Raw genomic sequence first — 144,179 nt, forward strand, 5'->3', positions numbered from 1 at the left:
TCCGATTGGCGTAACCGGGTGTCATTACTGCCGACGTGAATAACGATCTTACCAAATCTACAATTAGCCTTAGCCAGCAGTTTCAAATTTCCATGAATGTCGCCTGCTCTGGCCCCTGGAAGACATTTGACTATGGTCGCCGGTGTCTCTAGCTTCACGTTTCTCAAAACAGAGTCACCAATAACCAGAGTTTGTTCCTCGGCGGGTGTGTCGCCAAGTGGAGAAAAACGGTTAGAGACGTGAACAGGTTGGTGGTGTACCCGGGGCTTCTGCTTAGGACTACGCTTCCTCCTCACCGTCACCCAGCCGGCCTGTTTTCCCTGCTGCTCGGGATCTGCTGGGGGGGAGCTAACAGCGGCTAAGCTACCACGGTCCGCACCCGCTACAGGGGCCTGGCTAGATGTAGGATTTTCCAAGGTGCGGAGCCGAGTCTCCAGTTCAGAAAGCCTGGCCTCCAGAGCTACAAACAGACTACATTTATTACAAGTACCGTTACTGCTAAAGGAGGCCGAGGAGTAACTAAACATGTGACACCCAGAGCAGGAAAGTGCAGGAGAGACAGGAGAAGAAGCCATGCTGGTAGTGAGTCGGCTAAGGGCTAAGCTACTAGCTGAGCTAAGCTAGCGAATTTCTAAAAACAAATAAAGTGAGTAATGTGAATACAGGTGATTCAGCAAAGAGTATGCTATTTAAAATAGGTGAAGATTACACTAAAATATGTTATTATCCAGATAAATCTAGTTATACAGATATAACAGCTAACAGACAGCAAAACACTGTGCTCCGAAACAGGAACAGGAAGTGATACAATACCGCAGTGAGAGCCAACACCAACTGGTGTGTCTGTTTCAGTCAGACCATCCACTCACTGTCCTTCAGTCCCAGATCAGTGTGTCTGTTTCAGTCAGACCATCCACTCACAAACAGCTTCATCTGCAAACATTAAATGGGGCCAAGATTTCAATCTTCTCTTTGCTGATCCCCAAAATAACATGAAATACTTGATGCCAATCTTCTTCAGCACCTTCATGAGAGTGGACAGCTGCTGTTCCAGAGGAGTTTGGACTCTTTGCTGGTCTGTGAGGGTTTCTGGAGCCACTTCAGTGCATTTTAAGCATCGTTTCACTTGGTTCTGTCTGTGTCATGAAGACCGCTTTAAATCAACCTTAAACAGTTCAGCACATCTTCAGTCGCACAATCACAAGTTTGTTTATTACCCACCAATGAGCTCACTCAGAGAGAGGAGTGTGGACTTCATCTAGCACCGAGGTAAATAGTTAATATGATGCACCTTCCGGTTAGCGCCCATCAGCGTCCTCATGCACATGCGTATCACTATCTGACAAGAGCCTTTTGCAAACACCAGCGATTTCATAGGTACGTCACCGGAGGAGCACGTTGACGGGCCCCAGCTCAAAAAGAGATGAGAAGATAAATTATAATAAAAAGTCATAGTGGGTGCATGTATACAGGTAAATATAGTTATGGAAAAGTTATGCTGTGTGTGGATTCTAGTGAGGGAGAGATTTGGGGTGTTGGAGAAGTGCACAGCATGTCCACGATGAACTGGAAGCTGTTTGTTCCTGTAGTGTGTTCAGGTCTGAATCCCACTGGTTTTCCTGATGTGTTATATGTGTCTCAGTGGATCAGTCCCACAGGGGGTGAACTGTACAGGGTGGAGCCGACCGCTACAATCGCAGCAGCAATGATGTTGTTATTGTGAGCATCTGTGATGACAGGGATAGTGTAATAGCATCCAGAGGTGCTGAAACCTGGATGTTAAATCCAGACCCCCCCACCATGGAAGAACGTACATCATGGTTTAAGGACTTGTTTTGATTCAGTGGGCAGACTGGAAACCTGTGCAGCATTTGTTTAGAGGTCGATGATGTCATCAAGAGTGACAGACTCAACAATGCTGACGAGAATATTAGAAAACGTCTTGTTTGATGATGTTACACATGCTAGGAAGACTGTTAGGCCTTCTCACATGTGTGACCCCAAAATCATCAGTCAGACTACTAGAAGATAAAAATGGTGTGTGTCTGTGTGTATTCAATTCAATTTTATTTATATAGCACCAAATCACAACAAACAGTCGCCTCAAGGCGCTTTGTATTGTGGGTAAAGACCCTACAATAATACAGAGAAAACCCAACAGTCTAAACGACCCCCTATGAGCAGCACTTGGTGACAGTGGGAAGGAAAAACTCCCTTTAACAGGAAGAAACCTCCATCAGAACCAGGCTCAGGGAGGGGGGGTCATCTGCTGAGGGGGGAGAGACAGAGATTAATAACAATTAATGATTAAATGCAGAGTGGAGTATAAACAAAGTAAATAAGGTGAATGAGAAGAAACAGTGCATTATGGGAACCCCCCAGCAGCCTAGGCCTATAGCAGCATAACTAAGGGAGGGTTCAGGGTCACCTGATCCAGCCCTAACTATAAGCTTTATCATAAAGGAAAGTTTTAAGCCTAATCTTAAAAATAGAGAGGGTGTCTGTCTCCTGAATCCAAGCTGGGAGCTGGTTCCACAGAAGAGGGGCCTGAAAGCTGAAGGCTCTGCCTCCCATTCTACTCTTAAGTATCCTAGGAACCACAAGTAAGCCAGCAGTCTGAGAGCGAAGTGCTCTGTTGGGGTGATATGGTACTATGAGGTCTTTGAGATAAGATGGTGCCTGATTATTCAAGACCTTGTAGGTGAGGAGAAGGATTTTAAATTCTATTCTAGATTTAACAGGGAGCCAATGAAGAGAAGCCAATATGGGAGAAATCTGCTCTCTCTTTCTAGTCCCTGTCAGTACTCTAGCTGCAGCATTTTGGATCAGCTGAAGGCTTTTCAGGGAGCTTTTAGGACAGCCTGATAATAATGAATTACAATAGTCCAGCCTAGAAGTAATAAATGCATGAATGAGCTTTTCAGCATCACTCTGAGAAAGGATGTTTCTAATTTTAGAAATATTGCACAAATGCAAAAAAGCGGTCCTACATATTTGTTTAATATGTGCATTGAAGGACATATCCTGGTCAAAAATGACTCCAAGATTTCTCACAGTGTTACTGGAGCCCAAAGTAATGCCATCCAGAGTAAGTATCTGGTTAGACACCATGTTTCTAAGATTTGTGGGGCCGAGAACAAGAACTTCAGTTTTATCTGAATTTAGAAGCAGGAAATTAGAGGTCATCCAGGCCTTAATATCTTTAAGACATTCCTGCAGTTTAACTAATTGATGTGTGTCATCTGGCTTCATTGATAGATAAAGCTGAGTATCATCTGCATAACAATGAAAATTGATGCAGTGCTTTCTAATAATACTGCCTAAGGGAAGCATGTATAATGTAAATAAAATTGGTCCTAGCACAGAACCCTGTGGAACTCCATAATTAACCTTAGTGTGTGAAGAAGACTCCCCATTTACATGAACAAATTGGAGTCTATGAGATAAATATGATTCAAACCACTGCAGTGCAGTACCTTTAATACCTATAGTATGCTCTAATCTCTGTAATAAAATGTTATGGTCAACAGTATCAAAGCTGCACTGAGGTCCAACAGGACAAGAACAGAGATGAGTCCACTGTCAGAGGCTCTAAGAAGATCATTTGTAACCTTCACTAATAATAATAAATCAATTTTTGAAAAAAAGGCTCCTCACTATTGGCTGTGAAATTAAATTAATGAACTTTAAAAAAAGATTCAGCTAAAAATAAATTAAAAGCTCTTTTCAAAGAAAAGTATCCAGGCAGATTCAGAAGGATTTTGAACTCTTCATGTTTCTATATTCATTTCAAAAATCTACAACAAAAAGCTTCTAAATAGCAGATTGTGCAGAGATAAACTCGTTGCTCTCATGTAACATTTTATTGTCTCTTGTACTCATCATATCTATAATGAAAGACTTGCACATTACATCATTAAAAATAGTATAAATTTGAAAGGAAAATTGATATATAAAATGATAATATATGACTTAGGACACAATATTAATTTATTTTATTTTACGAGAGTATCTGGCCCTCACACTGTCTGCAGAGGAAACTCCGGCCCTGGACAGATGTAGTTGATGACCCCTGGTGTGTGCCCTCCATCTCTTCTGTTCTCTTTAAAACTGTTTCATACGTGTGCAGTAAGTGGAGCTGAGTTGATGGTCGGTAACAAAGATGCTGACAGGAGAACTCTTCTTCTCTTCAGCGCTGCATTTTAGATCCACACAGGAAGCAGCAGCAGCTCCACCCTGACAGGAGAAGCAGCACATGGACCAAACATCACAGCTCCATCAGACTCTGATCATCTCCAACAGCTGCTCTGACTCCTTAGATCTCTGTCCCTGTGACTTTCTGCTCTGACCTGCTGCAGCTCTGAAACTCCTGCTGTACAGCTCATGTTGTGTTTGCTGTCCTCTCAGATTGTCCGGTGACGGTGAAGAAGGGGGCGGAGTCTGTCCTGCTGCCCTTCAAAACCACAGGGAACCTGCCTGAAGATGCCACGATAGAATGGGAGTACTGTGAACCTGAAGTCAGGAAGGTCCATGTGTATCACCAGCCTGGAGAACAGGACCAGAATTACAGAGACAGAACGAGGATGAATGAAGAACCTCTGAGAACCGGAGACCTCAGTCTGACCCTGGAACAGCCCACAGAGAGAGACAGTGGGAGATACAGGTGTGAAGTCCAGCAGGGCTTTACACTCCTCAGAAGGAAAACACTGTTTCTGAAGGTTGGTTAGCAGTGTTCCAAAGTAACGCCATTATCACAGTTTTCAGTGTAGTAGTAATATAACACTCCTGTGCTACATTCAATATTACCTTTATAGCTACAATTAGAGCTACATTCAGCTGATCTCAGTTCTTGTGCAGGGAGGAGGAAACAGGTGGAGTGAAGCTACGAAGCAGTGAAGAGATGGATTCATTAATTTAATTGTTGCTGCATGAAAGGACAAGAATGTGATGGTGAAATACAAACTGCATCCAGCCCTACAGACTTCAGGGGGTGGATGTCACTAATGAGACAAAGAAAATGTGTTGTTTACACCCAGTGGCACCAGCATCCCCTGTGCTGACCTTTCCTCTCTGGCCCCATTTCAGAAATCCATTATCACTAATTTAGCTGTGAAAATGGATCAGATGTTAAGTCTTCATACTCAGGTGAACGCAGTGCTAAAATCCTGGCAGCCTTTTCAGGCTCCAGGGTGGCTCAGGGTGTGAGCAGGTGACCATGTATGACACGTAGCAGGGCGGTCAGCGCTGGTTAGAGTCCCAGCCTGTCGCCCTTTACCGTGTGTCTGCTTTCCTGTCTGTCTCCACTGCAAAAGAACTGTCAATCAAGCCATGAAAAGACCAAAAAATATATCTTTAAAATCAAGCCTTTTCTCACCAAAGGTAATCCTGAAACAGTAATGCATGCTTGATTACTGTAAGGCTCTTTTGCTCGTCTACAGCTGGAGCAAAATGCTGCTGGTACAAGCAGCCGAGAGCACATCACACCAGTTTTAGCTTCTTTTCACTGTTCCAGTTCATTTACAAATCCATTTAAAATTCTTTATTTCTTTTTCAATCCCTAAATGTTGTGGCCCATTTTCTCTGTCTGAACTGCTGCACTCGTACGGTCCATCTCGTCCCCTTAGGTCAGCAGACCACAGCTGATGGAGCTTCTGCAGCTGGAGCTCCAAAATGATGGAATAGTTTATCCTTGTATGTCAGACAGGCTCCATCACTTACTGTTGTTAAATCTCCTTTAAACACACACTTTTTCTCCTGGTCCTTGGACCCAGTGTGAGACTGTGATTTAAAGAAGGCCGGCACAGGGAATCAAACACAACACACAGCTGCGTAACACAGGAGGACAAGAAGGAGGGAAGCTGAATACTCACAACCACATCAACAGAACTCAGAGAAATACAAGCAAACTGTGAGCAAACTTAAAAACACAACTAGAGAAATAAAACTATAACACACTTCAGTTACAAGATTACAAAAAACACAAAACACTGGGCAAAAGGCCCAGGACCATGACACACACTGAGTTTATGCTTGCTAGTTCATATTAAACAAGTACACTCATGAGTCATGAAGAAGAAACACAGATGGAATTATTTAATAAAATAAAGGTGTTAAACAAACCAGAACATATTCATATTTTAGATTCTTAGAAGTAGACGCCTCTGACTTTGCAGCTTTGCACATCTTTGCATTTTCTCAGCTTCATGAGGTCGTCACCTGGAACGGCTTTCAGTTCATCTCCTTGAATTTCTTGCCCTCTTACTGTGTTTGAGAGCCTCAGCTGTGCAGAGGCAGAGTTGTTATACAGTGAACATTTGAGTAATGCTATAATCCAAGAACGACTCAACTAAGTAAAGACAAACCACAGCTCATCACTGCTTTAAGAAATGAAGTCAATCTGAGACATTTCAGGAGCTTTGAATGAACCTCAAATGCAGTCGCAGAGACCATCAAACGTTAGGATGAAGCTTGGAAACATAGTTAGTTTAACACTGAAGTTTTCTACATTCCTCGTGTGCTCTAACGTGACACACTGACCAGATATTTAAAGTTTGTTCTATAAAATTCTTGCTGAAGAAAATCTATTTTGCACAGACACATTGAGCATCCATCAGATATCTGTTGACATCATTAACCAGCAAAGGCCAGAGGCTCTGAGGCAGGAAGCCATGTTGTTCTATTGGAATTCCCGAGGCAGTCCAGACTGGTCCACTTTGCTGAGTCTCCAGCTCCTTGATGGATGTCTGGATGTTGGATCTCTAAGCTGTGGTCAAAGATTTGTTTGTTTTTCCCTTTTTACTGGCTGCTCCTTGACTACTGGAATCTTAGTCTTTTCCAGGTAAAAGCAGAACTTGTCTGAAAATGCCTGTATAATTTTTCACTGTGAAAGACGCCCCCTCCCCTTAGCAAAACCTCACTGCTGTGCAGTGACCCCCCACTCTGCTGGGTTTTTTGCTGCAGCTTTGAGAGAAGTTGCAGTAACTCTGGACAGTGCCTCTACACCTTGTAAGGGAGAGGAGTGGTGCTGGATCAAGCTGCTCTCAGCACCTCCTTCAGGCGTGGCTCCTTCAAATCCTGGTCCCTTATAACATCGGGCAGTGTGGCCAGGAAGAACGGACCTGTTTTCTTCTTGGAACGTTTGAGGCATCCAGTGTGCTTTCTGCTAAGCAGCGTCCTCAGACACCCAGAGGGGTTTCCTTTAAATGCAGCCTGTCGTCCGGCTCTGTCCCTGCCACTCCTCCTGTGTCGCTGCTCTCTGCAGGCTCATCCTCATTAAGATGCTCTGCGGCTCAGGAAGTTGTGCTTTTGCTTCGTCTTCAGTGCTTTGAGTCTTTGTGAGGTCCTTGAGTTTTTGTTTCAGCTGAAGGACCAAATAATCTGAGATAGTCGATTTCTGATTTTCATGAACTATAAGCCCTAATCATGTTTTCTATATGCACATTTTCCTGCTTCAGCTCTTTATTAAACACCTGTCACCCATTTGTTAACTACTTCACATGTGTATCAGCTAGCATTAGCTCTAAGACTCTGCAGTATGAATTATTATGAATTAATATTACTTCATGCATACCGTACCAATCTTTATTTATAAAGCACTTTAAAAGAGTCACAGCAGACACAAAGTGCTGTACACCAAATGAGTCAATTATTTTAAAATAAATAAATAAAAGTAATACATTAAAACAGGTAAGCTCAGTGTCTCATGCTGGGTCGAAGGCCAAAGAGTATAAATGAGTTTTAAGGTGAGTTTTAAACATACACAGTGTTATTGTCTAACAAAGGTAATTCATTCCACAACTTAGGGGCAGCACTGGAAACAGCTCGGTCCCCTCTGAGCTCCCACTGAGACCCCTGTATATGTAAGAGCATCTGATCAGATGGCCTGAGATCTCAGACAGGACTGCAGGGACAGCACAGCTCAGAAAGGTCAGGTGGAGCGAGGCCATCTAAGGACTTAAAAATAAATACCTTAAAATGGAAAGCAGCCAGTGGAGTGAAGCAGGACAGGTGTGAGATGCTGTCTTTGACGTGTTCCAGGCAAAAGATCTGCAGCAGCATTTTGAACCAGCTGGAGACGTGAAAGCCATCCGTTAATTCATATAAAACTTCATGAATGAGCAGTATTTGATGCATGTCACAGTGCCTGATCAATATATTCATTGATAGGAACACCAAAGAGTTTTAATGACCCTGACAGAGAAGTGATCGATCGTGTTCATGGCTTCTTCAGAGTCAGCGTGCAGCATGTGATGGGTTAAAAGTACTGAATGTCTTTTGTGTTGAACTCTGTATCATTAGGGAATGAACCTGACCCCAAAGGTACGGGAGGTGTACGGTCCATCCCCCGGTTACCACCACCACCCAAACACCGATCACGTTGCTGGGAGAGTTGGTGTAGTCTCCATTAACCCACTGTGGTCATCCTTGGGCCTCAGCCTCCCACACCATCATGTTTTTAGAGTTGCATTTTTTATTTTAATTTGTAGTTTTATAGCTACTATTTATTAAGGTAGATATAAATACAAATGTATTAAATAATTTCAAATAAACTTGTTATTCCAAAGTAGGATCTACGTTCCTACCCTCACCTGTGGTCACGAGCTTTGGGTAGTGACCGAAAGAATAAGATCGTGAATACAAGCAGCAGAAATGAGCTTCCTCTGAAGGGTGGCTGGCCTCCCTTAGAGATAAGGTGAGGAGTGCGGCCATCCAGGAGGGGCTCAGAGTAGAGCCGCTGCTCCTCCACATCAAGAGGAGCCAGTTGAGGTGGCTCGGGCATCTGATTAGGATGCCTCCTGGTCGCCTCTTGGGTGAGGTGTTCAGGGCATGTCCTACCAGGAGGAGGAGGAGGCCCCGGGATAGACTCAGGATACGCTGGAGAGATTATATCTCTCGGCTGGCCTGGGAACGCCTTGGGGTCCCCCTGGGTGAGCTGGAGGAGGTGGCTGGGGAGAGGGAAGTCTGGGCTTCTCTGCTTAGGCTCCTGCCCCCGTGACCCGGCCCCGGAAAAGCGGGAGAGAATGGATGGATGGATGGATGGATATAGTTGTACTTCAAATCACTGAAGATGTACAGCATAGTTTTCAATAGGGCTGCATAAAACGATTATTTTAGTAATCGAGTATTCTATCGATTATTCCAGCGATTAATCGAGTAATCGGATAAGAAATACTTTTTTTTATTAACAGTTTATCTGCATATTTTAACTTCCGTAATGCAGTTTCTCGCCATGTGAACAAACAGCGGTGAATGGAGCAGCTACAAAGTTCTCTTTTCTTCACCTTAACACTTGCTGATCAGGTGCTTGATGAAGGACCTCCAGCTGTTTCACAGATTTAATGGTGGTTACTAAAAGAAAAAGCTGCTGTTTTGGACGCTGGAAAAACGTTTCCTTTTTCACTACTTGAGCTCACCGTCACAGCTTCGCCTCTTTGCGCTTGCGCAGTTAAAACCGCTGCCTGCTATGAGTGTTTTCAAAAACTAGTGGCTGCGGGAGCCATGGCGCATGTGTGAGTAATGGTGTAATGCTTTGTATTCACAAGCATTCTCGAAAATACGTTTCTACTGCAGGTCTATATTTAGTCACTAATAAGGGATTAAAGTATAAAAAATATTTTGAAGGAGCCCCTCGGTCCTGGGGGGGGGCCTTCCGGTACCGAACCATCGCTAGTGGTAATGGCCCGCGCTCGCTAGCAAACCAGTTCTGGTAGCTACAGCTGAAGTAAAGACAAAAATAGCAGCTGAAATTCTCAGCGAGCACAACACACACAGACACACAGAGAGCAGTGGAGGCGTGGAAATGCATGTCAGCGACAGTTGCCACCCGTCCCGTAAAGTACGGAACACGGCATGTTACGGAGCCGTATTCCACGGAGTCCCGTAACATACGGGGTTCTGTATTTTACGAGACAGGTGGCAACTCTAGTGATGATCCACTCTGTGTTAAATGAAATCCATCGCAGCGACGGAGAGCTTTTTAGAATGTGTGCTTGTGTATACGTGAGTGATTCACACTCCAGTCCAGTAGGTGGCGGTAATGCAGTTCTATATTGGTTTGCCAGCCCCCAATAAACCCACAAAAAAACGTCAGCACTAATGCTGCTAATGCTAGTGAGGAGCGCCGCTTACACCGAGACAGCTGAGCGCTGCAGAGTTTAAACGAAGCATCGACACAGTAAATTTGTGTCGATAAATTTTTAGAATCGATTTAATCGAGTTAATCGATGAATCGTTGCAGCCCTAGTTTTCAATTTTGATATAGTGGACTTGTAGTAAATTTGTAACAGTTAAATTTGACATTAATGGTCACATTGCATGAAAACCTGCATATACATATATTGAGGTAGATGGAGTTGGTAGGTATGGTCAGCATGCAGTGGGTTCTGGTGAGTCCTGTAGGTGAAATGTAGAATTTACTGGACTAATTGTCATATGACAACAACACGTGACCTTTAAGCAGGAAGTGACAGGAACATCACTGCCAACTGTGTTCTGTTGGAGTTCAGCAGGTCTGGATTGACATCAAGTGTTACCATGGCAACATATACCCTACCTGCTTTCTTTTTCAATATATTAACATAGTTTAAGCATAAGTGTATTAAAGAGGTCCACAGTTTATGTAGGATGGATTATCTGCATAAACTGTACTAACAGTGTACTTCTTCTGTAGTAGATATTGGATCTAATCAGTGAACATGACCATATTTGGAGTTGTACTTTGCAAACAGGAAAAAACAATATAACTGTGGTGGTGATTTGCATATCATCTTCTAAGGTATTGCAGTTTTTAAAACTGGGGTTAGGGTTTGGGCTGAAAACACCAACATCATTTGCAGATTATCAAAGGCAGAGTAGTGCATAAGTTTCTGTTTACACAACCCTGTAGATGTTTGATAATGCTGAGATTCTCAGTTCTGTACAATAAGTGCACTGTAAACCCAGAGTTTGATTCCACTTAAAAATATTGAGTTCATATTACTTAAAATTGCCTAGTATGTGAACATTACTTGTTAATGCTGAGTAAGCTGAACTGTTTCATGTCCTTATTTATTGTAATTGTGTTTTTAAGTCCAATCAACAGCTCCTACTGAAATAAACTGCATTTATATAACTTAAATATCTGTCATTTTGCAACATTACTTATTAATTCTGAGTAGACTGTACTTTTTGATGGTCTATTTTATTGTAATCATGTGTTTGAGTTCAAACAACTTAATACCATCAGGTTTTGCACCTGCTAAAAATCTAGTTGACATCATTTTTAACAGACAGGCCTACTGAGCAGCAGCACAGTGGTGTGGTGGTTAGCAGCGTTGCATTACAGTTAGAATGACACCTGAAAGGTCAGGGTTCACTTCCACCTTGGCCCCTGCCTCTTGCTGTGTGGAGTTTGAAAGAGTAGATATTTGTTTGTACAGTTTTTCATTGTTCCATGGACAAATGTTATTTGTAAATGTTAATAATCCAGTGTTCAGCAGGGCTGAGTTTTATCATGTTTATTTATACATTTAAACAGACACAGTTCAACATCATAAGAAATATCCCTGCTACAGGCAGCATGGTGGTGTGGTGGTTAGCACTGCTGCCTCACAGTTAGACTAGCTATCTGATTGTGTGGGTTCGACTCCACCTTCACCTTGCTGTGCAGAGTTTGCATGTTCTCCCTGTGTCTGTGTGGATCTGAAGGCATGGGGTTTGGGTTGGGTGGAAAAATATATGTGATGGCATATTTTAATTTGTCCAAACTATTAAAGATAAGTTTGGTCAGTTAGAACATACAATTTAGTTCAACTGGTAATGGAGCAGTGCTTACTTAACAAGCTGAGTTAAATAAATGGGAGGTGAATGATTGCTTAAACTAAGTATCTTCAGTTACTGAAACTCTGTTATTAGTACATTCAACTTAGATCTTTCATTGCATTCCAAAAGGGCCTCAAGTACATTGAACATAGTCCACTGCACTTATTCAACTGTTTCATTACTTAAAAAGTTTAAGGCACCGAGTTACCTTGTTTTTTTAAGTAGATTCAGCTTATCTGTGTTTACAGTGGAAGACATCACACAAATTCCTTGAAAACATTCAGAGAACATGTCGTGCTGTTTGCTACTAATTTGCAACACAGAAGAATGATCATAATAAAAGGTAATAATAATTAATGTAACATTGTAAATGCTATGGGAAGGGGGATATTAAAGTCCACATTAATCACTGACTGAGCAGTGGAAAATAAATGAAGTACAGTACCTGTCAAATGTTTGGACACAAAGATAAATGTAAGTGGTGAGGTGGCCTATATGAAACATTAAAGGACCAAAAGATGACATGAATAGATGCATAAATAATTTTACAGTCGAAGTAAAATGTAATGCAGGGTCTCACTTCCACCTTGATTACATACATGAACAGGATGTGTGCAGGCACTATGTGAGTGATGTGGGAGTCAGGCCAGCTCGGTAACTCCATCTAGTTTAGTTTGGATCATATGAGTGTGATGGACAACTGTAAGATTCATTCTGTATTGCTGTTTGAAAATGTAAATGAAACTCCCACAAAGACAACCTGTTTATCTGGATCTATTTATTTAGATTTCTTGAACAGTGACGATGATACATTTGATACAAAAACACTGTAACTGTTAGTAGCTTCATACTGTTGGAAATGTAGTATTAAATACACAACTACACGTTTAACATTCAGAGGCTCTTCTAACAGCAGTGGTGCTGGATTACGGCCGACAGCCTGAAGTGGAACCAAGCCCACTGACGGCAAACAGGCCCAAACAGGAACCGAACGCAGCAGCTCAGCGGCCATGACAGCGACGTGACCAGGCCTCATAGAGTCATTCCAACTAAAACATCATTTGCATTCAGTAACTATGAAACCAAAAACCACAGTTCTCCCCAAAAGTGCCAAAAATTTATGTCAGTGGAGAAACTCTAAGAGTCCGTTGACCTGGCAACGCCGGTCACATGACGTATCCAGACTGACAAATTGATGCACAAAGAAAGCTCACAAAAACAGTCCTTTCCTTACAATCCGTTCATACAGCTGAGTAATACATAAACTTGTTTTTATTTTCTGAATATCATCCAAAAGCTGAGGAGATGAGGCAGCCCACAGAGAGGAGGTCCTGAAGCTGACAGAGAACAACCTGCACTGAACACCATGAAAACCAAAAAGTTCAGGAAGCACAGGACTGACCCAGCCCCCCTCCACATCAACAGAGAGTGTGTGGAGAGGGTCCACACCTTCAGGTTTCTTAATTTTGAGGAAGGAAATGAACAGATACACAGCAGCCATGAAGCCACTTGAAAGCCTGACTTTAAACTACATCAATTTTAAACCTCATCAGGCACTTCCTGGGGTTAGAGGTTAATTGGCTACACTTAATTGCCCATAGGTGTGAATGAGAGTGTGAAAGGTTGTCTGTCTCTCTGTGTTGGCCCTGTGACAGGCTGGCGACCTGTACAGGTGTACCCTGCTTCTCACCCTATGACAGCTGGGATAGGCTCCAGCCCCCCCGCGACCCTGAACAGGATAAGCGGAAGTGAATGGATGGATGGATGGAACCTTATCAGGTGCAGATATTATAGACATAGTCGTTTTACAGAATAAAAATCATACAGAGAAAATGCTCCTCCTTCATCTGTACATATGTTGATGTGAAATACTTTATCTCCAAATATACAGACTGAAATACTTCACTATTATCAGTATGTGCAGAGTGTTGCTATTCTAACATTGTCTGAGAATAAAATGATTCCCTCCTATGTGCAGTTGTTACATTAACATATTTGGATGCTTCCTCTTACCCACATGGCTTGCTTCCACTTGCTGTAGAAAAAATGCATTTGTACTCTGTAGTTTGACAATCTAAATGAATTTCAAACTGTAATCCACCTACAAAATAACTTTTCTTAGAGAAACACACATCTGCATCCATTCACAGTGCAAATTACATTTTGCTGTAATATATTTGTGTGTGCTGTGAAGCAAACATTTTGCATTACAATCTAAGTTGTATTTGAACTCAGTATTAACATCCTTTTTCAGAAACTACGAAGAACAAAGTATCAACATTACATGTATGAACGTAAACTCCTGGCAGTACATTATCTTAAAGCACTTAAAAGTGCACTTTAAGGTGTGTGATTCTGGCAGTGAATGCACATGTTCTTTTTGAAACCACATGTGTGACCACAGCTGGCAGCACTGACGCCACTCACACCATTTCTTCATTGCATTCTTCTGCTTGTCGTTGAAATGAGCACGGCAGATCCACTAAAAAACACATAAAGTGGGGTTGTTGGATCAGGATACTGGATTTATTAAATATTAAAATGGACAACACACTACTTTCTTTGAAGACATACCATCTACAGCTGTCGGTCTCAGTTCTTGATTTTTCCACAGGCTCCTCAGTGCTGTGTGCACCTAAAGAAAATGTGACAGGTTAGCAGCAGTGTAACTGAAAGAAGCACAGATGCAAGTGTTAAGATGAATGTGGGACAATACATGCAGCTGTCAGAGTTATGAATTTACAAACAGCTGTTTCAAGTTATGAATTTATCAGAAAGTTAGAAATCTAAGACACAATGACCTCACTGTGTGCAGTGAGCTGATATCCACCCATTTATAGATCTATGTTCCACCACTTCTCTGGATCTGAGTCAGTGGGGCAAAGCTATCCAGACCTTGTTCTATCTCACTACATCTACCAGGACTTCCAAGGCAATACCAATGTCTTCCCAACCTCTGGTGTCTCCTGGGTCTGCCCTGGGGTCTAACTCTGGTGGGGAGCCCTAAACAACCCATCTGGCAGGCATTCACGAGATATCTTAGTCCTCAACCAGCTCAGCAGGCTACCTTTGATAGAACAGCAGCAGTTCTGCTCTGAGCTTCTCCTAAATAATTGTGCCCCTCATAGACAGCTGGATCCCACAAGGGAAGTTATTGTGTTACAGCAGCAAGAAGCCCAAACACTTTTGGAGCAAGCTCATTCCCACCAAATGTAAGGTAGTAATTAACAAATACTTTTTAATTGTACACATACAAGAAACACATTTCCACACATTGCCTCGAAGATTTCTTCCACAGTTAGTGTCTGATTTCCACTCTCAGTGCCTGATCCAAATGAAACACAAAATTACAATGTTATTTACTTTGTTTTGGAAGTCTCTAAGCATATTATATGAATCATATGCATAAAACTGTCACACAGGCAGCTATACACATTCTGTATCATGTATAATTCAACTGACAAAAAGTTTGATTTGGGCAAAAAACAAACAAAAAAATACATATATATATATATATATATAAATAAATAAACCAACTTAATTATCACTCACAATAATTCACTGTCCCTGTGGATACAGTCCATGGTAAGTTTAGGTTTGTCTAGTCCTGTTGACAGCTTCAGCCCATGGGTTGTGCTAATAAATATCAGCAACGGTCCTAAACATGTGGCTATGTGAATTAATATAGTGACTGAGATGCTGCCAATAACAGGTGTAATGTGTTTGTTTCCCAAACCGAAGCTCATCTTTTCTGCTCCTATATAAGTGTTATATATGTAAGTGTTTAATTAAGAGCCAAAAACTAGCCACTTATTATGTCCTATAGTGTGGGCAGAGAATCTTTAATGAAGAATGATATATTTGTGTTCTAGCATTAAGGCTCTGACCCTGGGGGTGAGAACCACGTCAGCGACCCCAAAGTGTAGCACCCAGTTATACCTAAGAAATGTACCAATATTGAAATGTCACAGATGTAAGAAGAAGAAGAAGAAGAAGAAGAAGAAACAGCCTTTATTGTCCCACAGAGGGGAAATTTGGGTGTAACAGAAGCCGCAGTTATTATAAATATAAGTAAAAATATAATAATTCACACTAAGAAAAGAATATAAATATATATAAAATCAACAAACAATATTAACCTTAATACTACTAATAATAACACTATATACAATGTACATGATGTGCCTGTGTGTTGAACCTTAACAGGCCGGACTATTTACAGTATATTATATATTATCCTACATTGTGTAGGTTATTGTGGTTTTTGTTGGGAGCAGTGATGATTATAAAGTCTTACAGCTGCTGGGAGGAAGGATCTACGGTAACGCTCCTTTGTGCATTTAGGATGCAGCAGTCTGTCACTGAAGGAGCTCTCCAGCTCAGCAACAGTTTCATGCATGGGATGGGAGACCTTGTCCATCAGTGATGTTATTTTGGTCAGAGTCCTTCTGTCTCCCACCACCTGCACTGAGTCGAGAGGACATCCTAGGACAGAGCTGGCTTTCCTGATGAGCTTGTCTATCTTCTTCCTCTCAGCTGTAGATAAGCTGCTGCTCCAACATACTGCTGCATAGAAGATGGCTGATGCCACCACAGAGTCATAGAAGGTCTTCAGGAGTGTCCCCTGCACTCCAAAAGACCTCAGCCTTCTCAGCAGGTAGAGTCTGCTCTGACCCTTCCTGTAGAGCGCATCAGTGTTATGAGTCCAGTCCAGTTTATTGTTTAGGTGAACACCCAGGTACTTATAAGAGTCCACTATCTCAATGTCCACTCCCTGGATGTTCACCGGTGTCCGTGTGGTGGGTCTGCGCCTGCGGAAATCCATCAAAACATCAAAGCTTACTAAGTGTGCAGACATACCCTCTGGAGCATCACCACAACAGTACCAGATGTTTCAGCTGCCTCTTCAGCACAAAGTGTCCAAAAACTCAAGTGTTCAAGAATCTACAGTGAAGAAAAACACTGTCTGCAACAAAACCCAAAATATAGTGTCAGACCACATTATACCTGTACTATTTATAAAAAAGGACATTTTGTTTATATTATTAAAAAAAACACTGGGATTTAGGTAATAATTTGATCTGTTATTGTTGCATCTTTACCTTACAATATAAAGCACCTTCAGGTGAGTGTTGTGATTTTGTGCTACATAAATAACATTGAAACAGAATAGATTTTATTATTTTAGAATCCACTAAACAGGAGACAAAACTTCTAGCTACTAAAAACAGTTTAATTGTGACTGATAATGATAAGGATCATGTTCAGATGTCTTCTGTTTGCCAATTAGAGTTTCAATACAAAAAGATTTATTTTACAGTAATGTTTTGGAGAAGCTGAAAACAAACAGGTGCTGACGTGGGGTACATCCTGAACAGGCTGACAGAGCTGACCATCACTGCTTGGTTAATCAAAATAAATGTATTTTACATCTGAGATTGTATCCATTTCTGTCCAGTGACATTAAATCCATCCATCCATCCATTTTCTTCCGCTTATCCAGGGCTGGGTCGCGGGGCAGCAGCCAAAGCCAGGCCTCGAGGTCCGGTGTCCTGCAGGTTTTAGATGCATCTCTGCTTCAACACACCTGAGTCAAAGATAGAAGTCATTAGCAGGACTCTGGAGAACTTGACTGCATACTGAGGAGGTAATTCAGCCATTTGATTCAGGTGTGTTGGATCAGGGACACATCTAAAACCTGCAGGACACCGGACCTCGAGGCCTGGAGTTGAAGAGCCCTGGCCTAAGCAGAGAAGCCAGGCTTCCCTCTCCCCAGCCACCTCCACCAGCTCATCTGGAGGGACCCCAAGGCGTTCCCAGGGCAGCCGAGAGATATAATCTCTTCAGTGTGTCCTGGGTTTGCTTCAGGGCCTCCTCCCAGTAGGACATGCCCAGAACACCTCACCCAAGAGGTGTCCAGGAGGCATCCTAGTCAAATGACCGAACCACCTCAACTGACTCCTCTCAATGTGCAGGAGTAGTGGCTCTACTCTGAGCCCCTCCCAAATGGCTGCAGTCCCCACCCTATCTCTTAAGGAGAGGCCAGCCAATGAGAGGAAGCTCATTTATATATTAAAGCCATACATCTTTTTGGTTTTTGATTCCATATCTTTAAGTATTTCCAATTTCAAGTTCACTTTAGCTTTACTTATAGAGTATGACAAACTGCTGAGCTGCTTATCAGGCTACAGATAAACACAGTGTACTATAAATGCACAAGTTCAACATCTAGCCATACAGTACATGCTTAAAGGTACTCTATGGACAGATGAGGTTCATACATAGTCTATATATGAACCAAATACCTTGAAATGAAATCTGCTCTGCAGACTTTAAAATGGCTTCTAACTGTTTTCTTCCTTTTTCAGGGTCAGGCCATCAGGAAGCCCAACAGCATTTATGGTGATGCTATGATTTTGAAGAGACTGGTACGGTACCCTGCCAATACCACCAGCCTCATCTAAGATTAAATACAGACATTTATCAAATGTTATAAACATTCATAGCTCAGGACACACCAGACAATAATCAGACTACAGACCAGATGTTATTCATGACACTGTGACTGTTCACTGCATTTCAGAACAATATGTGCAAAGACACATGTTGAATAACAGTTATTGAATGAGTCTGAAATTGTTATAGTATTATAAATCATGCTTACTGTATTTTTTGTTGAATATTTTCATCACCTTCTTAGCAAAGGCATCAACTGGCTCTTTGAAAGCAGTCGAGGAGCTTCCTGGAAATCCACTGGAAAAACACTGTAAATGGGGCGTTAACTGTGCCATATGACAAGTTTGGGTTTATCAGTGTGAGTGTGTGCTGTTTCCACCCCAGCTTCTCCAGACTGGATACCTTTAACAGTGTTTAGGACAAAAAGGCATGTATAAATATTAAGCATTCATAAAAATATAACAGTTCAGACATTTTCATTAACACTCAAAGGTACCTGTACACACTGATACTAAGTACTGCAAAGAAAATGGGTGTAAACTTAAAACCAATTCCACAATGTCATTGATATAAAGATTTGTTTATGAAACTGTGCAGCTGTCAGTGATGGAGCAAAATTATCATTATTAACTGAATGTCTTATAATGTTCAGCACATGATCAGTACAGGAATCTATTTAAACATGACAACATTTTGAATGTTTAGTTACATTTTTCCATTAAATAATCGTGTCTCGTTCATGTGAGAATGGCTGAAAAGCATCTTTAATTATATGATACCAACAGTTCCCAGCATGGATGGCAAACCTCAAACTTGAGCTGCTTGAGGAGCTTTTTCACTTTAAGCTCCCTCATCTCAGAGCTAAGATGCTGTTTTTCCTTCAGCTTTAAGAGCCGCTGCCTCCTCATTGTTCTTCTCTGCTTCTCCTAATGAGGAACATTATAGCTTAATATCTTTAAGTTTGCCCAAAAATGAAAGATAAATAAGAGTGTCTGAGTTTTCTTCTTTCATGTACAATACTGAGACCATTATTAGACAAAGCCACGTGGCTCACCCACAACCTGCACTCACTATTATAAACAATGATCTCATCACTGTGTTGCTCCATCAGTTTGAGAAATTACAAAGGGCTCAATGTACTTTACATCCATAACATAATATTAGATGTTTAGCCTAAATTGTTGTTATAAGCATTTCACAGAGCATCCCTTTGTGATGAAGAATAAAGAGCAGATAAAAATAATGACCAATATGAATAGTCATGGGATGACATGGAGATGTGCCCTGCAAAACTGAAAGCAACAAAGCTCATTCCAGGGTGCTTTTTTGGTTTGTACCATCTATGTCACCAGTTAGGCAAATTAAGCAGATAAGCACCTCCCATAATTCCATAAGGTCTGAAATTGCTCTATTTTGCTCTTAATGAGAGCTTATTTTCTCAGTTATATTTATACAGCATTTCCTATAAAACATATTTAGTTATAGTCAGATTCGTTTGATACAGATGGTGTAACAGATGGCTTGTAAAGTTAAGAGACTTAAAGCTTCAAGCTTCTGATTTGGAAGAAAGCCAACATGACGCTTCCCAGTGCTCTGACCTTTGGAAGGAAAAGAAAAGGTCAAAGGTGGAGCCTGAATAGGATTCATTTGCATATTTGCTGCTGTTTGAATCCATAGCTGAGATTGTTGTTTGTAAATGAAGCCAAACATTTGTCTCCTCCTGGTGTCGCTGGGATAACTGTACATGTACTCTGATCTGTGAGTGAGTGCAGCACAGCACACAGCAGCAGAGACTGGATACAAGGAGAAGAGCACAAAGGACACACAAACACTGGGAGACATGCTGTTCATTTGATGACTTTATTAGAGATTTCCATCATGGAGTCATTGTGGGAACGAACTGCAGGGAAAAGAGCAAAGATCCAGAAATCCAATCCAGAGTTTCTCTGTGACAAACACAAACATGTTAAAGACACAAATAGACATTAATAGTCTTTAGTGACTGTTCATCCACATCAGTGTTTGTGTTGAAGACATCAGTGTTGGTCTCAGTGTGGTTAACAGCAGTCAGCAGTCCAATTAGAAAAAGCTCATTTCAAACACTTCATGCAGTTCATCTTCTCACCAGCAGAGGGCCACAAATCACCATCAATGAAGACTTCAAGGAGATGTTAGTGACATCAGAGCTGCACATCAACATCTGATCAATATGGAAGTTCATGTTTCTGTCATTGGATCAGTTCAAAAGCACAAAGCATGCAAATGTGCTCTTATTGTGAAAAGGTGCTCCTGCTGAGAGCTTCCTTCCTGTCCTGCTTCCATCACAGCTTCCAAAAATGAGTCCACCAGTAAGAGCATGTGGAGAGGTTGGAAAAATGGCATTAAGAAAGAGAAATCAAAGACTTGGATGGATTTGAATGAGCTCAGACTGGTTGAAAATGCAGAGGAGCTGGTTGTGAAGTGAGCTTCAGAGAAACACAACATCCTGATATTCACTGTGAAGCTTTGAGTGGAAAAAGACAGAAACACAACATGTGGATCCTGGAATAATGGCAGCTTCCATCTTTGAAGGACTGAAGAGGAAGAAGTTTACAAGGAATCATTGAGAACAGTTTCAAACATCAACTGATTGAATCCATGAATGTGAAAACGTGTTTGTGAGTGAAAGAGACAGACATGTACAGACTGAACTATCTGTTCAACAGTCAGAGTGTTTCTCTAACAGGAGGACGCTCTTTACACTCAGCTCAGCACACACACACTGAGGAACCAGGAAACAAGAACATAAACCCAGGATAAAGAGGTTCAGTGAATGTGGTGTTGAAGGTGTGGAGGTGGATCAGAGTGTCAGAGGAGACTCTGTAGAAGGACAGAGTGCCAGCAGGACAGTCCACATACACTGCTACTCTGTTAGAGCCAGAGGAGGAGGAGGAGGAGGAGGAGGAGGAGGAGGAGATGGATGTTTCTCTGTTATTGTGAATGATGTACTGAGGACCATCATCAGAGCACCTCAGACTCCAGGACTGATCATTCCATCCAAACCAACAGTCATTACTGACTCCTTTCCTTCTGATTCTTCTGTAACTCACTGATATATAAACGTCTCCTCTCCACTCGACCTCCCAGTAACAGCGACCAGTCAGACCATTTCTACACAGCAGCTGAGGATAAACATCAAACCTGTCTGGATGATCAGGATATGACTGAACCTCCTCCACATGTGTCACCTTCCTGTTGTTGTCAGACAGTTGTAGCTCTGTGTTCACTGTGTTTGTGTCGATTGTGAGTTGACAGGAATCTGATGGAGAGAACAAACACAATCCAGCTGCAGTTATTGATCCATCATCTGTTCATTGATTGACACTTTGATGATGACTCCTGACATCAGAGATGTGAATGAGTGATGTGACAGTTTGAAGATGGTTGAATGTGTGCTGCTTTGTTTTCATCAATCACATTAAAAACACACTTACACTTCCTCAGACCTGGGCTCAGCCATCGCACTCCAGCAGGCTCCGCCCTGAAAGGAGGAGGGGGGTCAGAGGTTATTTCCTGTCTTCCTCTGAGCGTCTGCGTCTCTGTTTTCTACATGTTTTTGTTCTGGCTCGGCCGCACGGCTAATTTCCCTTTAGGGCCGATGAAAGTGAAGCTGCGAGCACCACGAGGGATGACCGCATCATTGAACTGTTCTCAGATCAGCATCAAAACCCTGCAGCTGCAGGTCTGACCCGGCTACAGGCAGAGGCAGTGATGGCCAGTGGGAGCCTGTTTGAACACTTTGGAGTTCATTCTTTGAAGCTTTCAGTCTGGATGTTGTTGATGAGAAAGAAAGCATTCAAATGCAGCACTGGTCTCATCAAACTTCTTCTCCATCATTAAGTAGAGGAAAAGAAGTGACAGAGTCACAGCTGTGCTTCAGAGGCACACACACACTTGAAGATGTCTGACCTTTGAATATGACAAGTATAGGAAAATGATCCACGGATCAAGGAGATCAGATCCTGTGGATTAGTCTGCAGCACCATCAGATTGTTTTCCTGTTTTTGTCTCAAAGTGTCCTTTATACAGTCAGAAAGGCACAAAAGTCAAGAGGATTTAACCCAACAGCTGAAATGATGTTAGAACAGAGGATGTCCACGTGTTGGGCTCTTTGTCTTTCAGCAGTGCTTCACAGGATCTTCCAGTTACACATTGTTTTCACACTGGAACAACATTTGAATCTTCATTTGAACATCAATTCAAAATGACTCATTGAAGGGAATTTGCAGCTTTTATCTTCCAGCTGAGAACTTAGAAGATCTGCAAACTGCACAAGGTTGTTAAAAGACTTGAAGCTGGAAATGAGCTCAAAATGGAAAACTGGCTCTGAAATCTGAGACTACATCACGCAGAATAATCACACCAAGAAGAACAACTTCCTCTGTGGAGCTCAGGGGCGGAGCTCAGGGGCGGAGCTCAGGGGCGGGGCTATTAAGAGGAGAGCAGAGGAGACGACGAAGAGGAGAGGGCAGAAAAGACAAAGAAGAGGAGAGGGCAGAGGAGACGAAGAAGAGGAGAGAGCAGAGGAGACGACGAAGAGGAGAGGGCAGAGGAGACGACGAAGAGGAGAGGGCAGAGGAGACGGCGAAGAGGAGAGAGCAGAGGAGACGGCGAAGAGGAGAGGGCAGAGGAGACGACGAAGAGGAGAGGGCAGAGGAGACGAAGAAGAGGAGAGGGCAGAGGAGACGAAGAAGAGGAGAGAGCAGAGGAGACGACGAAGAGGAGAGGGCAGAGGAGACGACGAAGAGAGGGCAGAGGAGATGAAGAAGAGGAGAGAGCAGAGGAGACGACGAAGAGGAGAGAGCAGAGGAGAAGTGACGTGCATGAAACAAACAGGAAGTGAGTGAAGGACACAGGAAATGCTTCCAGCTCTTCCTCCTCTATCAGACATCCTCTCCATACCTGAGAGTGTCCAGTCTCCAGCGTGGATCCTTCAGTGCGGCCGACAGCAGCTTCATTCCTGAGTCTCCTGGATGATTGTAGCTCAGGTCCAGCTCTCTCAGATGGGAGGGGTTGGAGCTCAGAGCTGAGGCCAGAGAAGTACAGCCTTCCTCTGTGATCAGACAGCCTGACAGACTGCAGACACACAAAACAACAATCCATCTGTGAGCAATCATTTCCTGTTTGTCACATACAATAACATCTATCCATTTCCATCCATTCAATTTCATGGAGCTTTATTTATAAGTGACAATTGCCAACAGACAACAGCATCATCTCAGGTTGTGTAACAGTGTAAGGTAACAGCCTCCAATCTTAGAGAGAAAGCCCCAACCATCAGACAATCCACTGTGAGCAGCACTTGGTGATGGTGGGAAGGAAGAACTCCCTCTGACAGAAAGATGCTTCCAATGAAAACAGGCTCCAGGAGGAGCTCGGACCATGACTGGTTTCAGTGTGAGGGCAAAGAGAAGAGAGCAGAGATGAGCTCAGAGAGACAAGAACCAAACACAAACTAAGGAGAGAGAAGAGCAAAGTTAAGGAGCTGCAGTAGTGGCAGATCAAAGCATCAGGAGGGAAAAGAGGGGAATGCAGAAGAAATGCATCATGGGAAGTCCAGCAGCAGCCTGAGCCTATAGCAGCAGAACTAAGGGAGGCTTCAGGGTCACCTGATCCAGCTCCAACTAGAAGCTTGATCCAAAAGGAAAGTTTGAAGCTGATCTTAAAGCACAGAGGGGGTCTGTCTCCTGGACTCAAACTGGGAGCTGCTTCCACAGCAAGTTCAACATTTGGAAAAAGCTTTGAAAAAGTGTTTGTGCTGCACAAGAACATCTGGCCTTGGTATCCTGTCATGTCCTGGAGTGTTGAGGAGGAGAGGAGCCAAATCCAGATGCAGAAGCAGACTGACTGAACCTTTGATTAGTTTGATGGAAACAAAGTGCAGAAGAAAAAGCCATGAAAATCTAGAAGGAGGATCCAGAGAGGCAGGCAGCACCTGAGGAGGACAAACTGAGCCTGAGACAAAGTGGACATCCTAAAAGTGTCTCCTATCTCCTTTTCCTAAGCTGGGAGGTGGCAGGAGAATTAATAAGGACTCAGGAAAAGAGAAGAGCGCTGAGAATCTGAACCGCTTCACACTCGTCTCTCCTTAACAACGTGATGCTGGATGTGTTGGAACTACAATGTGCAGAAGATGGACTACAAAACCCACATCTTCCTTCAGCACAGTGTGTTCTTCCCCTGCTGTTTGATGCAGCTCATTTAAAGGAGAGCAGCCTGTGAAAAGCTTCATTCCAAAGGTGGAATCTGAAAGAAAAAGGAACATTTGGGCTCAGATTTCCTGACGTCTGCAGCTCAAAGACTTCTTTGGAAGTTCAAAAGCTGCTGGATTCACTAAAGAGGCTCAGAGTCAGTTTGGGACTCAAAGTTGTGGACACCAGGATTTTTGCTGCTGTCCTGATGGCATCTGGATTTGGAGGAGTTTGACTTTGAGGAGGAGAAGAGTTCAATGAATCCCACAAACATCAGTGAGAGAAACAAAGCCCATCTTCTACCTGCTGTGGTTGTGATGGATGCTCAGAGGACTGTTTTTAGGAGGGGACATGTTATCAGAATGAGCACTCTGCATGGACGGCTCAAAGCTGTGAGCGCAGCTCCAAAACTCTGTCCTCAAACTCTTCACTCAGTCCTCACGCTGAGTGTTTAGAGCTGAGCTCCACTTCCTGCTCCTCAGTAATGCTGATCTGACTGAAACAGAGCACAAATGAACTGAGCTGCTTTTTCTCAGCAGTGCGCACACAGAGAGCCACTTCTCTCTGCTCAATCTGTGACCAATCAAAGCTGTGACAATGCAGCTCTCCATCAATCTGTGTGAGTGTGTTAGATTCATGCCTGAATGCTGCAATGTGCTATTGAAAAATCCCATGTTCTATGTTCCTGCTGATCCACTCAAACTCCTTTCCTGCTCCTTCTTTAGGATTTCTAGGACTGACATTAAATTCCCTCCATCCATCTCTGATCCCAGCTGAGCTGAAGTCCAAACCAATGAGAATCCTGCAACACAACAACAAAGCTCACTAAGTCAATGATACCTGCAGCCCACCTGTGCTCACTGTGGCAGGTAAGGGCCCTGGGTTCTTTAAAGCAAACAGCCTTCATGAAACACGAGGACTTCCAAGAAGATTTAGTGTCCTGAGTCTTGTTCTTCCCTTCAGATGAACTAGAAGAACACTAGAATAGCTGCACTGCAAACTGTGCAGTGTGGGCAGCAAAGTTAGCACACTCACAAATGCTCAGTGTAACACTGAGTCACCAAATCCTCTGAACTTATTAGCAGGAAATAAGAGGAAGAAGCAAACAGCACTCAAAGCAGCTGCAGAACACAATGAACTGAAATCATTTGGAAATGTTTAACAATGAAATGAAAGATTAGAATTTCTCTGAAATGTCCCTTTAAGTTTGCTCAATGACAAAAGTCTCAATGAGGCTCCATGAAGCAAAGGTGGGCCCACACTCTCTCTGCACACACACTCCAGCCAGCAGATATTCTTCCAATAAACCAACTGGAACACCAATGAAAGCTGCTGCAGGCCTGAAGTGATGCTCGGGAGCTCTGTGGCACAAACTGGTCGGCCGTTTCACTCCAGGAGCAAAAAGAAAATCTGCTCCTTATAATGCTGAAGCTGCACATTTACAGTCTGGGAGGAGCAGGAGGAGGAGGAGAGCAGGCTGATGAAGATCTCTGCTGATGCACAAGTCTCTGCACCTCCAGCTCATCTCTGCTGGAGTCTCTCAGTCAGCCGAGGAATGATCCCGAGATGGTGCCGTCTCCGTGGTAACTCTGTAGCTCCAGCTGATGGAGCTTCACAGTCTTCCTCATCAGTAACATCAACTACAGCCTATAATGTCAGCTGAGGGAGCTAAACAGTGGCTATGAGTCCATTCACTCTGCTAATGAATGCTAACATGGACTCAGCAAGCTGATGAGCTCACACACTCACTTCCTCCTTCTCCAACCAATAGCAGAGCAGCACCACTCTGATCATGAAAACTACTTCCTGTCACAATCATGAGCCCTTCACAATAAAACAGGAAGCTTGTAAACATGAACCATATATAATGTAAAGACTCTTTTAAACTGATTTAACACACTGAACCATTTCAAAGGGATTCCATTTAAATCTTTACAAATAATTGAAGCATAATTATTTTCTCCTCTCCTTTCATAAAGCACTGGTTCTCAAACTTTTCCCATCATGCCCCACTTCACCGGGTCAAATGTTTTCATGCCCCACGCGAAGACACGTTGGAGGGTGGGGGTGTCCCCATCGTGGTGAAGTGGGGGTACAGCTGCTCTATGTACCCAGCAGACGGTGATGGTGGAGAGTTTGGCTAGTCGCTGTGTGCTCACGTATGTGCAAACATTTCCTTGTTCCACCGTCAGAATTACAGTGGTGTGCGGATCGATCTAAATATCGATCATATCAGATCAATGCTAGCGCGATAAGATCGATGCTTCAGTTTGTTTGTCTCCTGGAAGTTCAGAGCGTTTCTCCCCTTCATCAGAAAGCAGGCATGTCTGTGCAAACACTGGCCTTCTTTGCTCCGCCCCCTCCTCCCTGCTCTGCTCTGATTAGCTGTCTGCATTCACGTGACTCAGCGGCACTGACCCCAGACCCCAGCACAGAGGTCAGAGGTCACAGTCAATGCTGCCCTTTAAAGTTTCACAGCTCTGATGTTCAGCAGCACTCAGAGTGCACTCACTAATACAATAATTAAGAGCAATAAAAATGTTGATGTTAGCCTCTGTGCACTGAATCAGCACATTAATGATTTGCTCTGCATTAATCTGGGTCCTTTTTCACAGCAGTGTTCCACTTTACTGGGATATTTTTATCTCATTTATGTGATAATGTCTCAGGAGCAGGCGGCACTCATGTTTGCTTGTTTGAAAGCAAAAAGGTTGTTGATACAAATAAACTGTCAGAAGGCTCTTCTGCTTCTCCACAGGAACATCCGGTGGCAGTGGGAGACTGGGTCCTGGTCAGAGTGATCAAGAAGAAGTGCTGGAACCAACCCCGGTGGGACGGACCCTACAAAGTACTACTGACCACACCAACTGCAGTCAAAATAGCAGAGACATCCACGTGGATACACCTCAGCCATTGCAAAAGGATTGAGCCAGTCAACGCTGAGTAGGGGGTGGAAGTCAGGGTGCAAAGGGGGCGTTGAGCCCTAGACCACCTTCGTCTCAAACCCGTGAAGAAAACAACTGAACCCCCCACTAAATAGGGATGGCTCATACACATGCGATGACCACGTGGAACTGGATCTGCACCCTGGGCGCATTGATGACCATCGCGACTGCAACACCATTGAACCACCTCAAGTACCCACATGCCTACACAACTAATGAATGGTGGCAATGGATAAACACCACAAGAACTTTAGGCAAAGGAACTTCACAGGAGTTGAGCGCCTTGCGTGCAATGGTGATGCAGAATAGAGTGGTTTTGGACTTGCTGGCCGCCCTGCAGGGAGGAGTATGTAAGATAATCGGACAGACTTGTTGCACCTTCATCCCTGATGAAAACGGTGAGGGGGGGAGTATTCACACTGCTTTGTCTGACTTGGACACCCTGCAGCAGTATGTGGAACAACACCTGGAGGGAGTCAGGACTGGCTCTCTTGGCTGACTACTGGAGCTTGGTGGCAAGTTCTGCTGAAAGTCTTAGTGCCACCAGGGGTCATTCTGCTACTGTTTTGTTTATTTTTCAGTGGTATTGTTCCATGTTTAAGGAAAATGATGACGAATGTTTTCATTTCAGCTTTCTATCAGTGTACCCTTGTGCAGGGTGGGCAGGAGGGTGAAACAGAAGACCAAATATGAAACCCCCATTGAAAATGGGAGACCAAGTGATGGGGGTGGATGTATGTAATTTTGCACATGTATGTAGGTGTTTCCCCGAGTGAGACTGACTAGCAGTGGCTGCCGTGAGCGGGGGGGGGCGTTGAGGACTTTTCCTGTCTTGAAAGAATAGAGAGTGTGACTTTGGGTCAAAAGAAGGATAGACAGCCGCACGACAGGTTTATCGCCTCAACCTCATTCAGGGTAGTATGTGCTATGTTCATGATAAACAGGGAGGAAATGTTAGAATAGATAAACGTTTAACTGTTTTACTATGTATCACAATGTGTTCATCATAAACATGCACATGACAATCAGATTGTAAAGACAAAACATACTCGTACACACCCGAACCCTCCAGGTGAGGAAAGCAGGTAACACCTGTTTCCTGACGTCACACACACACATACACACACACCCACACACCCACGTGATGCTAAAATAAAAGAGCCAGCAGGAAGAGTGGACGTGTCCTTAAGACCTGCGCTGACCAGCTGGCACCTGTGTTTACACTGATATTCAACCTCTCACTGAAACTGTGTGTGATTCCCACCTGCTTTAAAAAGTCCATCATAGTCCCTGTCCCAAAGAAACCACACCCCAGCAGCCCCAATGACTTCAGGCCCATAGCACTCACCTCTGTGGTGATGAAGTGTTTTGAGAGACTCATCAAGACATTCATCACCTCCTCACTGCCCACCACCCTCGACCCACTACAGTTTGCATACCGGCCAGACAGATCCACAGATGACGCCATATCCTTCCTCCTCCACAAGACCCTTTCACACATAGACACTGGTAAGGGGAACTATGTGAGAGTGCTGTTTGTAGATTACAGCTCAGCATTCAACACCATAGTTCCCTCCAGGCTGGTCTCTAAGCTGCTGGACCTGGGCCTGGGCCCATCCCTGTGCAGGTGGGTTCACAGCTTCCTGACCAGCAGACCACAGGTGGTACGAGTGGGTCACCTCACCTCATCCTCCCTCACCCTCAACACTGGATCCCCCCAAGGCTGTGTGCTCAGCCCTCTGCTGTACTCACTGTACACCCATGACTGCGAGGCCACGTCAGAGTCCAACATCATCATCAAGTTTGCTGACGACACTGCTGTTGTGGGACTAATCTCCCACAATGAGGAGACAGCCTACAGGAGAGAGGTCTCCCGCCTGGAGAACTGGTGCCAGGAGAACCACCTCCTGCTCAACGTCAGCAAAACAAAGGAACTGATCGTGGACTTCAGCAGGAAGCAGCAGAGGGACTACCATCCACTTGTCATCAGTGGTGCTGAGGTGGAAAGAGTGGACACTTTCAAATACCTGGGAGTGACCATCTCACAGGACCTGTCCTGGACTCATCACATAAACATCACTGTGAAGAAGGCCAGACAGCGTCTCTACCTCCTCCGGCGGCTGAGAGACTTCAAGCTCCCACTCAAGGTGCTCAGGAACTTTTACACCTGCACCATCGAGAGCATCATGCGTGGGAGCATCACCACCTGGATGGGAAACTGCACCAAGCAGGACTTCATGGCCCTAAAAAGGGTGGTTCGTTCAGCTGAACGGACCATCAGAACCACCCTCCCCAACCTGCAGGACATTTACACCAAGCAGTGCAGGCTGAGGGCCATGAAGATCCTAAAACAGCCCAGCCACCCCGGACGCTCTCTCTTCTCCCTGCTCCCATCAGGCCGGCGTTACCGCTGCCTGAGGGCTAAGACTGAAAGTTTGAAGAAGAGTTTTTACCCACAAGCCATCCGTCTGCTCAACTCTGAGCCCTAACTGGACCATTATTGCACAATGTAAATATTATAATTTATAAAAGTGTGTATAGTGTATAGTATATAGAGTATAGTGTATAGTGTGAATTACTTTTTTTTATTTTTATTCTTCTTATTTATATGTGTGTGTATATATGGTTGCAGGTACAAAATACATTTCACTGTGCATTGTACTGTGTATAACTGTGCATGTGACAAATAAACACTATCTTAATCTTAATCTTAAGAAAGAGGTCAGACTCTCACTTAGACACACACGTGTGGTGGCTGACGGAGACTCTCCCTGCAGGTGAAAAGATCACTACGGGTTTCTGTGTCTTCTTTTATTTAACGGTGGTCTGAACCTAACACCCCCAGTTTGAGAAACACTGTTATAAAGGATGGTCCCAGTGTCTCCTATGCTAAAGGAGGCAATAAAGGAAGCACGGAAGCTCCTTTCCTTACTATCAGGAGAAATCAAACTGCTCTTATTATGGCCTCCATGCAGAGATTTCTGGGCCACTTCTCTCAGTGAGGAACCTTCCTTAGCAAAATGGATCATTGGGAAGCACTCACAGACTGAGAGGAAGGACAGGGATATTTATACACCTGAGGTCATCAGGAAACTGAACACAGCAGGTAACGAGACACAGCTGAAAATAATTAGACAACTACAGGAGAGGAAGTCAAACTAAACCTAAGACACCAGAGACGATACCTACCAAAATAAAAGAGGAAGCATGACTGAAACACAGAAACCTGAGTGACCTTAGCAAAGAGAGGAAGAGGAGCAGTGAGGGAACTAAATAAACCTCACAAATACAAACAGGAAGTAAAACTAACAAGAACTGAAGGCTCAGAATGACTGAAAATCAAAGCTATGAGCAAAGATAAACTAAGAAACCCCAAAGCAACCAAACAGTAGCTCAGTATTGAATGGCCAGTATATTACAGTGAATAGCATTTAAGCATTCAATGCAGCTGCAGTTCTACAACATGTCGTGTATTTTTATCTTGATGACATCAGTATTTTCTATCAATATTTTTATATCATGTATTGTTATATATATTAATCACACACTCTAATTAATGGTCACATTATGTATTATTTGTCACCTATATTGTCACTCACACACTGAAGCTCTGCATGCTGTAGACAGGTAAAAATGCTGAGGCCTGCTCTGCAGGCAACCTGGGATTTTTCCATTAAGTAATGCTAGCCCCCACCTTTGTGAGGAGCTTCACCTTTTACACAGTGCACTTTTGACCCAGCTTCTCCCGAGGGGAGGGCGAGTAGCCGGAGTGAATCCCGAGGGGAGGGGCGGAGGCGCACCTGGACTTCGGAACGTGGGAAAGATGGGTTTTTGCTAGCCCCCCCGAGATCAATTCATAGAACTGTTGCTTAAAGGAGCATCTTAATATGTCCCCTCCCCTGATAACAGCTGGAGGAGGTGTGAGATTGGGCTATAAAAGGCCAGGCTGAATTTGGGTGATAAGCTCTTTCTCTGGTCTTCCTTATCTCCGTGTAACGGCTTCAAGGCACTCACTCCCGGGAGAAGCTTTTTGCTTTCTTGCATTTTGTTTAACTTTTTGCTATCTTGTACTTTGTTTTACTTTGGGCTTTAATAAATCCTGAAGGCGAAGCCTGCTCATCTCCAGTGAGTTTTTGTGAAGTGTGGTGGTTTTTCAAGGTGCATTGTTTCCATTGATCTCCCCTCTGCTTGGTAAGAAGAACAGCGGGAGAGAGCCGAAACCACGACCCGACATCTTGGCGACCGCGGCAGGACTCCGAGATAAGAACAGCTGGAGAGGTACCTAGGGTTTGGACGGAGCCTCACGTTGCTACGGAGAACACCAAAAGCGCGCAAAAGTAAGTAAAGCAGTTTTCTGCAACAATGGTGTTGTCCGGGTGACTGAGACTTCCGCCCAAGTTCCTGGTTACACTTTCAAAATAAAACAGCTGTCTTGCTCTGGATAAAGAATTTGTAAAATTTAAGGGTTTTGTGGTCGGCTATTTTGAGCTAAAATGGTCTAATCTGGATAAAAGGAGACTCCTGGATTGAGCAGGTTTTGTGTTTGGGGTTTTTCTTGCTTTGCTGAACTCTGGAGCGGAATGAATGCGTGTTGAGAGTGAGATTGCAGCTGTGAATGGTGTTTGTTTTGTCTGTTCGTCTTGTCGTATCTGTTCTGTGGTATTTATTGAGAAGCGCTGAAGAGAATAAAGTGATAGGTCCTCGCGGAGATTTACCGCTGAGAATTATCCGGTCCAAACCTTTATCTTGGGCCGGACGAGCTCAGGCTGCTATCTGCCGCGTGAGATACTGCCCAGGTCGTGTATCCGGAAGTAAGCTCTTGGGGGTTGTCTGAGACAAGTCAGAAAGCCTTTTAGACAAGACACTGACAGATTCGACTTGGAGGATTTACTGTATGAAAAAAAGGAAGCTAGCAAAAAGTCGCACGGTGGTTACCGCACGTTTCGTCAGAATCCGCTAAAGGTTCGGGCTCTGACGAGCGGGGTTGCAAGGTCGGGGTCGACAACCAGGGGCGGATCGAGATAAGCTCTTAGGGGTAGCTCTCTGAAGGGGGAAACCTTTGATAATAAGACATCGAGGTCCGACTGGGAGATTATGACGTCAGGCACTGGATGAGTGGTGCCATTTGGTTAAGTTGTGTTTAAGTAATGTTTTGTACATATTGCCTGGGCTTGTAGTTATTCCCTGCTGTATATTCTGCTTTTGAAAAGTATAATTCATTTATCCTTGTTATTGCTGTAAATTGTGCTTCAAGAATATAATCTGCTGTGGGAGAAGGAGGAGAAAAGCTGCTGCAGCTGCAAAGGCCTTGGCTGCAGACCTGTGTGTGTGTGTCTGCCCGCCTGTATGTGTGTGTGCGTGGGTGGCTGCCTGCCTGTGGATGTGTGTGTGTGTGTGTAAGGAGAGAAGAGGCTGTCTGTCTTATCTTCATGCAAACAGTTCATGAAGGCTTGCATAAAATTGGGGATAAGGCGTAAACTAGAGAGTTTAACTATTAGGGTTTGAGCTACGTGACCACAAAGTGCTAAAAGTTTGGGGTTGAGTAGCTTAAAGGGGTTAGAAGTGGCAAAGAAGAGACCGAAAATAGAGGAGAATAGAGGCGGCTTATAGAAACTCGTGAGAGGTTATTCATAACTAAACTAACGAGAGACTTTTTGTCAATAGGGGTGAATAGTAAGCTTGTAGACCGTTGTGGGCTTAAAATAGGGCTATTTGGGGTAATCAAATAGAGATATTTCTGGTCATCGGGACATTTACCGTCAAATCCACTAAGGCAGATAGACCAAAAGGGGAAATCAGGAGCAGTTTAAATAAATTTGAGTAAAGAGTAACCCATTTAAATGTGACAAACCTCTGAAGAAAAAAAAAAAAAATAAATAAATAATAATTGGATTGATTAAGACCAATAATAGGAGTAATATCAATTAGAAAAAGAGTCAAATGAAATTTAAAAAGCCTGAGAGAAGAGGTAAGAATTAATTATAACATGGAGAGTAAGGGGAAACAAATGTTAAGATATCTGGGAGAAGAAGGAGTAAGAAAGAATTAAATAAAATAGCTACAAAAGCATGAATAACAATAGTAGCAAAATAGCAATAATATATAGCTTGGAAATAATCTGAGCCTAAAATATAAACAAACATTAGCCAGTCGGGGACTGGAAATAGCTGTGGGGAGAGACAGAGCGAGACCTTGAGGAGGAGATAAGCTGAGGAAATCCTTTTGTGAATAAAAGTTAACTCTTAGTGCAGAAATAATAAATTGAAATAAAACATTTAGGGATAGCAGAGAGTTGTGGAATGTGAGCTGATCTGTGAGCAACTGGCTGGTCGACCGGAAGTGCTTGTTTTGTTTAAGAAGCCCTTTAAAAAAAAAAAAAAAAAACAGAAATCAAAAGGAGGAGTCAAACTGACAAAGAAAAAGGTGGGGTGATTGCTGTCTGGCTGCTTTGGCGCCTCGGAGGAGGTGCTGCCGCTGCTGCGTGCTGACGCAAAGAGGGAAGGAGCAGAGAGGCTCTCTGCTGAAGGAGGAGATTCAAAAAAAAAAAAAAAGAGAGAGCTGCTGCTGAATGCTGCCGTAGTCCTGTAACTCCCAGTAGGTCAGAAGGTCATCCCTGTAGATTAAAATTAAATTCATAAATGAATAGCTATGTGTTGGATAAAATCAAATAACATGTGAATTGATAGAAACACAAACGAACGTGGTGAAAGTGATAGCTGGGGAAATAACTGTGTGTTCACAAATCTACCCTGCAAACCGGTGACTCTGACTTTTATTACTTTTCTTCTTGGAAGAACAGGCGTGGGAGATGGGACACAACCAGTCTAAAAAGGGGAGTTCTGCAAATTCACCTATGAAAATGGTAATTAAACAACACCCTCGGCATCGCCGGAGGGTGGAAAAATGTATGCAAAAATGGCATGATAGAACCAAGGGGGAGAATCAGTGGCCAGTGTGTGGCACTTTCAATGTGGCAAGTTGTGATAGGGTGGAATTAAGTATAAATAAGAAAATGGCAGCTGACCTGCGGCGCAGCAGGAAGCAGGAGGACAAAAGAATTAAAGAAAAAGAAGTGCTGGGGTGGTTTAAATTGGAGGGAAGTAGATTAAAACAAAAACTTAGAGAACACATGAAGCAAAAAGATGGGGAGCAGGGGTCTCAGTGTTGCCAAGTGACTCCCTCTGCCCCTGAGTGGCGAGGTGAGTCACCCTCTCACTCCCTGAATGCAGGCCAGTTCCCAGTGAGGGGCATGTCCTCTGAGCAACCGCTAGTAGGAGTGGAGGCACAAGAAATGGATTGTGAATTAAAAGGAAAACTAACTGTGACTTTGAGAGACAGGTGGAGAGAAAGCGGACTGGAGAAACCGCCCGAGGAGGGAAGCGAGTGCACCCCCGGAACCTGGGATATCGAGGCTGGCCAAGCTTGGTCTCTGACTGAGCTGGAGCGAAGGGAGAGCAGGCCTCACCGGGACCGTGAGGCTGCACGAGTCAACAATGAAGAGCAGGAGCAGGGAGCTCAGAGCAACCTGGGTGCTGATAAAAGACTGTCAAACACTACAGCTATGCTGGAGGAAACGCTGATGCGCTTGGATCAGTGGATGACTAAACAAACCCAAGAGGTAAGAGAGCAGGAAACAGCAAATCAAAAAACTTGTTCTTCTTCTATGCCTTCTCTAGCCAGGGCTGGAGGTGACAGCTCAAGGACTAAGAGAATTGAGCTGAAGGGAACCATCACTGAAGATCTACCAGAAAAAGGAGAACCTGCTGCGACCGGTTGTTTCTCTCGCTCTAACCGTGTGTCTAGCAATCCTTTTCTAGATAATTCCATAGATTTTCACAGCACTCTTCCCAGGCAACGGCAGCCCAGAAGGGAGGAAGACAAACTCCCTGCAACAGAGCCAGAAGAGAGAGGGATACGACTGAGAAGCGGCAGAATGGTGCAGCGAGCATACAGCCTGCCCGGAGGCCTTCAAGGACACAAGGACTGTGGTCCAGAGCCGGAGTGGCCAGGCCTTTCTGTCGAGGATGAAGAGGAACCCAGCATCCACATGTGCCCCATCATGAGGAAAGGAGGCGTGTCCACCTACGTCCCCTGGTCTTTCATGGACATGGTAGGATTGGCTGATAGACTACCGGATTTAACACAAGGTGCAAGTAAGTTCATTACTTCTTTGGAAGAGAACACTGCAGGGGTTACTCTGGCATTAGGGGACATTAAGGCCCTGCTAATGCATGTGGTTGGAAAGCACGCCACCATAAACATTTTTGAGACTGCTAAACTGAGCAGAGTTTGTCAGAGCAACCTGTTGGATGATGTGAACTTAGGTATGCACAGAACTGTTTTGTGGGAGTCCCTAAGAAAGCAGTATCCTGACAACGGAGATCCCTCAAAGCTGGAAGGAGAGAGCCTGAAAGAGGAAGAGTGCCCCACGAAGTGGCTGTATGCATTTCAGCGCAAGTGGAAGGATGAAACTGGGAGCGCGTGGAACGCCAACAAATCCACAGAGACTCTGTTTAAAAGTATGATAAAAAGAGGCCTGCCCACTCCTGTGCAGCTGCGACTGGAGCAGGTGGTGGGATTGAATAAAATGGAATGGTCATTGTTTGTTGAACATGTTGTCCATCACGTGAACTATTACAGGAAGGAGAAGCTGAAGGAGGAGGAGACCAGCAAGCACTTAGCCAACAGGCTGACTCAGCTTCAGCTGGGAGAGCTGTCCAAGCAGAAGAAGGAGAAAGCCAAGACACAAGCTCCTCTGATAACGGCACCTACAGAGACCCAGGCCACAGCACCGACAGTCGGCCCTGCACAGAGCTATGGAGCATCTTTTCCGGCACACTCACTGCCTACAGCACCAGCGGGAGGCCCTGCGCGGGTAACAGGTAGAATTCCAGCCCCAAATGCTTTAAATGCTCTGCCTGAATCATCTCTGCCTGTTATACATGTGCACCTCAACCAGGGTGAGAACTTTTACCCGCAAGCTCGTGGACGAGGGAGGCCTCAGATGAGAGGAGGGGTCCGGCGTGGAGGATGGAGAGGAGGAGCAACACAGTCAGCTCCTCTGCAGGGACCCCCACAAGCCACTCATCAGATGTATGGCCCACCTAGAGGTAACTTTGCATGTTGGGGGTGTGGTCAGCCAGGACACCTTGAGAGGGACTGCCCCGCTAACACCTGGGCTGGGCCAGCAACAAGATGGCCATAGGAATTTTCGGAGAGGCCTGACGAAGAAAAGGAATTACCGGTCATATCTTTTAATTCATCAAGCGAACCTGTCATATCTGTAGAAATACAAGGACATGAATTTTCTTTTATGATTGATACAGGGGCCACCTACTCCTGTATCGGAATTGAGGGACAGGAACTTCCCCTATCTTCATCATTTGTGAAGACCGTCGGCTTCTCTGGAAAAACTCAAGTAATTCCTTTGACCCAACCCGTTCAGATGAAAGTGGCAGGTAAAGTTATTGTTTCACAATTATTGTATTCAGCTGACACTCCAATAAATCTCATGGGAAGAGACGTTTTGTGTGCTCTGAAAGCCAAAATCATGTGCACAGCGGATGGACTACAAATAGATTTCCCCCATGAGGAGCTGCATAGAATGATGACAATGCAGGCTGACACAGAAGTTGTGTCACAGGTACAACCTAAAGTATTTTGGCTGCAACTTGCAGCTGAAGACTCCATGCTACATAACCAATGGAAATTGTGGGAGCCCTGGGTGTGGACTCAAGTGAGGAACGCTGCTGAACCCAGGCTTCCACTACACTGTACATTGTTGTTTGATGAGAAACAGGATTATAAAGACTATGAACTGTGTTTTGATGAACTAATCAATAAAAAACCTTTCTTTATCACTCTCAATGACATTTATATTGGTCCACAGGGTGTGGCTGCTGCTGTTACTTTGCCGGATGAACTGAGAAACTGGTATCAGGTGCCAAATGCTGCTCCACACGTTACTCTGCTGATCGCGGGAGGACATGACTCTCACGAAATGGGACCAATGATTAAAAAGGCCTTGCACATATCAGAATGGGAGGCGACAGACAACAAGTTAATACACATTTCAAAAGATAGAGAGTTTATTAGGATTTCAATGAAAAGTAATGATCAAAGCATTGCCACTAAAGTATTAGTGAATAAAAGGTGCGCCAGTCAGCTGCCATTAACCATTGACCAGGAGCAGCTCTTGGAGCAGGTTCCTGCTCAGCTGTGGTCTGTGAGTAAAACAGATGTGGGAAGGGTCAAATCGGCCCAACCAGTTAAAATCGAACTAAAACCTGGGGTCAAATTGCCCTACATTAAACAGTACCCACTCAAATCACATGCCATTGAAGGTATCAAACCCACCATTGAGGGACTGGTGGAGGCTGGGGTACTCATTAAAGCCTCCAGCCCTTGCAACACACCTATTCTTCCAATACCAAAGTCAAATTCTGATAGTTATAGATTAGTGCATGATCTTCGTGCTATAAATGCAATTGTCAAAACTGACACACCTGTTGTTCCTGACCCACACACTTTGCTGTCCAACATCCCTCCTGAGTCTAAATGGTACACAGTGATTGACTTGTGTTCTGCCTTTTTCAGCATTCCACTGGACCCTGCATCACAACACCTATTTGCCTTCACTTATCAAAATCAACAGTACCTATATACCAGACTCCCACAGGGGTTCTCGGATTCTCCTGGAATCTTTAACCAAATCTTAGCTAAAGACCTGCAACATTTAGATATTCCCAGCACTGTTTTACAATATGCAGATGATTTGTTGATCTGCAGCCCATCTAAGGAGCAGTGTGAGCAGGACTCCATTAAAGTGTTAACAATGCTGGCAGAGGGGGGACACAAGGTGAGTAAAGAAAAATTGCAGTTTTGCCAACAAACAGTGGAGTATCTGGGAAGACAACTTAGTGGACAGCAGAGGTTAATTGCTCCTTCTCAACTAGAAACTGTGATTAAAGCCCCCAAACCACAGACAGTGGGCCAAATGTTGACTTTTTTAGGAATGGCAGGATTCAGCAGACAGTGGATTTGTGACTATGCTTTCAAAACTGCATCCCTGCGAGCCCTTCTAGGGGCAGCAGGACAAGCTAATGCTAATTCTCGATTGCAGTGGACAGCGGAGGCGGAGGCTGCGTTTGAGGCGTTGAAGCAGGACATGCAGTCAGCTCCAGCATTGGGTAACCCAGATTACTCAAAACCTTTCCATCTGTATGTAGCCAACAAGAGGGGTTATGCTAATGCTGTCTTAATGCAGGACACCCCCATTGGAAAACAACCTTTGGCTTACTACAGTACAAAACTGGACAATGTAGAGGCAGGCTTCCCTCCCTGTTATCAGGGACTGGCAGCCGCAGTTTTTGCCTTTCAAAAAGCAGGATCATTAACTATGGGGCATCCTGTAACCTTGTACACCTCACATCAATTGCATGCATTGCTAAGTAGTCCTAGGTTTGTGATCACTCAAGCCAGGCGTACAGGGTATGAGGTAATCCTTTCTGCTCCAGAACTAACCATTTCAAGATGTGATACTGTTAATCCTGCTACCAGAATGTTGCTACCAGATGAAGGAACTCCTCACGATTGCGTATTGCAAACCGACAAATTTGTGCGAGCCCGGGAGGATCTTTTTAATGAACCCATTGCAGCTGATCTAATAATCAAGGCTGTCAGGCTGGGTATGCTGTCGTTCAGCTTAATCCAGCAGATGTAAGTTTCACTACTCTAGAAGCGCAGAAGGTTGACCAGCCGTGTTCAGCTCAGCTCGCAGAATTAAAAGCTTTAACTGCAGCTTGTAGACTGGGTGCAGGTAAGAGACTTAATGTCTACACAGATTCCGCCTATGCATATGGAGTATGTCACGTAAGTGCTAACATTTGGAAACAAAGGGGATTTCAGAGGGCTGATGGGGCCCCTGTAGCGCATGGAGAGGCTGTGTCACAGTTAATTGATGCACTACAGCTCCCCAGTGCTGTGGCAGTAATTAAATGCCCAGGACACCAAAAAACTGGTACTTTGATTGCTAAAGGGAATAATTTTGCTGATGCAGCAGCTAAACAGGCAGCCGTGGGAGATATTTTCGCTCCTGTGCTGCTGGAGGAGTCACATGAGTCCCCACTAACATCATTGCAATCACTAATACAAGCACAAAACAGCGTCTCCCCAGGGGAGAAACGGTTGTGGGAGCAGAGGGGTGCTGTAAGAAGCACCTCTCCTCCCCATGAGGGTCTGTGGAGAAGTGTACAAGGACTGTTTGTCATGCCATGTTCTATGCTGCGTGTGGCCATTAAACAAGCGCATGAGGTTGATCATTGTAATACGCATGAAGTGCTTAGAAAAATACAGAATATATGGTGGTCGCCCTTTTTAAGAAGGGAAATGGTCAGAACTTTGAGTGAATGTGATGTATGTATGCGTTACAATGTTAGAAAAAGCATTTCAGCTCCCACAGCACACATCCCTACTCCTGATGGTCCCTTCAGACACCTAATGATTGATTTTGTAGATATGGGGATGGAAAATAGAAGAGAGGGAATGAGATATGTTCTTGTGGTGGTGTGCAGATTCAGTCGGTGGGTGGAAGCTACCCCGTCCAGAAATCCAGACCACAAAACAGTAGCAAAGTTCCTGAGCAGAGAGGTATTTCCTAGGTTTGGTTTGCCTGACACCATCTCTTCTGATAATGGACCTCACTTTGTATCTCAAGTTGTACAGGTGATGTTGAAAATGTTGGGTATTAAGCAAAAGTTTGGATGTGTATATCATCCACAGGCCCAGGGGTCTGTGGAACGCCAGAATGGCATTTTAAAGGCAAAAATTGCTAAGATCATTGCTGATATGATCAAGGAGAGTGGAGAAAAGCTCAGTTGGCTGCAGGCCTTGCCTTTGGCCTTGATGTGCATGAGGTCGCAGACAAACAGAAACACTTGCTTGACTCCGCATGAAATGGTTACTGGCAGGCCGATGCCACTACCATTTTTTCGGGGGCCGTACGAAGGCCCCTCATTGGAGCAACTAGAGAAGGAAATGGGTAGTTACCTAAGACAATTATCTAATATTCACAAAGCTATTTTTCAACAGGTAAAAGGAGCAACAGAGGACAGAGACGCAGACATCCCTGAACAGCTGATGTCTATACAGCCTGGAGACCAGGTATACCTGAAGGTGATTAAGAGAAAGTGGGACCAACCCAGACGTAAAGGGCCCTTCACCGTTATCTATGCAACACCGACGGCCGTGAAAGTTGCAGGTAAAAACGGGTGGTACCACTTGAACTTTTGTGTAAAAGCGCAGACACCTGCCCAGGGAGCTCCTCCAGTGACCAAAGAGAGAGAAGGCGAACCTCCCACACAGGAGACTTCAGGCCCGGCTGGGATCAGAAGGTCTCAACGGCTGATTGCACAAAAACACTCTGGGGAAAAAGTCAGAGATTCTCACTGTGCTTTTGCCAACACTGTGGATAGAGAAGGCAGGGAGTCAGGCAGCAGTGAAGGGTGTGATCCAGGGAAATAGTCCAGTAAGCACCGACTCCATCCCCCGGTAGGTGGAGCATTAAAAACTAACACTTCATTTGACAAAATAGCTTGACTACAAAAAGGGTGTCAACATGAAGATGAGGGACAAACAGTGGACTCAGACTAGAAAATTATGGACATGTACTCATAAGCCTCAAAGGGGGAAGAGTAGAGGGAATTGGAAAGTGAGGCTGATGATTTACATGTTGCTAATAACACCACTCTATATCGGTAACACAGGGCAAGAAATAGGGCCTGTTTTGCCTAAATACAATAAGAAAAATGCTTGGATGCACGACTGCTTATCTGCAGTAGCGGTGCAAGCCGTAGAATTAAAAAAGCTTCCCAGTGGCCAAAAAATCATTCTCACTTATGCTAAATCTGATCCTTACAACTTAATCATTGTATTTGATACTAACGGAATTCAAATAAAAGCTCATGCAATTACCAAAAAGTGTGGCAGGGGAGGGGTGACTGCATCACACGTCATCTGCAACTGGGGACAGTGTTTGAACATCTTAAGTGGGAAAACCATAACTTTAGAAAAAGCAAGGCTTTGGGTAACAGTAGGTGGTAGGGACAAGAGGCAATTAATTCAGCAATTCCGCCGGTTGACTTCTATTAATTCAGCATCTTTGGAGACTAACTCCTTTTATCAGTGGCTAAAGTTTTCAGCAAGTATGGTAGGAAAAAAGGATTGCATAGTGTGTCACAGACGCTCTGTGCCACAGGCCCTGGCCACTCCCTTTGGAGGAGTGGAAAAGTGCTTAGCAATTGGGGGAAAGCATTGTTTTGCTCATTGCGTCATGTGGAAGGCTCACACCCACGTGCCCTATTGCACGCTACCCCGAGATGTAGACGGTAGTAGGCCACAGGTAACATGCCAGGGTGAGGAATCAGGAGAATGTCCTTTGAAACTGATTGGTCCTGAGCAATATCAGATACCCCCTGTAGTTCATGCAGCAGGAGACCTAGTGTTTCCTTTCTGTGTAGCCCTGGGAGAAGAACATGAGCGCATAATATCTAATCTCAATAGTCACATGAGCAGTAAATTGCTCCAGTGTGAATTTCAGAATTATTACTTCGGCAGTATCGTTAATGGCGGCGTGACTCTATCAGCAAACATTTGCGTGATTAGCCTTTTTTTTTTCGCCAATTTATAACTAGACAGGCTTAAAACCAAAAAATATAGGTAGTTTCTTAGCCTAACTTAAATTATTTTCAACAATCTGGAGGACGGTGAAGAGGACCTGGATAGTTTGCTGCGGTACATCGACGGGTGTTTTGAGCGAGTCGTCATGGGGAAAACAGACAAGACGCCGACTCCCTCCACCAGCAAAGCAACGCCGTCCACAAAAAGAAGCCGCCCAGAAGATTCCCCAGAGGCAACTTCGCCACCCACCACCAATATTGTGGACATTCTGGAGTCCATTAATAACAAATTGTCCAGCTTTGACGCCCGCTTGGCCCTGGTTGAAATCCTTCACAAGGAGTTTCAGGCCCTGCGGGAGTCAGTCGAGTTCAGCCAGCATCAGGTGGAAACACTGGCTGCTGAAAACGCTGTCCTCAGAGAGTCGGTGAATTCCCTCACCGAGGAAACGACCCGGCTCTCAGAAGAAAATAAGAAAATTAAAGAATCGATTATCGAGCTTCAGGCCCGCAGCATGAGAGAAAATCTTGTGTTTTCAGGTATCCCGGAGAAGGCAGAGGAGGACCCGGAGGCTACAGTGAAGGAATTTATCCAAACTCACCTGAAGCTCCCGGAGGACGCCGTGAAGACCATCGCCTTCCATAGAGTCCACCGCCTGGGAGGGAAGCGACCCGGAGCACGCAGACCCAGACCGATCGTGGCCAAATTCGAACACTTCAAAGAAAAAGAGCTGGTGAAGAGCCGCGGCCGGGAGCTGAGAGGGACGGACTTCAGCGTCAACGACCAGTTTCCAAAGGAGATTCTGGAGCGACGCAAGGCTCTATTCCCCATCCGGAAGAAGTTCATGCAGGGAGGCTCCCGGGCTGTCATCGCCGTGGACAAACTGTATGTAAACGGACAGCTTTACCGAGACAAAAACACCACGCCATGGCTCTGCTGATCGATCAGGTGATCTGTGTCCATATTAACGTTCTTTTCTGAGTTTTTTTTTTCAACCATCTAAACAGTACCATTAAATAGTCTAAATCTGTCTAAGTAGTACCATTAACGCCGACGAGTCAGCATAGTACCGTGATCGTTTGTTTGTTTGTTTGTTCTGTTTTGTTTTCCCCTCATCTAATTTCATTCTTATGTCACTTAGGTCACTTTTTACACGTCTTTTTTCTTTCTGCACTCAGCAATATGTTTACGTCACTTACAATGCTACAGTTTACTACACTAACATACAGCGCAGATGCACACACACCAACATACAGCGCACATACACACGCACACATCAATATAAAGGGCACACGCCAACATACAGAACATATGTACACACACACACACACATCCTTAGTGAGCACACAACAGTCCATCAGTTAGTTTAAATATGAGCACACTCAGATTTGTCTCATGGAATGTACACGGGGCTGGTTCGAGGGAAAAGAGACTAAAAATTTTTAATCGGTTAAAAGACTTAAAAGCAGATGTTGTTTTTCTACAGGAGACACATGTGTCCAAAACATCTGTGCTCACTCTTTCCTCTCCACAGTTCCCTCACACGTACTCAGCCTGCTATAACTCCAAACAAAGAGGTGTAGCTATATTGATTAACAAGAAGATAAACTTTAACATTAGCAACAGTACAATAGACCCTGAAGGTAGATTTATAATACTTAATTTATCTATACAGAATACAGATTTATGTATTGCTAGTATATATGGACCAAATGTTGATGACCCCTCCTTCTTTCATGCTTTGTTCACTTCACTCTCAGATCACTCTGACACCACACTTGTAATAGGAGGAGACTTCAACCTGGTACTTAATGCAGATATTGACAGGCTCAGTACAGCAGTGAGTCAGAGGAACTGGCAGTCTGCAGACATTCTTAAACAGTACATGAAGGATTTTGGACTTTGCGATGCTTGGCGTTCACATCACCCTACTTTGAGAGATTATAGTTATTTCTCACCAGTACACAAATCTCATTCCCGCTTAGATTACTTTTTAGTTAGCAGCTCCATAATGATGGATATCACAGACACTCAGATTCACCCTATCACTATTAGCGATCATGCACCGGTGTCTATATCTCTGACACAGAAAAGAGTCACACCACCAATCAGGAACTGGAGATTTAATACATCATTACTTAAAGAAGAAGATTTTATTAATTATTTCAAAAAGGAATGGTCAGCATACTTAGAATATAATGATATTCCAGGAATATCACCATGTGTTCTTTGGGAAGCAGGAAAGGCAGTAATGCGGGGCAAAATAATATCTTACTGCTCGCATAGGAAAAATAAAGAAAAAGCACTTGTGTTAGAATTAGAACAAAAAATTAAATCTTTAGAAACTGCCTATGCCGCTTCACCACAAGAACATACAATTATCAGCCTGAGGAAACTGAAACTGGAGCTAAATGAAATAATTGATAAAAGGACACAATTTATGTTGCAGAGGCTGCGTTTGGAAAACTTTGAGCATGGAAATAAATCTGGAAAATTCCTGGCCAAGCAATTAAAACTGAATAAAGAAAAAACAGCTATTTTTTCTATTAAAGACTCGACTGGTATTATTACTCATGACCCACAACAAATAAATAACTCTTTCAGAGACTTCTATGAAGCCTTATATTCACCACAGATTAACCCATCTGATACTGAAATTGAAGAATTTCTTAATAATATAAATCTACCAAAACTAAATGACAGCCAGGCTGCAGCTCTGGATTTACCTCTTTCATTGTCTGAACTTAGTGAAGCCCTACAGCATCTCCCAAATAATAAAGCCCCAGGCCCAGATGGTTTTCCAGCCGAGTTTTATAAAGAATTTTGGTCTGAGCTAGCTCCCATTTTTTTCAGAATGGTAACTCAGATTCAGAATGACCACATCTTATCTCCAACCTTAAACTCTGCTAACATTAGCCTGCTTCTTAAACCAGGCAAAGACCCCACACTCCCATCCAGCTACAGGCCAATCTCTCTCATTAATGTAGATCTTAAAATAATTTGCAAAGCCCTTGCCAAAAGATTAGAAAGTATTACTCCATTTATTGTACATCCAGATCAAACAGGTTTTATCAAGGGTCGGCACTCAGCCAATAATACACGTCGACTGATAAATATAATAGACTATTGTTCTATTAACAAATTAAAGACGACAATCGTGTCTTTAGATGCAGAGAAGGCATTTGATCGGGTAAATTGGAAATTCTTACTAGCAGTTCTGCAAAAATTTGGATTCGGTTCATCCTTTATAAACTGGATCAGAACACTACACAGCTCTCCGAATGCGCGTGTTAGGACAAATGATCTCATTTCACAAAGTTTCAGTCTGCAGAGGGGCACTAGGCAGGGCTGCCCACTCTCTCCCTCTCTTTTTGTAATTTTCATTGAGCCGCTAGCAGCAGCAATCCGTCAAAATGCAAATATTAAAGGGATTCAAACTGAAAATATGGACCATAAACTTAGCCTTTATGCTGATGATGTATTACTTTTCCTTGGGAATTCACAAGGCTCCCTTTTGAAGACTATCACACTGATAGATAAGTTCTCATCTATATCTGATTACTCTATCAATTGGAGTAAATCAACAGTTTTGCCTCTGAATTGTAATTTCCAGAGAACCTCTAGGACCCCACTAAAGTCAGGAAATATTAGATATTTAGGCATAAATTTTTCCGCCAGGCTCTCAGACTTGGTACGATTAAATCATATCCCCTTATTAAAAACAATAGAGGATGATCTCACACGTTGGAACAGTTTACCTATATCACTCATGGGGAGAGTTGCTGCCATTAAAATGATGGTTTTACCAAAAATTAATTATCTATTTTCATTGATCCCTAATAAACCTACTCTTCCTTGGTTTAAGTCACTAGATTCAAACATCTCAAAATTTTTATGGAAAAACAAACCATCAAGAATAAGCTTAAAAACTTTACAAAAGCCAAAACACAGTGGAGGTCTAGAATTACCAAACTTTTATTACTATTTCTTAAGCAGTAGATTGCAGTATATTTCAAAGTGGATCAAATCCAATTCATTAGACAACCCATGGCTGGATCTAGAACAGGCGTTTTGTGGAAAAATAAAAATCTCAGATTTACCTTTCATTAGTTCCAGTATTAAACATCATAACTGCTATAAAGTCCTTAGTATAAATACCTCTCTGACAGCCTGGTGGGAATTTTTAAAGATAACTAAGTCTTCACTCATCCCCTGTAAACTAACACCCATTTGGAACAATCCAGATATTTGTCAGAAAAAGAAAATGCTGAATTTTCCGTTATGGCGTGATAAGGGTATAAATAACTTAGAACATATTATCCAAGATGGAAATTTTATCACGTTCCAAGAACTTATATCAAAATATAGAATTGGCAACGGTAGATTTCTGGAATATCAACAAGTTAAGTCCGTCCTACAGGGAAGATTTAACCTTAATCAATTGAATCTAGAAATGCCTACTTGGGTAACAGAATTTCTTAACCTCTGTACCCCAAAATTGTTATCAAAATTATATAAATTATTAATAAAAACTGATGATTCAGTTTCCCTCCCAATTGCAAAATGGGAGCGTGATCTTTCTGTCAACCTGGATCAAAATTTATGGACAGAAATATGTTTAAATATCTTCAAAATGACTAAAAGACCCCAAATACAACTTGTACAATATAAGATTCTCCATAGAACATACTACACTGGACAAAGGATGTTCCAAATGGGCCTTACACACTCAAACATATGCACCCACTGTACAAGCAATTCAGAGGATAATCATCTACACGCTCTGTGGTCTTGTGTACCAGTTCAGAGATTTTGGCAGAGGATTTGTGAAGATCTATCCACATGGTTTAGCTGTCATATCCCAACTTCCCCCAGACTATGCATCTTAGGTGATGTCAGTGAATTAATTATGGAGTTAAATATATCACACATAGTTCTTACTGCCTTGTGCATCGCTAAGAAGATGATCCTCATGAACTGGAAGACAAAAAATAAACTATGTATTACTCAGTACAGAAATTTATTAGTAGATCATGTTAGTTTAGAGAGAATGTCTGCTTCTTCTAAAAACAAATTGGAGGAATTTGACTCTCTTTGGTTCCCACTGCTCAGCTCCATTACTTAGTGGGGGTGGTGGGCTGCGGGCTCTGCTCCTGATGTGCTTTGTGGGGGGGTGGGGGGGGACTCCGGGGGCCTGGGTAGCTGGTAGCCTCCTGAGGCTGGGGTCCTGGGGCGACCTTCTGGTGATGTCTGTGTGCCTGTCCTGGTTGATGGTGGTGGGGGCTTGGATGGTGCTGCCTTCGGTCCTGGGGTGTGGGCGGGGTGCTTGGGGGGGTGGTGCCGGCCCTCGGTCGGTTGGCTGGTCTTCCCTGTATGGCTTGGGGGCTGGGGTCTGGGGCCCCGGCACTGGGGCCGCGCCGGCTCCCGGTGGGCCCCCCCTGGCGCGGGGGGGGCCTCTGCTGTCCCGGCCGCGCCGCCGGGGGGGGTGGGTTGGCCTGACGTCGGGATGTCCGGTCTACGCTTTTGGGGCCCTGGGGTGCCTGCATTGCAGGGGGGTGGGGTGGGGGATGGGGCCGCGGTGGGGTGGTTGGGGGGGACTGGGCACTGCATTTCCATGCCCAGGCCAGTATGTCCTGTCGCCTGTTTGTGTCTATTGTTGAGTGAATGGGCATCTAGGAGGAGCGGGCCGCCCTCTGCGGTGGGGGCGAGGGCGCCAACCTCGGGTGCTGCAGTGCTCCGGGATGCTGTCACCGCGGCCCCGGGCTCACCTCCCCCTGCCCTGTGCTGGGGTGTGGGAGGTCGGGGTGCCTATTGAGCCAGCGGACAGCTGGCTCTCTTCTTCCAGGATTTTTCCTGGTCATATGCCCCCCCCTCCCCATACACAAACACACACACACACACACACACAGAATACACATCACTCACAGATGTAGGATGGAGAGGCCACGTGGAGAGCTGCACCACCACTTGCCTCTCCGTTTTAATTGCACTTTAGTCATTATAACTCACAACACATACACACTTACAACCTGATACACATAGGACCTTTGGGGCAGGCATGTTACTCAGAGGTTGATGAGGTGGGCCGCTGAGGTGGCCCCACTCGGATCCTCGTCACTGTCTGTCTCCAAATTTTATTTGCACTTTAGACATGGAGGGTTTTGGGGGGGCAGTGTGGGCAAGCGCTGACGACCAACAGTTGGCGCTTGTGGCATAACTGTCCCCTCAATTTTAACTGCACCCTATACACCTCATTCACTCACAAACATTAACACATAGACCTACAAGTTGGGGAGGAGGAGGGGTGGATGGGTCATCTTACACCCCGATTTCTTGCGTCTCGCCCGGGGTAGGGGTCGGGTGGTTCCTTGGGGACCGGGCTGGTGGCGTCCTGGGGTCGCTGTTGGCCCTGGGGTGGTTTCCACTTGCCCCGCCTTCAGAGGGTGGGTAGCTATGGATGAATGTGTGTCTTTGTGTATTTGTCACCGTCTCCGTGAGTATGGGTGGGTGAGTGAATGTGTATGTATGGCATATCTGTGTGTGGGTAAGTATGTATGGGCATGTATGAGTATCTGTGTATAAATGTGTACACGGGTGTCTGGGTGTGTTTGTATGTATGGCTGGACCTGGGTCTGGGCCTTGTGCCTTGCCTCCTGGCCGCTCCTTGCTGGTTGCCTCCTCCCCCCTACCCCCCTGGGATGGGGGTGCCGCGGGGTTCCTGGGTGGGGCTGGGTGTTCTGGCGTGGGTGCTGGCCTGCCCCCCTTGGGGGTGCGGTGCGGGGCTGCGTTGGCTTCTTCGGCGTGGGGGGGGGCTCTGTGGAGGGTCGGGCGGTCCTTGGGTGCCGTGGGCCCGGGAGCCCTGCCGCCGGCCGGTGCAGGGGGCTGGCCGCTGGGGGGGGGCTGGCTTCTCATCGCCTTGGGTTCCCTGGAGCCCTCGCTCCTCGACTGGGGGGGCTCCGTCTGAGACCACCCTCTCCCGTCTGCTGGGGTAGGTGTGCGGTTGTCTTTGGACTGAGTGGCCGGGGGTCTTCCTGGCTCTTGGTGGGCTGCTGGTGGCCTGGGGTTCCGGGGGCTTTCCGTACCTGCCTCTGGCTTCTGATGGGTGGAGCTGCAGCGTTTTGCCCTCATTGGTAAGTACGTTCCATGACACAGACACAAACATGACACAGACACAAACGCCCACTCAATCACAACTCAACAAAATTGTTGGTGTGCGTAACATGCTTTGTTAGTTTTGTTTTTCACACACAAATTTATTTTTGCAAGTATTGATAGTATTTTTTTATATGTTAAAGTGATGAAGTATCTGATTAATAGACTTGTGCTCTTTCCCCTTTTTTTTTTGCTCCCTTTCTCTCTCCCTTTTTCTTCTCTTTATTTTCCTCTTCTTCAGCCTGTCAGCTCTGGCTGTTACATAGTATGTGGAAAAATAACTCAGATAAATAAAATAAAGGGTTAAAACATCAACAAGAAGAGCCTATTGAGAACCTATAGAGCTCATCTTGAAATAGCAAATATGTTTGGCACAACAACGCATTCAGATCACAGTTCTGCTTGCAAGATCTACCAGACATGACAGGCTTAAAAAAAAAAAAAAAAAAAAAAAAAAAAAGAATTATTACTTCCAAATTAGTAATAGGACGTGGAGCTTGAAATTGTGCAACACAACTTTCCAAGCAGGAATCCAATGCGCTAGAGTCTTAAATGGGAGAGGGGAAATAGAAGTTGACACATTCATCATGGGGAAAAACAAAACTAATGCACAGTGGTTAAGGGTTTATGACTTGTCCAAGGGGACCCTGCCTTTAGCAGATGTGTTCTGGATATGTGAGGAAGACAGACAGTTAAGGTCAGTGTTACCAGCTAATTGGACAGGAATTTGTGCACCTGTAATGTTAACTGGGCAATTGTATGTGATAGACATGGCCAACAATAAAGATAATTTAAAAGGGAACAGGATTAAGAGAGAGATAGAAGAAGAGTCAAAATTTCCATGGGAACCGAATGTTAATGTTTATGTCACAGCAGATCGTATGCCATTTGGCATCCCAGCAGAGTTTCAGGCCATTGGTGAAGACTGGATCGTATCCGGACAAGCAGCAGGCTCCATACCCCTGGTAGGAAACATAGTGAATGCACAGTACATCGCTAAAAACTCTAGGTGGTTGAACTACCTCTGGTTTAACCAACAGCGCTTCCTTAATTGGACTACTGCAGCACTGCAAGGGGTAACTGAGCAATTGCATGCAACATCAATAATGACAATGCAAAATAGACTTCTGATAGAGACCATGTTAGCAGAAGAACAGGGCGTGTGTGATAGGTTCGGGGATGACTGCTGTACGGCCATCCCAATGCACACAGGAAGAACTGGAAATATCACCAGAGTGTTGGATAAATTGAAGGAGTTAAGGGACATGCATGTCAAGGATTCCAGCTGGAATTCCACTTCCTTCTCCATCTGGGAGTGGTTTAAGAAGTTGTCTATCTCTCAAATGCTTCGTGCTGCAGGAATAGCTATTTTCCTGTTTTTCCTGATTCTTGGACTAATATTCTGCTGTGTGTTTCCCCTGATCAGAGCACTAGCTAACAAAACCATAAAAACAATGACGCAGTTTCCTGTCAGGATAGAGCCGGAGACTGACCTGGCAATGGGACGGGAGCCACTCCGTGCAGAGTCACCGGTAGAAACATTTCTCCTTGGCATGCCAGAGGATGAGGATGAGGCTGAGTATGGTGATATGTTGTAACCAGAGCTTTGGGAGTAAAAGGTGACTGTGTGAAGGTGGAAGTCCCCTCCCCTTGCAGTAATAACCAAATTATATATATAAAAAAAAAAAAAAAAAAAAAAAAGGAAGCTATTGAAGGAGAAAGGAGAATGTTTTTGTTTTGAGTTAGCATAGCCTTATATGTAATGAACATTATTGACAGTGTGTTTCATGTGATATAGATAAAGCAGTAATGGCAAAGCAACTGTGGAAGATAGAGTGCTCTGACAGTCCCCCACAGTACCCGACCAGCCAAGGTGCAGCCCAGCCTGGCTCCATACTGGAAAGGCTTCTGCTGAGAGCTGTGGTCAGTGCAGACCCGACACCGGTCGTGCCTCGGCCAAATGAGAGAGGAGAGCTAGCAGTGTGGACATCCAGAGAGGATCCAGAGCAGCCTGGACCTTCCAGGGCATCAGAGGGAGCCACCGAGCAGTGGGAGCAACAAGGACCGATGACACCACCCAGCCCAGAACCCAGGGATCTGCAGGATCGTGGCGGGATGACATCATCAGAGAGAGGGCTTATGGGAGTCTCTCTACCCGCCACTGGAGGGCCGGATGACATCGAGAAGCCAGGGGTTTCTGACGACCCTGGTGAAAATGATGCATCAGGGATACTGATGACATCATGGGGAGACCTGAGAGATCCAAGAGTTCAAGAGTATCTCGCACAGCTGCCAAGGGAGGTCTTTCAAGTAGAAATGCGGAAATTGCCTTCGGATTGGGCTCGACTGCTGAGACGCAAGAGGCACAACTTCCTGGTTCGCGCTCAGCACGCCCGCCATCGAGAGAGAAGTCAGGAGATAGAGCTTGTGAAGGAGCAATACGAGTCTCACCTCCTGATACAGAACATCAAGTGGGAGCAGGCCTCACAGCGAGCCTACTGCGAGATGGCAGAAATTAAGGCTGATCGAGCTCGCACTGATGAAAAGAACGAGGGCCTGAACCGTACAGTGAACCAACTGCAAGGCAAGAATGCTGAGCTCAACAGCAATTGTGAAATAGCCAACCATAAGCTGACCGCAGCCCTGATCGCCATTGGAGGGCATGTCAGTGAGAATCGAAGGCTTGATGCTGACAACCGAAGGCTCATTGTGGAGAAACAGAGCTTTGAGGCTGACAACCGAAGGCTCATTGTGGAGAATCAGAGCTTTGTGGCTGAAAACCAAAGGCTCATGGTTGAGAACCAGTGGCTCAGAGGCTGCTATGATCGGTTGAGGATGGAGCAAGAAGAAATCATGGAGGCAGGGCAGGAAGACTCTGCCCCTTGGCAACCTGAGGCAGAGGCTGCTGCAACACCGGAGGAAATGGCCCTCCAGCCAATGCAGCCTGAAGATGCTGCTGCCCGCTAGATGAACTGATGGTGACCTGGAAGATGCTAAGTCTATCTCGCTCTGAAACAACCACTGCCAATGCTGTATTTTTTTGTGTTTTCATATGTCCACTATATCCTAAGTGCTTTATATACTGTACCCCTAAGTATAGGTGCCTCTGACCTGCGTGATGTGCCCTGTAAGTGGGAATGCTGTATTGGTAAGATTAGTTTGTTTGTTATTACAGCTTCCAGAGTGACGAGCACACCATGTGAGTGAGAAGATTTAGTTTGAAGCTTGCAAATGATTATATCAATGAAAACAGCTCACGCAGTGTGTTGCAATGTTCACCTTGTTTAAACAAATATTTACTCTTGAATTGATAAAAATACGTTGTGTTGATACCAGTAGGCATCAAAGGGGGAAATGTTGTGTATTTTTATCTTGATGACATCAGTATTTTCTATCAATATTTTTATATCATGTATTGTTATATATATATTAATCACACACTCTAATTAATGGTCACATTATGTATTATTTGTCACCTATATTGTCACTCACACACTGAAGCTCTGCATGCTGTAGACAGGTAAAAATGCTGAGGCCTGCTCTGCAGGCAACCTGGGATTTTTCCATTAAGTAATGCTAGCCCCCACCTTTGTGAGGAGCTTCACCTTTTACACAGTGCACTTTTGACCCAGCTTCTCCCGAGGGGAGGGCGAGTAGCCGGAGTGAATCCCGAGGGGAGGGGCGGAGGCGCACCTGGACTTCGGAACGTGGGAAAGATGGGTTTTTGCTAGCCCCCCCGAGATCAATTCATAGAACTGTTGCTTAAAGGAGCATCTTAATATGTCCCCTCCCCTGATAACAGCTGCAGGAGGTGTGAGATTGGGCTATAAAAGGCCAGGCTGAATTTGGGTGATAAGCTCTTTCTCTGGTCTTCCTTATCTCCGTGTAACGGCTTCAAGGCACTCACTCCCGGGAGAAGCTTTTTGCTTTCTTGCATTTTGTTTAACTTTTTGCTATCTTGTACTTTGTTTTACTTTGGGCTTTAATAAATCCTGAAGGCGAAAACTGCTCATCTCCAGTGAGTTTTTGTGAAGTGTGGTGGTTTTTCAAGGTGCATTGTTTCCATTGATCTCCCCTCTGCTTGGTAAGAAGAACAGCGGGAGAGAGCCGAAACCACGACCCGACAAACACCCAGTCACATGTTTGGTAAAGATCCAGATAATCTAATCACTCTCATTGTGTGAGGGATGTTCAGAGTTCAGCTGTTGTTAAACTCAAAAATCTATCAGCAGGTTCTGCCATGAAATAGAAACCTTTTCATTTCCATGATCTGCTCCACTTTGTTTATTGTATTGATTGTTTTCATCAATGATCAGCTGGTCCATCATTATGAAGCCTATCTCAGTGACACTGAGTGTAGACGTAGACAGAGAGCACTACCAGGGAGACAACCACTCACAGCCACATTCACACCTATGGACCATTTATATTAGGTTACAGTCAGAGAACCAACACAGGAACAGGGAGAACACAGGAACCAGCTGTGAGACACTAATGTACCTGAAGAAAAAAAATAGATTGGATTCCTCCATCAACTGAAGCAGGTTTCATTCTGATGACTGTAGTGATGGGGAATGGCTGTGGATAATAACTACTGGACAGACAGTGGAACACTTTATCTGTCTTTTAAAATATGTGTAAAATTGCTTCATTGCAGTGAAAAGCAAACAGTTAACCAATATCACCAATAACCTCTTAAACTGATCATCTACATTAAGACACTTCTATCATAGGTTTCCTGAAATCTTATTAGATACCCAGTCATTCAGTCATTTTCCTTCATGTGCTACAGAGGCCTAAACAAGTCATTTGGACATTTTTATCCTGCCAGTGTAAAAAGAAAGTGGTTATGTTATTGAAGTAAAACAGACCTAAATATCTAAACTAACCAGTGAAAAAAATGACATTTTCCTTTAAAAAAAAAAAACGTGACTATAAGTCTTTAGACAGTAATTCAGACTCTAATAATCCATCAGAAGATAAATAAAAGGTCATTTAACAATTCCACGAAGACTAGCTATTTGTGCTATAATATAAATCAGATTTTAAATAATCATCAGTGGAAAGGTCTGAATCCTGACCTGAGAGTTTCCAGCATACAATGTGGACTCTGCACTGCAGCAGACAGAAGCTTCAGTCCTGAATCCTGCAGGTTGTTGTTACTCAGGTCCAGCTCTCTCAGACTAGAGGACTGGGAGCTGAGGACTGAGGACAGAGCTTCACAGCTTCTCTTTGAGAGGTTACAGATGCTCAGTCTGAAAAATAATATTTGTGATCAGCTGAAAATCAGTTTATATGTTCGACCTCAACAAAAACCAGTGAAGAGCTGATAGATTTAGTGACACTAGTTCAGTCCCTGCTGGCACAGGCCTGATTTTAATATATTTGATTATTGTTGCTTAATACAGTTCACAGTAATCTGTATATATCACATCCTGGACCCTGGTGTAGCCTCTCATTCTATCCTCTAACTAAAACAATCTGCTTTAGCTCCTCCCCCTTTAAGGCCACCCTCCCTAAAAGTCTACTTTCTTCTGATTGGCTAGTTTCATGAAACCTGCTGAAGAGCAGCAGTCACTGTGAGCTCCACCTCCTCCACCTTCTGATTTAGGAATCCTGAAAAACTGTAAACCTACCAAAAACCTGATTTCTGTCTCATGATTGGGAATCAAATCTTCTCAGATCCATCTGTACATTTTAGAGCCTGATTCTTAAATATGACAGTGGAAACAGGAACATCCACAGCAACAAAGATTACAGCAGGACGTCTCTGTTTGGGAAGTATTCCCCTCATTACCTGCTTAATGTGAGGAACACTGGATTTAAACACTAGCTGTAGAAAACAGTGTTCCTGTTAAAGGTGTCTGTGAAGGAGATGAGCTGAAATGCTGACTCAGGAAATCCCAAAGATAAAGCTGTGAGTCAAATGGAATTCTGTGGGAACTCTGGTTATGGCAGCCTTACAGTCAGACATGCTTTCTGACAACTAACAGGAACCTTAGTGGAGCCAGTTTGTCCTCCATGCTGGATGCAATTAGAGCAGCCATAGCAGAGATTACAGAGGAAATAAGGGACTGCACTGAAGGTGGGACACAAGCCAGAGCTTGGATTAGCAACATCAGAAGAAGATGTAGTTACAGTCTGCTGTGAACAACCTGAGGCCAGTAAAGCTGCCAGGGGGCCTGAAGGATCAGACCTTTGTTCTTATTTTGGTCAAATGGATGCTGGAGGTGCTGAATTATTCTGGACAGAGGGCACCAGGTCAGGTGCAGAGAGACAATAATGCTCCACCAAGAACTCTGGTTATGAAATTTCTCCTCCACAGGGACAAACCGAAGGTCATCTGTACTGAGTGGGTGGACAAGGACATTTTTATGAACCAGTGACTGAGATTTGATAACATGAAGCTACAAGCAACATAAGGAATAAGATTGAGTTCAGCAGCAGCTGCAGAGCCTGGGTATATGATACAGAGTTACTGAGAACTGAAGAGAGAACAGTACAGAAAGAACATTGATTGGATCCTTTGGGATGAACAGAACATGCCACAGATTTTTCTTATTATGGGTTTTTGTTTTTGAGAGATTAATGATGGGAGTTAATGACCTATGGGTCTGGATGGTACTTTGATAAGAATTAGACACACAAATGTCTCAGAAACACTTTCTGCTGCTTTGGGACATTAAAATGATCATAAGCTTGATTATAGCTGATGATCATTGAATTCATATTCTTAAGTTTTTAAAAGAACAGCACCCATCACACTGTTTATGATAGAAATAAAGGGATGATGACATATTTACTCACAGAGCTTTGTTGGAGGCTTTGACCACTGGCAGCAGCCTCAGCAGAGCCTCCTCTGAAGCAGAGTATTTCTGCAGGTCAAACACATCCAGATCTTCTTCTGATGACAGTAAGATGAAGACCAGAGCTGACCACTGAGCAGGAGACAGTTTATCTGTGGAGAGACTTCCTGATCTCAGGGACTGTTGGATCTCCTCCACTAGAGAACCATCATTCAGTTCATTCAGACAGTGGAACAGGTTGATACTTTTCTCTGCAGACAGATTCTCACTGAGCTTCTTCTTGATGTACTGGACTGTTTTCTGATTGGTCTGTGAGCTACTTCCTGTCTGTGTCAGCAGGCCTCGTAGGAGACTCTGATTGGTCTGCAGTGAAAGACCCAGGAGGAAGCGGAGGAACAAGTCCAGGTGTCCATTTGGACTCTGTAAGGCCTTGTTCACAGCACTCTGATGGAGAGCTTGTAGCTTTGGATTATTAAATAATTTAGACTTCTTGGAGGTTGTTTGTTGATCTTCCAGCAGATTGAGTCCAGACTTGATGAAGGTCAGATGGACATGAAGAGCAGCCAGAAACTCCTGAACACTCAGATGGATGAAGCAGAACACCTTGTCCTGGTACAGCCCTCTCTCCTCTTTAAAGATCTGTGTGAACACTCCTGAGTACACTGAGGCTGCTCTGATATCGATGCCACACTCTGTCAGGTCTGATTCATAGAAGATCAGGTTTCCTTTCTGCAGCTGATCCAAAGCCAGTTTTCCCAGAGACTCAATCATCTTCCTGCTCTCTGGACTCCAGTGTGGATCTGTCTCAGCTCCTCCATCATACTTGATCTTCTTCACTTTGGCCTGAACCACCAGGAAGTGGATGTACATCTCAGTCAGGGTCTTGGGCAGCTCTCCTCCCTCTCTGGTCTTCAGCACATCCTCCAGAACTGTAGCAGTGATCCAGCAGAAGACTGGGATGTGGCACATGATGTGGAGGCTTCGTGATGTCTTGATGTGGGAGATGATCCTGTTGGCCTGCTTCCTATCTCTGAATCTCTTCCTGAAGTACTCCTCCTTCTGTGGGTCAGTGAACCCTCTGACCTCTGTCACCCTGCTAACACACTGGGGAGGGATCTGATTGGCTGCTGCAGGTCGTGTGGTTATCCAGAGGTGAGCAGAGGGAAGCAGGTTCCCCCTGATGAGGTTTGTCAGCAGCACATCCACTGAGGTGGACTTTCTAGGGTCAGTCAGGATTGTAGTTTTGTGGAAGTCCAGAGGAAGTCGACACTCATCCAGACCATCAAAGATGAACACAACCTGGAAGTGTTCAAAGCTGCAGATTCCTGCTTCTTTGGTTTCAGTGAAGAAGTGATGAACAAGTTCCACCAAGCTGAACTTTTCCTCTTTCAGCACATTCAGCTCTCTGAAAGTCAATGGAAACATGAACTGGATGTCCTGGTTGGCTTTGTCTTCAGCCCAGTCGAGGGTGTATTTCTGTGTTAGGACTGTTTTCCCAATGCCAGCCACTCCCTTTGTCAGCACTGTTCTGATTGGTTCATCTCTTCCAGGTGAGCCTTTAAAGATGTCTTCTTGTCTGATTGGTGTTTCTGCTCTGTCTGGTTTCCTGGATGCTGTTTCAATCTGTCTGACCTCATGTTCCTCATTGACCTCTGCAGCCCCTCCCTCTGTGATGTAGAGCTCTGTGTAGATCTGATTCAGGAGGGTTGGGTTTCCTGCTTTAGCGATGCCCTCAAACACACACTGGAACTTCTTCTTCAGAGCAGATTTAAGTTCACGTCCACAAACTGCAGCAAACGTTTCTGAATGAATAAAGAACATCGGTTAATGTTTTACCAAATAGATGTGACTATTTCATCTCCATAAAGAATGCCTGTTTGAATCCATGCTGTTTAATCTCTTCAAACTTCAGTAAATGTCTCATTCATCCAGCAGCTTCAATCTTTAGAGAAATCCTCTTACTGCTCTGCAGACGCTCAGCCAGCTCCTCCTGCTTCATTCTCCTCAGGAAGTCCACTGTGATCTTCACTAATGCCTCTCTGCTGCTCCTCCTCTGCTCTTCATCCTCCCTCTCTAAGCATTCTGGGTAATCTGGACTCAGGATCTTCTGGATCTTCTTCAGCTCGTCCTTCACAAAAGTGATGATGTTGTCCTCCAGCAGCTGGAACAGAAGACTTTATGAATGAGCCAATCAGACTGAAATCATGGAGCCAAACATCAGATCCATGTTGGACACACTGACAATCCACTGGTCTCCAAAGAGCAGCATGGAGATGACTGTGAGCAGAATAGATGGAACAGTAGTTGTTGTACATATACAGACCTGAAATATGGAGTCCAGCTGTGTTTGATGCTGCTGGGCAGACTGACCACTGGGACCCTCTGAGCTCTGCTGGTCCACTCTGTGAAGGAACCATCAAGAATGAGTTCAAGCACAGGGTAAAGATGCAGTCAGTGATATTTGGACAGAAACAGTGACTCAGTGACTCCCTGTAGCTGTAAATGTTCTTCATCCAGCTGATCCCACTGAGAACCAACAGCTCAGCTTAGTGTGCTGCTTTGAGTCTCAGAGCTCTGCTGAGCATCAACAACTTCTGAGCCAAAAGCTTCAAAATCTCATGTTGGAAACCTGATGTTTTACAGACAGAACCTCGAGCACTTGATGGAATACCTTTGACATAAAGCTGAATTCCAATCAGGATCATTGGGAGCAAAAGCCCAGTTATGAATGAGGAAAAGCCCAAATGAAGTGCTAACAGGTCCTCTTAAGGATCAACAGCTGGAAATCATTTAGTTTACCATCAAGGTCACTGCCAGGATCAGACTTCTCCCCTCCTGTGACCAAACCAACCAATCAGGAGATTTCACATCCCTGTATTAAAGCATTACCACTCACAAAGGTTTCATTGGATAAGAGCAACACAAAATGTGACCTGGATCAGACTGTGAGCTGCTACAAAGCCACTGAGGGTCAATAGTTTAAACTGTGAGTCAGGACTCTCAGAGGAGCGTGGCATCTCCTCTTCATCAGCAGTAGGAGTTGGTACTGTACACAATCAGGTCCACAGGTCAGGCTTCCTGCTTTTTACCTAAACTGGGTCAGTCAGCTACAACGTGGCTTCTTCCAATAACAACAATTCATTTGGTTTTCCAGCTCTTCCAGAAGGATCAGCTCCTGGAGCTGCTCTTTAGTCTCCACTTTCTGGGAACTACAGCTGCACCATTATGGCCAAAATGATAACCACCATTATTTTGTGCAGTACTGAGATCAGGATTATTTGCTATAATATACATGATCGGACCAAAACCTAACACACAATTGATTCCACAGGGCGCTGCTTTCACTTTTATAGATACAGTCACTAATTACAGCAGCTGGTCCATGACAGGAGCCTGGGGGATCCTCGCCTGGTCCATGACTATAATCAGGACCCCCTTCAATGACGTCCTCAGTGCAGCCACAGGTGGTAACGCCCCCAAGGAGTGTGCAGGAAAACCGGGCATAATGTCTTGTGTTTCCACCAGGGGGAGCTGCCACAGTGGAAGCTCATTTATTTCCTGCCTGCCTTCATGCCTTTAAATTTGCCCTGACCTTCAATAATGATCAGGAATCAGTGGTTAGCACTGTCACCTCCAAAGAACAATGATTTCCAGAGAGGAGAACATATCTTTGGTCTGGAGGGTTTTTCCTGCAGCCTTTGTTTCTCTCTGTGTTTAGTGGACACACGTCTTCCACAGAAGATTGATGGTCACTTTTAGAGACACCATGAAAATGCTGCCTGTACTTTTCTGCCACAAACTCATAAAGTGGTGAGACAGCAGCTTCAACAACACTGTGAGAGTCTGAGCTCTGCTCTAAGCTCAGTGATCAATGAGCCTCCAGAGCTTTACCATCTAGAGCTCAGAGTAAGAGTGAGGTGCAGCTCTTTGGATCCTCCAGCTCTGTCCTTTCACTCTGCTGCAGCTCTCTCTCCTCCTTCAGTGGCTGAGTCACCTGATCCACAGAGCCAATCAGACTCTTCAGCCAGTATCTCCTGTTCAACCAGAGCATTCATGATTTGAACTCTCAGTTCTTCTTTCCTCCAATGAGCCTGAACACCAGCACCATACTGGTGTCAGCATCTGTCACAGACCTGTCCAAATCAGACACCATGACCACAACTCAAAGAAAGACTCACCTTATTCAGTCACAGTCGCACACAGACACACTAGCCTACCAAACAAGGCAATGCAGCGTGCTAACAAGAGATGCTACCAAGCTACAAGAAGATGAGAACCTGCAGGAAACTGAATGATGTGAAGCTGCAGCTGTAGCAGGAGTAGGCCTCAACACAACTACAGCTAACAACACCAACCAGGACTCACAACTGCACACAAACCAGAACACAATCAGTACAACTTAACCCTTCAAGAAGCACACAACATGCAGGCTGCACAGTTACAGACTCACACAGACAGCAGTGAGCATGAGCTACATTAGCTGTTGGCTAGCCTCACTCAGAGGTCATCATGTCCTCCCACATGCTCCCTCTGACAGATGATTGACATGTCTGCCCTCCTCCTCTACAACCTTCAGTTTCCTGCTCTGCTTCCTCCTGAGACTCAGTTCACATCCAGCTGCTCTGAGTTGCTGCTATAACTGAGACTTCATTGCTGCATTAATGATGGTGAGCCTTTCTGGAACAGCAAACAGGCCCAACCACCTCCACCATGTTTCACAGAGAGACAAACTCTGGATTCTTTCTGCTCAGTTCATCCTCACTTCCTGTCATGTGACTCGTCCACATGACATTTAGCTGTAGGCGGTGTTTTTGGAGTGCAGCCCTGCCATGAACACCACTGCTGCTCAGTGTTCTCCTGATGGTGGTCTCAGTAACACTCCCCAATATGATCCAGGCCTTTAGCTGCTGAGACGTTACCCTGGGTCCCTGTGTGACCCCCCCAGACTCTTTAACAGCTCACTCTCAAAGATGGCACACAAAGACATGAGAATGAGAGACAGAGCAGCTCTGATCTTTCAATAAAAACAGGCTCCCACAGATATGAGCATTGCTCTGCTCAAACACTAATGACTGAGTCTAAGATTGTTTCCTTCTTTGGTTTCTTTCAATCAAACTTCAGGACTTGTGGAACAATCTGAGGATGTTTCAGCTCATATTTATCAGGAACACAGAAACATGTGAAGGAGCTCATCACAGTTCTCTTACTCTGTTGGTCCATCACTGAAGTTTGGAGGTTCATGTTTGGACCGGTCACTCCTCATGGACGGACAGCTGGATCCTGCAGGCTCTGCTCTGTCCTCCTCTTCCTCCTGAGTCAGTCTGAGAGGGAAACCACAAACACTCAGTGAGTTCACATTAACAGCAGGAACTGAGTTACAGTCTCTTTGTCCACTGAGCTGATCTCTGAGCTGGAAACTAGAAACCAGGTCACCATGATCCACATCAGGGATCAGAGAAACCTGATTCCACCTGCTGACTCTGACATTTCAGAGCTCACAATAACAAACACAAAGAGCAGGAAATCTTCTCAGGATATTAGAAACCCTCTGAGTGTGATGCAGTCAGCTCAGTGCAAACTCCAACCTCACTGTCAAACTATCCTCAAGCTCTTTGATGGACACTCACACACTTTAGGATCACATGATGCTCCCACATGATCTGTGTCTGCGTGGAACATGTGACCTGCTGCAGCTGTGATTGGCTGACCGTCCTCCAATCACATCAGAGCGTGTGGAAGAAGAAGAAGAAGAAGAGCAACAAGAACATTTCCTGCACAGATTCATGTTGGTGAAATGATGAACAGGCATCAGTGCGGCCACCTGCATCCTTCTTTAGTGTTGGAGCCTCAGCAGGTAAACTCACAGGTGCTTTGTGTGCCAACAACAACACAACAGCAGACTGCTGTGTGCTGTTAGAGAACAACAACAAAGAAATTATTTTACAGAGCAAATATTCAGCTCAGTCTTTACTTCCTGTTTGTTGGGAACGCCTCCTGAAGTCCAGCACAGCCGTCCCTGATTTCATATGAATCCTTTGAAATCATCATCACAGTTTATTGGAGGAAAACTGGCACCAAAAACTCCTCGTAGCTTCATAAATGAACAGGCAGGTACGAAGCTGAACTCTCAATCACATTCATTCATTCATGTTCACTCACGCTGCTGTTTACACACATTTAAACCAGATTCACATCTGTTTCTACTATTGTAATGTTCACATTTGAAGGTTAATGTCTCCATTTAATGAGCGGCTCAATCTCACATGTTTCTGTTCTCAGATCTGTGGATTTTCTGCACCATTAATATTTGTGATGTGAAGTGTTTCCTTACCAAGCAAAGCCCCTCAGAGGCGTCTCACACACTTCCTGTTAGAGTCCAACACTTCCTGCACAGAGTGTTTGGACTCTGAGCCTTAAACTGACTGATGTCTGCTGAGACTGACAGGTGGTGGGACCGCCCACCTGGAACAGGTTTCACTTCCTGTTTGCTGAAGTGGATTTTCAGCTCTTTAGAAACCAAAGGCTTGTTTTTCAGAGACAGTTTCAATGGGATTGAAGGAACGACGTGTTTGCACTGCAGTTTCTATCCAACAACATCAAGCAGTTAAATCAAAGAGTTCATGTTACTGACAGCTCACCTCTCTGCAGCAGACGCACGCTGACCTTTAAACTCAATGGGTCGACCTGCAGACCGGTCACTCTTTAAGGACACACAGCTGGGTCCAGGTCCAGGTCCAGGTCCAGGTCCAGGTGGGTTCCTGTGAATAATGATGCAACAGTGATGTGAGTGCTGAGCTGTGACATGGAGAAGAGTCATGGACAGTTAGAGATGGTCATCTCACCTCTGAGCTTTGGTCTGGCTCTCATGTTCCCCACACAGAGTGGTTTTAGAGGGAGGGACTCCCTCCTCTCTGTCCTCACACTGATCCATGCTGCTCAATTCACATCAGCTCACACACACTTTCTACCTTCACCTGCAGAGGAAACACACATCATTGATGCTCACATCAACTGACAGCTGCAGAGCTCATGTCTGATGTGTTGGACTAACATCCACTCCATGTGAGACACAGCTTTCATCAGTTCACTACAAAAAGTGTCCCAGAGAGCCGATTTCAGCCTCCAAATGCCTCCATTCCTGGAGTAGTGATGTTACGTCTTGTACCAAAGCCCTGAGGCCTGTACCGAGCCAAAGGGTCCAAATGAAGCCTGTGTCGAGGCCCGTATGGTTTTTGAAGAACATCACGTGACAAAAGCTAAACGAGGCCCCTTTTTCTAAAACCACATGACTGCTTCATGATATGATTGGAGTTGCTGAAATATGAGGTGGGAAACAGAGGAAGCGTTCTGGGTGATCTGAGTCTGATCCACTGTTAGAGCAGCAGAATCAGAAGCCCCTGGACCAATCAGAGCTTCACTTTCTGCTTCTTCACTCTTTTCTAGGGCTCTGAAAGTTATACCAGAAAGAAAGAATCACCTCCACCCAAGCACTTCCACACCACACACTGTCTCTATACTGTATATAGTTATGATGTATATGTGTGTAATTTTGTATATAGTGTTTTCTATTTTATTTTACTTCATCCTTCTCTGTACTTTAGCTGCTGTAATATGCAAATGTCCCCGTTGTGGAATCATTAAAGTTGATCTTGTATTTTATTAATACACCACGATCATCATAGATTTATTTAATCTGGCTTTAAACTGCCTCCAATGGAGATTTTTTAGAGCCTGTCATGTCTGTCAGTTTTACATATTTGCTTTTACAAGAAGAGCTCTATAAGTTTTCTATAGGCTCTTCCTGTTAATTGTAGTTTTATTTATTCCAATGGAAGTTAAAATGTGCAGATGAACTGTTAATATGAAAAATTATCTTATCTAATTACTTGATTAATTGATGGAGTAATTGATAGAATACTCGATTACTGAAATAAATCAATAGTTGCAGCCCTATTTGTACTCAGAAAGCCATAGTCAAACATTAGTTTTCAGCACCAGTGGAGCTGTGAAAGGCCTTGAAGAAAAAACTACAGGTGGCTGATATTAGGATGTAGGAAATGCTTTCAGCAGCTGATGATAAAACATCTGGATTATGTGTGTGTGTGTGTGCTTTTTACGTGATTTCTGCAAACCCATTAGTGGAAGGAAACGGCACTCTGGGACACATTAAATGATGATATATAAGTGTAACTCTTCTGGATTATATGCAGAAATTATCATCCATCAATCTAATAAAGCCTGATTTAGAGTTCTGCGTCGGTCCTACGGACATAACCGACACGCACCTCGAGAAATGGAACTACACGTCCACAAAGACTGTGATTACTGCCTTCAGAGGTGCTTTCAGTTACATACGTAGGCCCCATCACTCAGTTAACAAGCAGGAGCAGCATTTAGAGGTTAGCATTAGCTTGATAATTAGCATTAGCTTTATTGAAGCAGACACGTTATTCTGAACTAAATCTTCTTCCAGCAGCGGCTGTAAAAGTCAAAGAAGAGACTCACACTGCTGAGCTGGGACTCTTCTTCTTCCTCTACAGTCACACACTCAGAGACAGGACAACAACAACAATGTTGTGTTACACTCACCCCGCCTCAGCTCCTCTTTCCTCCTCCTGCTCTCTGAACTTTCACTCTGACTGCTGTTTACCTGCTCACACACGGACACATACAGGTTTGCCCCTCCCCTCTCCATTTACTGGAAATCAGGTGAGTTCAGGTAAGGGAGGGGTGTGTTGAGGTGTATTATTGGCTAACGTCATTCCCACAGGAAGCTGGGACTTGTAGTTTTTACTGAGTTAAGTATTATTTATTATTATTGCAGTAATTATTAAGCAGGATTTGATTGTTAGCACTAGTTTATTGGTATACCTTGCGTGTGAGTGTGTGTGTGTATGTATGTATGTATATATGAGCGTATATGCAGGTATATGCGTATGTATATGTGTATATATATTATTATACTGTAACATTGTAAACACACTTCCACAGTCGGCGATATTCACAACAAAGGTCGTCTTTATTAGCAGAAAAACGGCTGCTGTAGGCCACAGACACGCCAACCACAACTACAACAACGGAACAGCAACACACACACAGGCAAGCTCTCGGTCTCTTCTCTCTCTCCATGCTGCCTTCACGAACCTCCCGAACAGTCCGAAATCCCACAACATCAACACGCTCTCTAACTAAGAGAATCGCTACAATACTAATTATTATGCGTTATGTGCCATTAAAAGTCAAAGTACTGGTTCAACTTCTTTACTGCAGTAAAAGTAAAAAAGTACAGGCTCTGAAATGTACTCAGAGTAAGAAAGTAAAAGTAGTTCTTTGGAGGACGTTTCTAGCTGATATTGTTGTGTAAAGCTGACTGAAGCTCATTATATATTATTGTAATAATATAAAGATGAGAATAGAAACATTATTCAATCTAAATTTGAATCCTAATGAATGCTCTCAGCTTGAATCTGTTCTGTAGGACACAAACTGTGAAAGGGAATTTAAACCCAGCTCTGTTCTCTGTGTCCTCCATAGTAGAGGGTGACTGTGCCTCCACCTAAACACCAACATGAGGATCCTCAGGGGTTCCAGTGGGATTCAGAAGGTGGAGGAACCCTAAGATCAGCTGTAGTGTCTCTGCATGGGGAGAAGAACCACAGCTTTCTATTGTAGCTGCAGTAAATGATGTTGGTGTGCAGGCTGTGATCAGCTGACCTGCTGCTCTCTGCTTCCTCTTTCTTCCATCTTTCTCCATCTGAGTGAAGTTATCGCTCATTCTTTGCTCTCCCTGAAATACAGCAGCTCTTCTTTTAGCTCGCAGACACACTGTGTGACAAACTGCACACACTTTGTGTGTTTGCTGATATTTGTTGAGCATTTAGAAATGTTGCATTTACCTGACACACGTTACTGTCTTTATTTTTGCTCCTCTGTAGCACAACTATGAACATCTGCCCTCAGTGCGGCCGCTGTAACCCCTCATTATAGCTATAAATGATACATTCATTATACGGTTTGGCCTCTTTAATGTCTTTGTAAGTGATGAGCCCGGTGATGGAGGACACGCCTGTACGATTGTCTCTTATACTGTACTAAACTTCCCTTATGAACATATTTTGTCTATGAACAGCTTTCCGTCTTACAGTTTCAACCAAAGAAAAGAAAATCTATTTTTCAGTCAAGGTTAGCACAGGAAACCTAATCTATTGATGCCTGGTGCATGATAAGTCATTTTTGCTATCTTTATTTTATCACACAAAGCATAGAAATAATCAAGTATATGAGTTGTAGAAAAATGCATTATCACATCCACAGTTTGGCAACAGCCTTTTTAAAATTCTAAAGAAGTTGCAGCTTTTAAAGAAACATAATTTCCCAAGAGTTATTGTTCAGTCACTTACATCTAATACAGGAACTAAAGTAATTTTGTCATTTGCTAAAGGAACACTTCTCTATATGACAAAACATTTCACTGAGATCGATGTGCAAAAAATAGCATTGGCACCAGTGACCTCAGTTTCTTCACCAGTTCTGAGGTAATGGTGAAAGAAAAGCCTGGGCTGAAATTGATGGAGAGGAACCTTGCATAGGCATCTCAATGTTTTTAGATGAGAGAGTATCAGGTGGAGGTTCGTGGTATAAATTTATTGAAACGTAATGTTTGAATCAGTAGGTTGTTCCTAAGGCAGCCATTTGTCCTGTCTCTCTCCACTCAGCCCCAATTGGTCGACTGCCGTCCCGAAGCCTGGTTCTGCTGGAGGTTTCTTCCTGTTAAAAGGGAGTTTTTCCCTCCCACTGTTGCCAAGTGCTGCTCATAGGGGGTCGTTTTGACTGTTGGGTTTTCTCTCTAAGTATTGTAGGGTCATTCTTTTAGTTACTGCTGAGCCTTCTTGATAACAGCTGTGATGTTATCTGTCCAAGAAAGATCAGCAGAGATGAGGACACCAAGAAACCTGAAGGTGTGGACCCTCTCCACACGCTCGCCGTTGATGTAGAGGGGAGCTGGGTCAGTCCTGTGCTTCCTGAAGTCGATGATGATCTCTTTGGTTTTCATGGTGTTCAGTGCAGGTTGTTCTCTGAACACCAGGCTGTCAACTTCAGGACCTCCTCTCTGTAAGCTGCCTCATCTCCCTTTGAGATGAATCCGACCGCTGTGGTGTCGTCAGCAAATTTGACGATGAGGTTGTTATTGTGGACCATGTGAGAGGGGGGAGGCCTAGAGTATGCACTTTGGTAGTGAGAATATCTGGGATGACTGTGTTGAAAATTGAGCTGTAATCCACAAAGAGCATGGCTCAAGTGGCTCAGCACAGAGTGGAGAGCTACAGCGATGGCGTCCTCAGTGGATCTGTTTGCACGATATGCAAACTGATGGGTGCCGAGTGTGTGTGTGTGTGTGTGTGTGTGTGTGTGTTTTGGGGGGGTGTCTTTGATGTGCTGGAGAACCAGCCTCTCCGGTGTGAGGGCCACAGGGCAGTAATCATTTAGGCTGGTGAAGGATGACCTTATTGGTACTTATTTATGGCTGTTTTTAGGCGGGGGTGGGGGTGGGGGGGTGACTGCTTGGGCCAGGGAAACGTTGAAAATCCTGGTGAGAATGAGGGTGAGCTGGTGAGCACACACTCTGGTCACCTTGCCCGATACTCCGTCTGTTCCAGCAGCCTTCCTGGGGGTCACTGCCAAGAGCATGCAGTGTATCTCATGCTCCTCCACAGTCTCAGTCCTGAGACCTCAGAGTGGAAGGACCTGAACTCTTCTGTTGCAAGTGGGTCTGAAGGTAGGAGGGAAGCAGATGTAGTACACACTTATATGTAAGAATGCAACACTGATGAGTAAGAGCCTTAGAATTTGAAATAAATCTTAATGCTCCATGATACATAGTGTCGAGAGCATGTAGACTCTTTGATTGTCCCTGTCAAGTCCTTTAAACAATTTTTTCTTGTTTCAGTGACAGCTGGAACTTGAACCGGCTTGGCGGATCCACAGAGGATGCTGACCAACTCGGCTTGACTATACTTTCTTTATTTGTTCCAAACATGCATTTCAGCAGTTAAAGGAAGTTAATGAAGTAGGTTGAAAACCTAAAGGCGGGAAACACAAAGTCTCATTAAATGTACAGAAGTGTGTCCAAATGTTTGACTGGTACGTAACTCCTGATAAACCACATAAAGCAATATTATTACCAGTATCTCAAACAGCCAAGAATATTTGTGTTTTATCCTTACAGTTTTTAAAGGTTTTTAGAAATCAATCATGGATTTATTCCAAAGTTTTAAACTCATGGATTTCATATTAGAATAAGTATGTACATTAATTACTTTAACTAGAACAAGCTTTCAACGTGACATTTAAAGTGTGGCAGGTTTGGTTTGGTTTAATTCATACAATTTTCCCTCCTCTTTTGCCTAGGCCTGCAAACTCATACCAGTCTATCCAAATGCTAAACTAATAACAAAAATATGATCACATGCATAAGTAGCTGAACAGTCCCTATCTCACAATGGTCTCTGTGGCGACTCCAAAGGCCTAAGTTGCTTGAGAGGAAATACTGGGCCCTGTCCATTTGCATGCCTGTACGCTGCCTTCACTCCTAACAAAGTACGCTGAGCCCACGATGAGTTTGTGTCATGTTTATTGATCCACCGCCAAGCATGAATGGAAATGCCAATCAGCCGCCAAACTGGCAAACAAACACTACATACGAGCGTTCTTCCTTCATGCATTACTTTGCATTGAGTTACGTTGCATTGCGGTCAACAAAAATTACGGCCACCCAGCTAAACTCTCTCCTCCATAACCCCAAGCAGGTGAGTGTCACACCCCTTTAACCCTGTCAGCTGTTACACCCACACCCATGTGATCCATGCATCAATACGTCACCACGACCGCTGGCATGATATCAAAACACAGCTTAAGACAAAGTGTATCTGGCACCTACAGTCTCCTTTTAAAAATTCTTGGATCCAGATCGTGATCCGGATCACCACCAGTATTTACTCAGTTGCTCCTTGTACTGCTCCCAACAACTCCAGAAAGGTTTATGGAACTCCATTATCCTGTCTGAGTTATCCTGCTAACAGACAGACAGACCAATGCAATAAAAAGCATCACCTCCCTCCACCTATTGGTTGATGAGGTCACTAAAAAAAGGACAGAAATGAAAGCTGGTTAAAATATGAGGTGGAACTGTTTAGGTTATCTGTAGCATTTCCTGAAGCATAGAAGTTAGAAATCAAGAATCACTCACCTTGCATGACAAGCAGCTGTTTCCCAGCTGTTTAACAGGTAAGCTAAGCAAAGTTACTGTAGCATCTTGTAGGCCACTGTGGGGCCTGCAGGTAAATGGCATGTTATCAAAGACATGCAGTTACCTGCTATAAAGAACACTTCAGGAAATCATTTCTACCGTTCTCCATAAAACTGTATAATAACTCTTCTTTCTGTGACAGGTGAACACACCTGAAATTTTTCTATTATATCCTCTTGCTGCTGTCTTCCGGATTCTTTGTGTATATATTCTGATTTCTATTCATAGTGTATGTATTACATATTATTTTTCAATGCAATTTGCACTACTGTCTTGTACAATGTCGGCCTTAATATAACTCTTCCTTACCTATGTTTTTTATATTTTATCTTGTTTTTCTATATGTATATTTTGCAGTCATCATAGGCACTCTCACTTTGATGTTTAGTTACTGTAGATTGTAATTTTTCTTGCTTCTGTAACACAATGTTTTCCCTTGTGAGATCAATAAAGTATCTATCTATCTATCTATCTATCTATCTATCTATCTATCTATCTATCTATCTATCTATCTATCTATCTATCTATCTATCTATCTATCTATCTATCTATCTATCTATCTATCTATCTATCTATCTATCTATCTATCTATCTATCTATCTATCTATCTATCTATCTATCTATCTATCTATCTATCCTACAGTTTCTGAGCTCAACATGTTTTCAAGGATTCTCGTTACAACTCATATTAGAGCAAATGGTCTAAAATATTTAAAGATTTGAGATAATGAGATTACACGGTTTTTATTATTTATTACTTTTTTTAAATTATTTATATTTTTATTAAAGACTTACCACTGATAGTCACAAATGCGACTAATATTAAAGCCCTACAACAGACTGTCCAATGTGACCTGTGCAGGGTGTAACCTGCCTTTCATCCCATTACAACTAAGATGGGCTTCAGCCCCACCACAACTCTGAACTGGACAAGCACAAGAAAATGGATGGATAAAGGGATGGTAGATAGATGGAGGAGTGGATGGATGGATTAACTTCACCACTGTATATTTTCCTAGAAGACATGGAAAAGCTTTAGTAATTGTTCAGTGGTTGTACTTTGTGGAACTTCCTTTTATAAGTTAATCTGTGAAAGTACTGACTAACACATGAGGAAGTTGTGCAATGAAGATCTTTTTGGTTCCTCGTTTTGTAACTATGTAATCCTATATAACTGCTGGTCTTAGAGCTGTTCCACACCTCTGCACTGGAAGGCTGAAGCTACTTACCGGTCCAGAAAAAAGGTAGGAGATGATATTCCATAATAGACCTGGTAAAACTCCTTTATTCAATGAGCTGCCAGTCACGTTGGGTCTTCTGTTTTTCCACAGAGATATTTAACATCACGATGAAGCTGCTGACTGCAGCTGTACTTCTCTGTGCAATGATGGCTCTGACCACTGCTGCTGCTGAGTATTGCAGTATAAAGTGCATCATATATACGTGTGTGTGTGTGTAATGAATCATACAAATTAACAGTACATCTTGTGGATAACTATAATAAATCAAAAACTGATCAAAGTGAACATCTGCTGTTTCGATCCGTCCAGCTCTTCAAACTAAAAAGGCCAGCAAAGGGAGAAAAGGACTCCAGCTTACAGGTCTGTGAATATTTTCCAGATTATCACTAAGAATATTTGTCTTTCTGTAATACTGAACAGAAGTACCTCAATGTACTGTATGATGGGCAGTTAAGTTTGGAGTACAAAGGGGTTGTCGGTACAGGCAGTATTTTTTTTAGGCTAATTAATAGAAAAAATGGATAATGTACTCATAATAATCTATAGATTAGTGTGTAATTACACCTTCCAACAAAATCATGCATTCATATTAACTTATAATTAATCTATTATAAATACATAGGAGTGGATGCCGGTTTGTGGAAACCACCATCTTTACTTCGCCCACTGATAGGTGGAGAGAGGTTATATTTTCAGTCCTACATAACATGCATAAACATGCTCATTTATTCCACCCTCTCATCTCTGGATGGCACGTAACAACAGCTTGTTTTGAGCTAACATTATGCCAGCTAATGTCAGATAAAAGTAAATAGGAGGAAACTCCGGGGTAGATCCGGTCCGGAGTCACTTTCCTGTGCGAGTTCTCTCACCACAGATGAACGGTGGCCAGAGTTTTTCAGGTGATTCGGGGGTTAAAAAAGTCAAATATTGTAAAATATTTAATGTGCCTTACCCATTATTTCCTGATTTATTGCTAAGTGTTGATATTATTCCAGTCCCGTCGCCAGATCTCAGTCTTAAAAGGGGGCTTATGAAATCCAACAGGTTAGCTTGATTAGTGATCTGGCTTGGGTGGGCGGGCCCAAGCGTATCAGTGGGCAGGCACGGCCCCCTATGGCCTGCCCATAGCGACGGGTCTGTATTATTCAATTATGTTGAAATATAGTGTGTACAAAAATGTTTTTTTGCACAAACAGTAGTCCAGCCGTGGACGTGATGGGGTACAGTCTACATGTATTGTTTTTGATTTCTCTTAGCTGACTAAAGCATGTTTGCATCCAGTAACTATGAACGTGCTGCAGTTCATGGATAGAGCCTGGTTGATCCATGATCTCCAGCACTGTTCTCATAGCACTGGCAGGCCTGTGGAAATTAATGAAAACCGCAACTTCAAGCATGTTGCAGGATTTTTCCACACAGCGAAAAATTAATCACCGATACTAAAAACATTTTTGCTTGTTTTCAGAAGAATCATCAGGAGATTATTTTGAGAAGCCAAAAACGACTTGTCCCTATGGTTGGAAGAAGTTTGGTAAGCGATGCTTCCTCTATGTCATCCAAGCCTTGAGTTGGGCTCAGGCTCAGGTAAAAATACCATTTATTCTTTATGCACTGACATTAACTCTCATTGAAAATCTGCTGTCTGTTGATTCTGTTGATCTCCAATATAGAGAAACTGTGACCACATGGATGCAAACCTTGCATCTGCACACAGCTTCAAAGAGTACAAGTTCATTCAACACCTGATATTTACTTCTAGTCATACAAGCAAAGAAGCGTGGCTTGGAGGCTCTGATGCACAAGAGGTATCTGACAGATCATTGTACAAGACAGTCAAATGATGAATCTATCACTGAGCACTGTACTTTGATAATATTCTCTCTAACTTTTTTAGGTTTAGCTGTTTTTAAATGTGTTTTGTCTAATGTAATGAAATTGTAGATTTCGTTCTGTTTTCTAGGTTGGTTATTGGTTTTGGATTGATGGAACACAGTTCAGGTACATGAACTGGTGTCCTGGACAGCCCAGCAACTACTATAGCAGTGAGCGATGCCTGCAGATGAATTATTCAGGTAAATCTTCAAATAAATCCCTGATAGTGTGAAGAGGAAAAAGTCTAAATATCCTATATTTCATTTTTGGCTGGGTGAAAGTGAGGAGGAAGTGTAGCCTGAAACAGAGGCCCCTGGTACACCACCAACCTGTTCATGTTTTGAACAGATTTTTCCAACTTAGCAACACGAGGAAAAAACTCTGGTTATTGGTGACCGTAGTCTTACACACCTCTCTGCAGCTTCCCTCCTCCTGTCTTAATTGCTCTATGGTGCACTCACAAAGACAGAAACACCCTCAACTGCCCCAAAGACTAACTCAATTACTCAACTACTAAACATTAGGTCTCTTTTGTCAAAGTCCCTGTTAGTAGCTGGCCAACAACTATTGCTGAAGAGGTGGAGAGGGAATGTCAACAGTATGTGCATATTATTTGTACATTAGTTGTAATATGTTTTTTTTTTCCACTAGTTATCTGTTTTATGACCAGTTAGTTAACATCAACTAATGTAAGTCTATTAGCATTAACCAACCAGCCAACCCAGTGATGTCACATTCTGTACTGGCCAGAGTTGTTACAATTAACGAAAACTGACGAAATAACGAAAACTGAAATTGAAAAAACATTTTCGTTAACTGAAATAAATAAAAACTACAATTAAAAGGAAAAAACGATAACTGACTAAAACTGTATTGTGAGTTTAAAAACCTAACTAAAACTAAGTGAAATTATAGATAAAATTACCTTTCTTTTCCTGTTTGTCATTTTATTTAAAAGCCTTCTGGATTCATCATTTTTCCGCTCTCCGAGTTTAAGCTGGGAGCGCCGTCGGGCAGCTGTGCGTGTGCGTGAGAAAGTGGCAGAGTCGCTCTGAACCGACGTAACCCGACGTTCACCTCTGGAGAAACGTGACTACTCTTCGGGTCCACGCAGCCGCAATGTTGTGATTAAGCTGTTCAGTCCTTGTGTGTTTCTGGCTACTTTATCAGTCAGAGAATAATAATCAGGACTAATAATCAAAGCATCGATATAAGGACTCACAAATGTCAGCAAATTCCTGGAGGGAGACTCGGAATAGACATGAGGGAATGAAGAGAAGTGAAAAAACAGGGACACATGTGTTTGCAGCCAAAAAAGTGAGCACAAAGAGCGAGGACCAAAAGAAAAAAAAGTCCCAGCTGGCACTGCATATAAAACACCTGCACATGACCACAAGGTAATTAACACACACAGTCCAGATACACAAGCAGAAATGTGGACACGAGGTCGGACACTTCCATAGGTTGTGTACAGAGGCTGCAAAGACCCTGAAGTCTAATTAGAACATCTAACCAAGCTAGCTCCAAGACAGAAGCAGCTTCAGGTGGTGAGAACATCAGGATGCAGCTGGATTTGACCTTTGACTCCTTCAAAGAGTTTGTTTTTGTCAAACGCCACATGTAGCTGTTGTTGCACTGACTCTGGAGTTTATTGGGAGTTAATTGTAGAATTTATTGAGTTTGGGAGTTCATGTTTTACTTTGTTTTACCCTGTTGATGCTCATGTGTGTCCTAATTATTACAATTTACTGTACCACGTAGTGCTGCTGTCTTGTGAACAGTTGGTTGTTGAATATATTTCTTTATGGTATCTTTTGTTGAGTTTTTATGACTCACTCTTGTAACTTGAATCTTTCACCTGAGAAAGTATGAAAATACTAAAACTAATACTGAAACTAACAAAATTAAACTAATACCAAGCAATAAACCTAAAATAAGAACTAATAAAAATGAGCAAAACCGCTCTGAAAACGAATTAAAACTTAATGAATTAGAGAAAAAAGAAGTAAAAAGTAACTAAAACTAAACAATAACGTAAAATCCAAACTATTATAACCCTGATACTGGCACAAGATGGCGCTACACATGCTCTAAAAACTGTCACTTTAAACACTTATTTATTAACTCCAGCTTCACAGAGAGTCTTAAATCTATGACTGTAGAGCATGGCTTCATGGTATAAATTAGCCTGTATACATATAGGGTTTCATGTCCTCTTCAAATAGTGGTGTGATAGTACATTGAACAGTGAATACTGACAGATATTATTATATAGAACCAAATATTTCTCTCAGTAAGTATGTGTGCATGTACTCATGGTTTCAGTCATGCTGTTTTTTGGTGCTTACAGACCACAAGTGTTGGGATGATACGTACTGTTCCACTCTACTCCCATCTGTCTGCGTCAAGAACATCTGATGATTCCTGGGCTCATATGAAGGGACGCTACAGCTGGCAAAGAAGCAAATTTCTCATATTTTCCTCAAAGAATCTGTTTCTGCTTTTAGATCATCTTTTCTTTTAGTGTAATGCTGCATTAGGACTGAAGTGACTGGAGTTGGATTGTCTCTTTTAATAGGAGCAAACTGAATGTGTAGTGGGAAAGAATGCTTTTAGCAAATGTTCACTGCCAAGAATGAACTGTTCTTTATTTTCTGCATCATTAAAATCTTAAGCATTGAATCAAACTGGTCACATTTTCATGGGTCTACTCCTCAATTTCAAAGGCATCTAACTATAATTTAATCATTTTTGCAAACAGCTTATCAAAAGTGAGTGTGTCCAAACTTTTCACTTATACTACAGATTTCTGTGCAACTATATGATCAAAGAAGTTTTAAATTCAGTTCACCATAACTAAGCAGAAAACGGCAAAAAATGTATTTTCTTCTTCTGAATCCTTTGTTTTATTAATTTTTTTAATCATTGTGTGTGACGTAGTGAGGACTCAAATAGATAGACAGTGTGAGGTGGAGTACAAATGATTGAGCCATTTATTCAGCCTGGAAGGTCCATTGGTGAGTAACACAACTGAAAACACCACAAGGATAACCGGAGCACTCAGGAGAGTCAGAAAACATGCTCGGAACAAAGTACACCAAAAAGGCAGCGGTACAACACACAGGCTGAGGGTTTCAGTACACACAGGTTGATCAGGGAGTTGGACTGTCTGTGCAGCCTCTGTAGGGTCCAGGTATCACCTCGTGTTACAAGTAGTGACACTGAGCCTAGCCAAATGGAAAATAGAGAAAAGATAGTCAGAAAAGAGGAGGCAGAGGAATAAGATGTGAATGGCCTGCAAAACTCTTCCTGTTTTGGGGGTTGTCTCATTGTTCCCAGAATGCACTTGTTGTTATTTCATTAACACCAAAGCAGCTGGAACTGGAACCTTCTTTTACTCTCAAAGATCCTTGAAAGAGTAGTTGTAAAACAGCTCACTGATCATCTGCAGAGGAACGTTTATTTGAAGACTTTCAGTCAGAATTCATCACAGCACAGAAACAGCATTAGTGAAGGTTACCAATGATCTTCTCATGACCTCTGACTGTGGACTCTGTGCCTGTCCTGTTGGACCTCAGTCTAACCAGATACTTGATGGTATTACCTTGGCTGACACTGTGAGGAGTCTTGGAGTCATTTTTGACCAGGATACATCCTCCAATGCTCATATTAGAGAAATACATATGACTGCTTTCTTGCATTATGCAATAGTCTAAAATTAGAAACATCCTGTCTTAGAGTGATCCATTAACATCAGGCTGTCCCCAAACCTGTTTGAAACGCCTTCAGCTGATCCAAAATGCTGCAGCTAGAGTACTGACAGGGACCAGAAAGAAAGAGCAGATTTCTCCCATATTGGCTTCTCTTCATTGGCTCCCTGTTAAATCCAGAATAGAATTTAAAAACCTTCTCCTCTCATACAAGGTCTTGAATTATCAGTCTTGAATCCTCTTCTGTGGAAGCAGCTCCCAGCTTGGATTCAGGAGACAGACACCCTCTCTATTTTTAAGATTAGGCTTCAAACTTTCCTTTATGATCAAGCTTATAGCTGGATCAGGTGACCCTGAACCCTCCCTTAGTTATGCTGTAATCAGGCTGCTGGCGGGTTCCCACGATGCACATCATGACTGCTTGTTCTTCACTTACCTGTTTTCACTCTGTGTTCATGCACCACTCTGCCTTTAATCACATATCTTCTCTGCATCTTTTATCAGCTTAACTGTCTTGATTACACAAGCAAAATAAACATTTCCATGTTTTTGTCATATAAAACAGCAGAACTACAGTTCCTTTTTGTTCAGGGCAAAACTTTTAACCTAATCTCAAATGCTGAGAGGAACAGAAGATAAATACCTTGATAGTCACGTCTTCAGCAGTGTTTCTGTGTCATGGTCTTTCTCCTGAGTCCTCACATTTACTGAGTACCTGTCACTGCAGTTGGGTTTGAATAGACGACATACTTGTGTATGAAAAGCAGGTGTGAGCAGGAGTGAGTATTATAATCTCATTGTAAATTGTAACAGACAAATTGTCTTTCCACACGTCTCTCCTGAGGACATGAAAAAGGAGTGTGTGCTTACAGAGCTTTACACCCAAAGCTATTAAAGCCAGGTTTATTTGCATTGCACAGTGCATGCTGCATAAAGTTTGCACACACAATCTGTAAACGACAGGGTGATATACATGATTGGAAAAGTCACGACAGTCCATCCAATGGTTCAAATGATGTATTGATAAAATCAGAGGATCACTGAAGCAACACGATCACAACAGGACAGTTTATTTGACTACAAAGCTTCACCCCAAAGCTGATCTAGTTAACATCATTTGTAAGGTACATTTGGAACAACAGGTATGTTGATATGCTGCAACACTCAGCTGCATAGATCAACATGTGTGCAGAGACTTCACAAACAAAAAGGTTTACAGATTTATTCCATCAGTTTATTACAGAAATCATTCATTGTGTCATTATTAATGCACCCTACTTCGACCTACTTTGAATGCAGTATTCAAATATAATGGATATTCAGCCTAAATGTTGCCTGTTTGATCTTTGTGTTTGTTTTACTGCCTTTCTGAGAACCTGTTTAACCATCAAAGTGGAGCTATACCAATACAATAGACATACAATAGAAAAAGCATTTACAATGAACAATGAAATTAATCCATTTGAATACAAGAAACACCCAAACAAATAGCTTTAATAATGGAAAAAGTCTGTAGAAAGCACCATAGGACCCTTTTACAGTTACACTAACAGCTGTTAACAGTAGTAAACACCCTCTCAGTCCTTGTGACATGAACTATATAAATTTGAAAACTAAAAATCTAAGGCCGTAGGTTTGGCATTAAGGCTATTTGCTGTGTGATCTTTAACTAGTGCTAGAATGCTAGTTTAAGCTGCTATGGGACAATAGAACAGCAAAACAGTACTAGGCCTCTAGACCTTTTCTGATGCATTGACAGGTTAAATTTTACTTGGCAAGAGAATGATCTGAATTCTGATTGGTTGGTGCTGTATTATACCCTTTAGTTGTGTTCTTGAGCCCAGAGCAGAGCGGGGAGGGTGAGGAGGTGGTGACAGGGTTCTGCTAAAGCACGTTTAGTGTTCTAGTCAAGGAGAATTGATTTCTTCACTTATTGACTTCTATAATAATAAATGAAACAAATGACACACAAGGAGGTTGGAAATAAACATGTATGAAGTATATCATACTGCCTTAAACTTTCCATGATACCTACACGTTTATACTATTAACTCAAGCCTATATCTAAACTGCTGCAATATTCACATGCACTTGTCTTGGTTTAGTCCTGAAGTTGATTCTAGTTTAGTCCTGGATTTAGTCACATGTTTTGTCCTTTAATCATAAAAATGCTTTTTCCTGGGTTTAATTTTTGATTCCTTGGTTAGGCCTGTAATAATTGTAATAATATGCTTTTGAAATGTCACTTAGAAAGACATATACTGTTTATTCTCTTGGCCTGAAAACTATGAGAACCTCTGGACTATTACAGCTAAAAACTGTCCTTCATTGACTTCACTTAGTGCTGCAAACCTCTGCTTGCTACTCCACCGCTGTCTGACATACTCAGTTGTGTTGCTTCTGTTGCGTGTAATTCATGTGCCATATGAACACTGAGGCAGAACGTGTGATTTATCCAAGTGACTTGCACTTTGTTTCGATAAATAGCTGCATATGTCCAGCTTTCTTTTCTTTTCTACCATCTCTGCTGTTCCTAGCTTGCTAGTTAGCAGCCGGTCACTGCATTGATTGAAGCCATACTTGTTGATGTGGTAGTGACCACGCCTCCAGTGCGCTTATTCACGAGGGAAGTCTGCATGTTGTTAACCTGTTGTGTACCGTGGAGCACAGAGTGTGATTTTTCAATCAGAAATATCAGTAGGGACATAATCGATTGGCATCGATTGGTAGATATGTGTCCCTGCCAAACCTGCCCAATTCTGCACCCCTGTAAAAATCTACACTATAAAGTCTGAGCTCACAGCAGCTCTCTGCTCTGCAGTTCATTTTAAACTATGCAGCAATGCTAAGTCTGAGATCCTCCAATCCAGTCCTTCACTCTTTGTTAAAACAACAACACGGGATTTTTCCTGCCCTGAGCAGATACAGCAGTGGTGATACCAAACAGCTGGGCAGGGTAAGCCAGGATACACCTGCCACGATCACACACTTCACAGTATTGCTCACCTGAGGTGACATATTCAGAGTGTTAGAAACAAGGACCCCAATAAACCACAACCACACGGCACAGGTTATAGCAGTGATGGTAGCAGAAGGTCTCAGCTTTGATTGGTCACTCCTTTTCTCCACCTCTGCCGCCTGGCCCTGAGCGAATCAGAGCACAGAGAACAGAGAGGCTGCAGAAAGATATAATTATTAAGGAAAGAGACAAAAAGAAGTACAATATGATATTGGTGTTGTTAAGAGGTAATAAAGCTGTAGCAACCATCAGTCCTATGCAGAGCCCCCAAACACAGCCAATGCTGACGTTTCTGATCCTGAGCCCGCAGGTATTTCTTAGACTCATGTAGGTGATGGGGTGAACAACAGCCAGGTAACGCTCCACACAGGTGAGGACATGAACAAACATCTCCCCATACCAAGCCATGAAAGAAACAAAAGGTCCTACTGTAATCATCAGTGAGTTATTAGAGTATATGCCACAAATATAGCAGATACACCCCAATACCCAGATGAGCTCCATGGCAGCCATGTGGTATGCAAAGAGAGTGATTTGATTTGTTAAAGGAGCGCTGCTGCCGCCATCGTTGGAAACCCAGGTAAAGGATGAAGGTGGACAGAGGAAAGACAAAGATGGTTTTCATTGCAACAAAGGAAATGGCTACGTAAGAGCTCTCTGTAGAGCAGTGGTAGATCAGAGGACTGGAGATGGAGGAGGCATTGACTGACATATCCTCTGTTTATCTTGGCCTGAGAAAGGAAAAAAATAGAGAGACAAATAAGCAGTGAGGGGTGGGAGGGAGAGTTAGAGTGGCAGTAACCCCCATTTACTTATGGACCCGTATTATCAAAAGAGATCAGATTGCTTCATTCAAAATTACTATTATTGCTTTTTCTTTTTTTAAATAGAAAATGTAATTCAATGACCTGCAACATCGTCGGCATCGTGCATGTTTGGGATTTCATTGGAGGATCAGTCATATTTAATGTCTCCTTTTTCTTTGCCAGTTTATAGCACTCAATGCCACAAATACTGGAAATGCAGACTTACTTTCATGCTCGTGCATTTTTAAGTTTCCCGGATCTTGGGATCAATCACTGGGATTTTAATTCAGTTGCCTGAGTTCAAACAAGTAGAAATGAACTAATGAGTGGACAGAAGAACCAATGAACATGTGAATAAAACCAATTAACATCACAGAAATAATCAAGCACACCCGCATATAGATATTTTGAGGTTTTTGGACATAAAATTCCCATAAACAAAAAAAGGGGGAAAAGCAGGGAAAGAAGTAAAGATTTAATAACATTATGAAAGTAACTGGCCTTTTCAGCACTGGTTCTCTGGTGGTCTTCCTCCTGAGTCTTACAGTGTATTGAGTGACTGTGAGTGGGTTCTATTATATGTGAGTGAAAAGCAGCTGTGAGCAAGACGAAGAGTAAATTTTCATGCAAACTTGTCTCAGAGTTTCACAGTTTCTTTTCAATCTTGTCTCGACAGGACGTGAACCAGAGCAGCGTGTTGACGAAGCTTCGTGATAAAGTCCACTTTATTCATGTTGGACAGCTCACACGTTTGACATATTTCATAACACTTTTTTATAGCGGCCTAATACTATTTTTGTTATGTGATTTTTTTTATGTGCTTATCTGCTTCAAGCTGAGAAAACTACCTTTCTGTGACATATGAGATTAATAAATGAAATCATAATTAAAAAAATATATAGTTTAGTATTTTACATTTACTTGCATTAAACATTAAAGTTTTTTTATCTGAAACATGCAAGTGAGAAATCAGGGAGGGAACAAATACTTGACTCAGCACTGTACAGGAAACAGCAACAATCTAAATCAGAAGCAGATACTAAGTAACTACAGTATCATTTTTCATGCCCTTCTTCTATAATCATCCACTCTCCTCTATGTTTGACTGGGCTTTTCTCAGTGAACGGCTCCTTCCTGTCAAAGTCTTCATCACTGAAAGAATCTTGTCTCTGTGTGCATGTTGTGTGTCTGCAGGTAACATTTCTTTGTGAATTCCTTCCCAGTAAATTGCTCAAAAGGCACCAATTCAGTGACTTCAATTAGAGCAGCTGAGGTCCAGCACATCCAGCTTCCTGTGTCAGCAAACGTGCTCCTTAAAACAATCCTGACAAGGTCTAGTATAGAGGTATTCTAGCTACATAGTTCAAACTACCTTTTCTCCTCGGGTGTAAGCATATGTGTGTCTGTTTTTTATTTCATTTTATTTTCATTTCTACTGTAAACTTGGACATTTTACCACACGAGTCCAGTTTCCATCAGGCGAACGGCAGCTTTGGGAATTTATAAGTTTGCTTCATTTTTCTGTCATAGAGGCTGCTGCTCACAGTGTGTGATAAGTTTAGAGTTTATAATTAGAGCTAATTATATAAACATGTCTTCATGTTTTTATTGTTATTCTTTTTAGAATACTTTTTTAAAAGAGAAGACACAATTTAATATATGGATATAGTTTGTGAATGACTGTATTTTAACTTGTAGTAAAGGTATTTGACCACATGATGGGGATACAGTCAGCTTCATGAATCCGTCCACAGCATCATGCAGAACACCCAACTAGGCAGAGAGTGAGATGAAAGTTTGAACATGAGTTCATTAACTTAAAATCCACAGTAAAATACAGCAAAGACAAATTTGAATGTAATTATGTCAGTGAGCTGAATCGGTTTTTGATTTATTTTTTTAAATCTTGAAATAACATTAAATAACAGAAAAAAATGCTAAATTTGTTGATTTGATTACCTTTGAAAGCAACATCTTTGCCATTCCAATGAAACCCCATCAGTGTGAGGGGGGCACGTTGCTGCAGTCTCAGCTCTGAAGCTCGAGTTTCAGTGTGGAAGGTGAAGGCGTGACCGTGGTGATGTCAGTCCTTCTGCCAACAGTCAAGAAGAAAGGTGGGGGCCTGGCCTGATCTGTGAGCCAGAGATGGTGTGGTCCTGCACGTATCACTGTCCAGGACTGGATGTGCTGACCTGATAGTGATACTGGATACTGACGGTGTGCGACATGATTATCAACCAGGAGAATTTAGTGAAATCAAAACAATAGTTGTGAACTTTGCACCAAGACAACAGCTGAAGTTCAATGTGAAGGTCTCCAATGGCTAGAATACAGAATGAACATCTAGAGACACTTTTCACAATTTCAGGAGACTTCAATCATGTTTGTCTCTCCTCCCACCTGTCCTGACTGTCCTACCACAGAAAATAAAAGTCTCCATCTGCTGTACAACAATGTCAAAGAAGCTTACAGATTGTTGAGTTCATCAAATGAAACTCAGTCCCTTCATGAAGTCTGATGCCCTCTCTGTCCCTGGTCCACCTTTTATTACTGTTACACAAGCCATAAAAAGCTTGTATTTTCTTCTGTCTTTACAGCTGTCAGGGGGTTATCTCCGTTTCTGACCCCCCCGGCCCGTCTCTTTCTGCTGTTTCTGCTTTCAGTGATGAACAAAAGGAGAACAAAAAGAAGAGACCACGTGCACCTCTACCCTTTATGTGCTAATATTTTATTTTTTAATTTTTTTAAAGCCTGTCATGTCTGGCATCGGAATGATGATCCGAATGCACTGATGTACCAAACATATTAGCTCTTACAAGAACAGCTCTATACATTTTCTATAGGCTATTCTTCTTAATGTTTGTATTTTTTACGTAGTTATTTATGCCAGGTCTGACAGGCAATAACGAAGGGGCAATAATGAGGGCAAGAAACTGCAACCATGCCCCCCGCAATCCGGAGGCGAATAGGAAAGGACCCAGGCCATCCACAGCCCTCTAGAAGCTCAGAAGACCCGAGGCCACACATCCTGTTATTAAAGCCTTGTATGTGAGTGAACAATCATCTTCTACTTACACATTATTAAACAGAACACAACCATACAACTTCACTTCCTTATTTGTAAATCTATCACTAATCATTTTAAAAGAAAATGGCTGAAGTTTCCTCTCCCAACAAGCCTTCAAACCCTCACCACATTGTATCCCACTACTCTAAGAGCACCATTCAAATTTGTTCTTTCTTTTACTTCTCATACTAATATCAAATGAGCCGTCATCATTTCCCTCTGGGATTCAAAAAGTTATCTATATTCTTATATGTTGTCAATACAATGCCAGAAAGAAAAAAAGAGTGTTAAATAGCTCAGGGTCACAGTTATTCTACCATCTGAAGGAGAAACTGTAGTGCCTTTATGCTTTCCACTCATTTGATGGAAATCTAAATTATCAACCTGCAAAGGGTTGAATTCAAAGAAAGATCAAAGTGAAAAATCACACACGGCAGGCATAAATTTCATTGCAGCAACTCAAAATGATGCTCAGTAGGTCATATGTACTTTATGAATTACTGGATAAAAATACATTTTAAGAAATCAAGCTCAGACTCTTTCACTTGGGTCTGCAATCTGTTCTGCAAATGATTCAAAACAAGAAAGCATCCATCCATCCATCCATTTTCTTCCGCTTATCCGGGGCCGGGTCGCGGGGGCAGAAGCCTAAGCAGAGAAGCCCAGGCTTCCCTCTCCCCAGCCACCTCCTCCAGCTCATCCGGAGGGACCCCAAGGCGTTCCCAGGCCAGCCGAGACACATAATCTCTCCAGCGTGTCCTGGGTCTACCACGGGGCCTCTTCCCGGTGGGACATGCCCGGAACACCTCACCCAGGAGGCGGCCAGGAGGCATCCTAATCAGATGCCTGAGCCACCTCAACTGGCTCCTTTCGATGTGGAGGAGCAGCGGCTCTACTCTGAGCCCCTCCCGGATGGCCGCACTCCTCACCTTATCTCTAAGGGAGAGGCCAGCCACCCTTCAGAGGAAACTCATTTCTGCCGCTTGTATTCACGATCTTATTCTTTCGGTCACTACCCAAAGCTCGTGACCATAGGTGAGGGTAGGAACGTAGATCGACCGGTAAATCGAGAGCTTCGCTTTTACGCTAAGCTCCCTCTTCACCACGACGGACCGGTGCAGCGTCCGCATCACTACAGAAGCAGCCCCGATCCGCCTGTCGATCTCCCGTTCCCTTCTCCCATCACTCGTGAACAAGACCCAGAGATACTTAAACTCCTCCACTTGAGGCAAGAACTCGTTCCTGAGCCGGAGATGGCACTCCACCCTTTTCCGGCTGAGGACCATGGCCTCAGACTTAGACCATGGCCTCAACAAGAAAGCAATGTCACTTAAATTTCTTACATTCATTTAGCAATGCAGACTTTTCACTACTGACTGTCCCGAGATTAAAGTCACTTAAACCACTCAGTTCAGGCTTGTGAAAGAAGCTTTTAATGGTTACATTCACATTTCTGCTCATAAATTCACTGCAAATCAGGTGTTTATCATTCTGATACTCTGCTTCCCTCTACTGTCCTCAACTGCCTGACCAATGAAATCATACAGAAAATGATTACTTCAAACGGTTCCTGCTAAAATGATAGCGTATACTTTGACAGGACTGCACAGTCCTGGCTCTCTCCAGAATTAGCACTTGTTTCTGCAGCCTCTCTGTGCTCTGCTGGGGTCCTTGTTTATTTCTGGAAATCCCACTCAAGGCTTTTAAAGTAAAAGCTGGGACGACAGCTAAAAAATAAAATGACAGCAAACTGTGTAAAGGGCAGACTCAATGTCTGCAAAATGCTCTTTTTATACACATGCATGTGTCAAATTCAAATTCATTTTTGTACAAGAACAAGTTTACTAAAACTGATCTATCTCCATGCTGCTATTCTGCACTTTGTATTGTTGTACACCTGTACTATTACCACTGCACTCGAGTAACATACCTCAACGAAAGGAAATTTCAGTCTTCTGTGTAATGTACTGTTACATGGTTTGATTGACAATAAAGTTCACTTTGACTTTGACTTTGATCAGTTTGTTACTTAATAAAAACTGTTCTTGCTGCAGTTTATGACAGTTCAGGTTATGACAGTTCAGTTTATGACAGTTCAGTTTATGACAGTTCAGCTTATGACAGTTCAGTTTATGACAGTTCAGTTTATGACAGTTCAGTTTATGACAGGTTATGACAGTTCAGTTTATGACAGGTTATGACAGTTCAGTTTATGACCATCTAATTGTTTAAATAATCATACAGTAAAAATGGAATCTATTGATGCAAAATGCTGAGTGAATGTTAAAGTGGGCAGTTGATGTTTCTATTGGCCATTTTAATGGTGGTGTTCCTCAAGTCTCCATCTTTACTACCCCAATATTCTTCTAACTGTGATCTGCTCTCTCTCCTCCAGGAGAACTATTGGTTTTGGAGTGATGGCACCACTTTCCACTTTACCAACTGCTGTCATGGAGGTCCCAATAACTATGGAGGTCACCAGCACTGCTTGCAAATGAATTATTCAGGTACAAGTCTAATTGATGCTACTCAGACAAGATTAAATCAAATATGGACTCAAACTCAAAAATATTCTATCATCTAACTAATTGAACTCAAAAAAACAACAACTACTGTTTGTGTTTTTTAATTAAATCAATTACTAGTTTTCAATATGAAAAAAATGTGTTTTGTGGCACGGACATTATAAATTGCTCAACACGTTCAATGGCTTCCTCTTTTTCTGTACTTCCAGGTGGAAAGTGCTGGGATGACGTGTGGTGTCACCATCAAAAACCTTCTGTCTGTGTCAGGAACATGTGACGACTCCTGGATTCAGCAGTGACACAGGAAGGCACGTCTTTGTGTCATCAGCATCAGATATCGGCTTTAATCTCCTTGACTGTCATATCGCTGTAATTATGTGACAAGAATCAGAAACAGAATGTGGCTCATGTCTTTGATAAGAAGAGTCTGAAGGTTGTATAAAAGAATGCTTTTAGCTTTGAAATGGTCTTTTTTGTGTGCAGAAATCAAAGATGAATGCATTGAAATGGGTTGGTTTACAAATCTTTTTGTAATTAACATCAAATATGCAGAATATACTGCAATACTGCACCAGAAACAGCTTAAACTATGACATTAACTCTCCACCCGTTACAATGTGAAGTAAATCATTTTTATTTGATATGTGGCTTAAACCCCTCCAGCTCAAAACACGAAACATAAATATATATATTAATATATATTAATTGAATTAAGTAATGAATGCGATGAATTTGAAATTCATGGCATTTGAATCAAATTTAAATATTTAACATGATAAATATGAATTGAAGTTTGGTGGATGAAGGTTAAACTTCCAAATGTTGTTTATTTTCCCACCAGTCTGCTACAGACCAACGAAGGGTGGAAGAGCTGCTGTGATCAGCAAACTGCTGAATGTACAGGTACAGAGGACGTACTTTCTGTAGCAGCTGAGGAAGTTCAACCTGCCCAAAGAGCTGATGGTGCAGTTCTACACAGCCATCATAGAGTCCATCATCACCACATCCATCACAGTGCGGGGCAGCGCCGTCACAAACACGACACCAAGAGACTGCAGCGTATTATGGAGTCTGCAGAGAGGACCGTCGGTGTGAAGCTGCCCACACTGCTGGACCTGCACGCCTCCAGAATCAGGAAGCGTGCAGAGAAAATCATCACTGACCCGTTTCACCCTGGACATCAGCTGTTTCGGTGCCTTCAAATCAGGCCGACGTTTCAGCCACATGAAGACCCGAACGACCAGGCTACAGAGAAGCTTATTCCAACTTCCATTATTCTCAGGAACAATTGAACACTGCTGAACTGTTCATACTTGGGACACTTGCATATCAAAATGACCTATTTCATTTATGTAAGGGCATTCACAGGATTCTCACCTTTACTTCAATTTTTATTTATATATTTTATATTTTCTATAGTTTTTATACTGCACAAACTTTTTAAAATCACAGGTAAATTGTACATATTAATATTTTAAATGTTTTCTAGATTTACGGGTATGAATGTGTGTGTAAGGACAGAGTGAGCTGTGTGAATAAGACTGTTTTTACTGTATTTTTCTGCACTGCGAGCGTAACCAAAAACTAATTCCTTGTTTGTGTGAGCGATACTTGGTCAATAAAGCCTGATTCTGGTTCTGAAATTAAAGTTAAGCTTCATAACTGGATAGTTTTATTCTACATTAATGTCTCACTTAATATAGTTGATATTAATCATTCTCTCAGCTGTTTTCCTTGATGCTGAAATGTGTTGTGCTGTTTTAACAGCTTATTTTGAGTTCAACAATTAAAATGAAACCACAAAAAGGAGAAAAAGTTTGTTCTCTGTTTAATCAGCTGCTTTGACACAGCTGTGCTTCGCACTGTCACGGTTGCTAGGCGACAGGAGCTATGCAGAGGTGAGGACAGGTGATGCTGATACGAAGGCGAGCTGCTCACTTCCTGCCTTTGCGGTCTTCGTGGGCTGGGAAGAGGTCGGGGCCGCTCAACAATACCACTCAGCTACTGTGGTCTGAGGTCGCCTCTGTGAGAAGTATAGAAGCTAAACTTGAGAGGTGATGTTTCATATCCAATATGTCCACTGGACTGCATCATTTAACTTCTTAGATTCCTCACTTTTTCAGATCTTACAGAAAGATTAGAACATACAGTTGAATGCCCTTTGACCCCATCATACACTAGAGGGAGCACTTTGCAGAAATGTCTTTATCAAACCACACTGGTGGATTCTAAACCAATAAGTCCACATACTGAGGGTAGGAACAACCAGGTTACTCATTCTTTGCCCAGCTTCCCCCTTCTCTCCTGCACGGATGAGCACAGCCACCATCCCCGGAAATATGGAGCAGTTAAGAAACTCTTCAGTACTCTCAAAAGTTGAGCCTATTCTTGTCAGAATGTAGTGTCACGGAGACTGAAGTGTGAGGATCCAAACGCAGACATCCAGAGCCAGATTGAGGTGGACTAAAAGTTTTGGATGTGCGTGTCCGTTTTTCTTCTTTCTTTTCTTTTTTTGTGAACGAAAAGTGAGCCATTTACTGAGGGCTGATGGTACAAAAGTTAAAAAGGAAACTGAAACCATAAACTTACTGAATCCTTTCCTCACATGAAAACATACGAGGGCTGGAAAACAGCGGAGCCAGGAAACACTGAGGGAAGGTGAAAAGACACTCTTACAAAGGGCAAGGGGAGACAGAGAGATAGAACAAGGCTGCAAGGACTCATTTATGGAAGTCTTTGGCTTTTTCACAGCCACACAAGCAGCTGCAAAGCAAGCATCCAGTCTGCAGGTCAGAGTTGCACCTGATTGATAGATTAAAAAGCTAATAAGCACATTCAGTTTCACTACAATATTACAGATTAAGCTGCCTCTTAATAGCAGGCTAAAACAACCCTTCAGGCAACCAGAAAATGTCTCTGTGTGCTCCTGATGGCCCACCACACTGCTCATCCAGCACATCACTTTGTTCCACATTGCTGGAGACTCAAATGCTTTATGCACTGCAGCCATTCCTGAGCACCAGAGACTGTAGAATCTGACAGGGCCCGAAACGCTCTATTTCTTGGAACAAATCAGGGTGATAAAAAAGGTCATCATTGCACCCTGGAACAGGGTAAATGTCCTGTTTCTTCTGTCATTTCCAAAATACATGACATAATTCCTCAATGAGACAGAGAGTTCGAATATCCTGAGAAATGTAGTTCAGACATAAAAGACAAAAAGTCTGTGTTAAGACAAACTTACAGCTCAGTATCTGCTATACATTTAAAAGACTTCCTAATTTCTACATCTTTCTCTCCTACTAGGATTTGAACAACTCCTGTCAAATATGATACCAAAGCACTCCCTGTGGACAGAGGACAGCCCTAGTCCACATAATACAGTTGTCAGAGATGACATGAAAAAAGGGCTAACGAGAAAAGTTTAGAAACCTATGTTAAAGCAGTAGAAAAGAGCAGTCTCACGTCGTAATATTCCACTATATTCAGTTATCGCCTGTTCTGAATTTTCACTGAAGACATTTAAGCAAATGGAACCAGAAAAGGTTCAAGCTGGTAACAAATACTAATATCAAATCTGCCACAAACTTCCTGATCATTGTCATTTCCACAACAACTAAATTAAAGTGCATTCTCTACAGTGTAAAAGAAAAGAGTCATAAAAAACGAAACCAATCCATAAAAAGTAATTCAAACAACACAATAAATCACAGTCAAATATTCTTGTCTTTCCACATTTTTTAACCTTTATTTTACCTGGTAAAAATGTTTCAGAACGGTTCTCATGTACAAACACCAGCTGGCTTTACAAACATGACATATTGCACATTCCTTCTATACAACAGCAGCCTAATTGCATTAGTCAGTATTAAGTGATCTGATTGCTTGAGGATAGAAACTGTTCTTTAGCTGGATTGTCATTGCTTTAATAGTCCTGAATATTCCAAGGACAAGAGCTCAAACAGGCAGTATCCAGGGTGTGTTGGGTCTGTGAGAATATTTCCTGCTTTTGTCAGACAGCAGGAACCATGAAGTTCTTGAAAGGTTGAGAGAGGTCAACGAATAGTTTCTCGGGCAGAGGTTGTGGCTCCTTGAAATGCCTTCTTCTCAGCTGAGGTGCAACTGCCATACCACCTTGGAACATTTTTTCAAACCTCTAAACCAAAAATCTCTAAAACCAAAACTTCATAATGGCATCAAAATGGTTTTATGTGCGCTCAAAAGCACCACTTTGAACAGAGACACAGAAACACAGCATCAATATACTACGAGCATTCATTACACAGCACATCAAAAACTGCAAAACACAAAGTCTTGTTGTTGTCTTCAAATTCTACAAAAGGTACAAGATTATGAAGCAAAAACCAAAATGGGACCGCCACCCTTCCTTTATATTTACAGCAATGACTCGTGATTACCATGGCAACACAGGATCTGCTGAGACTGCGTCATTCACTTTGTCCGACTTCAGTCATTCACACCAAAAATAAAACATCTGTTAAATGTTTCTGCGTTATTTGTATTTATATTTCAATAGACTTTTGTGTATACAGCCAAATGGATTATTCAGTCAGCAAGCAAAATGTATTCATTCATCATTTTCTTGATATTACATTAAATAATGTAACACAGTAAGAAAATGCATGCAAAAATAGTTGATTTAATCGTCTTTGAAAGCAGCCACTTTGCAGCACTAATTCAGTCCCATCAGTAAAATCATTTACTTTCAGTGATTTTGTTTCTTCACAGAGTTTAATTTCCAAACTGCTGAACAAAAATGCAACAATAAATGTATCTACTGAGGCTGGTGGCTGAGTACACGTGCTCCTCGTACCACAGTTAAGCTTCATGTGGGGTAACTTCTATTCTGATTTTACTTGCAGAATAGAAGCTTGTGAAAAATTGACCAGAGCAGGGAGAGGTTCAAACTGCTGGGGATTTTAAAACTGATGTATCATTTGAAATGATCATTTTTGATTGAGTTAAAAATGAGTGGCAGCAATCACTTCTCTAAACTGGATGCAAGTGCTACAAAATAGGAAATTGCATGTGTAGGTTCCTCAGTAATACACGGGAGGTTATCAGAGGGTGACTGATCTGAAGTAATGCAAGTCATGTTGAAAAAAGGATGTAATGATTCAGTCGATTGAGTTTTGACTGAGAAACGCAAATTTTATTAGGAACAGAATGACATAATATGTTTCACTGCTCGGCAGTATAGTAGTGCAGTGGTTAGCACTGATGCCTCACCAGAAGAAGAATCCAGAGGCTGACCAGGGCCTTTCTGTGTGGAGTTTGGATCTTCTATCTATTCCAGTGCTCTATCCCGAGTACCTTGGTTTCTTTGCAAAGTCCAAAGACATGCAGGTTAGGTTCATTCTAATAGGCATTGATGTAAGGGTGAATCTGTTTCTCTGTGCTGGCCCTGTGATAAACTGGAAACAAGGACCTACTGTACCTGTCAGCCTACAACAACTAGGTTAGGCTCCAGGTCCCCTGCCAACATAAACCGGGTCAACGGCCAATAAAATGTATTGATGGACGTATTTACAGCTAGTTACATTTACAACTAAGTCATCAACAGTGATGATGACCAAAACCCTTGGGACAAACTCTAACTCTGTGTTTTGGGAGCAAGTATAAAGCACTTTGTTTGGAAAAATGAAATTAGTTCATGAGTTCGATTAATTAGCCTGTTTGCCCCATGATTTCCAAGTATTGGGAAAGCAATTAAAATAAATGTATAAATACTCTGATAGAATAGGGTTAGGGTTATTTGATTTCAATGAACACTTTGAAAAGAAAGCACTCCAAGATAATATGATCGTCAAGGGCGTAGAAATGAGTTTACTATTGGGGGGACACATATCGGAAACCTGACAGATCGTTAAATACTCGCAGCAAAACATAAAAAATGCTATTTGATCCTTTACTTTCTTCTTTTTCAAATGTTTCTTTGAAAAATAGTGTCGTGTACACCTATATGATTGCATGTATAATTATGCTTTATAACCGTAAGACGTGGGCAAACCACCAAACAACATGGCGTGAGTCTTTTATCAAGTAGAATGACCATGTCATTCCAGGGTTGTACGCTCACTTTATCAGGTGGCCGCAATGGTACTAGCAAGATAAATATTTCAGTAGCACAAAAATAATTCAGCAGCACAGTACAAATTCTGATGTGTTTTATTGGTTGAAAACTTTTAATACTGGTCAAAAATGCATTTATGTAGCTTTGAAATTCTGTTTGTTTGGCCAACAAAAACAAAATCTAATAAACATCAATAAAAATAATAAAATCTAATAAACATCAATAAAAAAATTATTTATTTTTTTCTATATATGAAAGTAAACTGACAACACGCTATAAAAAAGCCATATTAAAGGCATGAGTTTCTGACTACTGTCTCCACCTCTCACAAGTCAGAGCCGTTCAGAGGAGGCGGGGGGGGCAGTGACACAACGCTATGTTGCGACTTCAAAATAAAAGCACAGAAAACTTTCAAAATCAAGTAATTTTCTACTCTGCAGTGTAATTTTTGGGTGGGACAAATGCGCCTGTCCTGCGGTGACCTCAGTCAGATTTTATTTTAATGGATTTTTTGGGCTAATGTTATTTAGCAGAGTGAATTGTTCTTTCTCTTCTGCTACTCATCCCACATTTCAAAGACATCCTTTGTTATGTCTAATTTATAATTAGATATATGTGATCATGGAAGGCGACTCTAAAGCAATGTAGAAAAAGAAAAAATAAATAACAGAAAGCACGGAAATGAAAGCTATTTATATAAAATATTAAAAACTTTTGGGTCTCAAACTCCTCTAAAAGTCTACTGGTTAAAATAATGGGTGGAACTAATTTTGAGGTGACTACTGTTGTGATTTGGGCCTATATAAACATATTGAACTGACTGTATCACCTGAAGAATCTGTCTCTTTATTGCTCATCTTTATAACAATTCATGTAGAACGAGCCACAAGTGGCATAAACTGGAGCTGGATATTCTCTTTTGAAAAAGGGCACATTAATTATCTTATGAAAAGGATGCTTTTGTCATGGTCGTGGAGGAAACGGGCGAGGAAGGGCAAACACGCAGGACACCAGAGGTAAACATCACTTAAAGGGTATTTATTTACGTAGGGAAAAACAAATACAAAAACCTTGGAAGGGAGACGACAGGCAGACACAGGGAGCACAGGAACACACGGGCACACATCAACGACGTGACAAGGAACACATGGAAACTGAGGGCTTAAATGCACACTGGGTAATCAGGGCAAGAGAAAACAGCAGGGAACAACAGGTGAGGCAAATGAAACTAATTACACAGGGGAAGCAAAGCTAAACACAAAGCACAGGGAAATCACACTGGCAAAATAAAACAGGAAGTGATAAACCAAGGAACATGCAGACGAGTCACAACACTGGGAACAAGACATCAAACATACTGGGAGGACAAACTCAGGAAATAAACTATAAGCACAAAATGCTGGGCAAATGGCCCAGGACATGACAGCTTTCTGGAAATTTTCAAAAATTCATAAAGAAAAAGTCAAAATTTTAAAGTTCAGCTCATATATTTTGTAGAGCCTTACCCAAAGAGTATTTGTGCCAGATTTCAGAAGATTTCAAATATAAATGACCGAAGAGTAACAACTTTAGCAAAGAGTTGATGGATGGACAACTGGCACATGCAGGATGGACACGGACAGCTCTGTATTGGATAAGCTCCACTGACTGCCATCTGGCGCTGACAGCAGAGCTAAAAAGACAAAATGTAACCACTTTAGGTACATTTTGGATTGTACATAACAGACTATAAATATAAGTGCCACAACTGCTGTCCATGCACTGGCTTTACAGTGTTAATGATTGGAGGCAATCCAGTATTTCCTTCTGCTTCATTCCAGCAGAAGTCACTGTCAAAGTTCAAGTAGAGACTTTATTAAATACCAGCAGCATCAAGATCCATAACTTTGTTCAAATAGCAGGCTGCTTCATTACTGACTCTGAGGCAGAATCTAAATGAGATGGATGATATATCATTCACAATTATTAAAATATTTTCCAAACCGTACAGTAATGAGCAACAGGAATGTTCTATATGATACATGTTGCATACATGCAGTGTAGTACACATTTACATTAAAATTCAAATCAGTTTATTGTACCCTATAAATTCTAATATATAGGTGTATCTATTTATTAGTGCAACAATACAACGTTTTAATAGATAGGAAAGAGTATATTTGATACCAAGATTTCCAGCATTTTTTAACACCAGGATCTTTTAATACTTCCAATTACATAAAAATGCCAAAGAACCAGGTGAAATTAAATGGCATGAAAAAAAAAGAAATCAACATTTTCTTTGTACACTTTTTTTGGGGGGGGGGGGCATCTGGAAAAGAGTATGCTTTATACGCCTTGGAAATTGTTGATGATTGTGAACAAATAGACGTGAACAAAAATGAGTCCCTTTGCATTTTAGTTTAAACAGAAAGGTCATCCCTTCGCTCAACAGTTCTGCAAACACTTACTTTCCACTTGCTTTCCAGTGTGATAGTTTTCATCTTACACTTTCAATATTTTTTCTATTTTAATTTAGCATGGAGATAACCAAGAACAGCATTCCTAAGTCTGTGGCTTGTGGATAAACTCAGTATTGTATTTGCAGTTAGGCAACAGCACTGGAGAAATTCTGAAAATTATCTTTAAAACTAATCACAATGCTTTGGCCAGTGCTGAGATTATGATTATTTAAAATGATTACTCACAATGTTTGGAGGAAAATTGTGCTTTTAGTGTATTTTAAAATAAATGTAAATTAATCCTAATATAATTAATGTGAAAACGCATCAGAAAGAAAGCCAGAAAAGCAAAAAAATCAAATCAAAAATGAATTTTGAAGTAAACCATACATGTGGCAGTCTGGTGGAGCGAGAATTTTGACCTTTAAAGGAGAGTTGGGGGACTGAAAGACAAAAACAAAAAGCACCAACACAACTGTGACACGCAAAGAGACGCAAAAGATTTATTTTGATCGTTTTGTTTATGGCTGAAGGCCAAAATTGAAAATGAAATGAAATAAGAAAAGCAAAGACTAACTGCATAGCCACACACACACACACACACACACACACACACACACACACACACACACACACACAGTGGAAAAAGTGCACCTGCAAGTCTACCTTTGTTTTCAGGCCATCACTTCAAGCATCCCACTGTGCAAACCTCGTCACATGTGCTGCTGTTCAACATTAACATTAAAGGTCATTAATCAAATACGCTGCGTTTTCAGCCACCTTCCAGTGTGACCTGTGAAAATCCCCACAGAAACACAAAGCATGTCAAGAGTTGTCACTTAATTGTATGAGGAAACATTCTGGTGACAAAGCCTGGCAAGCATTTGCATCACAGGAAAACACAGCTGTGATGTTTTGCAGATAACACCATAAAGGAGTCATTACACATTAATGTAGCTGATTATAGAAACTTGAAGAAACGAGTCTTGCCGGTCCTCCGGTTTTCTTCTGTCAGACTCTTGTTTAGGAAAAAATTTGCAAACTTATCTAAATTACCTTCACTTTCAGCGGCCACAGAGACACAAATTCTGACAATTCTTCCAGAAGCACATTTGTGAGGTCAGACGCTGATGTTGGGTGAGAGAGCCTGGCTGCTCAGATTGATCCCAAAGGTGTTCTGTCAGGTTCAGGTCCGGACTTTGTGCAGGCCACACAAGTTCTTCCACACCAAACTCACTCATCCATGCCTTTGTGGACATGGATCAGGACAACCACCAAACCCAGACTCGTCCATTGGATTAGCAAACGGAAAAGAGTGATTCGTGCGTTGCGCTTGGTGATCTAAGGCGGTCTGTAGTGATCAACTTTTTAATTATGTACCTCAGCATCCACTGATTGCTGACCGATCGCTTCCTCTTTGTTATAATCCCACTAACAGCTGGCTGTGGAATATTTAGCAGCGAGGAAACTTTATGGCCTGACCTGTTGCACCGGTGGTCACCCCAGGGGAATCTTCAAGAGGTTTTCAGAGCTGCCTCTAAAGCTGACTCTGTGTAGGAAGCTCGTTTTCCTGGTCATAGGTGAAGGTTGGAGAATTGAAAAAATGCAGGCTTTGCCTTCTGTCACAGTTCTCGCTTTACCTATAACATGACAGGTAAACAGGTTGGTTATGAAGGAAGACACCTGAAACACTTTCATTAAAAAGTAAGTAAGTCACACATGCATATGCGTGGACTCGGAGGAGACAGCAGGCCTGTGTGTGCTCTGTCTCTCTGAGCCCGTGTTCCTGTCTAATCATGACATTTTTATACTGTCAGCCTCCTGTTATCTATAACACAAACAATCTCTGGGTGCTACCAGTTGACCTTTGTGACTCGGTCTTGTTCAAGCTGGTTTTCATGAGTCGGATTCGTCAGCTGTGGAGTCATAAAGCACATCTTCTTTCTGATGTTTTAATTTGTCATAGAGAAATCTTGTCCAGATTAATGACAGAACATGGTGACATTGGTGATGCTTTAATTGTCCTTGTGGCCGGTCCTCAAGATAAGATGCACTGAAACAGAAAAGTTATTCTAGTACTTTCTGATCAGTTGCTCTCTTTCTAATGTATTATTTAATTATTTATTATTTGGTTTTATTCATTAATTTACTGGAGTTTACCTTTAAACATTTGTCCTTTATTCATTGAGTAAAAAATAATCCCTAACAAACACTGAGAATAATGCAGATCACATGTGTCCATCTCATCTACAGGGAACAACTCTTCCCTCAAAGTAAAGCTTTACATATATTGTTTAATGTCTATTCACTATCTTTTCTTTTTTATAATTTTGATATGATATGGGTGATTATTCTTCTGTTTGATTTTTTTAGGTGGATCTCTCGCACACGGTCACACAGAGCGGGTTGTGGCCTTTGCTGGAGGAGATGTCATTCTGCCGTGCAGTTTCAATATTTCTGACGACAGCCAGTTTCCGACTGTCGAGTGGTCCAAAGAAGGCCTGAAGCCAGACGTGGTCTTCTTGTACCGGGACGGCCGTGAGACCTACGAGATGAAGAATCCTGCCTTCGAGTACAGGACGAGCCTCATCGTGAAAGAACTGAAAGATGGGAACATCTCATTACGGATCTCCAATGTGCAGGTGTCTGATGCTGGAAAGTACCAGTGCCTCACGTTCCTGAAAAAGGCCGGCAGGAAGGTTACAAGAGTGGAGCTGGTCGTGGGTAAGTCCATTTCCTAAAGTCTCTTAAATATATACAAAAAACACCCTCCAAATGATTCCAACTACATTATATTAAGTTTTTTTTTCTATGGTTAGGTTTGTATTTACTCATTTTTGCCAGATTTGGAATTTCTCATATCCAATTATAACAGAAGAATCGTGAGGCCAGAACGATTTAAAATGCAACATCTTCTAGTTTGTGAAATGATGCATCTTTAGCATGTAGCTAAAACACAGCCTGAGTTTACCTGCCAGAGCAGATATGCCCTGGAAAGTGTCTTAGTACAGCACTTTTCCTGCTGTTCACAAAGCAAACTGCCTTTGAACTGTGACACGTGCACAGCTGCCCTCGTTAAGCTCAAAGATAAAAATACAGTATAGTAGGTCCAAGAAAAGAGAACCTTAAACAGCTCTTCTTATTCATAAAATCATTGTAAATGATGCTGGATGTTGATTGGACAAAATGCATGTTTGGGAAAATACAGAACAGAGATGAGTTTAAATACAGAAACAGCCATTAGTTGCAGCCTTAAGGTGGTGACAAATACGGTAAATATGGTACATGAGCACAGGCTCCGTGCTGTGGGTTAGGAGGTAGAGCAGGCCATTTACTCTTTGGAAGGTTGGTGGTTCAATCCCTGGCTGCTCCAGTCTGCAAGTCAAAGTATTCCAAGGGGCGTGATGTTGAGTCCCGAGCTGCTTCTGGTGTTTTCATCGTTAAGCAGATGTCGAAAAAAGTGTTTTTATGATTGTATGAATGGAAACATGTTGTATAAGTGCTTTGAGTGCTCGAGTAGAAAAGTCATATATAATAACCAGTGCATTTACCTATGGAGGACCAAAACTGACATAATAAGAAATAAAAGCAGAAATATATATATAGTGTATATATTTGTTTTGCCTTTTCCTTATACAAGCCTTTGTTCTTTTTACATTTCCTCGTCCGCTTTTCCTTTTCCATATGCATTTCTGCTCATTATGCAAATGAGGAGGGTTGTCTTCTTGCTCCAGCTCCTCTACTATTGGTCAATAAACAGGAAGGAGCAGGATCCATGTGCAGGTCCGCCAGGCCTCCGCCCAACACACACTGCACCCGACCCCTGCGACACCTCCTGTGGGTGATGGTCCTACAGGAGGCCTTCACCTTGTTGTGAAGATTATATTGTTGTATTTTCCAGGAAATCATCAGCATGTGATTTTGTTGTTTCTCTGCTATGCAGTCTGATTTCTGTCTGCTGTGCAGTTATTCCAACACCTTCACCTTGTTGTGAAGATTAATGCTGTGATTTGCTACTTGATGCTGTATTTCTATTTAGATTGTTATATTAATGGTGTGTCTACCTTGCAGCATATTTACACCCCTTCCTTCACACGGCTGCAAGTCTTTTGTTATGGAGGAAAAAAGCATGAATTTATTTGAGGAGCATTATTATTTAAATATGCCAGTGGTTTATTTTTGAGCAGTTTCTCCTGTACATCTACAGCTGAATGTTAATAAAAGTGTGTGTGAGACATCTGGGACATGTAGCTTTGACTCAGAAGAAGCCACAGGTAACAGGAAGCTGTCACGTCTCTGAGTTCTTCCAAATGATTTGTGCAGCTCAAATATCCTGTGTTCCTAACATCCATCCAGCTGAAGTGACAAACAGGAAAACGAAGCTCATTTTATCCACAGTTTGACTTGAACTTAGTTTGTAAACCAACTATAGAGTTTGAGTTAGTTCCACTTTTTTCCTTTGCTCATTTTGATTGATTTCAGTGAAGCAAAATGTTTTGGACTCTTTGTTCTTTGCTTGGTTTTGGTTCACTAGAATAACCTGCAGAGAGCTCCAACAGTCAGAGTGGCCTCATCTCTGTTCACTCCAATGGAGCTTTGTTTGTGAAATATCAGCTAAATCTAATCTAGAAATAATTGTGTGTGTGAGCTCAGGAGGATTGAGCCTGAAGACTCTGCAGTGAGACAGCACCCTGACCCTGAGACTCCCCCTGACAGCTTCAAGCTTCTGATTTGGAAGAAAGCCAACATGACGCTTCCCAGTGCTCTGACCTTTGGAAGGAAAAGAAAAGGTCAAAGGTGGAGCCTGAATAGGATTCATTTGCATATTTGCTGCTGTTTGAATCCATAGCTGAGATTGTTGTTTGTAAATGAAGCCAAACATTTGTCTCCTCCTGGTGTCGCTGGGATAACTGTACATGTACTCTGATCTGTGAGTGAGTGCAGCACAGCACACAGCAGCAGAGACTGGATACAAGGAGAAGAGCACAAAGGACACACAAACACTGGGAGACATGCTGTTCATTTGATGACTTTATTAGAGATTTCCATCATGGAGTCATTGTGGGAACGAACTGCAGGGAAAAGAGCAAAGATCCAGAAATCCAATCCAGAGTTTCTCTGTGACAAACACAAACATGTTAAAGACACAAATAGACATTAATAGTCTTTAGTGACTGTTCATCCACATCAGTGTTTGTGTTGAAGACATCAGTGTTGGTCTCAGTGTGGTTAACAGCAGTCAGCAGTCCAATTAGAAAAAGCTCATTTCAAACACTTCATGCAGTTCATCTTCTCACCAGCAGAGGGCCACAAATCACCATCAATGAAGACTTCAAGGAGATGTTAGTGACATCAGAGCTGCACATCAACATCTGATCAATATGGAAGTTCATGTTTCTGTCATTGGATCAGTTCAAAAGCACAAAGCATGCAAATGTGCTCTTATTGTGAAAAGGTGCTCCTGCTGAGAGCTTCCTTCCTGTCCTGCTTCCATCACAGCTTCCAAAAATGAGTCCAACAGTAAGAGCATGTGGAGAGGTTGGAAAAATGGCATTAAGAAAGAGAAATGAAAGATTTGGATGGATTTGAATGAGCTCAGACTTGTTGAAAATGCAGAGGAGCTGGTTGTGAAGTGAGCTTCAGAGAAACACAACATCCTGATATTCACTGTGAAGCTTTGAGTGGAAAAAGACAGAAAAACAACATGTGGATCCTGGAATAATGGCAGCTTCCATCTTTAAAGGACTGAAGAGGAAGAAGTTTACAAGGAATCATTGAGAACAGTTTCAAACATCAACTGATTGAATCCATGAATGTGAAAACGTGTTTGTGAGTGAAAGAGACAGACATGTACAGACTGAACTATCTGTTCAACAGTCAGAGTGTTTCTCTAACAGGAGGACGCTCTTTACACTCAGCTCAGCACAGAGAGGCTGAGGAACCAAGAGGATAGAAGAACCTAAACCCAGGATAAAGAGGTTCAGTGAATGTGGTGTTGAAGGTGTGGAGGTGGATCAGAGTGTCAGAGGAGACTCTGTAGAAGGACAGAGTGCCAGCAGGACAGTCCACATACACTGCTACTCTGTTAGAGCCAGAGGAGGAGGAGGAGGAGGAGGAGGAGGAGATGGATGTTTCTCTGTTATTGTGAATGACAAACTGAGGACGACCATGATAGCAGTCCAGACTCCAGGACTGATCGTTCCATCCAAACACACAGTCTTTACTGCCTCCTTTCCTTCTGATTCTTCTGTAACTCACTGATATATAAACGTCTCCTCTCCACTCGACCTCCCAGTAACAGCGACCAGTCAGACCATTTCTACACAGCAGCTGATTATAATAATCAAACCTGTCTGGATGATCAGGATATGACTGAACCTCCTCCACATGTGTCACCTTCCTGTTGTTGTCAGACAGTTGTAGCTTTGTGTTCACTGTGTTTGTGTCGATTGTGAGTTGACAGGAATCTGATGGAGAGAACAAACACAATCCAGCTGCAGTTATTGATCCATCATCTGTTCATTGATTGACACTTTGATGATGACTCCTGACATCAGAGATGTGAATGAGTGATGTGACAGTTTGAAGATGGTTGAATGTGTGCTGCTTTGTTTTCATCAATCACATTAAAAACACACTTACACTTCCTCAGACCTGGGCTCAGCCATCGCACTCCAGCAGGCTCCGCCCTGAAAGGAGGAGGGGGGTCAGAGGTTATTTCCTGTCTTCCTCTGAGCGTCTGCGTCTCTGTTTTCTACATGTTTTTGTTCTGGCTCGGCCGCACGGCTAATTTCCCTTTAGGGCCGATGAAAGTGAAGCTGCGAGCACCACGAGGGATGACCGCATCATTGAACTGTTCTCAGATCAGCATCAAAACCCTGCAGCTGCAGGTCTGACCCGGCTACAGGCAGAGGCAGTGATGGCCAGTGGGAGCCTGTTTGAACACTTTGGAGTTCATTCTTTGAAGCTTTCAGTCTGGATGTTGTTGATGAGAAAGAAAGCATTCAAATGCAGCACTGGTCTCATCAAACTTCTTCTCCATCATTAAGTAGAGGAAAAGAAGTGACAGAGTCACAGCTGTGCTTCAGAGGCACACACACACTTGAAGATGTCTGACCTTTGAATATGACAAGTATAGGAAAATGATCCACGGATCAAGGAGATCAGATCCTGTGGATTAGTCTGCAGCACCATCAGATTGTTTTCCTGTTTTTGTCTCAAAGTGTCCTTTATACAGTCAGAAAGGCACAAAAGTCAAGAGGATTTAACCCAACAGCTGAAATGATGTTAGAACAGAGGATGTCCACGTGTTGGGCTCTTTGTCTTTCAGCAGTGCTTCACAGGATCTTCCAGTTACACATTGTTTTCACACTGGAACAACATTTGAATCTTCATTTGAACATCAATTCAAAATGACTCATTGAAGGGAATTTGCAGCTTTTGTCTTCCAGCTGAGAACTTAGAAGATCTGCAAACTGCACAAGGTTGTTAAAAGACTTGAAGCTGGAAATGAGCTCAAAATGGAAAACTGGCTCTGAAATCTGAGACTACATCACGCAGAATAATCACACCAAGAAGAACAACTTCCTCTGTGGAGCTCAGGGGCAGAGCTCAGGGGGCGGGGCTCAGGGGTGGATATGAAGAAGAGACAGCAAAAGCTTTTAGGCTCCGCCCCCAATGTTTCGGAGCCTAGCAGCGGCCCTGGTCAGAAGCTTCCAGAAACAGGTAAGGGTACCACAGCGGGCCTATCCAGGCTGTGGGTCAGGACCCCTCCCACCATTCCTTCACAGTCCCAAGTGTGTAATCCTTAATCCAAGAACAAGCGACAGCAGCAACAGCATCCAGGAAGAATTCCAATAGCCCACCAATCCTGACATGGACACACCGTCCAATCAGCTCGTCTCTCAGCGTCTGCACCTGTGCTTTGCTCCCACCTGTCTCTGGTTTGCAGGTAGCTCCCAGTGGATATCCTGTCCTCTTTTCCTGCCTGCTTTGGATTTCTCTTTGATGGACTTTGTGTTTCCTCATTTTGGACTTTTGCATTTGGCCCAATAAACGCTCCTTTTTCTCACTTCCTTCCTGCCTCTGGATCTGCACCTGGCTCCTCTCTAAATGCACTGATTTATTGCATTGTTGTCACTTCCATTATTTTATAGTGTGTGTTGGCTTTTCAAAGCACACTGTGACCTTTGTCTCTGAAAGAAATGCAGAAATGCATTTGTGCAGGGCTGCTGCCTTTAAATGAAAACATCTCCCTGTAGCTGTCAGCTTCTACCACAGCTCTGATTAGAAACCTTTGATCAGTTTGTTCTTCTTTGGATCAAGCTAGGCTAACAGTTTCCTGCTTCCAGTGTTTGTAGGAAGCTAGCATCAATATGTCCTCGGCCTCTCTGTGCACACATTCATCTGATCTGAATCAGGCTCAGAGGGAAAAATGAGTTTTCCCAAAATCCTGCACTGTTAAATATCCTGAGATATCTACAACTTGTTCCTGGAGAAGTTCTCCTTGGAGACCCCCTACATTAATATCCCTTATTGTTCACTTCCAAAAGTGTTTTTGTTGTGAGCAAAGGAAAAATGTTCCTGCATGTGTGATTGTTGATGTCACATGTGCATGAAACAAACAGGAAGTGAGTGAAGGACACAGGAAATGCTTCCAGCTCTTCCTCCTCTATCAGACATCCTCTCCATACCTGAGAGTGTCCAGTCTCCAGTGTGGATCCTTCAGTGCGGCCGACAGCAGCTTCATTCCTGAGTCTCCTGGATGATTGTAGCTCAGGTCCAGCTCTCTCAGATGGGAGGGGTTGGAGCTCAGAGCTGAGGCCAGAGAAGTACAGCCTTCCTCTGTGATCAGACAGCCTGACAGACTGCAGACACACAAAACAACAATCCATCTGTGAGCAATCATTTCCTGTTTGTCACATACAATAACATCTATCCATTTCCATCCATTCAATTTCATGGAGCTTTATTTATAAGTGACAATTGCCAACAGACAACAGCATCATCTCAGGTTGTGTAACAGTGTAAGGTAACAGCCTCCAATCTTAGAGAGAAAGCCCCAACCATCAGACAATCCACTGTGAGCAGCACTTGGTGATGGTGGGAAGGAAAAACTCCCTCTGACAGAAAGATGCTTCCAATGAAAACAGGCTCCAGGAGGAGCTCGGACCATGACTGGTTTCAGTGTGAGGGCAAAGAGAAGAGAGCAGAGATGAGCTCAGAGAGACAAGAACCAAACACAAACTAAGGAGAGAGAAGAGTTAAGGAGCTGCAGTAGTGGCAGATCAAAGCATCAGGAGGGAAAAGAGGGGAGTGCAGAAGAAATGCATCATGGGAAGTCCAGCAGCAGCCTGAGCCTATAGCAGCAGAACTAAGGGAGGCTTCAGGGTCACCTGATCCAGCTCCAACTAGAAGCTTGATCCAAAAGGAAAGTTTGAAGCTGATCTTAAAGCAGAGAGGGGGTCTGTCTCCTGGACTCAAACTGGGAGCTGCTTCCACAGCAAGTTCAACATTTGGAAAAAGCTTTGAAAAAGTGTTTGTGCTGCACAAGAACATCTGGCCTTGGTATCCTGTCATGTCCTGGAGTGTTGAGGAGGAGAGGAGCCAAATCCAGATGCAGAAGCAGACTGACTGAACCTTTGATTAGTTTGATGGAAACAAAGTGCAGAAGAAAAAGCCATGAAAAACTAGAAGGAGGATCCAGAGAGGCAGGCAGCACCTGAGGAGGACAAACTGAGCCTGAGACAAAGTGGACATCCTAAAAGTGTCTCCTATCTCCTTTTCCTAAGCTGGGAGGTGTCAGGAGAATTAATAAGGACTCAGGAAAAGAGAAGAGCGCTGAGAATCTGAACCGCTTCACACTCGTCTCTCCTTAACAACGTGATGCTGGATGTGTTGGAACTACAATGTGCAGAAGATGGACTACAAAACCCACATCTTCCTTCAGCACAGTGTGTTCTTCCCCTGCTGTTTGATGCAGCTCATTTAAAGGAGAGCAGCCTGTGAAAAGCTTCATTCCAAAGGTGGAATCTGAAAGAAAAAGGAACATTTGGGCTCAGATTTCCTGACGTCTGCAGCTCAAAGACTTCTTTGGAAGTTCAAAAGCTGCTGGATTCACTAAAGAGGCTCAGAGTCAGTTTGGGACTCAAAGTTGTGGATACCAGGATTTTTGCTGCTGTCCTGATGGCATCTGGATTTGGAGGAGTTTGACTTTGAGGAGGAGAAGATTTCAATGAATCCCACAAACATCAGTGAGAGAAACAAAGCCCATCTTCTACCTGCTGTGGTTGTGATGGATGCTCAGAGGAGTGTTTTTAGGAGGGGACATGTTATCAGAATGAGCACTCTGCATGGACGGCTCAAAGCTGTGAGCGCAGCTCCAAAACTCTGTCCTCAAACTCTTCACTCAGTCCTCACGCTGAGTGTTTAGAGCTGAGCTCCACTTCCTGCTCCTCAGTAATGCTGATCTGACTGAAACAGAGCACAAATGAACTGAGCTGCTTTTTCTCAGCAGTGCGCACACAGAGAGCCACTTCTCTCTGCTCAATCTGTGACCAATCAAAGCTGTGACAATGCAGCTCTCCATCAATCTGTGTGAGTGTGTTAGATTCATGCCTGAATGCTGCAATGTGCTATTGAAAAATCCCATCTTCTATGTTCCTGCTGATCCACTCAAACTCCTTTCCTGATCCTTGTTTAGGATTTCTAGGACTGACATTAAATTCCCTCCATCCATCTCTGATCCCAGCTGAGCTGAAGTCCAAACCAATGAGAATCCTGCAACACAACAACAAAGCTCACTAAGTCAATGATACCTGCAGCCCACCTGTGCTCACTGTGGCAGGTAAGGGCCCTGGGTTCTTTAAAGCAAACAGCCTTCATGAAACACGAGGACTTCCAAGAAGATTTAGTGTCCTGAGTCTTGTTGTTCCCTTCAGATGAACTAGAAGAACACTAGAATAGCTGCACTGCAAACTGTGCAGTGTGGGCAGCAAAGTTAGCCCACTCACAAATGCTCAGTGTAACACGGAGTCACCAAATCCTCTGAACTTATTAGCAGGAAATAAGAGGAAGAAGCAAACAGCACTCAAAGCAGCTGCAGAACACAATGAACTGAAATGATTTGGAAATGTTTAACAATGAAATGAAAGATTAGAATTTCTCTGAAATGTCCCTTTAAGTTTGCTCAATGACAAAAGTCTCAATGAGGCTCCATGAAGCAAAGGTGGGCCCACACTCTCTCTGCACACACACTCCAGCCAGCAGATATTCTTCCAATAAACCAACTGGAACACCAATGAAAGCTGCTGCAGGCCTGAAGTGATGCTCGGGAGCTCTGTGGCACAAACTGGTCGGCCGTTTCACTCCAGGAGCAACAAGAAAATCTGCTCCTTATAATGCTGAAGCTGCACATTTACAGTCTGGGAGGAGCAGGAGGAGGAGGAGAGCAGGCTGATGAAGATCTCTGCTGATGCACAAGTCTCTGCACCTCCAGCTCATCTCTGCTGGAGTCTCTCAGTCAGCCGAGGAATGATCCCGAGATGGTGCCGTCTCCGTGGGAACTCTGTAGCTCCAGCTGATGGAGCTTCACAGTCTTCCTCATCAGTAACATCAACTACAGCCTATAATGTCAGCTGAGGGAGCTAAACAGTGGCTATGAGTCCATTCACTCTGCTAATGAATGCTAACATGGACTCAGCAAGCTAATGAGCTCACACACACACACACACACACACACACACACACACACACACACACACACACACACACACACTTCCTTCTTTTCCAACCAATAGCAGAGCAGCATCACACTGATCATGAAAACTACTTGGTTGGTTTTTCAAGCTCCAGAGACTACTATGACCTGGATGACTGAGAATCTACACAGACATCTGTTAGATTGGTTAGATGCTGCCAGCCCCGCCCCTTTCATGTGACCCTGCAGCAGTGTTACGTCTGTAAGGGTATTGTGTGTGGGTGTGTCTGTTATATGCTAATTTGTCTGTGCAGGTGCTCGGGTTCGATTGGTGCTCCCGCCTGCTGACGGTTGGCTGCGATAGAGGGACACGCCCTACTTAGGAGCCTGGAGGGACCACGCGGACCCGAGAGCATCATTTGTGTCCCCAAGCGTTCAACCAGCCACCATACTAAACATATGTTCTGTTCCAGAGTGGGTAAGGGTGAGCCGCCAGTTTGTTTCTTCAGTTTTCTCCTGTGTTGTTATAGGTAGGGAGGTAAGCAAGTGTCATTTGTTTTGTTTCTTTTTGGTTTAGGTTAGACGCCGGATCACGGTAGTTTTTAGTTCCCGTTTTGTTTATTGTTTTGGCCTGGGCTCACCCTGATGTGAATCGCTCTGTGTATCTGTCTGTGAACCAATAAAGCATTGTGTATATATATTTGCATAGACGGTTGTTGTGTGGCTGCTTGGGTCTTGGGGGGCGAATGGTGTTCTCAGTCATGTTGCGCTCCGGGCCCCTAGACGGGTCGTAACATGAATTGGGGGCTCGTCCTCTGTTTTTTCGCTTGGGTTTTGTGTGTTGTTTGGTGGTTGTGGTTTTTTCTTGTGCTGTGGGGGGGGTGTTATGGAGTTTTCTCTAGATGATTTTGTTACTGCTCCGTCATGGGATAAGCTGGAGAATTGTAGGAAAGCGGATTTGTTAATTATCGCCAATTGTTATGACATTGCTGTGTCTTACAGTGCCCGTAAAGCAGATGTGATGGCAGCTCTGGGTGCAGGGTTGGTGGACAAAGGCGTGCTTCCTTTGCAGGTAGTGGTTGCCAAGCAACCAGCGGAGGCTGGTGCGGGGGTTGACCCGCAGGCTGTCCCAGAGGTTGTTGGCGCGCCTACGGCTGGGTTGGAGCCGAGTGCGGGGTTAGGTCCTCCTTCGGGTATGTCCACAGAAGATCTGCGTTTAACTTTGCGGTTAAAGGAACTTGATATACAGGCGATGCATCTCCGCATCAGGGCTTTAGAGCTTGAGCGGAATGGTCCGCCGGTGGCTTCTACTCCTGTCTCCCTTCACCCGCACTCCACTGCTCCTGCAGCATTTGACATTGCTAAACACATAAAATTAGTTCCTCCGTTTCGTGAGGCAGAAGTCGACTCATACTTTAATGTTTTTGAGCGTGTGGCGGCCGCGCTGAGCTGGCCCGAGGAGTGTTGGCCACTACTGTTACAGTGTAAACTTGTTGGTAAAGCACAGGAAGTGTGTACTAGCCTGTCTATTGAGGATAGTCTTAACTACGACATTATTAAGAAGACTGTGTTGCAGGCCTATGAACTTGTTCCTGAGGCGTATCGCCAGAAATTTAGGAGCTGTGAGAAGTCTGAAGGCCAGACATTTGTGGAATTTGCACGGGAGAAGAGTCGGCTGTTTGAGCGTTGGTGTCAGGCTAGCAAAGTGAAAGATTTTGATGATCTTAAAGAGCTCATTCTGTTGGAGGAATTTAAGAAGTGCTTGCCGGAGCAGGTGGCTGTTTACCTGAATGAACAAAAGGTGACACTGCTCACCAAGGCAGCTGTCTTGGCTGATGAGTTCACGTTAACTCATAAAACCGTATTTTCCACTGCTCTCTCCCGCGGTGCGAAAACGGGTTCAGAGAAGAAAGTGAGATTGTTCGTGTCTGGTCAAAATCGCAGGCCTGTGGGTGGTGATAACCGTGAGTGTTATTACTGTCATGAAACAGGGCACTTAATTGCTAGGTGCCCTGTGCTTAGACAAAAAGAACAGCGGAAGAGTCAGAAGTCCCCCATGTCTGTTGGTTTAATCTCCCCGCTGCCTGAGATGCTCTCACCTCATGAGTTGCGACCTAGCTGTGGGGTGGAACCTGGTTTTGAACAGTTCATCACCAAAGGTTATGTATCTAGGACTGGGGAGGGGAAAGAGATGGTGCCGGTCACTATTCTTAGGGATACTGGGGCTCATCAATCTTTTATGTTGGACTCTGTGCTGCCACTGTCTGATGAGACTGCATGTATGTCAGATGTGCTGGTATGGGGAATCGAAATGAGTGTTATCCGTGTGCCGTTACACATTGTGTACTTACATTCGCCTTTAGTAACCGGCCGTGTTAAAGTCGCAGTGAGGTCCCGATTGCCTGCTGAGGGGGTTACGTTTATTTTGGGGAACGATTTAGCTGGTGGACGTGTTTTTCCCACCCCAGAAGTGGTTGATGTGCCTGTAGCGTCAAGCTGCAGTTCAGACGCATCAGTGTTGGATGCATCAAGTGTGTTCCCCGCTTGTGCTGTTACTCGTGCGCAGTCGCGTAAATTTTCTGATGTTGTTGGCTGTGCTGACACGTTTATGGCTGCGTTAGATGAAAGTCTCTTGCCTGCTCCAGTGACTCCTGCTGAGGGGAGTACAGGGTGACATGCTGGAAAAGGGATCTGAGTTGAGCTTAGAGCTAAATAGGGATTTGTTAGCAGATGCTCAAAAAAACGATTCATCTCTAAGTGTGTACATGACCTCTGCTGCAGCCTCTGGCGAAGAGAGATGCCCCGTTTACTTCTTCCTACAGGATGGAGTCCTCATGAGGAAATGGTCCCCTGACTCCAGTGGCCTGCACAGTATCACCCAGGTGGTGGTACCGCAACCCTATCGGTTACAGGTACTTAGTTTGGCTCATGATTCTGGTATGGCCGGGCATCTTGGTATTAAGAAAACCTACCACCGTGTGTTGCGTAGTTTCTTTTGGCCTGGGTTAAAATCTGATGTGCTGAAGTATTGCCGCTCGTGTCACGTATGTCAGATGGCGGGTAAACCAAACCAGACTATCCCACAGGCACCTTTACACCCTATTCCAGTGATAGGAGAACCTTTCGAGAGAATCATTCTGGATTGCGTGGGCCCACTGCCAAAATCCAAAGCCGGTCACCAATACCTTCTTACAGTAATGTGTGCTGCCACAAGATTTCCTGAAGCTTTTCCCCTGCGATCTCTAAAAGCAAAAACCGTTGTGAAGGCCCTTACTACATTCTTTTCTACGTTTGGGCTACCACACGTTGTTCAAACGGACCAAGGTACGAATTTTATGTCCAAGCTGTTTGTACAGGTTCTGAAGGAGTTGGGAATTAAGCATATAACCTCCAGCCCATACCACCCAGAGTCACAGGGTGCTTTAGAGAGATTTCATCAGACTCTGAAAATGATGCTGCGGAAATTTTGTCTTGACACTGGTAGAGATTGGGACGAGGGTTTGCCCTTGCTGTTGTTTGCCGTGAGAGAAACCACACAAGAGTCTTTAGGATTTAGTCCCGCTGATCTTGTGTTCGGTCACGTGGTACGTGGACCTCTGCGTCTCCTTAGAGAAAAGTGGTTGTCGGAGACTCCTCAAGCCCAACATAACGTGTTGGACTATGTTAGTAACTTTAGGGAGAAGCTCCACCATGCCTGCCAGTTAGCGCAGGAGAATTTAGCTCATGCCCAACATAAGATGAAGGTTCGTTATGACAAGAAATGTGTTACCAGGGATTTCCAGCCTGGTGAAATGGTGTTAGTGTTGCTGCCCTTATCAGGATCCAGCTTACAAGCGCAGTTTGCAGGTCCATATCACGTGGAGCGAAAGATCAGTGACACAGACTACGTGATCCACACTCCAGATAGAGGAAAGAAAACCAGAGTTTGCCACGTTAACATGTTGAAACGCTATATCTCGAGAGACAGCTCTGCTGCCCCAGTCCCTGTGTGTTCTGTGTCTTCCTACAGACCTTCTGATGATGGTTTGACCGGGAGAGAGGATGTGAGAGTGGGTCGGCTAACAAACTCTGAGGTGCTGAATAATCTTGAGTCATTCCTGGCTGACCTTTCTGCCCCTGCTAAAGCTGACATTCTTGCCCTCATAGAGAGCCACTTGTTGCTTTTCTCTGACCATCCCCAACAAACATCTGTGCTATGTCACGATATTGATGTGCAGGGTCACCCACCAATCAAGCAACACGCGTATCGCATTAACTCTGCTAAGCGTACGATCATGCAGCAGGAGGTAGAATATTTGGTCAAACACGGACTGGCAATTCCCAGTGCTAGTGCTTGGAGTTCTCCCTGTGTTCTGGTTCCAAAACCTGACGACACCTCTCGTTTTTGTAATGATTACCGGAAAGTGAATGCGATCACAAAACCGGACTCTTTTCCTCTTCCGAGGATGGATGACTGTATCGATCGGGTTGGTGCAGCCCAATACGTAACTAAACTTGACCTGTTAAAAGGTTATTGGCAAGTGCCGCTGACTCCACGAGCCTCAGATATTTCTGCTTTTGTGACCCCCGATCATTTTTTACAGTACACAGTAATGCCGTTTGGGCTGCGGAACGCACCTGCTACGTTTCAGCGCTTAATGGATAAAGTACTGGCCGGAGTTTGTGGTTGTGAGGCGTACTTGGATGATGTTGTGGTTTATTCATCTACTTGGTCTGACCATTTAGAAACCCTAACCCTTGTGTTTAATCGTCTTCAGGAAGCCTCACTCACATTAAACTTGGCTAAATGTGAATTTGGAAAAGCGACCATTACTTATCTGGGGAAGCAAGTGGGCCATGGTCAGGTGCGACCCGTAACAGCCAAAGTACAGGCTATTCTCGACTTCCCTGTTCCGCAGACAAAAAAAACGCTAAGGCGATTTCTCGGAATGTGCGGATATTACAGAGGTTTTTGTAAGAACTTTTCTAGTGTGGTGGCTCCCCTTACTGCGCTGGTGAGCCCTCTAAAACCATTTGTATGGACATCCGCGTGTCAGTCTGCTTTTGATTCTGCAAAGACCCTGTTATGTGGATCGCCGGTCCTTGTCGCTCCAAATCCGGCGCTTCCTTTTAAGTTGGACGTTGATGCCAGCGCCTGTGGTGCAGGAGCCGTTCTTCTACAGGAAGATACACAGGGGGTGGATCATCCTGTCTGCTATTTCTCAAAAAAGTTTAACAAACACCAGTTAAATTACAGCACAATTGAGAAAGAAGCGCTTGCAATGATCCTAGCGCTCCAGCATTTTGAGGTTTATGTTGGGTCCAGTGCGGACCCAGTTCAGGTTTTTACTGATCATAACCCCTTGGTGTTTCTGTCCCAGATGCGCAATTCAAACCAACGGCTAATGCGCTGGTCTCTGCTTCTGCAAGATTTCAACCTGCAGATTAGCCACAAGAAAGGCACTGAAAATGTTCTGGCAGACGTCTTGTCTAGGAGTTGGAATTAAACGCTGTTTAATTCTTGGTGATGGGGGTGTTACGTCTGTAAGGGTATTGTGTGTGGGTGTGTCTGTTATATGCTAATTTGTCTGTGCAGGTGCTCGGGTTCGATTGGTGCTCCCGCCTGCTGACGGTTGGCTGCGATAGAGGGACACGCCCTACTTAGGAGCCTGGAGGGACCATGCGGACCCGAGAGCATCATTTGTGTCCCCAAGCGTTCAACCAGCCACCATACTAAACATATGTTCTGTTCCAGAGTGGGTAGGGGTGAGCCGCCAGTTTGTTTCTTCAGTTTTCTCCTGTGTTGTTATAGGTAGGGAGGTAAGCAAGTGTTATTTGTTTTGTTTCTTTTTGGTTTAGGTTAGACGCCGGATCACGGTAGTTTTTAGTTCCCGTTTTGTTTATTGTTTTGGCCTGGGCTCACCCTGATGTGAATCGCTCTGTGTATCTGTCTGTGAACTAATAAAGCTTTGTGTATATATATTTGCATAGACGGTTGTTGTGTGGCTGCTTGGGTCTTGGGGGGCGAATGGTGTTCTCAGTCATGTTGCGCTCCGGGCCCCTAGACGGGTCGTAACAAGCAGAAACCCTGGGTTAACTCCAATTTGTTCATGTAAATGGGGAGTCTTCTTCACACACTAAGGTTAATTATGGAGTTCCACAGGGTTCTGTGCTAGGACCAATTTTATTTACATTATACATGCTTCCCTTAGGCAGTATTATTAGAAAGCACTGCATCAATTTTCATTGTTATGCAGATGATACTCAGCTTTACCTATCAATGAAGCCAGATGACACACATCAATTAATTAAACTGCAGGAATGTCTTAAAGACATTAAGGCCTGGATGACCTCTAATTTCCTGCTTCTAAATTCAGATAAAACTGAAATTCTTGTTCTCGGCCCCACAAATCTTAGAAACATGGTGTCTAACCAGATACTTACTCTGGATGGCATTACTTTGGCCTCCAGTAACACTGTGAGAAATCTTGGAGTCATTTTTGACCAGGATATGTGCTTCAATGCACATATTAAACAAATATGTAGGACCGCTTTTTTGCATTTGCGCAATATTTCTAAAATTAGAAACATCCTTTCTCAGAGTGATGCTGAAAAGCTAATTCATGCATTTATTACTTCTAGGCTGGATTATTGTAATTCATTATTATCAGGCTGTCCTAAAAGCTCCCTGAAAAGCCTTCAGCTGATCCAAAATGCTGCAGCTAGAGTACTGACAGGGACTAGAAAGAGAGAGCAGATTTCTCCCATATTGGCTTCTCTTCATTGGCTCCCTGTTAAATCTAGAATAGAATTTAAAATTCTTCTCCTCACCTACAAGGTCTTGAATAATCAGGTCCCATCTTATCTCAAAGACCTCATAGTACCATATCACCCCAACAGAGCACTTTCCTCTCAGACTGCTGGCTTACTTGTGGTTCCTAGGATACTTAAGAGTAGAATGGGAGGCAGAGCCTTCAGCTTTCAGGCGCCTCTTCTGTGGAACCAGCTTCCAGCTTGGATTCAGGAGACAGACACCCTCTCTATTTTTAAGATTAGGCTTAAAACTTTCCTTTATGATAAAGCTTATAGTTAGGGCTGGATCAGGTGACCCTGAACCATCCCTTAGTTATGCTGCTATAGGCCTAGGCTGCTGGGGGGTTCACATAATGCACTATTTCTCATTCACCTTATTTACTTTGTTTATACTCCACTCTGCATTTAATCATTAATTGTTATTAATCTCTGGCTCTCTTCCACAGCATGTCTTTCTCTCCCCTCAGCCCAACCGGTCGCGGCAGATGACCCCCCCTCCCTGAGCCTGGTTCTGCTGGAGGTTTCTTCCTGTTAAAAGGGAGTTTTTCCTTTCCACTGTCGCCAAGTGCTGCTCATAGGGGGTCGTTTTGACTGTTGGGTTTTCTCTGTATGATTGTAGGGTCTTTACCCACAATACAAAGCGCCTTGAGGCGACAGTTTGTTGTGATTTGGCGCTATATAAATAAAATTGAATTGAAATTGAATTGAACTTAACCTGATAAAAACGGTTTATCCTGATCACCAGTGTTAGGCTCAGTGAACCCAGATCCCCCAAAGAGACCCTGGGTATGCTGAGCTGGCTTCGTAGTGCAGGGCCCTGGTCTCCAAAAAAGTCCAGTTTCAGAGTCCATAAAAAGCTCAAAGATGTGTTTTATTGTGTTAACTAATTATTGTGGAGAGGAAACATTACAGTGAGTCAGTGCTCATTAAAATGTGTTTGTCAAAGTGTTTCATCTCATAAATCCTGACACTCGGCTCTCCCCAACATAAGCTGCCTGTATCAGTATCACCAATACTGGCCCTGGATTTACTTGGTATCAGACCAATACCAACATCTGCAATACCAGAGAATCAATCTGAGGTTCAACATTTGTTCTTCATCACTTTTCTCCCAGGTCCTTCATCCCCCACCCGTCATGACCCCGCCCCCCAGTTTGAGAAACACTGTTATAAAGGATGTCCCAGTGTCTCCTATGCTAAAGGAGGCAATAAAGGCAGCATGGAAGCTCCTTTCCTTACGATCAGGAGAATTCAAACTGCTCTTATTATGGCCTCCATGCAGAGATTTCTGGGCCACTTCTCTCAGTGAGGAACCTTCCTCAGCAAAATGGATCATTGGGAAGCACTCACAGACTGAGAGGAAGGACAGGGATATTTATACACCTGAGGTCATCAGGAAACTGAACACAGCAGGTAACGAGACACAGCTGAAAATAATTAGACAACTACAGGAGAGGAAGTCAAACTAAACCTAAGACACCAGAGACGATACCTACCAAAATAAAAGAGGAAGCATGACTGAAACACAGAAACCTGAGTGACCTTAGCAAAGAGAGGAAGAGGAGCAGTGAGGGAACTAAATAAACCTCACAAATACAAACAGGAAGTAAAACCTATTATCAGTGCTAACCAGTCTAACCAGTTTACCACTGTGCTGCCAGTTTTTACGGATGGTTAAAATGTTATTTTTGAAGGTGTTCATGAAGTTATTACTACTTAAAGCTAAAGGAATACAGGGCTCAACAGAGCTGTGACTCTTTGCCAGCCCGGCTACAGAGCTGACAGAAACCTGGGGTGTTCCTGTGTTCCTCTATCAGTGCCCAGCAGTGAACAGCTTTAGCTTTTGTCATACAATAGTAAAAACACAGTAAAAATATGCTTCATAAAGGTCTTCTAAATGATGATGCCATAATATTGATGCAGCAACACCTTAACAACATGATCGACCTCTGAGGGTCAAATTTAGGCTGTTTTTGGTGTTCTGGCAGCTGGAACAGTGATTTCCCAACTTTGGGATAAATTAAAGTTCTTCATTTATTTTTGTATTATTAATATGATGCTGTTAAACATTCACATTATTATCCTTCTCTGCATTTTTCAGTCTAACTCCTTCCTCATGCTTTGAGCAATAGAAACCTTCTTGGTATCAAAACGTTCAGCTTTTTCTGGAGAATTATGCCCTTACTTTTATTTTTGTAACTTTGATCATTTTTAAATTTTTAGCTTTTTATGATCTTTTTTGTTGCCATTTGAAATAAATGCAGAAAGTTGGAAATCCTCTTCAAACCCACCCTAGACTGAGAGTGTCAGGAGGAGCCTCCACATTCACTCCAATGGTAACTTTTCTCCTCTCTTTGGGGCCACAGCCACATACAGAGGCACTTTTTAAACTGCCATTTCTCCCTCAGTTTTAGTGGTACAGAGATAAAAGCACACGTCCTGCCTCAGGAACATCTCCAGGTGCTCACAGTGGGAAAACTTTGTGAGTGGGATCCACAGTGTTTGTGTGGCAGGCTGTTGTTTATGGGCAGGTCAGGAGGATTTTCTGCTAATTCACCCATCCACCCAAGTTGTAAATGTACATGTAATCTGTGCCAGCTTAAAAAGCTGCAGCTCCCACTCAGTTTTTCAATGTAGGTTTAAAATAAGTTTGTAAATACCTTCAAATTTCTTTAAAACTTTTCACCTTTTTCTACATGTTATACTTTTAGTGAAGCATCTTTGAATTTAGTTTGTTCATCTATTTAGACTATTTTTATTATATATTTTATCTTACCACTATGAAAGGAAACTATATGTTATGGATGCAAATTGTAAGTAATTCAGATAATCCATCAAAAGGAAAATGAAAAATATCCCCTTGATAATTCCTTAAAGGTTAGCCATTTACCATACCATACCATCTTTATTTATAAAGCACTTTAAAACAACCACAGCTGACACAAAGTGCTGTACATTAAAACACAAATAAATAACAATTTAATAACTCTTTCAGGTTAAAAAAAAAAAAAAAAACAGTTTAAAACTAGATCCCGCTGGAGTTAAAAGCCAAGGAAAAAAGATGGGTTTTAAGACGAACTTTAAAAGTGGACAGTGAAGGGGCCGCTCTAACCTGCAAAGGCAAGTCATTCCATAACTTAGGACCAACAACAGAGAAAGCCCTGTCCCCTCTGAGCTTCCTTCTTGATCTTGGTACCTCCAAGAGCAGCTGGTCTGCTGACCTGAGAGACCGGCAAGGTATGTAGGGGTGAAGAAGCTCAGAGAGGTAAGGCGGGGCAAGATTGTGCAAAGATTTAAAAACAAACATAAGAATCTTAAAATGAATCCTAAAATGTACAGGCAACCAGTGAAGTGAGGCCAGGACAGAGGTCATGTGCTCTCTCTTTTGAGTTCCCATCAAAAGTCGTGCAGCAGCATTTTGAACCAGCTGCAGACGTGAGAGTAGCGACTGACTGACTCCAAAATAAAGTGAATTACAGTAATCCAGTCGAGATAAAATAAAAGCATGGATCACTGTTTCAAAATGCTGCCTAGATAGAAATGCTTTTACTGATGCCAATTGCTTCAAATGATAAAAACTGGACTTAACCACAGCTCTGATTTGGCTGTCCAATTTAAAATCACTGTCCACCTTAAAACCAAGATCAGTAATAATGGGTTTAAAATATACCTCCAAGGGTCCCAGGTCAACAGAGGAGGACTCACAGGAGCCACTGGGTCCAAACACCATTACCTCTGTTTTCTTTTCATTAAAATTTAAAAAGTTCAAGGCCAACCAAGCTTTAATATCACCTAGACATGCCAGGAGATGTTTTATGGAATGGATATCCTTCTTCTTCAAGGGCAAATAAATTTGACAATCGTCAGCATAACAATGAAATGAGATTCCATGTTTTCTGAGGATAGAACCCAGAGGCAGTAAATACAGTGAGAAAAGCAGTGGGCCCAGAATTGAGCCCTGTGGGACACCACATGGCAGAGAAGCAGCAGATGATTCAGCATCAAGAATGCTCACAGAAAAAGTTCTCTCTGCCAGGTAAGAACTGAACCATTTAAGAACAGTGCCACCAATGCCTACTAAGTGGTGTAAACGAGATATTAAAATGTTGTGATCTACTGTATCAAAGGCAGCAGTTAGGTCAAGTAAAACCAGAACAACATGGTTCCCAGAATCACATGCAAGAAGGATGTCGTTAAAAACCCTTAATAAAGCAGATTCTGTGCTATGAAGGGTTTTAAAACCTGACTGAAAAACCTCCAGGGTGCTATTCTCATCTAAAAACTGTTTCAGCTGACAGTACACAATTTTTTCTAAAACCTTAGAAAGAAAAGGCAGCTTGGAAATAGGCCGATAATTAGCCAGCACAGCAGGATCAAGACCAGGTTTCTTAAGCAGTGGCTGGACTACTGCATGTTTAAAAATAGCAGGGACCACACCTGAGGACAGACTGCTATTTATAATGGTAAGAACAGGCTGCCCTATACTAGATAAAATTTCTTTAAAAAATCGTGGAGGGACAGGATCATGGGGGGAACCTGATGGCTTAATATGGCCAATCACATCCTCTAAAAGTGAGAGAGTCACAGACTCAAACTGAGTGAAAACAGCAGAGCAAGGGACTGAAACAGAGGGGTCAGAACCAGGAGCTGTGATAAGAGCCCTGGTACTAGCAACCTTTTCAATAAAAAAACGCAGAAAATTATTGCACGTATCAGGAGAAGCTTCCAAACAGGCATTCTGGGGAGCATTAAGCACAGAGTTAATAGTGTTAAACAAAACCCGTGGGTTATGGCTGTTGGAGGAAATAATTTTTGCAAAGTATTCCCTTTTTGCCTCTTTAACCGTGCTCTGGTAGTGACGCCAGCAGTCTTTTAAAATTTGAAGAGTCACCTGCAGTTTATCTTTTTTCCACCTTCGTTCAGCTCGGCGACATTCCCTCCTCACAGCACGAGTTCTGTCATTAAACCACGGCTCAGGTTTAGTCTTTGGCTGCCTGGTTTTTAATGGAGCCACCGAGTCCAGGATGGTTTGACAGGAAGAGTAGAACCAAGAAATAAGCTCTTCTGTATCAGAGGAGAGAAAGTCAGACGAACCACAGAGGTGAAAAAAAGCAGTAGAAAACTGAGCGGCAGTGGACGGGTTAATAACCCGACAGCGCTGAACAGGAGCGCGAGTTTTAACTGCAGTACGCGTCAAACTAGCAGTGAATAACACAGGCAGATGATCCGAGAATACAGAGTCACAGATTTCCAGGTTAGTCACAGGCAGACCGCAGGAAAGAACCAGGTCCAGTGTGTGTCCGTGCTCATGTGTAGGGCCGGGTACGGCCTGTACCAGGTTAAAAGAGTCAAGAAGGCTTAAAAAGTCCTTTACCAGTGGCTTATCAGGACAACACACATGTATATTAAAATCTCCAACAATAAGAACATATTCATAATTAGGTATAATCCCTGCTAGAAAATCAGAGAAGTCATTTATGAAGTTTTTGTTGTATTTGGGGGGCCGGTAAACCACAGCGCAGAAAACCGGGTTAATGTGCCTCATCTCAAACGAGGTAAACTCAAAGCTGGAGAATGACGACTGTAGAAAGCACTGCTTACATTTGTAGTCCTGTTTGTGAACAGTCGCTGTGCCTCCGCCTCTCCCTGAAGCCCGCGGTGAGTTAAAATAACAACAATCCTCTGGTAAAAGCTCAGACAGAGCACTGGACTCGCCAACACTCAGCCACGTCTCAGTCACAAACAGAAGATCCAGGTTACGGGAACTAAAAAAGTCCCGAAGAATAAAAGTTTTATTCGCCAGCGACCTGGCATTTACCAGGCCAATCCTGACAGGAACTGGAGCATGGGCTCCAACAAGTCGGGAAACCCGGCACAGCGGTCTCAGGTTTCGGAGACATTGTCGGCGCATGTTGAGCCGGAGAGGGCATGGGCGGCGGGGCCGAAGGGCTTCAAAGCCGACAATGGGCACCAAACAGGCATCAACGGGATCCAGGAAACGCCGAGGCACACGAGATCCTAGAAACGATCCATGCACCGATCGGGTAGAAGCAGAAGAGTGCGTCAGGTAAAATTTCAGCTTCACCAGCCGGCCGCTTCTTCTTCCGCGACGACGATGACGTCTCCGCCGGGAAGGCAGCGCAGGAACCCGCCACAGATGACTCGGAATCTCCGACAGAAACGGGGGCAAGGATTGCTGTCCACCAACACCAAATATCACCATGTCCTGGACCGAAGGTTGGAGGTCCAGTAGTGTTCGGCGATCATACACCAGCAGAGACTCAGTTCCATAAATGACATAGGTTAAAAACAATATAAACACAAACAAACATGAGAATGACAGACGAGCAGCCACACACACCGGCGCCATCTTGCTTCTGCTTCTGCAGTGTCTGCATTTGTACAATAATATGAATCAGTGGAAAAGTCTGAATGCTGACCTGAGAGTTTCCAGTTTCCAGTGTGGATTCTTCACTGCAGCAGACAGAAGCTTCACTCCTGAATCCTGCAGGTCATTGTTACTCAGGTCCAGCTCTCTCAGACTAGAGGACTGGGAGCTGAGAACTGGGGACAGAACTTCATAGTTTCTCTCTGAGAGGTTACAGTGACTCAGTCTGAAAATAAAAGATGAACACCAAAACAAACACTGCTGTTTAAGTCCAATTAGGGTGCAGTGAGGTGAGGAGTTAGTTGCTTTATCAATATTTAATCGTGTCTGTTTAAAGAACTCCTTAACTCCTCAGAAGATTACAACAACATTAAACTTTAATGGCTAAAATCTGGTTAACTGGTTAATTTTGAGAGAAAAGAAAAAACAAATATCACTTGATCTGACCTCAGAGTATTCAGTTTATAAGTGAGACTCTGCAGTCCTGCAGACAGAAGCTTCAGTGCTGAATCCTGCAGGTTGTTGATACTCAGGTCCAGCTCTCTCAGGCCAGAGGACTGGGAGCTGAGGACTGAGGACAGAGCTTCACAGCCTCTCTCTGACAGTTCATCGACATTCAATCTGAAAATTAAAACAACAACAAAACAAACAATGTTGTTAAAGTGTAAAGTTTATGTATCACTTTCTTTTGATTGGCTACTTTCATGAAGCCTGCTGAAGAGCAGCAGTCATTGTGAGCTCCACCTCCTCCACCTTCTGGTTTAGGAATTCTGAAAACAAACTGTAAACCTACCAAAAACGTGATTTCTGTCTCATGATTGGGAATCAAATCCTCTCAGATCCATCTGTACATTTTAGAGCCTGATTCTGGAATATGACAGTGGAAACAGGAACATCCACAGCAACAAAGATTACAGCAGGACGTCTCTGTTTGGGAAGTATTCCCTCATTACCTGCTTAATGTGAGGTGGGGTGGCTGTAGGTCAGTAGGTAGAGCAGGTCACCTACTGATCGGAAGGTCAGCGGTTTGATTCCTGGCTACTCCAGGCTACACCTCTTCCTTGGGCAAGATACTTAACCCCAAGTTGCTCTCCGACACAACCATCGGAGTGTGAATGTGTGTGAATGTTAGATAATTAAAGCACTTAGCTTAATTAATCATGGAAGTGCTTGTATGAATGGGTGTGCATGGGTAAATGTGTTGTGTAAGTGCTTTGAGTGCTCAGACTGAGTGGAAAAGTGCTTGATAAATTATTACTTGAATCAAATAATGTATAATCAGTAGTTGAATTAAAATGATCAAAATAGTGTTTGAATAAAAAATAACTAAATAGTGGCTGAAGCAAATAATAGAAATTAAATAAATAGATTAGAGAGAGAGCAGACAGACAGATAGAGCCAGACTAACTTTAGGAGATATGTTTATCTTATTCATGGCTTTCCCAATCTCAGAGGAAAATATGTTTATCTTATCCTTGAAGGTTTTGCCATATGTACATTAGGTGCACAGGAGTAAATGTCACCGTGTCCTGTTACTAAGTTGGATCAAACTGCTCTGTCATGATTAGGGACATATCAGGGCAGGGAGATGTGTTTCTTTTACAGGGACTTTATCACTGATGGAAGAAATCTGAGCAATGAGAGCCAGCCACTGACGAACCAATCTGAGAAGGCCATGTCTAAACCACGGCTCTCTCCATCTGTTTTTGAATTGATAATGCTTGTAGTATAAAATAGTTATGTTTAGCCGAGAGACTTTGCTCTGTGGGGAGGGGAGCCACAGCCAGACTGCTGGGATGGTCTGTGTCTGCCTGAACCAGTGGCCCATGTACATGCTGATAACTTCTGATTCTTTAATATATTAAATGTTGTAATTTTAAATTAAAGTGTTTTAGGTGTCTTCCTTCACAAATGAAAACAATTCAATTCAATTCAATTTTATTTATATAGCGCCAAATCACAACAAACTGTCGCCTCAAGGCGCTTTGTATTGTGGGTAAAGACCCTACAATAATACAGAGAAAACCCAACAGTCAAAACGACCCCCTATGAGCAGCACTTGGCGACAGTGGGAAGGAAAAACTCCCTTTTAACAGGAAGAAACCTCCAGCAGAACCAGGCTCAGGGAGGGGCAGTCATCTGCCGCGACCGGTTGGGCTGAGGGGAGAGAAAAGACATGCTGTGGAAGAGAGCCAGAGATTAATATCAATTAATGATTAAATGCAGAGTGGAGTATAAACAAAGTAAATAAGGTGAATGAGAAACAGTGCATTATGTGAACCCCCCAGCAGACTAGGCCTATAGCAGCATAACTAAGGGATGGTTCAGGGTCACCTGATCCAGCCCTAACTATAAGCTTTATCATAAAGGAAAGTTTTACGCCTAATCTTAAAAATAGAGAGGGTGTCTGTCTCCCGAATCCAAGCTGGAAGCTGGTTCCACAGAAGAGGCGCCTGAAAGCTGAAGGCTCTGCCTCCCATTCTACTCTTAAGTATCCTAGGAACCACAAGTAAGCCAGCAGTCTGAGAGCGAAGTGCTCTGTTGGGGTGATATGGTACTATGAGGTCTTTGAGATAAGATGGTGCCTGATTATTCAAGACCTTGTATGTGAGGAGAAGAATTTTAAATTCTATTCTAGATTTAACAGGGAGCCAATGAAGAGAAGCCAATATGGGAGAAATCTGCTCTCTCTTTCTAGTCCCTGTCAGTACTCTAGCTGCAGCATTTTGGATCAGCTGAAGGCTTTTCAGGGAGCTTTTAGGACAGCCTGATAATAATGAATTACAATAATCCAGCCTAGAAGTAATAAATGCATGAATGAGCTTTTCAGCATCACTCTGAGAAAGGATGTTTCTAATTTTAGAAATATTGCGCAAATGCAAAAAAGCGGTCCTACATATTTGTTTAATATGTGCATTGAAGGACATATCCTGGTCAAAAATGACTCCAAGATTTCTCACAGTGTTTCTGGAGGCCAAAGTAATGTCATCCAGAGTAAGTATGTGGTTAGACACCATGTTTCTAAGATTTGTGGGGCCGAGAACAAGAATTTCAGTTTTATCTGAATTTAGAAGCAGGAAATTAGAGGTCATCCAGGCCTTAATGTCTTTAAGACATTCCTGCAGTTTAACTAATTGATGTGTGTCATCTGGCTTCATTGATAGGTAAAGCTGAGTATCATCTGCATAACAATGAAAATTGATGCAGTGCTTTCTAATAATACTGCCTAAGGGAAGCATGTATAATGTAAATAAAATTGGTCCTAGCACAGAACCCTGTGGAACTCCATAATTAACCTTACTGTCTGAAGAAGACTCCCCATTTACATGAACAAATTGGAGTCTATGAGATAAATATGATTCAAACCACTGCAGTGCAGTACCTTTAATACCTATAGCAAGCTCTAATCTCTGTAATAAAATGTTATGGTCAACAGTATCAAAAGCTGCACTGAGGTCCAACAGGACAAGTACAGAGATGAGTCCACTGTCAGAGGCTCTAAGAAGATCATTTGTAACCTTCACTAATGCTGTTTCTGTACTGTGATGAATTCTGAAACCTGACTGAAACTCTTCAAATAAACCGTTCCTCTGCAGATGATCAGTTAGCTGTTTTACAACTACTCTTTCAAGAATCTTTGAGAGAAAAGGAAGGTTGGAGATTGGCCTATAATTAGCTAAGACAGCTGGGTCAAGTGATGGCTTTTTAAGTAGCGGTTTAATTACAGCCACCTTGAAGGTCTGTGGTACATAGCCAACTAATAAAGACTGATTGATCATTTTTAAGACTGAAGCATCAATAATTGGAAAGACTTCTTTGAACAGTCTAGTAGGAATGGGATCTAATAAACATGTTGCTGGTTTGGAGGAAGTAACTATTGAAGTTAACTCTGAAAGATCAACTGGAGCAAAAGAGTCTAAACAAATACCAGCAGTGCTGAAAGCAGCCGAACATGAAGAACAATCTTTGAGATGGTTATGAATAATTTTTTCTCTAATGTCTAAAATTTTATTTGTAAAGAAATCCATGAAGTCACTACTAGTTAACGTGAAAGGAATACTCGGCTCTACAGAGCTCTGACTCTTTGTCAGCCTGGCTACAGTGCTGAAAAGAAACCTGGGGTTGTTCTTATTTTCTTCAATTAATGATGAGTAGTAAGATGTCCTAGCTTTACGGAGGGCTTTTTTATAGAGCAACAAACTCTTTTTCCAGGCTAAATGAGCATCTTCTAATTTAGTGAGACGCCATTCCCTCTCCAGCTTTCGGGTTATCTGCTTTAAGCTGTGCGTTTGTGAATTATACCACGGAGTCAGGCACTTCTGATTTGAAGCTTTCCTTTTCAGAGGAGCCACAGTATCCAAAGTTATACGCAGTGAGGATGTAAAACTATTGACGAGATAATCGACCTCACTGGGAGCAGAGTTTAGGTAGCTGCTCTGCACTGTGTTGGCACATGGCACTGAAGAGCATAACAATGAAGGAATTAGATCCTTAAACTTAGTTACAGTACTTTCAGAAAGACTTCTACTGTAATAAAACTTATTCCCCACTGCTGTGTAATCCATTAAAGTAAATGTAAATGTTACTAAGAAATGATCAGAGAGGAGGGGGCTTTCAGGGAATACTGTTAAGTCTTCAGTTTCTATGCCATATGTTAGGACAAGATCCAGAGTATGATTAAAGTGGTGGGTGGGCTCCTTTACATTTTGAGAGAAGCCAATTGAATCTAACAATAGATTAAATGCAGTGTTGAGGCTGTCATTCTCAGCATCTACATGGATGTTAAAATCACCCACTATAATGATTTTATCTGAACTGAGCACTAAATCAGATAAAAAGTCTGAGAAATCAGACAGAAACTCTGAGTAAGGACCAGGTGGACGATAGATAATAACAAATAAAACAGGTTTTTGAGTTTCCCAATTAGGATGGACAAGACTAAGAGTCAGGCTTTCAAAAGAATGAAAACTTTGTCTGGGTCTTTGATTAATTAATAAGCTGGAATTGAAGATTGCAGCTAATCCTCCCCCTCGACCTGTGCTTCGAGCATTCTGACAGTTACTGTGACTCGGGGGTGTTGATTCATTTAAACTAACATATTCATCCTGCTGTAACCAGGTTTCTGTAAGGCAGAATAAATCAATACGTTGATCAATTATTAAATCATTTACTAATAGGGACTTGGAAGAGAGAGACCTAATGTTTAACAATCCACATTTAATTGTTTTATTCTTTGGTGCAGTTGATGAAGCTATATTATTTATTGTTTTTGAATTTTTATGCTTAAATAGCTTTTTGCTGATTTTAGCTTTGGTTTTTGGTGGTCTGGGAGCAGGCACCGACTCTATGGGGATGGGGTTTTGGGGGGATGGCAGGAGGAGAGAAGCTGCAGAGAGGCGTGTAAGACTGCAACTCTGCTTCCTGGTCTCAACCCTGGGTAGTCAGTTTTTAGGAGGGTTAATAAAGTTGGCCAGATTTCTAGAAATGAGAGCTGCTCCATCCAAAGTGGGATGGATGCCGTCTCTCCTAACAAGACCAGGTTTTCCCCAGAAACTTTGCCAATTATCTATGAAGCCCACGTCATTTTTTGGACACCACTCAGACAGCCAGCGATTCAAGGAGAACATGCGGCTAAACATGTCGCTCCTGGTCTGATTGGGGAGGGGCCCAGAGAAAACTACAGAGTCCGACATCGTTTTTGCAAAGTTACACACCGAGTCAATATTAATTTTAGTGACCTCCGATTGGCGTAACCGGGTGTCATTACTGCCGACGTGAATAACGATCTTACCAAATCTACGATTAGCCTTAGCCAGCAGTTTCAAATTTCCATGAATGTCGCCTGCTCTGGCCCCTGGAAGACATTTGACTATGGTCGCTGGTGTCTCTAGCTTCACGTTTCTCAAAACAGAGTCGCCAATAACCAGAGTTTGTTCCTCAGCGGGTGTGTCGCCGAGTGGAGAAAAATGGTTAGAGACGTGAACAGGTTGGTGGTGTACCCGGGGCTTCTGCTTAGGACTACGCTTCCTCCTCACCGTCACCCAGCTGGCCTGTTTTCCCTGCTGCTCGGGATCTGCTGGGGGGGAGCTAACGGCGGCTAAGCTACCATGGTCCGCACCCGCTACAGGGGCCTGGCTAGATGTAGGATTTTCCAGGGTGCGGAGCCGAGTCTCCAATTCAGAAAGCCTGGCCTCCAGAGCTACAAACAGACTACATTTATTACAAGTACCGTTACTGCTAAAGGAGGCCGAGGAGTAACTAAACATGTGACACCCAGAGCAGGAAAGTGCAGGAGAGACAGGAGAAGAAGCCATGCTGGTAGTGAGTCGGCTAAGGGCTAAGCTACTAGCTGAGCTAAGCTAGCGAATTTCTAAAAACAAATAAAGTGAGTAATGTGAATACAGGTGATTCAGCAAAGAGTATGCTATTTAAAGTAGGTGAAGATTACACTAAAATATGTTATTATCCAGATAAATCGAGTTATACAGATATAACAGCTAACAGACAGCAAAACACTGTGCTCCGAAACAGGAAAACAGGAAAACACGAAACACTGTTAAAGGTGTCTGTGAAGGAGATGAGCTGAAATGCCGACTCAGGAAATCCCAAAGATAAAGCTGTGAGTCAAATGTAATTCTGTGGGAACTCTGGTTATGGCAGCCTTACAGTCAGACATGCTTTCTGACAACAAACAGGAACCTTAGTGGAGCCAGTTTGTCCACCATGCTGGATGCAATTAGGGAAATAAGGGACTGCACTGAAGGTGGGATACAAGCCAGAGCTTGGATTAGCAACATCAGAAGAAGATGTAGTTACAGTCTGCTGTGAACAACCTGAGGCCAGTAAAGCTGCCAGAGGGCCTGAAGGATCAGACCTTTGTTCTAATTTTGGTCAAATGGATGCTGGAGGTGCTGAATTATTCTGGACAGAGGGCACCAGGTCAGGTGCAGAGAGACAATAATGCTCCACCCAGAACTCTGATTATGAAATTTCTCCTCCACAGGGACAAACTGAAGGTCATCTGTACTGAGTGGGTGGACAAGGACATTTTTATGAACCAGTGACTGAGATTTGAGAACATGAAGCTACAAGCAACATAAGGAATAAGATTGAGTTCAGCAGCAGCTGCAGAGCCTGGGTATATGATACAGAGTTACTGAGAACTGAAGAGAGAACAGTACAGAAAGAACATTGATTGGATCCTTTGGGATGAACAGAACATGCCACAGATTTTTCTTATTATGGGTTTTTGTTTTTGAGAGATTAATGATGGGAGTTAATGACCTATGGGTCTGGATGGTACTTTGATAAGAGTTAGACACACAAATGTCTCAGAAACACTTTCTGCTGCTTTGGGACATTAAAAGTATCATAAGCTTGATTATAGCTGATGATCATTGAATTCATATTCTTGAGTTTTTAAAAGAACAGCACCCATCACACTGTTTATGATAGAAATAAAGGGATGATGACATATTTACTCACAGAGCTTTGTTGGAGGCTTTGACCACTGGCAGCAGCCTCAGCAGAGCCTCCTCTGAAGCAGAGTATTTCTGCAGGTCAAACACATCCAGATCTTCTTCTGATGACAGTAAGATGAAGACCAGAGCTGACCACTGAGCAGGAGACAGTTTATCTGTGGAGAGACTTCCTGATCTCAGGGACTGTTGGATCTCCTCCACTAGAGAACCATCATTCAGTTCATTCAGACAGTGGAACAGATTGATGCTTTTCTCTGCAGACAGATTCTCATTGAGCTTCTCCTTGATGTACTGGACTGTTTCCTGATTGGTCCACCATATACTTCCTGTCTGTGTCAGCAGGCCTCGTAGGAGACTCTGATTGGTCTGCAGTGAAAGACCCAGGAGGAAGCGGAGGAACAAGTCCAGGTGTCCATTTGGACTCTGTAAGGTCTTGTTCACAGCACTCTGAGGGAGAGCTTGGAGCTTTGGTTTATTAAAAAATTTAGACCACATGGAGGTTGTTTGTTGATCTTCCAGCAGATTGAGTCCAGAGTTGATGAAGGTCAGATGGACATGAAGAGCAGCCAGAAACTCCTGAACACTCAGATGGATGAAGCAGAACACCTTGTCCTGGTACAGCCCTCTCTCCTCTTTAAAGATCTGTGTGAACACTCCTGAGTACACTGAGGCTGCTCTGATATCGATGCCACACTCTGTCAGGTCTGATTCATAGAAGATCAGGTTTCCTTTCTGCAGCTGATCCAAAGCCAGTTTTCCCAGAGACTCAATCATCTTCCTGCTCTCTGGACTCCAGTGTGGATCTGTCTCAGCTCCTCCATCATACTTGACCTTCTTCACTTTGGCCTGAACCACCAGGAAGTGGATGTACATCTCAGTCAGGGTCTTGGGCAGCTCTCCTCCCTCTCTGGTCTTCAGCACATCCTCCAGAACTGTAGCAGTGATCCAGCAGAAGACTGGGATGTGGCACATGATGTGGAGGCTTCGTGATGTCTTGATGTGTGAGATGATGCTGCTGGCCTGCTCCTCATCTCTGAATCTCTTCCTGAAGTACTCCTCCTTCTGTGGGTCAGTGAACCCTCTGACCTCTGTCACCCTGCTAACACACTGAGGAGGGATCTGATTGGCTGCTGCAGGTCGTGTGGTTATCCAGAGGTGAGCAGAGGGAAGCAGGTTCCCCCTGATGAGGTTTGTCAGCAGCACATCCACTGAGGTGGACTTTCTAGGGTCAGTCAGGATTGTAGTTTTGTGGAAGTCCAGAGGAAGTCGACACTCATCCAGACCATCAAAGATGAACACAACCTGGAAGTGTTCAAAGCTGCAGATTCCTGCTTCTTTGGTTTCAGTGAAGAAGTGATGAACAAGTTCCACCAAGCTGAACTTTTCCTCTTTCAGCACATTCAGCTCTCTGAAAGTCAATGGAAACATCAACTGGATGTCCTGGTTGGCTTTGTCTTCAGCCCAGTCGAGGGTGTATTTCTGTGTTAGGACTGTTTTCCCAATGCCAGCCACTCCCTTTGTCAGCACTGTTCTGATTGGTTCATCTCTTCCATGTGAGCCTTTAAAGATGTCTTCTCGTCTGATTGTTGTTTCTGCTCTGTCTGGTTTCCTGGATGCTGTTTCAATCTGTCTGACCTCATGTTCCTCATTGACCTCTGCAGCCCCTCCCTCTGTGATGTAGAGCTCTGTGTAGATCTGATTCAGGAGGGTTGGGTTTCCTGCTTTAGCGATGCCCTCAAACACACACTGGAACTTCTTCTTCAGAGCAGATTTAAGTTCACGTCCACAAACTGCAGCACGACGTTCTGAATGAATAAAGAACATCGGTTAATGTTTTACAAAATAGATGTGACTATTTCATCTCCATAAAGAATGCCTGTTTGAATCCATGCTGTTTAATCTCTTTAAACTTCAGTAAATGTCTCATTCATCCAGCAGCTTCAATCTTTAGAGAAATCCTCTTACTGCTCTGCAGACGCTCAGCCAGCTCCTCCTGCTTCATTCTCCTCAGGAAGTCCAGTGTGATCTTCACTAATGCCTCTCTGCTGCTCCTCCTCTGCTCTTCATCCTCCCTCTCTAAGCATTCTGGGTAATCTGGACTCAGGATCTTCTGGATCTTCTTCAGCTCGTCCTTCACAAACGTGATGATGTTGTCCTCCAGCAGCTGGAACAGAATACTTTATGAATGAGCCAATCAGACTGAAATCATGGAGCCAAACATCAGATCCATGTTGGACACACTGACAATCCACTGGTCTCCAAAGAGCAGCATGGAGATGACTGTGAGCAGAATAGATGGAACAGTAGTTGTTGTACATGTACAGACCTGAAATATGGAGTCCAGCTGTGTTTGATGCTGCTGGGCAGACTGACCACTGGGACCCTCTGAGCTCTGCTGGTCCACTCTGTGGAGGAACCATCAAGAATGAGTTCAAGCACAGGGTAAAGATGCAGTCAGTGATATTTGGACAGAAACAGTGACTCAGTGACTCCCTGTAGCTGTAAATGTTCTTCATCCAGCTGATCCCACTGAGAACCAACAGCTCAGCTTAGTGTGCTGCTTTGAGTCTCAGAGCTCTGCTGAGCATCAACAACTTCTGAGCCAAAAGCTTCAAAATCTCATGTTGGAAACCTGATGTTTTACAGACAGAACCTCGAGCACTTGATGGAATACCTTTGACATAAAGCTGAATTCCAATCAGCATCATTGGGAGCAAAAGCCCAGTTATGAATGAGGAAAAGCCCAAATGAAGTGCTAACAGGTCCTCTTTAGGATCAACAGCTGGAAATCATTTAGCTCAGGAAGACTCAGCCCTCTGAGATGTGATTAGTTCCTCCCTCAGCTCAACATCCTCAGATCAATGAGATGATTTTAGCTCCCAAACTTCATCATCTGCCCTTCAGGACTCGACTACAGAGCTGCTAACTAGCTCTGATTCAGCTGTTTCCTGATAGTAAACCATGCATGTATGTGAGAGCTTCAAGTCTCAGCTGTTTGTCATGACAGAGGCAGCTACACTACAGAGGCTGAATCCATATGATTACCTGGTTCAGACCCCACAGAGCTGTCTGATGCTCTGGGTGTAGGAACACCTTTTTACCATCAAGGTCACTGCCAGGATCAGACTTCTCCCCTCCTGTGACCAAACCAACCAATCAGGAGATTTCACATCCCTGTATTAAAGCATTACCACTCACAAAGGTTTCATTGGATAAGAGCAACACAAAATGTGACCTGGATCAGACTGTGAGCTGCTACAAAGCCACTGAGGGTCAATAGTTGAAACTGTGAGTCAGGACTCTCAGAGGAGCGTGGCATCTCCTCTTCATCAGCAGTAGGAGTTGGTACTGTACACAATCAGGTCCACAGGTCAGGCTTCCTGCTTTTTACCTAAACTGGGTCAGACAGCTACAACGTGGCTTCTTCCAATAACAACAATTCATTTGGTTTTCCAGCTCTTCCAGAAGGATCAGCTCCTGGAGCTGCTCTTTAGTCTCCACTTTCTGGGAACTACAGCTGCACCATTATGGCCAAAATGATAACCACCATTGTTTTGTTCAGTACTGAGATCAGGATTATTTGCTATAATATACATGATCGGACCAAAACCTAACACACAATTGATCCCACAGGGCGCTGCTTTCACTTTATAGATACAGTCACTAATTACAGCAGCTGGTCCATGACAGGACCCTGGGGGATCCTCGCCTGGTCCATGACTATAATCAGGACCCCCTTCAATGACCTCAATGCAGCCACAGGTGGTAACGCCCCCAAGGAGTGTGCAGGAAAACCGGGCATAATGTCTTGTGTTTCCACCAGGGGGCGCTGCCACAGTGGAAGCTCATTTATTTCCTGCCTGCCTTCATGCCTTTAAATTTGCCCTGACCTTCAATAATGATCATGAATCAGTGGTTAGCACTGTCACCTCCAAAGAAAAATGATTTCCAGAGAGGAGAACATATCTTTGGTCTGGAGGGTTTTTCCTGCAGCCTTTGTTTCTCTCTGTGTTTAGTGGACACACGTCTTCCACAGAAGATTGATGGTCACTTTTAGAGACACCATGAAAATGCTGCCTGTACTTTTCTGCCACAAACTCATAAAGTGGTGAGACAGCAGCTTCAACAACACTGTGAGAGTCTGAGCTCTGCTCTAAGCTCAGTGATCAATGAGCCTCCAGAGCTTTACCATCTAGAGCTCAGAGTAAGAGTGAGGTGCAGCTCTTTGGATCCTCCAGCTCTGTCCTTTCACTCTGCTGCAGCTCTCTCTCCTCCTTCAGTGGCTGAGTCACCTGATCCACAGAGCCAATCAGACTCTTCAGCCAGTACCTCCTGTTCAACCAGAGCATTCATGATTTGAACTCTCACTTCTTCTTTCCTCCAATGAGCCTGAACACCAGCACCATACTGGTGTCAGCATCTGTCACAGACCTGTCCAAATCAGACACCATGACCACAACTCAAAGAAACACTCACCTTATTCAGTCACAGTCGCACACAGACACACTAGCCTACCAAACAAGGCAATGCAGCGTGCTAACAAGAGATGCTACCAAGCTACAAGAAGATGAGAACCTGCAGGAAACTGAATGATGTGAAGCTGCAGCTGTAGCAGGAGTAGGCCTCAACACAACTACAGCTAACAACACCAACCAGGACTCACAACTGCACACAAACCAGAACACAATCAGTACAACTTAACCCTTCAAGAAGCACACAACATGCAGGCTGCACAGTTACAGACTCACACAGACAGCAGTGAGCATGAGCTACATTAGCTGTTGGCTAGCCTCACTCAGAGGTCATCATGTCCTCCCACATGCTCCCTCTGACAGATGATTGACATGTCTGCCCTCCTGCTCTACAACCTTCACAGTTTCCTGCTCTGCTTCCTCCTGAGACTCAGTTCACATCCAGCTGCTCTGAGTTGCTGCTATAACTGAGACTTCATTGCTGCATTAATGATGGTGAGCCTTTCTGGAACAGCAAACAGGCCCAACCACCTCCACCATGTTTCACAGAGAGAGAAACTCTGGATTCTTTCTGCTCAGTTCATCCTCACTTCCTGTCATGTGACTCGTCCACATGACATTTAGCTGTAGGCGGTGTTTTTGGAGTGCAGCCCTGCCATGAACACCACTGCTGCTCAGTGTTCTCCTGATGGTGGTCTCAGTAACACTCCCCAATATGATCCAGGCCTTTAGCTGCTGAGACGTTACCCTGTGTGACCCCCCCAGACTCTTTAACAGCTCACTCTCAAAGATGGCACACAAAGACATGAGAATGAGAGACAGAGCAGCTCTGATCTTTCAATAAAAACAGGCTCCCACAGATATGAGCATCGCTCTGCTCAAACACTAATGACTGAGTCTAAGATTGTTTCCTTCTTTGGTTTCTTTCAATCAAACTTCAGGACTTGTGGAACAATCTGAGGATGTTTCAGCTCATATTTATCAGGAACACAGAAACATGTGAAGGAGCTCATCACAGTTCTCTTACTCTGTTGGTCCATCACTGAAGAGTGGAGGATCATCTTTGGACCGGTCACTCCTCATGGACGGACAGCTGGATCCTGCAGGCTCTGCTCTGTCCTCCTCTTCCTCCTGAGTCAGTCTGAGAGGGAAGCCACAAACACTCAGTGAGTTCACATTAACAGCAGGAACTGAGTTACAGTCTCTTTGTCCACTGAGCTGATCTCTGAGCTGGAAACTAGAAACCAGGTCACCATGATCCACATCAGGGATCAGAGAAACCTGATTCCACCTGCTGACTCTGACATTTCAGAGCTCACAATAACAAACACAAAGAGCAGGAAATCTTCTCAGGATATTAGAAACCCTCTGAGTGTGATGCAGTCAGCTCAGTGCAAACTCCAACCTCACTGTCAAACTATCCTCAAGCTCTTTGATGGACACTCACACACTTTAGGATCACATGATGCTCCCACATGATCTGTGTCTGCGTGGAACATGTGACCTGCTGCAGCTGTGATTGGCTGACCGTCCTCCAATCACATCAGAGCGTGTGGAAGAAGAAGAAGAAGAGCAACAAGAACATTTCCTGCACAGATTCATGTTGGTGAAATGATGAACAGGCATCAGTGCGGCCACCTGCATCCTTCTTTAGTGTTGGAGCCTCAGCAGGTAAACTCACAGGTGCTTTGTGTGCCAACAACAACACAACAGCAGACTGCTGTGTGCTGTTAGAGAACAACAACAAAGAAATGATTTTACAGAGCAAATATTCAGCTCAGTCTTTACTTCCTGTTTGTTGGGAACGCCTCCTGAAGTCCAGCACAGCCGTCCCTGATTTCATATGAATCCTTTGAAATCATCATCACAGTTTATTGGAGGAAAACTGGCACCAAAAACTCCTCGTAGCTTCATAAATGAACAGGCAGGTACGAAGCTGAACTCTCAATCACATTCATTCATTCATGTTCACTCACGCTGCTGTTTACACACATTTAAACCAGATTCACATCTGTTTCTACTATTGTAATGTTCACATTTGAAGGTTAATGTCTCCATTTAATGAGCGGCTCAATCTCACATGTTTTTGTTCTCAGATCTGTGGATTTTCTGCACCATTAATATTTGTGATGTGAAGTGTTTCCTTACCAAGCAAAGCCCCTCAGAGGCGTCTCACACACTTCCTGTTAGAGTCCAACACTTCCTGCACAGAGTGTTTGGACTCTGAGCCTTAAACTGACTGATGTCTGCTGAGACTGACAGGTGGTGGGACCGCCCACCTGGAACAGGTTTCACTTCCTGTTTGCTGAAGTGGATTTTCAGCTCTTTAGAAACCAAAGGCTTGTTTTTCAGAGACAGTTTCAATGGGATTGAAGGAACGACGTGTTTGCACTGCAGTTTCTATCCAACAACATCAAGCAGTTAAATCAAAGAGTTCATGTTACTGACAGCTCACCTCTCTGCAGCAGACGCACGCTGACCTTTAAAACCAATGAAACGCTCTGCAGACCGGTCACTCTTTAAGGACACGCAGCTGGGTCCAGGTCCAGGTCCAGGTCCAGGTCCAGGTCCAGGTGGGTTCCTGTGAATAATGATGCAGCAGTGATGTGAGTGCTGAGCTGTGACATGGAGAAGAGTCATGGACAGTTAGAGATGGTCATCTCACCTCTGAGCTTTGGTCTGGCTCTCATGTTCCCCACACAGAGTGGTTTTAGAGGGAGGGACTCCCTCCTCTCTGTCCTCACACTGATCCATGCTGCTCAATTCACATCAGCTCACACACACTTTCTACCTTCACCTGCAGAGGAAACACACATCATTGATGCTCACATCAACTGACAGCTGCAGAGCTCATGTCTGATGTGTTGGACTAACATCCACTCCATGTGAGACACAGCTTTCATCAGTTCACTACAAAAAGTGTCCCAGAGAGCCGATTTCAGCCTCCAAATGCCTCCATTCCTGGAGTAGTGATGCCCTTCACCTCTCCTAATGGTGTGCTGGCTGGGCTGCAGTGTTAATTTTGACATCAAATTTTGATTTAGTTTTAGTCATAATTTAGTATCTGAATAGTTTTAGTTTAGTTAGTTTTAGTCGACTACAATATAAAGGGTGTAAAATGTAAATGCTTTTTCTTCAGTTCCCTTGAATTAGTCATTATACACACTTACACAAAATTAAACATTTATTAAAGTTATGGAATATTATTAATAATATTAACATTAGCGTTTCACCTGCTTTCACACACCTGATCATTAACACCACCTTACTGAGATAATCCAGCGTTTTACAGCAGGACGCTCTGACAGGTACAGGGCAGTGTTCAGGACTAAGATTATAAAGGCTAATCCACCGCGGTGTGGAGATTTTCTCTGAACACAAACTGGGAAAAACACTTTACCCTGCATGACATTAAAATGCTGACCTTTGCATGGAGATCTGGGTGACTGGTTTGCAGATGTCCTTTAAGATTTGTGGTGTTTTTACCCGAGATAGTCGCCCCACATGGTTTACACATCGTTTTGTTTGTCACAGTCAAAGGACAAATGTGTCCATACATCGGCTCTTCTCTTTCTCCCTGCTGACATTGGTTACATAACTTAGTTCTATCAGAAGGAACGACCAATCACAGGCTAGTTTGGTCTTCCTGGTGTTGTGCCAAAAAGTGATCGTCTGCATAAAATGATTTCCGATGTTTCTATGTGCTTTTATGTCTAATGTCTTTGCTTATATTGGTAAATAGGGTGCAGTCAGTATGATTTATGAAGGGCTTATATATAAAATTAAGAAATTACCTGTTTTTCAAGTACGTTTATGACTCATTATTATACATTATAATAAATCCAGTCCTCTTTGGTCACTTATAATATCTTTATAGAGTGTAATGTTATATTTGTTGGGTTTTCTGCTGCCCTCTTGGCCAGATTTCACTTTAATAAGACATTTTTAAGATAAATTACAGTTTTTACCCTGATAAATAAAGACTATATAAAAGTCACTGCCAAAAACTGATTGCAGCTTCTACCTTGTAACAGAAATGTTGTTTCTCGCTCAAAATGACTTGATATCATTCACAAGAGATATGTTTGACATATTTCCCACAGATTATAGATCAGCAAGTAATTTACAACAGTTTAAATACAGGCAAACATTTTCTGGCAATCACTTTTTGGTTTAGAGCAAATTTGCGCAACTGTGCGTTTGATTGGATGTTTTCCTAACTTGTCCCGCCCTGTCACAAAATGAAATCAGTTCTGATTGGATGTCGTCCCTGCCAAGCATTTTCCTCTCGTTTTCATTCATTGAGGAAAGTGTCAGTTAATTTCGTCATCGTTTTTATCCTTTTAGGTAGTTTTTATTTAATTATCTCGTTTTCGTCATGAAAAAAGGGCCGTTGATGAAAACTATGACGAAAATATTTCATCAGCAAAATTAACACTGCTGGGCTGTTGTGTTTGTGGCTCCTGATGAAAAAAGAGCTCTTAGAGCCGAAACGTTCATGACCACCATCACTGCCTGCACCTGTGGCCGCGCGAGCGCTGCTGTGCCTAATTGGGTTAAAAAAAAAAATTCTGATCACCGGCCGATCCGGGAAAGCTCCCGAACCTTCCTATGGCCACCCCGCCCCTGAGTCCTGTATATTCTATGGCTGCAGCTACATCAGGGGTGCCCAAACTCCCAACCCGCGGGAGTTCACCTTCCCCTCCAATTAAGAGGAGTTAGCCAAATATCAAAGAAGTAACTTAAAGGGCCAAATTGTCTGATATTTATGCGGCCCGCGGGCCGGGAGTTTGAGACCGCTGTTCTATATGATTGTATCTGATTATCTTGTAATGATCGTATTGTTGACAGAAAGTATTGTAAAGCTTTCACAGTTCAATCAAAATGAAAAGTGTGCGTCAGCATCAAGTTTGATCAACATCAGAATGACTGTGATTTATTTCCTTGAAGCTTTATTGAAGCAGACACGTTATTCTGAACTAAATCTTCTACCAGCAGCGGCTGTAAAAGTCAAAGAAGAGACTCACACTGCTGAGCTGGGACTCTTCTTCTTCCTCTACAGTCACACACTCAGAGACAGGACAACAACAACAATGTTGTGTTACACTCACCCCGCCTCAGCTCCTCTTTCCTCCTCCTGCTCTCTGAAGGAAAGTGGAGGCTCAGCTAACGGCCTGCTGCAACCTTTCTGTCACAGACTCGCTGTGGGCTCTCTGCGGTCTAAAGGGGGTCCCCCTCGGTGCCGAAGCTGCGGAGAGCTGCGTGGACACACAACACGGGGACGGCTTTCCGGGAAAACTCCACAAACTCTACAAACTCCACAAAACTCTACAAAACTCTACAAACTCTACGGAGAAAGGCGCTAAGTTTCCAACACTAACAGACTGACTTTAATGGAGAGACGACGGTTTTCCTCCAGGAAATGAAACCATTCCAGAAACAAAGAGGAAAGTTCCTAAAGACAAACTGTTAAAGGAGGAAACAAAGCAAACTTACAGTTTCTGCAAACAGAAGAAGAAGAAGAAGCTCCACTCCACACCTGGACACTAAACACGGACACACAGGTGAGCTGCTTCCTGGAAGGAGGCGGGGCTCCACCTGCAGAGTGTGATAGAGCCACACCTTCATGTGTTCGCTCAGACTGGCTCAGAGTGAAGTTCACTTGTTGACCTGAGTGTTCAGACTTCCTGTACCTGCAGGAGGAGGAGCAGGGATCAGTGCGGGTGGAAGCTCCACGCAGACGTTTCCACTCTGTGTGGAGCTCCCGGAGCGCAGCTGTTTCCAAACGCTGCTCCGAAACCTGCTTCGACACACCTGCATCACGTGACCGTGGCTAAGCGAGGCTTTAGCGCGGTTCACTCCTGCTGTTTCCAGGCGGCCGAGGCGCCACGATTCATTTGTTTCTCCTTCTTTAATGAACCTGTCATTGTGGGCGGGGCCTTGTAATTACTGAATCAATGTTTTTATTGATTACAGGCGGACACGCGCACGTATAACTGATTATTACTGTGGACGGTGAAGAACGAAGGAGGCGATCCGTTCACAAACAGGAGAAAGATCTTCAACGACCTGAGCGCACACAGGGACAGCTGACTGTGGGGCTGAAACCCTCCATCCTCCACTTGTTTCTGACCTCTATTTATTTCAGAGCCATCAGGGGAACTTCCCCCAGTCTGACCTGCATCCACCCTCCGCTCAGTGTCCTCCTCAGTCACGCTGATCACCACGATCGCTGCAGAAGCCTAAACCCAATCATTAAACTGAGCTCGCACTGCAGTATTTACCGGTGACGTGGCTGTTTCAGGTTTTCATCAACAAACTGCATGAATGTGTGTAACTTATAGTTGAAGCGTATCAGTAGGATTCAGCTTCAGGGGGCGCAGTGACTGACTGGACGGGCCTGAACGGTGAAACCCGTCCATCAGCTGACGCTGCAACCTGTGACCCGCAAACTGCCCAGCAGGAGGATTCCTACTGAAGACCAATATTTGTGATCAAGAAAAACCGCGTCTATGTGATCTGTTTCTGAATTCTCAGGACAAATGAGTTTTTCTGTTTGATTCCCACTGAGGTTTCTGTGGAAATGTCCCATAAACAGCAGGACAAAGGCTGCAGGTTCAAATCCTCACAGTCAAACATCAGGCTCATGTCACAGACACACGTCCACACAGGTACAGGTCACGGATCAGGAAAGTTTCTTCATGTTTCAGAGGTCTCTCAGTGGAGGACGGTGTGTTTCCTCACATTCAGAAAGTACTGGTCAGTGTGAAGATGTGAAAATGACTGTTGTGAATTAACCCATTAAAACTTAATAAATGTCAGCATTTTTTTAAAGGAAAATATTTAGTTTTTTCTTAATCTAAATATGTATTTTTGAATGAATAGAGCATAAACCCTAACGCCACGCCAGCTTCTAGCTTTGTTTCAATGTGTGTGGAACAAACCTGATGACACAGAAAGCTGAAACCAACCAAACACATCCAAACTTTTCTGTTTTTCCAGACTGGAAACAATGAACCAACTGAGCCCAAAGACAGCTGTGTGTGGTTATCACAATAAACAACATTTTTCTCAGTATTTTATAAATTGGTTTGTGTGTTAGTGAATTAATAAAAACTGTAACAGACTCATAAATGTTAACAGAGTGAACAGACTGAGTCTGAAAAGTGTCTGATTTATATTTAAGGACTCTGCTGGTACCAGATAATCAGTATTGATCAATGTTCATTTGTGATTATTTGTATTGACTGTATCTTGTGTGCTGATGGTCAGTAACATAGATGTCAATCTTTACAGTAGTATACCTGCTCTAAAACAGCAGGCCTTGGACAGAAGACTGGACTGACCTACTGAGCACAGACCGAGTGTCCACAGAGGGGGGGGGGGTCTTCTGGTCTTGTTGATGAAATAGAATCACAAAGGGACACAAAACAAGCAACAAGCACTTTTATCTCTGAACAGTTTCTTTGTGTTTGGCCTGACTTCCATTGAACAGGGTTCGGATCAGGTTCTGCACTTATGGAGGTATAAATGTGTTTGAGGCTCATTAGACTTCACTCTGACATTAAAGTCAGAAATCACTAAGAATCCTTTATTACAACCAACAACATGTATCAGTTCAACTATTGAACTCATCTAAATGTGCCATTAAAAGCACTCAGACTCTAAATGCTTTGAACTCAGGATTGACTGACAAAGGTTTGTAATTCAGAACAACAAAGAAGAAGAAGTGAGCCTTCATTCAGGCTGAAAACAGTCTGAAAGGAACAACAAAGATACAAAAGCTCAAAGAGGGAAACACAAGAGAGCCACACTCTGACCCACTAACAATGATCCACAAACACAGAAGGAGCAAACTCAGATCCACTGAAGAAGATCCACACTGAAGAATCCAACACAATAACAGAATGACAGCAACAGAGTGATCATCACAACACACGGAAACACTCCAAACTCAATAAGTCCAAAGAGATTTCTGAGCTTCCTGCTGGACTCGAGTCGTCGGCTCCATATGCAGATGTTATGAAGACGTACAGGCTTTAAAAGCTGCTGTTCATGGTGTCTGTGAACATCTACATTTCCATCTAGCTGACTTTGTTCAGAGTCAAACTGAGCTGGAGCTGCTTTGTTGTTTCTTTGTCACTTCAGTCAAACCTGAATGTCGACTTCTTTGGAACAAACTGCTTTGATCTGATTGTTCCAGCAGTTTCCAGTTAAAGGGAAGAACAAAGTTCATCAGTGATGACTGATTCCTGATCAGTGAGTGCAGTTTCATAGAGCTGACTCTGAGGCTGAAATCCTGGAAGGATCCACAGGATCAGCTGTTTGTGTTCATGTGAGCGTCACTGTGAAGCAGTTTGATGGAGCGCTGATGAACACACACATCATTGTCTCTCTGTCTGACTCACACCTGAACAATGAGGCTGTGCAGCACGGCTGCGTCACACCTGCCCTGCAGCTAAACCGCTCGCATCACTTTGAGTCCAAATGGAAACGCGGTCACACGATGAAGGAGGCGAACGCGCCGAGACGAGCGTCTTCCTCGTCTGCACCTGTCAGTGTGGAACTAACTCCTCCTTCTTCTCAGGTCTGTGAGCAGCAGCTGAAACTGACCAATGAATGAAGGTTTGCACACACGTGACACTGAACTCAATTCAATTTTCAATTCAATTCAATTCAATTTTATTTATATAGCGCCAAATCACAACAAACTGTCGCCTCAAGGCGCTTTGTATTTTGGGTAAAGACCCTACAATAATACAGAGAAAACCCAACAGTCAAAACGACCTCCTATGAGCAAGCACTTGGCGACAGTGGAAAGGAAAAACTCCCTTTTAACAGGAAGAAACCTCCAGCAGAACCAGGCTCAGGGAGGGGCAGTCATCTGCCGCGACCGGTTGGGCTGAGGGGAGAGAAAGACATGCTGTGGAAGAGAGCCAGAGATTAATAACAATTAATGATTAAATGCAGAGTGGAGTATAAACAAAGTAAATAAGGTGAATGAGAAACAGTGCATTATGTGAACCCCCCAGCAGCCTAGGCCTATAGCAGCATAACTAAGGGATGGTTCAGGGTCACCTGATCCAGCCCTAACTATAAGCTTGATCATAAAGGAAAGTTTTAAGCCTAATCTTAAAAATAGAGAGGGTGTCTCTCTCCCGAATCCAAGCTGGAAGCTGGTTCCACAGAAGAGGTGCCTGAAAGCTGAAGGCTCTGCCTCCCATTCTACTCTTAAGTATCCTAGGAACCACAAGTAAGCCAGCAGTCTGAGAGCGAAGTGCTCTGTTGGGGTGATATGGTACTATGAGGTCTTTGAGATAAGATGGTGCCTGATTATTCAAGACCTTGTATGTGAGGAGAAGAATTTTAAATTCTATTCTAGATTTAACAGGGAGCCAATGAAGAGAAGCCAATATGGGAGAAATCTGCTCTCTCTTTCTAGTCCCTGTCAGTACTCTAGCTGCAGCATTTTGGATCAGCTGAAGGCTTTTCAGAAAGCTTTTAGGACAGCCTGATAATAATGAATTACAATAATCCAGCCTAGAAGTAATAAATGCATGAATGAGCTTTTCAGCATCACTCTGAGAAAGGATGTTTCTAATTTTAGAAATATTGCGCAAATGCAAAAAAGCGGTCCTACATATTTGTTTAATATGTGCATTGAAGGACATATCCTGGTCAAAAATGACTCCAAGATTTCTCACAGTGTTACTGGAGGCCAAAGTAATGCCATCCAGAGTAAGTATCTGGTTTGACACCATGTTTCTAAGATTTGTGGGGCCGAGAACAAGAATTTCAGTTTGATCTGAATTTAGAAGCAGGAAATTAGAGGTCATCCAGGCCTTAATGTCTTTAAGACATTCCTGCAGTTTAACTAATTGATGTGTGTCATCTGGCTTCATTGATAGGTAAAGCTGAGTATCATCTGCATAACAATGAAAATTGATGCAGTGCTTTCTAATAATACTGCCTAAGGGAAGCATGTATAATGTAAATAAAATTGGTCCTAGCACAGAACCCTGTGGAACTCCATAATTAACCTTACTGTGTGAAGAAGACTCCCCATTTACATGAACAAATTGGAGTCTATGAGATAAATATGATTCAAACCACTGCAGTGCAGTACCTTTAATACCTATAGCAAGCTCTAATCTCTGTAATAAAATGTTATGGTCAACAGTATCAAAGCTGCACTGAGGTCCAACAGGACAAGAACAGAGATGAGTCCACTGTCAGAGGCTCTAAGAAGATCATTTGTAACCTTCACTAATGCTGTTTCTGTACTGTGATGAATTCTGAAATCTGACTGAAACTCTTCAAATAAACCGTTCCTCTGCAGATGATCAGTTAGCTGTTTTACAACTACTCTTTCAAGAATCTTTGAGAGAAAAGGAAGGTTGGAGATTGGCCTATAATTAGCTAAGACAGCTGGGTCAAGTGATGGCTTTTTAAGCAGAGGTTTAATTACAGCCACCTTGAAGGTCTGTGGTACATAGCCAACTAATAAAGACTGATTGATCATTTTTAAGATTGAAGCATCAATAATTGGAAAGACTTCTTTGAACAGTCTAGTAGGAATGGGATCTAACAAACATGTTGCTGGTTTGGAGGAAGTAACTATTGAAGTTAACTCTGAAAGATCAACTGGAGCAAAAGAGTCTAAACAAATACCAGCAGTGCTGAAAGCAGCCGAACATGAAGAATAATCTTTGAGATGGTTATGAATAATTTTTTCTCTAATGTCTAAAATGTTATTTGTAAAGAAATCCATGAAGTCACTACTAGTTAACGTGAAAGGAATACTCGGCTCTACAGAGCTCTGACTCTTTGTCAGCCTGGCTACAGTGCTGAAAAGAAACCTGGGGTTGTTCTTATTTTCTTCAATGAATGATGAATAGTAAGATGTCCTAGCTTTACGGAGGGCTTTTTTATAGAGCAACAAACTCTTTTTCCAGGCTAAATGAGCATCTTCTAATTTAGTGAGACGCCATTCCCTCTCCAGCTTTCGGGTTATCTGCTTTAAGCTGTGCGTTTGTGAATTATACCACGGAGTCAGGCACTTCTGATTTGAAGCTTTCCTTTTCAGAGGAGCCACAGTATCCAAAGTTATACGCAGTGAGGATGTAAAACTATTGACGAGATAATCAACCTCACTGGGAGCAGAGTTTAGGTAGCTGCTCTGCACTGTGTTGGCACTGAAGAGCATAACAATGAAGGAATTAGATCCTTAAACTTAGTTACAGCACTTTCAGAAAGACTTCTACTGTAATAAAACCTATTCCCCACTGCTGTGTAATCCATTAAAGTAAATGTAAATGTTACTAAGAAATGATCAGACAGGAGGGGGCTTTCAGGGAATACTGTTAAGTCTTCAGTTTCTATGCCATATGTTAGGACAAGATCCAGAGTATGATTAAAGTGGTGGGTGGGCTCCTTTACATTTTGAGAGAAGCCAATTGAATCTAACAATAGATTAAATGCAGTGTTGAGGCTGTCATTCTCAGCATCTACATGGATGTTAAAATCACCCACTATAATTATTTTATCTGAACTGAGCACTAAATCAGATAAAAAGTTTGAGAAATCAGACAGAAACTCTGAGTAGGGACCAGGTGGACGATAGATAACAAATAAAACAGCTTTTTGATTTTCCCAATTAGGATGGACAAGACTAAGAGTCAGGCTTTCAAAAGAATGAAAACTTTGTCTGGGTCTCTGATTAATTAATAAACTGGAATTGAAGATTGCAGCTAATCCTCCTCCTCGACCTGTGCTTCGAGCATTCTGACAGTTACTGTGACTCGGGGGTGTTGATTCATTTAAACTAACATATTCATCCTGCTGTAACCAGGTTTCTGTAAGGCAGAATAAATCAATACGTTGATCAATTATTAAATCATTTACTAATAGGGACTTGGAAGAGAGAGACCTAATGTTTAACAATCCACATTTAATTGTTTTATTCTTTGGTGCAGTTGATGAAGCTGTATTATTTATTGTTTTTGAATTTTTATGCTTAAATAGCTTTTTGCTTATTTTAGCTTTGGTGTTTGGTGGTCTGGGAGCTGGCACCGACTCTATGGGGATGGGGTTTTGGGGGGATGGCAGGAGGAGAGAAGCTGCAGAGAGGCGTGTAAGACTGCAACTCTGCTTCCTGGTCTCAACCCTGGGTAGTCAGTTTTTAGGAGGGTTAATAAAGTTGGCCAGATTTCTAGAAATGAGAGCTGCTCCATCCAAAGTGGGATGGATGCCGTCTCTCCTAACAAGACCAGGTTTTCCCCAGAAACTTTGCCAATTATCTATGAAGCCCACGTCATTTTTTGGACACCACTCAGACAGCCAGCGATTCAAGGAGAACATGCGGCTAAACATGTCGCTCCTGGTCTGATTGGGGAGGGGCCCAGAGAAAACTACAGAGTCCGACATCGTTTTTGCAAAGTTACACACCGAGTCAATATTAATTTTAGTGACCTCCGATTGGCGTAACCGGGTGTCATTACTGCCGACGTGAATAACGATCTTACCAAATCTACGATTAGCCTTAGCCAGCAGTTTCAAATTTCCATGAATGTCGCCTGCTCTGGCCCCTGGAAGACATTTGACTATGGTCGCCGGTGTCTCTAGCTTCACGTTTCTCAAAACAGAGTCACCAATAACCAGAGTTTGTTCCTCGGCGGGTGTGTCGCCGAGTGGAGAAAAACGGTTAGAGACGTGAACAGGTTGGTGGTGTACCCGGGGCTTCTGCTTAGGACTACGCTTCCTCCTCACCGTCACCCAGCTGGCCTGTTTTCCCTGCTGCTCGGGATCTGCTGGGGGGGAGCTAACGGCGGCTAAGCTACCACGGTCAGCACCCGCTACAGGGGCCTGGCTAGATGTAGGATTTTCCAGGGTGCGGAGCCGAGTCTCCAGTTCAGAAAGCCTGGCCTCCAGAGCTACAAACAGACTACATTTATTACAAGTACCGTTACTGCTAAAGGAGGCCGAGGAGTAACTAAACATGTGACACCCAGAGCAGGAAAGTGCAGGAGAGACAGGAGAAGAAGCCATGCTGATAGTGAGTCGGCTAAGGGCTAAGCTAGCTGAGCTAAGCTAGCGAATTTCTAAAAACAAATAAAGTGAGTAATGTGAATACAGGTGATTCAGCAAAGAGTATGCTATTTAAAGTACCGTATTTTTCGGACTATACGTCGCTCCGGAGTATAG

At 43.3% G+C, this 144,179-nt stretch overlaps 3 protein-coding genes and 1 long non-coding RNA gene across 4 annotated transcripts; 1 reads left to right on the forward strand and 3 right to left on the reverse strand.

Moving 5' to 3' along the window:
* Nucleotides 1–12,572: 12,572 nt before the first annotated feature.
* LOC115776992 (uncharacterized) lies at nucleotides 12,573–17,303 on the reverse strand. Its single transcript, XR_004019554.1, has 4 exons — nucleotides 16,660–17,303; nucleotides 15,054–15,124; nucleotides 14,374–14,434; nucleotides 12,573–14,281 (listed from the first exon to the last, which is right to left on the reverse strand). It is a non-coding gene; the product is annotated as an uncharacterized LOC115776992 (long non-coding RNA).
* A 3,699-nt stretch (nucleotides 17,304–21,002) lies between these two features.
* On the reverse strand, nucleotides 21,003–60,116 carry LOC115776927 (uncharacterized). Its single transcript, XM_030724730.1, has 6 exons — nucleotides 60,056–60,116; nucleotides 56,063–56,114; nucleotides 54,337–54,510; nucleotides 23,197–23,370; nucleotides 21,729–21,775; nucleotides 21,003–21,553 (listed from the first exon to the last, which is right to left on the reverse strand). The coding sequence occupies exons 1-6, from the start codon at nucleotides 60,114–60,116 to the stop codon at nucleotides 21,003–21,005; spliced, it is 1,059 nt and encodes a 352-aa protein (XP_030580590.1).
* A 10,599-nt stretch (nucleotides 60,117–70,715) lies between these two features.
* LOC115776976 (type-2 ice-structuring protein-like) lies at nucleotides 70,716–74,901 on the forward strand. Its single transcript, XM_030724795.1, has 5 exons — nucleotides 70,716–70,804; nucleotides 72,114–72,195; nucleotides 72,282–72,416; nucleotides 72,572–72,683; nucleotides 74,834–74,901. Exons 1-5 carry the CDS (start codon nucleotides 70,716–70,718, stop codon nucleotides 74,899–74,901), a joined length of 486 nt encoding a protein of 161 aa, XP_030580655.1.
* Nucleotides 74,902–99,201: 24,300 nt separating this feature from the next.
* Nucleotides 99,202–126,546, reverse strand: LOC115776928 (NACHT, LRR and PYD domains-containing protein 12-like; the record flags this gene model as incomplete). The annotated part of the gene is made up of 7 exons (XM_030724731.1): nucleotides 99,202–99,217; nucleotides 100,606–100,612; nucleotides 100,788–100,834; nucleotides 102,839–103,012; nucleotides 119,076–119,249; nucleotides 119,471–119,644; nucleotides 126,509–126,546. Coding segments are annotated over 7 exons (630 nt in total), but the record flags the coding sequence as incomplete, so codon positions are not given.
* Between the last annotated feature and the right edge of the window lie 17,633 nt (nucleotides 126,547–144,179).

Source organism: Archocentrus centrarchus, unplaced genomic scaffold, assembly GCF_007364275.1.
Source record: "Archocentrus centrarchus isolate MPI-CPG fArcCen1 unplaced genomic scaffold, fArcCen1 scaffold_41_ctg1, whole genome shotgun sequence".
NCBI lineage: Eukaryota > Metazoa > Chordata > Actinopteri > Cichliformes > Cichlidae > Archocentrus > Archocentrus centrarchus.

Bases quoted from the DNA above. Each gene is read 5' to 3' on its own strand.
- LOC115776927 (XM_030724730.1), bottom strand. From the start codon at position 60,116: ATGAATGCTCTGGTTGAACAGGAGATACTGGCTGAAGAGTCTGATTGG. The intron at 56,115-60,055 runs GTGACTCAGCCA...ACTCTGCTTCAG, and splicing joins TGATTGGCTCTGTGGATCAG to AGGAGGCTCTGCTGAGGCTG. The intron at 21,554-21,728 runs GTAAGTGTGTTT...TCTCTCCATCAG, and splicing joins GAGCCCAGGTCTGAGGAAGT to ATTCCTGTCAACTCACAATC.
- LOC115776976 (XM_030724795.1), top strand. From the start codon at position 70,716: ATGAAGCTGCTGACTGCAGCTGTACTTCTCTGTGCAATGATGGCTCTG. The intron at 72,196-72,281 runs GTAAAAATACCA...TCTCCAATATAG, and splicing joins TGAGTTGGGCTCAGGCTCAG to AGAAACTGTGACCACATGGA. The intron at 72,684-74,833 runs GTAAATCTTCAA...TGGTGCTTACAG, and splicing joins CCTGCAGATGAATTATTCAG to ACCACAAGTGTTGGGATGAT.